Consider the following 141,657-nt stretch of genomic DNA (forward strand, 5'->3'; position numbering starts at 1 on the left):
TTTAACTAAAAAAAATTCAAAAACATTACGCTTTGCTATAAAGTAACCTTTTTATTTTAATTATTTTCTCAGTTTTTAATTTATGATTCATTATTATAAACATAATATAATGCTGAAAGTAATTTTTCGACAAATTCACTACCAGGTGGCGCCAATGGTATGCCACCAAAATGCCATGATATTCATAAATTAGCAGATAATAACTTTGGAGTTGTGCTCAAAGCATCATAAAATGTTTCTTTTTTCGCCCTTCACATAATGCCAATACTCTTTTTAAAGCCATAAGTACTGTTGAAAGGTTGGATTAATCTTCACTGCCAAGCTCTTGTAAATTTTCAGATGAATAAGAAGTGAATATTATTTTCTAGAAAATACACTGATATTCTTTGTAAATATCAATGTATTCACTGAAAAGACATTGTTTTAGTGCAACGCCACCTCTTTTTAGGCTAGTATAATTTTATAATATCATTTAGGATTCTTTGCAAAGATTTCTACAGATATAGTTCGGACTAGTTGATATCTTATGCAGTTGAGATTAAGACGGTGAAGACAGATCTTACGTATCAATAAAAACGAGCAGTGTTGCAATGGTGGTTTGAATTTCTTACCATATATTTCTTTAAGCTGTAAGTTCTTCTTAATTATACATGTTTATTGCTATTAATTAAGAGTACATAACCACTTATTAAGAAAGTTATCACATAAATCTTCCCCTTGTAGAAATCTCCAACACTTTTAAGGGGTCGCGGTAGCCTGGTGGTAAGGTCTCGGCTCGTTAGCCGTAGGGTTTCAGGTTCGAGACCCGATTCCATCGAAGAATCGTTCTGTAAGGGGGTCCGTTGCACATTCAATCCGCCAGGGTCAAACGTCCTTCCGCTGGTGTGGTGTGGAGAGGGGGGGGACATCTTAGGTGTCGTCCTCATTATTGATCCGACCGCGGTTCAAAATTATGAGGTCCGCCCTGAAATAACCCTGGTGTTGCTTTACAACGGGGCGTTAATGTAACTAAACTAAACCACCATTTTTAAGTTTTTTATTACCATTTCATACCGCATCTATTCATGTTTAAACAGAAAACTGTGAAGAAGATATCTGGAGTAATGTACAAATTGCTCAGCTGTTCTTGTCAAATTCACCCATACCTTGGAAGAATAATTGTCAAGAGTTGATGAGTAGATGACACGTTTTGCTGGAAAAAAAAAACATTTGAAGCATTTATCTGTCGCTGACTTGAAAAAAATATAATACTAAGGCTATTGATTGAAAGTACTGTAACAATGACTGGTATGTTTTCCCTTATTGATTGAATCTACTTTATGAAAAAATTATTTTTCTATCTTTTTAACTGCTTCATTTTTTTCCATACAATCAATAAAGGTGGATTGACATCAAAATTGTAGAGGGAAGTAATCATAAGCGTTTGAAATGCTCCTTTTATCTACTATTATAATTAAAATAGGTCTTAGAGTGGCAAAGTTTTCATAAGATAAGTAACACCTGTTTTCTCCAAAATAAACTCTTTTTTTTTTTTTTTTTTTTTTTTTTTTTACTTTCACATATATGTAGTGTAGAGAATGTATAATAAAACTCGAGATTAAGACGAATCTCCACGTTTTAGACTTCCTTGAGTTCAAAAAACACATTTTTAGAAAATGTCTGTCTTTCTGTCTGTCTGTGACAAAAATAACTCAACAATAATAATAATTTGAGCTAGATGGTTGAAATTTGCTATACAGTCTTTAAACTCAATTTGCAGATTTCTATTAAATTTTGAACAAAATCTATTCAGAGGAAATCCAAAATTATAATTACAAAACGAAGAGAGCTAGATAGATAAAATTCGGTACTCTGATTTAATATATATGATATTGTATGATATCTAGATACGTATCAAATTATAGGCCAAATTCAACAATGGGTTGAAATTCCTGTCTGTCTTCTTTTTTTTCAGAAACTTGAACACCCAATAATTCAAAAATGCAATGACTTAAAAACTTATCAAATTTGGTAAGGGATTTTGTTACTACGTGATTAGCTCCGTGTCAGATTTCTGTTCCAATGGGTTGAGAAAAACATGTGTAAAACACAAATTTGATTTTTGGATATTATTAAGTCCGTGTCAGGGATTCATCGCCAAAAACATCACCAAGAATGACACGATATATTCTATGCAAATGCTACATTCACGCCAAATGTTAATATTTCGTCACTTTTGTACGCCAATGCCATGTAAGACATTCTCTGGCATGACAAGTTTATTAGAATACTAGCCGCCTTTGGCGACCAGCCAGTTCGCCAATCTTAATGTTCGTTAAAATTTTAATAATTAAATATTTTATGCAATTTCTACTTTAATAGCTTCTTCATCAAAATATTTTAAAACTTCAAATTTTGATTATCATATAATTCATTCATAATATTATAAAGGCCTTCAGTCATAACGTAATATGTATCTCTCTCATTTCTTGTTAGCACCCGTAGAATTTATGCTTTAAATTAAAGTGGAAAGAATTTATCTTCAATAATATAATAATATTTTTTACTGAAACAAAGCATTTTTTTATAATCTGATTACTGAAAATAGAGTCACTCAGCGTTTAAACTTTATGGGCACTAAAGAATATCTTTTTTAATTTATGTAATATCTCAAGAGTTGGTCAACAAAATTTTCTTAGATTCATTATGAGCAGATCGATTAATTAACAATGCTTAAATTTAAATGCATCAAACACTAAGAAAATAAAACGAATCGTTTAAAATAAACGGTTGAAAACAGGTTTTAAAAAAACTACTTAAGAAACGATGTACTTAAAACTATAAGCATATACAAAAAATATATAACTAACATAAATACAATTTACTTACAAAAGCATGCAACTAACCCAAAAATAATTTAAATCATCCAACGTTGTCATGGCAACAATCAGAACAGAATGCGCATGCGTGAATTTTCTTCGCCGGTTACGTAACGCAAATACGTGATTTTTTCTACGCCAGTTGGGGTAACGCTATGCGGATTAGAAATTTTTAATTTCCTTTATTCTGTTTTATTTTAATTCAAAAGTACTTCAGAATGAATCTGAAAGATTGATTCATTAACAATGTTTAATTTTAAATGCATCAAACATTAAGAAAATAAACAGAACCGATTGAAATAATCCGCCGAAAAATTTTAACCCTAGCCTCATTACTGTTGGGAGAAAAAAAAAACTGAAGCCTTTCTCGTTTGGCGCTGGAGATAATGGAAGATTTTTTTGGCGGAAAAGTTGGCGGTGGGGAAAATGGATGATTTTTTTGGCGGGAAAGTTAGTTTTTAATTAATAATTAAAATTCTAATTAAAAATTCGAAAAAAGAAACCCCAGGTGCACATTCCCAACCTCCAAGGTATACATGTACCAAATTTGGTAGCTGTATGTCAAACGGTCTGGCCTGTAGAGCGCCAACACACACACACACACACACACACATTGAGCTTTATTATAAGTATAGATTTGCGAGAAATTTTTGGGGAGACCAAAATTATATTAGTAAATTATTATTAGTAATAAGTTTTATAGTATAATCTAATGGCATGTTACTGTAAGAATATACCGTGAAACATAGAAATTTGGGCAAAATTCAGCCAACAGAAATATACCATACCCTTTCGTGTGAATGTCTGATATTTTTGAATAATCTTGACAACCAATTATCTTTTCCTGTTAACAAAATCGTTATCGTTTTTGCACACAATGATCGTTTCCTGTTTTTACTGAATCGCGTGACAAGTCACATTTGCTCAGGAAAAAAAGGACTTCTTGCCGTATATATTTAACTAATTGAATACATCTAACGTTTTCTGTCAACACGAATCCGTAATGATAAAAAAAAATTCCGAATGATATTTCCTTAAAATCAGATTCTCATGTGAATCAGACGAATGGATACTTCCCTGAATGAAACATTATTTCTTAATGAGAATGGAAAATTACGAAAAAATTTGTTTTAAAACGTAACTCATCATTCGGCTTTGAAAAAATTCACTCGGTAAAAATGCAGTCGTATGTTTGTTTAAGTAACAGCAGCTAATAAAGGAAATAAAAAGTAGTGAACTTATTACAGTATAAATAATTTATCCCCATTTATCAATCACGCCTCTCTCATTTCTACTCATTTCACCTAGAATTTTAAATTTAGTTTTGAAGGAAAGCGATTAAACTTTAACTAATCTTTAACAATGAGGACAGAAAGAAAATCATTCATTGATTATACTTCATGTTTGCATAATATATCAAAGGATCATTCAGTTTAACTTTCTCTGATTCTATAAAAAAAAATTCAGTGTACTTCAATAAAAAAGCAAAGTGTCAAGTTTCAAAAAGGATAATATAAAAGTAAAAATAATATAAAAAAGCAGTAATATAAAGTATTTAAAACTGGGGGAGTTTTTAAAAAATGAATCATTGGTCAGGTTTTTATATTAAACATTAGCTGCCATTTTCAGTGTATTCAAAATGCTCTACAAAGATACTTACATGGAAAAATAAATAAAATCTTCGTAGCTTGATTGTCAACAATAGAAGAAAAAAAACCAACTTGAAATATTAATATCAGCAATGAAAACGACTTAAACCTCATTCAAAATAATTAAAGATATTATAAAATATGGTTAAGGTATTTCTAAAAATGAATTGAAGTAGGAAAAATATACAGCAAAAAATTATGTCAACAAAATATCTATATCAACAAAGTACAGGGTGTTTATAAAGTCCCGGACCCATTTTGATGTTTAATAACTCATAAAATAATAAAGATATAAACACACTTATGACATTTATTGATGGAATAACTCATATATTTTCCTTTTCAGGTTTGAATATTTTTACTTTTGTAAATATCGTCTGCGCGTGTGGTTAATTTCAGATAATTTCATTTTCCAGTCTAAATATCTGTATTTTTCTAAATATTGTCTGCTTCTTAATTGCATTTTTCTCTCTTTTGTTTTTGTCAACTATTGCAATGTTATGTTTACTTTTGATGTGTTTGTTCTATGTAGTACTTTTGTATGTGATGTTTTATTCGAGCGGATATTAAGGAGAATGCATACTCCACAAGAGAAAGCACAGATTTTATGGTGGTTCATAGAAATGAAATCGATAGTGCAAGCACAGAGAAATTTCAGAAGAATTTACCAAAAAGATCCTCCATCCAAAAACAGCATCTTGCGGTGGAAAAAGAATTTTCTAGAAATTGGAAGTATCGAAGATAAGAAACGTTCCAGACGTCCTTGCACAAGTGATTTTGATGTTGAGCGTGTCAGAGAGACATTTTTACACAATCCTAGAATATCTGTGAGATCAGCGGCAACAGAATTGGATATGCCAATTTCGACGGTGTACAAGATTATTAAGAAAAAATTAAGACTGCATGCATACAAAGTTCAAATTGTTCAAGTTTGGAACCGAACGATAGGCCTAGGAGGATGGCCTTTGCAACAGATATGCTAAGGAGGATAGAAGATGCTGCTGATTTTCTGAAGAGCATAATGTTCTCCGATGAAGCATCCTTTCATGTTTCTGGCATTGTTAATCGCCATAATGTGCGCAATAGGCTCTGTGGATGCCGACATCCTTGTCGCTACCTGGCGTGAAATTGACTATCGACTTGATATTCTCCGTGCTACGAAGGGGGCACACGTGGAAGTTCATTGACAAGGGTCATGAAACTTTTTGAGTCTATTTAACCATTTATGTTATTAATTTAAATCTATCTTTATTATTTTATGAGTTATTAAACATCAAAATGGGTCCGGGACTTTATAAACACCCTGTATATATCAGCAAAAAATTATTAAAATTATAAATGAAAAGATTTTTTTTGAATACTGAAATGATATAAAAACAACTGTTGTGCTGTAATATTCTCGGAATTTATCATAGAAGAATGCCAAATTTTAGCTTAGTTTTTAATTAGTTAAAATACTGGATTTATTTTTTTAAAACCGCCCTCAGGTGCGAAATAATATTGAAAGGTCAAATTTTTCAAATACGTCAAATTTGGTAGCTTTAAGTCAAACTATAGGCTATAAAGCAGAAATAAGCATTAAACTGGTAACTAACTTGTTTCATTGTTTTGATAATAGTTTACGATCAACAGAATGGTAAAATAAGTTTTTAAAAACACAAATATCTAAATGTATTATTCTCTACATTGACACCAATTTCATTTCGAAGAATCTTAATGTTTTTTTTACAATTAAATCGTCCAAATAGGAAGCTAAAATGCAACCAAGTTAGAATTGAACCGGTTATGAGTATTCAGTTTAATGGCATTCTAAAACATAAAATAGTTATAACAAGGAAAATATTGCAATAATTTAGTATAAAATTAATTGATAAGGCATTTTTAATGGTCTATGGGCATTGATTTTATATTTTTAAAACTAAATTTAAGCTTAGAGGCAAAAAAGAAATATATTTATTAGAACGCCAATTACCTTTGCCATACAATTCATTTCCGATCTTACTTTCTGGGGTCAATGGATATAATTGGGTCATATTGTGAGCATTTAACTTTCTAATTCAGCATAAAATGACACGCACGTGCTACAACATAATCTGGAGTCCCGGGTATATTACCTATTTTGTAAGTGAGAAAGAATGTCAACGTGTCTTGGAACAGGATTAATGATTATCCAAAATCTTTAGTGACAGTAATATAATTATACACTTAATGGATTATTAATATTATTGCAGTTTGTTTTTCGGAAGTTGCTTTCATCGAATTGATTTCTAATGACTTGAACCTAAAACCGGAGGTTTAACTTTCCAATTAAGGACGATAACCTTTAACATGAAAGTTTATCTGAATACAAGATTAAAATGATTTAAAATTAAAGCTAGTAGGATACAGAATGTCTTTTAGAAGCCCCAAAAATGGCATTTATACTATTTTATTTTATTCGATTGAATTTTGTCGACAATCCATACTGTGGATCCAGAAGCCATGCTACTAATACGAAAGATTCTTCGAGATTCTTTGCCAATTTATTCCTGGAAAAAAACTATAAATTATTAAAGAAATTAATTGACTCTTTTTACAATACCGTATATGACATCAATATTGAAATAAAAAGTCTTGAAATCGTCGTAGAATTTGACGCCGAGATTTCGATGAATACATAGAATTTAAATCTTCTTGTTAGCAATGAAAATATATCTTATAGAATTATATCTATCTCGAAATACGGAAAGAATATTTTTAAGAATCCAAAAAAGTGGTATTTATATTATTTTATTTAATTCAATTGAATTTTGGTGACCAAAACATATTGTGGTTCCGGAAGTCATGCTACTAACTAATGCAAAAAAAATTTTCGCGATTCTTCACCCATTTATTCCTGTAAGAAAATCTAAATTCTGAAAGAAATTAATTTACATCTTTTACATTTTCTTATATGATGCCAATGTAGAAATAAAATGTTTTGGAATCGTCGTAGAATTTGACACCGATTTCGATGAATCTTTAGGTTTTAGATGTTTTTTTCTTCTTTTGCTTGTTCTGAAAATATTTCTTCTAAAGTTACCTCTGTCTCTGAACACGAAACAAATGGAGTGGATGAAATTTGGTTGGCAATCTGTGCATCCAAATGGAATTTTTTTAAGCAAATTTTGAATGAACATTAAAAGAAATTTCACTGTCCGTTCATATACCCGAATGTAGACACGACAGACTAGATAGATGAAACTTGGCATAAAATTGTACAGCGGAATTGTGGATTCCTATCAAGGTTTAGACCAAATCAATCGATGAATAACCGCACAGGTTACTCCACCTCGACTAATTAAAGGCGTTGGTATTAGATTTGAATGACCCGACCACCGAAACAGCATTGGCGGGAACTAAATTTGAATTCTAAGGGCCATCACCGGCCACGGTACAACCCTTCCCTCACAAGCACGTCCCGCCATCGATAGGAGGTAACCTTCATCACCTTCATTTCTGTTCCCACCCGGGTGGCGAGAACCAAGCACCATGCGGGAAACTTCTAATCATCATTTCTGAGATGCTCCCAGGTGGGAATCAATCAATAGGTAAGCTGTCTGTCACTCTATCCATCCGTTCATGATAACTCAAAAAACCCTAAAAAGTTCAACCGGTTAATTTTACTAATGATTTTTACAACAAAATTTCATGACGGGAAAAAATGATTAGAATAATCAATTAAATACCTGAAAAGCGAGATTGTAGTTTCTCTGTATATATATAAAGCCAGTAAATCCACATTGTAACAAACAAGATAAATGAAATTTGGTAAGTGATCTTTGCATTCACACTGGAAATCTATGTCAAATTTTAGATCCAATCGATCAACTAGGAAAGGACCAAAATGTGTGCGAAATTTCCTTCCTTAACAACGAAACTAAACGCAAAAATCACAAAATATTGTGTAAACAGAGAAGAGAGTCGAGATGAGAATCTTCAAAAGGATTATATCAGTACTGAAATCATATGTCTCATTTTATATTATACTATAGTAGCAACAACTGTAAAATAGTTCGATGTCGAAAATTGTATCTCATTTTTTTATAATTATCTCAGCTAATTGATTAGACATATCAATATGCATAAGAGAGTCATCAAAATAGTCAAAATACAATTACTCATCTGAGCTCTTGAAGAAATCTTATTTGTCACAGGACATTTTCTATTTCTTTTTGCTGGCCGTTTTTGCTTAACAGATGATGACTTCTGTTCTTTCGGAAAACTCATCCACTTTGCAACAACATTTCTTTTTTCTTTCAGGGCACCTCAGAAAACCTTCGCCTTCGCTAGAATGTTTTTGGAATAAAACAATCAATAACAATCCATCACCAAAAAAAAATAATCATAAACATAATTGCATTTTTAATTGATAATGATGTAATCAAATGATCAGAGTAATTACATCAAATTTTTCCACGCAATCTTTAAATATTCCCTGAATTTTATTCACAGAAAATTCTTAATCCCCCTCTGATATTTCATTTTATATAATTGTTTTCGCCCTTAGCTTTGAATTTGACACATTGCGCAACATTTCTAATTTTATTTTTCAAAAGAGATTAAGTAATCTTCAACTTTTCATACATATTGTGTATGACCTTGTTTATTCATTGCGTATTCTAATTACTCTAGGCATTGTTCATTTTAGTATATTGTCAATTATATATGTAATCAAATTTTTATCGTTTTTATGTCTCTGTGAAATTAATTGCAGTGTAATTTTTTATTTCTTAATAAAGTCCACATACATCTAAACCAAACCGGATGGAGGCCACATAAGCTCTAGAGACGGAGGTTGCTGTGGTATTAAGATGCCAAACGTTTGTTCTAGAGCATTCGATGCCCTATTATGGAGGTTATCAGAAACCCGAGAAATGGAATTAGTCAGTCAGTAGTCGAGACGAAAGAAAAGAAGTAGTTGAGTTGAGCTCCAACGAGTAGTTGAGCGAAGACTCTTTAAAGTGTCGAGTTTCTATGTGCTCTGCACTTTCCTCTGTTATAGTTGTTTATTGCCGATTTGCTACTTGTTTACTGCTATTTACTGCAATTGTTGTTTTGTATACGATTCGTTTGTATTTTGATACTGTGTTTTCCTGCAGAATAAAGCATCTTTATGCCTTACTAAACCTGTTGGACTTTCATTATACACTCAAGGACCGAATTTGTATTTTTGCAATAATATTGTATTATAGAAAAACATATTATAGTATTTCTGAATCAAGAATCGATTTAAAAAATATTCAATACAATTTTATACTGATGTAAAGCAAATTTCAATTGTTCAGTTAATTCCATTCCTATCTATTGTAATAAACAAACATATTCATCTTTAAACAGAATTCTAACACGCTTAAATAATATACATGTTACTAATATCGTTTTCACTTATTTTACTTACTGAAATTTGTTTAAGTATTTGCAGTAATAAAGTTTTCAAAACACTGTAATTTGTTTCAGAATCAAGTCACGTTCTTGTGATACGCGTGCAATGCGCCGTGCCAATTTAATTTTGGAAATCACTGCTCATCTTGGCGAAGTAACAACAGCATGATGTCATTGCACTACAATGAGCAACATGCGCTGTTAAATGCTTCGGACGTCACTTGAAAGGGTTCCGTTCAATAGCACTCGACGTTGAACATAATATTTTAAAACAAGGAACTATTACGACAATGAAAATATATTTTAGTATTAAGCAAATACAAAAAAACGTAAATAAGAAATATAAAATCCTCTAAAATACTTCAGCAAATATTGCTTTTAAAGACATTAAATATATAGTTTATTGAATTTGAGTATTTTTTTTTTGTATGTTATAAAATGCTTTAGTACAATTTTTAATCTTTTATATTTCTGCTATTTTAATTCATTCTTACGCAATCATGAAATACACCGAGACGGTTTAAATTATGCATACATTGAATAACTCAGATGAAGATATGCACAGTTGCTTTCATCACGTGATTGTGAAGTCACGTGAGCTGACTCGATTGCCTCATTTTTTGGTGGATGAATATACTATTTTCTGCCTTCAGCCTTCATTTAATTCCCAAAGGCCATTATTTAATTTATGCTTATTTCCTAGTGAAAAATTCACAATGAAAATTTCTGAAAAAGAAAACAGACATGTAAAGAAAGCAAAATTTACTAAATCTTTCCTTTATAGTTAGGGGGAAAAAAAATTCAGCTTGATATTTCTGTCGGAAATATTTATTTTGTAGAGTTGAAATATGTAAGAAGAAAATAAAAAAAGCTTCAATCCCAAATAAGAACAAAAAAATTAGTTTTATTTATTTATTAGATAAATTCAACTGGATAATTTTTAATTAATATAATTGCTTATCGATATTAATGACTTTTATTAATCATTTGTTGTTAGAATATTTCATAATGAAAGAGGTGAAGGTCTTCACGACTTAAAATAATTTGAATAACCAAAATATCGTTCAGAGATTTTAAAGATGTAAACAAAATAGGAAAAGTGGACAAAAAAATTCAAATTTAAAAGAACTTTTTAAAATCAACGTCACATTTCTCGCAATAGAATTAATTCATATGATGACATACTCACATGTTAAACGGAGATGACCATGCCATCTAACATCTAAATGCCCATTGTCTTATGTAAAGTGATATCTTTTATTTTTGTTATACAATAGATACCAATATTAAATAGGCACAGAATCACATGAGCATGGGTAGAATTTAGTGTCAAACAATGACAATGAATTTTGAGTAGACCATTTTGAGTCAAATCAATTTAATTTTCTTTTCAGATATTGTAGGATTTTTTGAAATTTTTATTTCTTTAGCCAATTAAATATTTTCCCAAAAAGAATTCCATGAATCCATTTTAATTTTCTTTAAATTATCTTTGAAATTCGTAATAAAAAAGAAACAAACCTAAAAGTAAAATAAATCAGAAAAAAAATATTTTAAAACATTTTATTTCGCGTGGAACTAACTATGCAGAGGAAAATAGCTAAAAACCTGTCCAGTATGCTTATTTTTCGAAACTCCATTATCCATCGATTTTATGTTATTAACAAACCTGTTCAATTATTCATGACCTCAAACTAATAGATGGCGACACTGTTCAATTATAATTTAATAATTCCAATTGATCTGCTATATTCAAACATTAACCATCTCAATGAATAGTTTTATTTCTCTACAGGAGCTTTTGATTTTTTTTAATTGGAGGATTTCGTCCTTAGTAGCATTCTGGGACTTTTTTCTACTCAGTTTGTACAAAAAAGTCCCAAAAGTGGATGTATTATTGCATTGTCCTCAAGAAACCACAGAAAGTTTATTATTTTTTTAAATGTGATAAAATTGTTTTTAAAAAGCCCAGTTTTCATTTTTTTTTTTGTTTATAATATTAATAACAATGGTAGTAATGATAACTGGATAAAAGTTTCTTGATTTGCTTTAAGATAATATTTTTTCCCAAATAAAATTTTTAAAAGTGAATTTTCGACTATTGACACATTTTTTGTTAAAATATAATGAATCAAAAGATGATTTTCTAGAATTCCAATTTTTAATTCATGTCTACATAACATGTATGAATTGCGCTAAAAATAGCTATTCTGTACTTAAACAACATAACGTAATATACGTACGTAAACAATTAACAACGTAATAGCTAAATAAATAATTCTGTGACATACGTTTACAGCAACTTCTACGTTAAATCTAAGTTTAAAAAAACTGCGTTAAATCATTATTATTATAATTAAACAGCTAAATAGAACATTTCAAATCTTAATTCGTCATCATTTTGAATTTTTCTTTTATTTTTTGAGTTACCTATTATCTATTAAATTAATTTATTGTGTTTAGTTTTAAAATCAATAATACCAATTGAATCCTTTCAAAAATTTCTTAGTCGTTTCCATGAATTAAATACAACCGTACTTTATGCCCACAATTGATCATGAATAAATAACTTTTTAAGCCCTTAATTCTCTCGTGCGCTTAATTGTTATTGCCATTCACTGTATCCAATAAAACAATTCACAATTTCTGATTTTTTTAAAAATTGAATTAAGTTTTTAAATTATTATAAAATAATTAAAATGTGTGTCCATAAATATTATTTCCTTTTTTAAAAAAAATTTCTAGCTTATTTATTTATTGTGTACTATTTATTAAATATTATGAATGAAACACTCTTTGCCTATTTCAGTGTTGTCATCTTCTCTTGCTGTATTTTTTTAGAAGTTTTTTTAATTCATATTTTGAATAAATCAAGTTTTCGTGGCATTTTCGAATTCCGCTGTTTTTTATTATTTTGCATTGTTTTCACTAATTGCTTATAAAAACATGATTTGTTTTGATAGATCTAAAACAGCTCTTTAAATTTATATTATAAATATAATTTTAAATTTATATTATAAATAAATCTTGAATGTTATAACTTTAAATTTATATTATAAACTAACTCTAGATATTCATGGTAAAAAAAGAAAGAAAAACTTTTCGTTTGAATGAAAAATGACATTTTTTTTTCATTTGAAGGCCAAAGACATAACAATGATGAATGGAAATTCATATTGAGATGAATTTAAAAACAATTTTCTTTAAACATCAATACAATTTTTTTTTTTTTTGTCTTTTATACCAAACGATTTTGATAATCTCAAATAATACGATTTAATTCTTTTCTAGAATCATTTAAGTAATAATAAAAACTTCTGGAAAATCTAAAAATCATTTATTTTTTATAAATCATGCATTTGGTATGTATTACTTATTTCTCTTTTTAATGTACTTTATAACGGAATTTTCAATGGGCGAAATTAATAGGTTATCTTTTTGTGTAATGGAGTTTTTCTACACTTTTTGATCTGGTAAAGCTTAGAAGCTAGCGTTTGAATTCTTAAGGATTGTTTGCAATTTTAATATTTTCCAAAATTTAATAATGAATTTATCTATTAATTTATTTAAATTTTAATTCTATGTGACTGGAACGACTTGGTAGAGAGTTCATGAAAAAATTCCTTTGATAATATTCTATATATATATGATAATAATTAATAACTAAAAAGTAAAAAAAAGACAATTATTTAAATTTAAAAATTTTATTTCTTAATTCGTTAATAATTGCGCTTTTTAAAAAATGGGTGTTTTTTTAAATAAATTTATTTTATATTCTGGGTGATTATTAGTTGGGAAGAAAGTATTATTGAAATTTTTTTTCCAATTTTGCCCCCACATCTCCTGGCGTTAGTCTTAGGCAATACGCACATGCACGATTTGGCGCAATCAGTACCGAAAATTTAATAAATTTCGTGTGATTCAATTATACATATATATATAATTGAAGAACAAATAATTTTGACATGATAGTTTTCCAAAAATATAAGTGAGGCTATATCGTATTTAATATATCTCATGTTAGTCATATGCTTTTTTATTATGTCAAATTCAATAATAAATATATACAGGTGAAACCAATAAACTAATTTTATTACAGAATATTTTTATTTATAATTATACCTATAAATATTTAGGAGTTTATAAAAATATGAGAATGTGTTTAAGAAAATTGTTTATATTAAAATGAAGTTATTTATCAAGAAGATTAAGCAATCTATAATTCAAAATTTGCTCTTAACTTTTCAATCTGAGTCGTCTCTTTCTTGGGGAAAAAGTTTAAAAACTAAATAAATAATGGTAATGATTGAAATAAACGAAAAAAAGGCAAAAAGACATTTCGCGATTCCAATTTATATTCCTTAAAGATTTTAAAAACTGTTTCGAAATTTCAGTTGTAACTTTCAGAAAAATTGAGTGTTACTTTCAAAAAAAAAAGTAACTTTTTTTTCCGAAACAGTTTCTGTGTATAACGATTTCTGTTATAGTTGAATCTCCAAAGGTCGAAATTTACGCAGCAAAATTTATATTTGTTGAAGTAATCAATACTTGATTCAGATTTGAGGAATTTGGATGCATCACTGACTTTAAAACCAAAGATAAAACATGGTAGTGCGTCGTTTCGAATGGAAGAATGTTATTAGCCATAAAATAAAAATGCATCTTATTTTTCTGCATTCGACTTTTATATACTATATTACCACGTTTTTCGAGTTAGCTCTACGCAATAAAATGTTATCTGCCAAGATTATCTCACGTTTCCTATGAATTTGTGCAAAAATAACTATTCGTGACGAATACCAACGAAATGACATTTTTTTAACTTCCTTTACAGTGTAAAGCATCATGCCAAATCTATAAAATTCAACTATTATTACACTTTTATATCACCTTTGAAAAATTCACCAGCTGCCAAAATTCTGCTGCTTCTTTCTTCAGAAATATTAAAAATTTTTACCACTCTCGCGTCAAAAACGTGTGCTCACGTCTAAAAATACATGCTGCAAATGAGTATGTTTTATAACTGTCTATAAAACATCGTACATTTGACGGAAACCCTGACAGAAATTACGCAATAAATTTCCCTTTAATAAAAAATTAATAATACAGCCAATCAGCATATTTCAGCACATTTTATTATAATAATATTGATTTATTTTAGTTTATTTTTTTATTTTAGAAACTTTATGAAAATACACATGCTTTTATTTATTTATTATCACTCGAATTTGATGACCAGTTGATTCACTGAGAATATTGGTTACATCTAATTTCAACTAAATCATTTAATTTCATGTCCATGATTGATTGTCCATTGTTAGATATTAAAGGCCATGTTATTTTAATTCTATTACGTATGTTTTGTTCATTGTGTATATGAATTTTATTAAATGAAAAGCCAGATACATGACATCATGGCGATATTAAAAGCATAAATGTGAGGTTCATATACCTTTTAAATTTTGTAGTACCGCAACTTCAAAATTTTATTTGTTCGTGGACACTACACAGATATAAGACACGTGATCCTATTTCTCTAGTTTTCAACAAACGAAGAAAATCACGCTATTAAATGCTCAATGAAACTATGAAAATGATTTGAATTTCTGGGCTACAATGTAATCTGTCGTTAAAAATTAGGCATAAAAATATTTTTAAAAAAAAAATTACTAAAATTTCGATAAGTTTTACACATTTATTAAATTGGTGTTATTAAAAACACAATTTTTTAAATTTTAAAACCGTATAAAATTTATTTTCGTGCAATAATATTTTCGTAATCTATCGCTGAAAATTGCAAAATTCAGCTTTATTTTTAACAAACAGCTAATTAATATTGCAAATATTATTCTCATTTTTCAAAGTATATGTTTGCCAAATTTGGTAACTGTAAATCAGACAGTCTGGCCTCTACAACGTCAACACAAACACATATAGAGACATAACATAACACCACACCTTTAATAAAGTTAACTGGTTTTTCAAAACTGGGCTGCAAAAAGGACTGTGCTTTGCCTAAAGAGCTCTACAAGGCTCTGCCTATACTTCAAATAGAGTAGAATTCTTAAGCTTAACGAAAAAAAAATGATACAAAAATATCATTAACAGAGATTATTTGAAAAATAAATAAAAACTAAAATGTGATTTTTTAAAAACATTGTAAATATTATGCACCATCTTTAATTTTTAAAATAAAAACTTCAGTGTCGAATAAAAAAATAAAGAGCGAATAAAAAAATTTTTGAATGAAAATATAAAGTCGAAAATTTATTTATTTCCCTTTCTATTAAAATCCCATAATTTACTGCCTTCGTAGCTCTTTCATTCTTGTATTCTTTTTTGTAAAGAAAATGGTTTCACTTTTCTTATGCAAAATTCTTTTTCTCATTAATGTTTCGTGTAATAATATATGAGGAAAAAATTTCCAATATAAAATGCTTTTTTTTATTTGACTTCAAAATATCTCAAATTCCTTTATCGTCAGAATAGCTTTCAGAATAGTCATCATTTTTTTCAAAGCGATTTGTTCAGTTAATGCGTGTGCTCATCTGCAAAAAAAAAAAAAAAAAAAATCTTAAATTTGCAAACTGTTATAAAGGAATAATTATATGCGGTAAGGATTGGTGTATTCCGACAAACTACCGCTATTGTTTAATCCGTCATAAAATCTTATGTAGTGTTCCTCTATGACTACAAAAGCTTTGACGAATGTTCTTTTGCAATGTTTTTCAAGAGCTTCGAAAAACACACCATCATTCATCACCGCCATATTTGGCATTTAAATCACCTTAATTAATTTGGCATTTCACCAACATATCCACCAGAAGTGCTTTCGAAAATTTCTGTAAATTTATTGTTGACATCTGTAATCCTTTATGACTGTTAAATTTCTTCTTTTTCTTTATGTAATGTGTTACATACTTACTTCTGTAAGCCCGTGTGATAATTTGTGGTGCACGGGGGGTTTATAAACGTTCAATAAAAAAAATGTTCTTTTGAAATCGAATAACTCAATCAATTTTGATTGGATTATCCAATCGGTCAATCCACCTTCTCCAACCAAAATATTTTTGTAAACCAAATTTTTTTACTGAAGATGTCCAAATCATTCATCAGGTCTGCATCAATTAAAAGCGGCCATTCACCCTCATAAAGATCTATTTCAAAATTCCTTTGAATTCTGGGGATTCGAAAGCTGTTATCCAAAGTTTTTCCGAACAGCTGGTGACCCCCTGACCTTCGCAAACTATCTGCTAGCTTTGAATACCTAAATGTTGATGACAAGAGTAGGGAAGAATTCACTCGGCAGTGCCTTTATCTTCTTAATTGGCTATTCCATTATCGAGCGTCAACACTTGATAGACACCTATTTCTAGGCCCCCTGATATTCAGTCATAGTATTTATTTACTGATTTTTTTTCCTTGAAAAAATTCAGTTTGGGGACTTGCATAATGCCGAATTTCGATCTTTTTTCAATCATCATCCTTGATAATAGTGTCTCCAAATCAACTATTTGATGAAGAAATTCATCAAATGAATTAAAGTGATGAAAAATGTATTATATGTTTGGGATCGCACGTGGAACAAAACATTCGGCTGATATTTTAAAAACAGTATATCGGCCAGTGCAATGATAAGATTCATCGAACTCTGAGGTTATGGATTATAACAAGGATATATTTCAATCATCAATTGCATAAGATCGCTGGATGACTCTTCGTCAAAAAATTAATTAGAAACTCTCAGTTTGGATGGTTTCTTATCTCGTGGGAGTACGAATTCCCAAGACAGAGAGGTCAATGGCTCGTTATAAGTCCTTTGAACTCTGCCGTAAAATGCGCGGACTTCCAAGAGCCTATTTCCAAAAATATTGACAGCCCGTATCTTCTTACATTTGGTAATGTTTCATGTAATCAAATCATTCTTCGAGAATTGAGAACAGTTTAAAAATTGACGAATTTTTATAAATATTATGAAAAAACACATACTATAAGGGACTTTTTTTTTTTTTTGCTAATTATAGAATTAGAGACCACTATTTAATAATATTTGGCTAATATATTTTAATGAAAAAAGTTTCGTTCAAGTTTATAATGTGCATTTCTCATCGTTCTTCCAGAATGTTAAACTTACTGGCGATCAATAAATTCAGAGAGGAGATGTCAAGTTTCAATCTTTGTTTCTTTAACTAAAAACTAAACCCTGATAAAAAAAATACAATGAAATATTTTTACATTCACGTTTACGAAATACAGAAATTAAAAAAATATAGTAATATTAAAAATTTGGAACCTCAAAAATTTTAGGTGTTCTCGAGAAATTATTTTTATTACAATTTTATTTAATTTGACATATTTCATGCTTCTAATGGTGGAATTTTATAATCAGTTCTTAACCCATTTTTTGATGTGTTAAAAGATTTGAAATTTTGTACATTGGGACTTAATTTAGTTACATTAACGTACCATTTTAAAACCACATTTTGGGATCGCTCTCCTAATGTTAAGCTGTGGTCATGTACCAAGGACGACATCTGAGTTCTTCATCTCCTTTCCAAACTTTTGTGCCACGTTAGTAGTAGAGCCTTTGGCTGCTACGGATTTAAAGTGCAACGGATTTACGCTTGGACATTCCCGAAGAGAATGTATCATTTTAATATATCAACATTTTATTTATTTATTTTATTATTTATATATTCAACATTTTATTATTATAATTTTGTACATTTGTGTATTTTATATTACCCTATTTTGATAGTTTCAAAACTGTCAATAAATCATTCACTGAATTTCGTAACCTTACCAATAAGGCTACTTGAATTTCAAAAAAAAAAGTGTTAAATAATTAAAGCAAAGGAAAAATCTTCCATTTAGTGCATTCATATAAAAATATTTTTAAAACTTCTTCTTAATGACATTTATTGGAATTCTGTTTGTCATCTGTCTATGAACACAATGACTGAAACACGCTACCAGCTAAATGAATGAAATTTATTATGTGGTTCCGGCTTCCAAATGGTAGATATGTATCACTTTTTTTGAGAAACCTGGATAAAACTAATCTGTTTGTTTGTCAACCTGCATGAACTCAATAAGTAGGAAATCCAACTTGCTAGATAAATAAAATTTGGCATGCAGTTGCTGTCAAAATTTTAGATCTGAATTAAACTTTTAACTGATGTGATCAAAATTAAAACATTCAAATTGCATGCACAATTATCTTCCATACATTACGAAACTAAACGCAAGATGCGCTGTACAATGAGTGTACAATAAAATGGAAGTACACTCATTGTAAATAAAATGGAAAAAAAACCAAAATCAAAAGAGACTAGCAAATTGCAAATGCAAAAACTTATTAGATTTCAAAAATTTAGAAAAAATTTTTTTTTAGAAATTACCCTTTAATACGAGTGTATGAGTCATATGAGTATTTCAAATGAATTCAGATTGTGAGTGTACAAGAAAATAGAAGCAAGACCATTCTTCCTAGCTGCTAATATCAAAGGAGATTTTTAAAAAATGTAAATGCAAAAATGTATTGGAATTTAAAAATTGGCAAACAAAAAAGACATTTAAAAAAAATTGAGAAATCTGCCTTTCATATCGAATTTCTCATCTCAGTTGTTGACTTCAAGAGCAATGTGATATCAGATTGTGAAAAAAAAGCTTGTGAAAGCACGGAGACAAGATTACAAAAAATTTCTCTTACAGCCCATACGCGAATGTTTTAAAGTAGAAAATAAGTTGTGTAAAGTTCCATCGAAAGATAACAAGAGGAAACGAATTTTACGATAACTTCTTTAAGATAAACAATCGTTTATAGTTTTTCTCAAACGTTCACTAAGTCAATTCTATATGGCGAGTTTCATCTAACTCTAATCAAATTCCGTGGCAAATTTTGGTATAAATATGGATTATCAAAAGAATGTGAAAATAAAATGTTAAAACAAGGGAAAACGAATCAACAATTTATTGCATAGTTTTAAAACTTTCAATGGTGGATGGTCAAGGAATCATAAAATTTCATATCTTTGTATAAATTTGATTCATGTACAGCAGTAGAATAGATTATTAATTTTGGTTGTAATTACTTTTTTTAAATGAAATTTGACATAAACACTGTTTAGTTGAAATATCAAGAACAGAATTCTTTTTATATCGCATTGTTTCTGACATTTGACATTTCGTTATTAAGGTCAGATGAAAGATTTCATGCTTTATCTGAATTATACATGCTCTTTTCTACTTACGACTATGATCCATTGACCATTAACAAAAATGTAACTTTGAAATACGTTTTATTTTGAAATTATAAATTTATTTTTTGTGATCTTAAGTTGCATAAATCGTAAATCGAAAGAAGGGTACTCTGCCTGTTTTCAGACCAGGAAATCTTTCATACTTTTGCACCTGCGGCAACTAATTTCGATTTTATTAAAATAAGAGTGGGGATGAAAAATAGTGGGTATGTTAAATGGTTTTAAAGTCATATACAAAAAAATTTCAGAAGTTTCAAATTAAGAAAAATTATTTAATTTTTTTTTAAATGTAAAGAAAAAGACTTCATCAGTTTTTGAAAAAATTTCTTCTAATTATTGATTATTATTTCTTTATGAAATAAAATCGTCTGAAATTATGTGGGTTTTTGAAATTGATTATTATTTCTTTATGAAATAAAATCGTCTGAAATTATGTGGGTTTTTGAAATTGATTATTATTTCTTTATGAAATAAAATCATCTGAAATTATGTGGGTTTTTGAAACGAAAACACTTTTTTACATATTTACTCTGTAATTTAATGCTAGAGCCTCAATAAATTATACATGTATTTAAACGTAAAATAGCTCCATGTCCCAGATTCTTTATTGTATATCTATCTATTTAAATCACTATCTGTAAAATTATGAAGAAATAAAGGAGCTAATTCATTTAATGTGCGAGAAATAATAATTAAACCGCCCCTCTATCTAACCTACGATCGAATTTAAAATTTTTGGAATGAAATCAATAATTGATGCATATTTCAAATACATTAGACTAATTTAATTTAGAAATTTCAAACTCATTTTACAGGATATGATATAGCAATACAGCTAAATAAAATGAAATGAAAAAACTAATTAAGTTATTTTTGTCATGTTGGGACATCATATCAATTGACTCGACTAGCAATCCATCTTAGTATTTGTAACAGATGTACCTAAAATTCTGAAATCAAGTAATTCGATATAATTAAATGACTTTTCCCTCAAAGATATACATTTTCTAATATATGAAGTTTAAAAGTGCAACTTGAGTTTGGTATTAAAAGGAATACTATCTGTGCCAATGAATTTAGGATACTTCTACAAGCTTATGAATAAATGTATGTCTAGATTAGATCGTTTTCTTACTGCAGAACAAAAAAGCTATTTAAATGTAGATAAATTTTCAGAGCCACTTCATTTCTCTTAAATTTAACATTCAAGCCTATTTTTAGTTTTGACAGAATCCTTGACACAGCCAAGAGCTTCGAATTTCCGTATCGTAAAGCATTTTTGATGATAGCAGACGATAACTGTGAAGCGAATCACTTGAGAATTATAAACAAATTGAAGTGAAAAACTCATATTAGTGCTGAATGAAAGGGTTAAAAAGAGCGGAAACGACGATTATGAGTGAAATACACCCAAAACCAATTTCTCGATATCAAACCTTTACCTTCTAGTTATCTGTATTTTCTGTGTAAACGCTCGCTTCATTTATCAGCATTTTAGGAAACATGTCAGTATACATTCCAGTACGAAATATTCACTTACATATTTTTTAGACTGCATGTTTAGTGAAATGCCAAATTATCATTTTTTTCTTGTAGAAATATATCCATTTAAAATCTTTGATTAAGAAAAAGAATTGTTGATTTTCCAAGAATCTTCTTTTTGGAAAAGGAGATTCAAATTTTCTTTCTTCTTTAATTCTTTTTTTTTTTTAGATTCATTTGGAATATATTTAATAAAATTTTAATCATATAGATATCTAATGATATCACAACAAGCTCTGTAAAATCTTACCAAATGAAAACACAGGGTTGTATTTACAGTTATAATAATAAATTCTTATCTGATATAAAACGTATTAAACAGGAATACGTTTTTTTTTTCTCTCTTTTTTTTTTTTTTACTGCAATACAGGTCGATCTAAAATTAAGTATACAATCCAGAATGTAACTAGAGATGAGAAAAATAGGGTCTTGGTCAGAATTTAGAAAACAGATTTAGAAAAATTTATAAATAAAAATATTTTTTACTGTTTTTACTCTCGATACTTTTAACGAAAATGAATGTGTATCTGTGTCACTTTAGGAAATTATCATAATACGTATCATATTGTGATAACATCGAGTGTATCAAAACTTTTTGAATAATCTGTGGAGAGTGCCAATAATGGAATCACAAAATAATAATTAAAAAAAAACGACATTTAAAAAAAATCGAAAACTTCAAGAATCATAATTATTTTTTATTTATACAATCAAATTATTTCCCAACTTCAAATTTGGCCGCATTTCCCCATCTACGTCATGAAAAATAATTTTTATGATTCGTCATAAGAATCCGTTCTCTCTTAACGATTGATTCCCGGGCTCCCTTTGTTTTTCTAGTAATAGCAGACTCATAATTTATTGTAGGTACTGAAACTGTTTGAGTTCTCAAAAAGTAAAGAACCAGACGGTTCAAAAGTGATCATATTTTCTGATCTGAGGAGATTAATTGGTTTGATTTAGAATTTTATAGCTCAAGACTATATAGGCTAAGCTGCGCCAAACCAATTCTATTTTATAATCCAAAGTTTAAACGAAAAGCAGGTTTCGAATGGCTTCAAAACAATGTTACAAAACAGATATTAAAATGGTTCTGTGGTAATAAAATACAAAAGACCATAATCAAATAAAATTTCAAAAATTGGTTTAAATGAAGGTATAAAAACCTGATAACTTTAAGAAAGCAATATTGATAGATCTTTGCCAAGCAACATTGGCAATGTCACTGCTATCGTTTGAAATTGTCGGAGATGCTGGAATTCAAGTATGGGTTTAGAAATTATTATGTTTGAAGCTGTACTATTGGGATAGTTTCCCCCAGAATTACGACAATCGGAAATTGAAATTGTCTTCCTACAAGAAAAAACTTGGAAAGGAACAGAAAATCACGTTTTTGATATTTTTATTGCTTTTTCTGTTATGGATGGAACAAAAAACAAATTCAGCAATTTCATTCAGTCCATTATTTCCCCCATTATATTTCATTCACATTCGTATTTACAAGTAACCGCCACTGGGAACAAGTTAATTCACTTATTTTCTTAGTATTAGTAATTGAGCTAAAAGAATGAAATTTATGGTTTGCTGATTGTTTAAATTAGTTATTATTAAGATTGTTTATTAAGCTGATTGATTGAAATTAAATCTATTCTTGGGATAGATTTTGATAAATCAATAGTAGTCGGCTCTAAAATAATTATAATAAGAATCAATAACTTAAAATTTAAATTTGTGAATACAAGTAAATTCCCGTTTCTAAAATATAAAATTAAAAATTGAGCAAATGACCTATTCACTACCCTATTAGCATAAGATATTATATGATATATCCACAATGTAGATTGATATTATGAATGCTGGATAATATCGTGAAAATATCCTAACAATGTTGTTGGGAATTTTAAGCTGCTAGGGTATCTAAACCAAGTAAAATTCTTTTTAGTGAAATAACAGATTATTTTAAATTTGAAATATATTTTGAATGTCAAACCCAAAAAACACTAAAATCCATGGATTCAGATGTTTTCGAAATCAATCAAGAAAAATAGACCATCTTCATCGAATAGCGGAGAATAACATAATTCGTGAGGTTAGAATAAGAACTTAGAACTCAAGGAAAAAAAACTCAAATTAAAAAAAAACTTTTTTAAAAAAATCTACAGTTTCATAGAATAAAATATTGGATGTTGATTCTTACAACTAGATTCTGTTAAAATAAATGAATTAATTTTGAAGTAATTTGAATCCTATTCTAAATTACTTCTGACCGTAGATCTGTCAGTTTAATGTCTGGACAGAACTGACCAAAAAAAGAGATAGCGAAAAATTTTAAATGCAATTAAAAGTAATAAGAACATTAAAAAGTAAAAGTAAAAAGTACATAAAAAAGTTAATTAAACTGTTTTTAAACCATTCTTTTATTAGCTACTTATTTTTTTTCTCCCAATTAATTTTTTTCTTTCAGTTTTTATCATTATAACTATTATGGAATCTGGATATCATTTTTTTAAAAATTTACTATCATGTAATATCATTCGTACGAAAACAAAATTTAATTTAACTATTTGATTAATTGACAATTAAGTTTTGAAAATATTAAATGGTGAATAATAATCTACAATACATAAATATACAAAATTTGAAAATCCTAGGGCTTCAAAAAAACAAGCAGAAAATCCATCGTAAAACTTCATCTTAGCAAACATAAAATAAAGCAAACTTAAAGCAGGCATTATACAGCATACTAAGAGAGGAATGCTTATTCAGAAAGTCATTAACTCATTCCTATTAAAAATAAAAGACAAAGCATAATTAACTGTTTAATTATTAATTAACTATTAACTATTTTATCTTTCGGATTTCCTCTTCCCCCTTCTAGAAACTATTATATTTTAGCTTGTAAACGTTTTTTTTTTTAATTTGTCATTTATTTTTTGAACTCGAATCATATACATAAAATGAATTGAAATAAATTCTAATTTTTTTTAAAAAAAATTGCGAATACTTTTCCCCTCCTCATACTTGTCGAAAGAGAAATGCTCGAACATATCTTCCGTTCTCAATTTATGAGATGCTGATTAGATAAAGAATCGCGCGGATCGGAATCCTCTAAGAAAGATGCGACCGAAAGGAGGGCGCGAGGGGATCGATAAAACTTTCCAGAAGTTCAAGGCAATTTTCGAATTGCTTTAACTTCTGTCAGCACCTCCTCGTGAACATGAATTCAGTTTCAGGAGACTTTCGCAATCGAATTTGCTTTGCGAACGCGTGTACGCGCAGATAGTTGACGCAATTTGAAGAAATAATTATTATTTATACAAGAATTTCCTGAAATAAGTATTTTCTTAATACAATTGAATATAGATATTGCCAGTTAGGAAAACTCCAGTAGTTTTAACTGAAAGATAAAATATCAGGTTAGAAATGAACGCTAACCTTAAAATTTTCAAACAGCTATAATGATACAACGTAATGCCAACGCTTCTTACAGTAAATATTTTTCTATATAACATGAGATATTAATAGGGAAAATATTTTTTCACAGTGCTAATATATTATTAAGATTCTGATAGGAATTTCTAACACTCGCGCGAACCAGACAAGGAAAACGCAGGGATCTTTTTAAAAAGTATTTGTTTAGATCAGCAATTTTTATCCTTTCACTCGCTGTGTGAGAACTGCTGACGAAAGTATTTTTACAAAGCTTCTCTTGAATGAATTAGATAGTAAAAGTGGAATGGGATCAGGAAATAAGAGAACATTTTAGAATGATTTTGATATGGGCTAAATTAAGATAAAACTTTGTAAATTAATTAAATTGAATTCATTTTGAAAAAAACAGCGAAATAATAAAAAACAGTTGCATGGAAATAAAATAAGTGTCACTTTAAAACTAATTTTTAAATTTTAAAATAATACAAAAATAAGGTTTTTTTTAACGATAATATGTTTAGAGTTAAGGAGGGAAGACATTGAAATCTTAATTAAATTTTAATAAAATAAAACTCATAATAAATTTTGGAAAAAAAAATTCTTATTGAGTAACTATTTCTCAAAATGTAGCTTGATATCAAATTTGTTAACAGTAGATTCAGGGTTTTCTTTATAGACTGTTGCATTCCATGGACCTGGACTTACGATTATTATCTCATGCAATTTACAAGGGATGAACCATAATAAAAAATATTATAAATTCAAAAAAATAGCTGATATCAAATAAATTTGATTTTTATTTAAAATAAATTATTCTTTTCTCTGCATCAACAGCTTTGAATCTTTATATCATTACAAATTTCTTTTCATGCATTATTTGATAAAAATGAGTTCTAAAAGGACCGACCAGCTGCAAGATATTTAAAACGTCCATTAAAACGAAGGAAAAGTATAAGTAGTGCATTTCTTTGAAAACAATACTTTCATTCTTTTAATTCTTCAAAAATAATTGAGATTGTCATCTGACTTCATCAAAGAACGTAGGCGTTTGCATACGATCATTTTCATTGGACCTTCAAAAGGGTCGGTGAACCTCCTTAGCACACGCGAAAACTTTTTAAATGCCCGACTCGAATGATTCTTCCCTGCGATTGAAAACATATTTCACAAATTCAACGCGAAGATAACATTCTTTCAAGAATCTTCCGACAATGTCTCGACTCATCCAAAGACAGTTTGTTACCTCTCTATTTCTGATTTTGTGCAAGATCTACTGTTGCTATATGAAAAGCCTGTTTTTCCACCCCCTTCAGATCGATAACTTATTACAGATATCTGATAACAAGAAATCTTCCGATGGTGCGATGATAAAATCTCGCGTTTTTTGATAAAGGAGCGAAATAAGCCTTTTATGTTAATAAATAGAACGAGCAATGGTTGTTGCTAGGGTTCAAATGACTTTTTCAGACATGGTAATTGGACTTAAAGTAAATGTGCTAATATGAATGTTATTTTTTAAACAATTGTTAAGCTCAAAATCTGTTATTCTTAAAAACAGCTTTATATTTCTGCACAACTGACAATGTCTTTAATGCAACATGGATTTGATTTTTCACAGTGCCTAAATCAATAATATTTCTTTCTCACAGACAAAATATAGTGAAAGTATTGTAATCGTGAAAAAAAATTCAAACTCGTGATTTTGACTAATCTCCACGTTTCAGATCACTTTGAGTTCGAAAAACACATTTCTGGCAATATCTCTATCTGTTAACCAGGTGCCGTCCTCGTAATCCGACCACGGTTCAAAATTACGAGGTACGACCCAAATTAGCCCTAAAGTTGCTTTAAAACGGGATGTTAATATAATTAAACTAAAAAAAACTATATTTGAACACGATAACTTCAAAATGTTTTGAGTTATACAGACGAAATCTGGTATATGAACTTAAGACCAAATTTGAAGATTTCTAATAAATTTTAAACGAAATCTATTCAGTGTGCCTTTCTGTGCGAGTAAAAATGAACTGATAACTAAAAAACGTAAAGAGCTAGATAAATGAAATTTGGTTTCTAGCTTTAGCATTTAAAATACAGATTCTTATCATCAATTTTGAATCAAATCTGTGAAAGGGTTGACAGTTTTTGTCAGCTTTTATTTTTGCTTACATGTCGAGGCAATAACTCATAAACGTAATAAATTAAATCAATGAAATACTGTATGATTTCTTATGACTTAACTATATTTTTATGTCAAATTTTTGGTTTTAATTGGCCAGAAAAAAGGCATCTTAAATATATGTTTTATAATAGATTCTTTAAAAACATGCCAAAGATGCCATATTTCGTAACTATTGTTGGCCAACGCCATACAAGGAATTCGCTTCATCATTTAAGGCTCACAATTTTATACAAGGAGAGAGAATAAGTCTTTGTTGGAAAGTATGTCAAAAAGTTTCGGGGAGACAAATTCAACTGATTCATAGATATTTTTGCTGTATTTTCAATAAAAAATGCAATCGAATTTTCAAACTTTGAAATGATAAATAGAATTCCAGTTGTGTCTTCATCAGTAAAATTAATTAAATTTAATATTGAATGCTTAAAATTTACTAGGCAGCTAATTCTCTTCATTTGTAAATAGACTCTTAACAAAATACGTCATGATCTAAAAGATTTCTCTCCTAAATATATCAAAAATATTTCTTTAAAAAACTGAAAGCTTTAAACTAAAATAAATAACAATTTTACCGACGATTATTTTTCATTAAATGTAAATAATTAAATATGCAAAAGACTATTTGAGCTACGCCAAAAAAAAAAAAAAAAAAAGGAAGTTGTAAAATATATAAATAATTAAATGACTTTCAGCTGAAATGGAATAAATAATTAAATCTTTACAGACGATATTGCGGCCAAAACATAAATTTTTAAATATTTTACAGAACACTCTTTACTATGTACGATTTAAAATCGATGCTCTTAATTGGGTAACAAAGTAGAGTTTTCAATTAAGGAATTTAAAATTTGATATTTAATACAGTATTAAATAAAAAGGGGGGATCGTTAAATTGTTTTTTAAAGTTATTTTTTATTTTTTATTATTTGATTTGACAAATTTTTAAAATTTTATCATTTATTATTACTGGTTCTGAATGAAATTCAATCTCACACGTTATTCAAATAAAATTATTTTTAGCATAAAAATTTATATTTAAATAATCTATTGATAATCTGAATGTGTGGGATAATATTGCTTAATAAATCGATAATTTCGCTGAAAATGAAAAGAAAAATGACAGTCATTTTAGCTTCTAATATAAATACAATTATGCGAATGGAAATTCTTCGGCCACTAAATGTTACAAGAAATTGCAGGAAATATTAATAGTATTTTTAAATTTATACTATTTTCTTTATTCTAGAATTTTACTGTTTATGAAATAATTTTTTAAATTATCGTTTTTTAAATTTTTATATAATTTTATAATGTTTGTAACTAGTAAAGATGTATTTCTCGATGGCTACACTGTATTGTCATCATTTTATTTTCTTTCTTTTTTCTTTATTTTGGGGGGTGGGGGGTCTTATCACCAGTACTTTTTTCTGAGAAAAAAAATCTAACTTTGCTACTCATATTAGAAAATTAATTGCTTTCCTTTAAACATATGGGCAGAATAACCACAAAGAGCTGCCCCCTACACCCAGCCCAAACACCCGTGTTAATATGATGTTAATCTTTATAAGATTAAAAGGAAAACTAGAGATGAAGGGCTTACGCCTATAGTCTTGCTCCTTTAATGAGATGTGTGTTTCATCATCGGAATGAAGGTAACTCAACCCGCAAATCATTATTACAATACCAGAAGAATTTTCCCACTTTCTTATCGGCGACTTCATAATAATGTATTCAATGTCCCTCCCCCCCTTCGAAGATATTATGGTTAGAATAAAGAAAATGATCATAAGATGCGGGAAATATCAAATGGAATGCTGTGCTTCGGCAAAAAGATTTTTTTCCCAAAATGGCAATTCAGAATTGAATTATCTATTTTAGCTCCCTTCTTTGAAATAAATCAGTCCCTTTCTTAATATTCTCACTGATTACTATCGTCCGTTCACTAGAACTTAACTAGAAGTTATTCGGGTGATACAAAAACCATTACTTTACAGAGATATGAAAAAAAATCTTTTATCGTCAAATCCTAATCAAATCTAGTGAGTCACAGTCATTTAACAACGTTACTGCGTGTATTGTTACAAATTTTACGGAAAGTTGTGCAACATTGTAGAAACGAGCTCGATCGATAAAATTTGAGCTGAGCTTGAGCTCTATTAAATTCTTGAACAAAACTATTAATGGAAAAAGCTACTTCCTCTAACCATTTTTATTTACTGTGAAATTTTAATAAACGATGAATATTTGATAATTTTGATAAATAACTATATTGCATGTTACATACAGTTACAACTCAACCCAACATGGAATCATTCAGTTTAATTGTTTTGCAGTGTAATTAAATATGAATATTATACTTTATCCGCTTACAAAAATGTGTATAAATATCCGCAATTAATGTGTACTTATATATCAAATTAATGATAATTATTGGACCTTTTAACACATATTTACCAAGATTTATGAGCATGCGCATTGCCACATAAGTTGAATGGCAATATTACATGCATTTTAAAATATTGCATTTATTTGTCAGTGCTCACGCTACTTAATTATCAGGGTACAAGAACTTCAGATACAAAAACTCAGACACATTTGCAGTTATTGTATTTATAAACTCAAAACAATAAATGCATTTATTTTCATATTTATAAAAGTCTGATTTTGGATTTTTAAAATATTATAAAAAAGGTAGAAGAAATACGAAAGCGATCAAGCAAGCACTATTAAAAAGACAAGTTTTTGAAAAAGTTTCATGACGGCCCCAAAACAGCTTTTGCAGATCATTACGCATTTATAATTGAATAACATTTCAAAATAGCAAAATCAGAAAATAGTGTTAAAATGTCTGTGGAAAAGTTCATTTTAAATTTAGATTTTAATGGATGACACTCATGGGGAATATTTTGTTACTGGCATCATGCCAAAATTAATTTGAAGAACAGTTAATAAGCACGAATTTTATCTGGAATTATACGAGAAAGAAAAAGGAAGAATACTCTTGAATTTTTACAGATAACCTTATCTTTGTTTAATCAAATACATTAAACAAATAAAAGATAAAATAATATTAGATAAAAATTAAATAGATTAAGTTTATATTTGCTTAATCTATTTAATTTTGTTTTAGCGAAACATCATACTACTGATTAATTTGCTCTGAAATATATAGATGCCCGCTAAATCAACAATCATTATATTTTATGGAATTCGTTATAATTATTCCCAATAAAAATAATATAAATAATATAATATTAATATTATATTATATAAATAAGATAATATTAATATACTTCGGAATATTATCTTGTATACTCCTTCTCCTTTAGCATTAGACAATGAAAGTGAACGGAATTCTATATTCTATTTTTTGTAATTATTCCTGATAACTTTTTTTTTAAATATTATCTTGTCTACTTCTTCTCCTTCAGCAGTTAGTAGACAATGAACGTGAACGGAATTATATATCCGTCGTTAAAATCCATGTCGTGAATCGATTCTCGTTAAAAATGAATAACTTCTCATTTTTCTCTCTCGCAAAATGTCGCTGCATTATGTAATAAACAGAAGGTTAAGAGCAAACAATGACAACAAACAATAAAAAAATATAAAAGATTCAGCCGGCTCGATCCGGCCAGCACCTGGCAGTAAAAACTTACTCTAGGGTGCTAACTGCACTCGGCTCTTACGTCACCCCCCATAACGTACGAGCCCATTGTGACGTCAGAAGATCACACCACCGCCTATGACCACATCCATTGGATGCCCACGCACCAAACGATCGTTATTCGCCACCCCTCACCCGATCCCACGGATCGTCTGCTTTCCCAGACGAGGAGCGAGACGAGAGCTCGGGATGCGAATCGAAATGGGGGCGCGCAGGCTTAGCCAGGAAAAGGACAACGCCCTTTTTTTACGTGCAGTTTCTCTTGGAAGGGAATATAAATTTTGGGAGTTTCACAGAACAATTTCTTAAAAAGAGTTATATCAAATTTTGATTTCTTTTAAAATAACGTAGGTTTCGCGCAAAAAAGGAAACAATATTATATACGTACGAAAATGTGCCAGTTTAAGGATGAGACAGTTATGCTTAAATTTATTCTTCAAATATTCCAAGGACACAGGGGAAAATATCTATTTGTGAAATTACTTTTTAAATTGGTTCTCTCAAATGAATCTTTCATTTCCAAAGGGCAAAGTGTGCCAATTTTTAAGTATTACCTAATTTAATATTTTTATTTTTGGTTTAGAGCTTTTATTTTTGACGTACGATTGGCCAATCTGGCGTATGATTTAATAAATAAGTTTCTGAATAAGAATATATGTTCTAAATTGATTTATTATTTTGAAACGATTTTTTAGAGGAAATTATTATATATGAAATCTAGGAAATATCATATAGAATATATTTAATTTTATAACGAAGTATTCACCCTTAATTATGCGTCTTTAAAAATCTTCATTTCACTAAAAGAAGTCTTTATAAAAATTTAAATTTCTAAATGTTAATATTTTATAATGTGAAGAAACGGAAGTATAGTAATATAAGGCCTAAGAAAGGTAAAGGACTACTTATTTTTACAATAATTCACAATACGTTTGAGCTTCTTGCAAATATTTAAAACTAGTCGCCTCAGGCGACTGGCTTGTTCGCCGGGTACATTGGTTTCATGTTATTTCAGATAAATAGTTCATAGATAACTTTATATCCAAGATTCATCCAAAATTGGTGGACATAAAAGCCACGTTATTTTAACAGTTTTACTTATTGTATACATGAACAATATATACAATATTGGTTTGTATGCAATAACATATACATGTTTAATATACTTTATATAAATATATAATCTGTTTGTATAAATATATAATCTGTAAATATACTTCGCTATAAATTTATATGGCTGCTTATTGTATACTTTTCAAATAGAGAGAAGCCTCAAGATGCCACAGCGCCATTAAAAACGTTAATGGTCGGTTTATCTAACATTCACGGTACGGTGACGTCACTTTTTTTTTATTTATATTGTAAACTACACAGATACTAAACAAAATCTTCTAGTTTTCAAAAACGAAAAAAAGAAAACGAGATTAAATATTTAACGTAACAATGAAAACGATTCCAGGGTAGCAATGTAATCCATTGTTGGAAACTAGACAAATAATAATAATAATAAATTAATAAAAATTCCAAAATCTAAGGAAAAGTATTAAATTGGTATCATTAAAGAGTATTAACATGTGTCATTCAAAAAACAATTTTTTAAAATTTTTTGAAGCGGGTTACAATTTATTATACGCGATAACATTTTCAAAAGTTATAATGGGAAAACGTTAAAATACAACTTACTTTTTAATTAACATTTATAAAAAACGCTACACTTCCCACTCTTCAATGAATGTATGTATCTAATTTGATAGCTGCAATTCAAACGGTCTGGCTTGTGAAGCACAGACACATATACATCTTTAATATTAGCAGAGATAAAAGATGAACACTCCTGGAAATTTAATATTTGTATTCCTGTGAAAATCGTAATAATAAGCTTTAATCGACTATGACGAAAAAAATTTCACAGCGAAAATTAATAAACAATAATAAGCTATTCGTTTCACATGATGATAATTTTCATTCTCAGCTAACCGAAGCATTCAGTCATTATTAAATTCGATTTAAGCGTTTTATATTCGAAACCAAATAATTTAGAATTTGATCTTCATTCGAGATTTGCGCGTTAAAAAGTAATGCATTTATTCAGAATTCTAATTTTAAATTTAGTGTTTCACCATGGGTAGTTTGAAAGACATTTTTAACCGTCATCTCTCATTATTTATGTAGATCTTCCAAGTTTAGCCCTTCCCTTACTTTATCAATTAAAATTATATTATACCTTCTCATCTGCGTACTAAAAAAGGTATTTACATGACATAAAATATTTTCAAAGTCTGTTATGTATACTTTAATTCAATTAAATTGTTAAAAAAAATTAGCAGTTTCTTGGTGCAAATTTTTAACCACGGATGACGGTTTGATGTAATCAAGAAACCGAATCACTTCACCACAGAAAACACACTTTACTGATCACGCCCTCACAGTATTTGGCCAAGAGCCATTCTTTTTCTGTAGCTATTTTAAGCTTTCCTTCAGCAGCAGTCAAAAAGTTTTTTTTGTCATCAGTCCAATCATTTCCTGGGTTATGTCTTTAAACCTCTTTTATTCCTTTAAAATAAATAAATTTTAAAAAAAATCTTTTTTCCCCGTCTTTTTGTTACATATTTAAAAGCAAGTTCCTTGTAAGTCGAATGTCCATAGCAAAAGTCAAAAATCAGTCGCATTTAAAAGTCAAAGACATTCGCATTTTAAAGAACATAGCTGCAGTGAAAATTCACATAGTCATAAGGGGAAAAAATTCTAAATGCAACTTCTGTTTAAAAAAAATAGCAGCCATTCCTAAAATGTATTACTAAAAAAAATCGGAATCTTATTCAAAAATTATTCGCAATTCTGGATAAATGTGTTGTTGCTTATCCCCCTTGGATTGAACACCAATTCAAACCAAGAGATCGAATCGCATGATAAGATAGTAAGAACACTCCTTGGACCGGTGCACGCCGGAGACAAGCATGGATACCTACCGGCATATCAGTCGTGCTCTGGGGAAATCCACCATTTCGTTTCAGTTCTTAATTTCAACACAGCTAAATGTTAATTCCACAACTATCCAATAAAATTTTGTTAAGTAACCCATGTTTTTTGACTGGTGAAATATTTGAAACGAATTCTACGAATAAATTTCATGAAGGAAAACTTTTCTTTTTACAATAATGGATCATAATAAGGATTAATGAAATCAAAGTTCAGTAAAATACCACTATAAATATATTTCCCAACTATACACTGCAGTTATAGAGATTTATTGTATAAAACCCTATATCAAATCTTCCAATCAATGTAATGTGATGCAATTTATTCGGAAATAAATTCTTATTCTATAACAATGATCTGCTCTTATTGTAGCTTAATAGCTAATTTCTAAATTATTAGTTAGGAAAATAAAATGCTTTAACCAGTTGACATATATAAATATCAAACCAAATCTTCATTTTAGTGTAGCCGATATGCATTTTTTTCTATTTAACAAAAATGCAATCCTATTCGCTTTATTCTGGTTTGTTTTTTTTTGCAAAATTTACAACCATTTATATTGAGTTCGATGAGTATATGCGCCACCGCTCGATTTTAAAAAGGGCCGACTTAAATGTTATAACGTTTGCGTTAATAAAGATATTTGTGAAAAGGATAAAAATATTAGGATCTATTTTTAGATACGAAATTCCTCCATATATTTGTACATGCATCAATCAATTGGGTTTCTTGTATATATAAATTTTTATGGTGCATCTCGGGAAAAGGGTCAAATGATTTAGATCAAATTTTATATTTAGATACGTTTTGCTTTTAAGTTTATCTGTACAGGTATCTTTATAGAAAAAAAATGCGATTTTGCACACAAAACAAACTTTTTTTTCATAACTAAATACTGACATGTGGCTATTACATGACCTGCATAAGCATACCAGACATAGTTTTTAGGGCTTTGGAGTCCCATGCATTTTTTCCTCATATTCCATCCAATGTTTGCAATTCTATTAGGCTTCGCTTATAACTTTAAAGGAGCCATAGGATAGGATTTTATTTATGATTTTACAAGAAATAATAATAATAATACTGCCGAGTGAAGCTCGGTCTTCACGGTCTTTTGAGTTAAGCTCAATACACATCAATACCATCATTCAATTTTCCGTCTTTCCTGACCTTCCAAATCTTAAGTCGGTAATATTTATGTGTTTGCGTTTTATGATGTTTAAAAAATTAAATAATGAGACACCATTAAAAGATCAAATGTTTTATTCAGTTTTGTCTTGCTATCAATGTCAAAGAACTGTTAAAAACAATATTGTTTTTATATCACAGTTAAAAAGGACAAACTTTAAGCTGCATGAGGGGAAAAAAAAAAAAAAAAAAAAAAAATCACAATTAAAATTACACAATAATCTCACTTTCAAATCTTAAAATAAAATCTATTAAAGCTAATAACTAAATTTGAGCAATATAACGCAAGCTGAAACATAAGCCCCGTTTCAAATTGGGCACCTAAAAGCATACAATTCTGATATCAATGCACCCATAATTTAATTAGAAATTTACAATATATTACATGGCACAAAATACATGGCAATAAAATTAATTTTTTTAGAAGTGGCACAAAAAAAATACAAATCTTCTAATATTACATTATGTATTCATTTTCATATTTTAACTCAAAAGAAAAACTAAGAATTCATTCTATAAATACTTCTTAAGTTTCAAAAAAGATGAATACAGCTTATTTTTTGTACTTTAATGCAACTTATTACTTTCGTAATTAAAAAAGGTGGATCAAAATGAAATGGTTAATACTATGATACATCTCAGATCAACAAAGCATATGCTCAATAAATAACGTTCACAGAGAAATCAAAATAAGATTCGTATGTTAATGCAAGAAACAGAACATTGATTTGATATTTAAATACAGCAAGAAAATACTCAAGAGACTTTAATAAATTTGTACCCAAAAGACAATAGCAAAAATTGCATACATTAACTGAGAAAAATTTTTAGAACACCCATTGGAAAAGATTAAGACTACCTTATTTTTTCCTGGATTGTAACTATTCAAGAATTATTAAAACATTTAAAAAACACATACATTAAAAAAGATATGCAAATTAAATTGAGCAACTAATAAAATATGAATGCATCTATTTTACATCCATAGTTAATATCACATTCAGTACTAAATATTTCAGCCAATTTTACTAGTTACTAAGCATAAAATAAAAAATATGGAGTAATATTTAAAAAAAAAAAATACTGAACCTCCATTACAAAATCATCTACAGAAAAATACACACATGATTACCAAGAAAATCAGCAGAATCATTGTCAATAAAATGGTTAAAATTGAAAATTCATTAAAAATTAACATTTTCATAGAAAAAAGTTGGCACAGAAAATGGAAATATAAATTCATCATCTATTACTCATATACTGAAAATGTTAAAAGTCAATTCAAGATTACACCATAAATGCTTTTTAAAAGTTTGAGAAATGAACTAAATATCAGATTCATTAACAGAATGTTTGTCAAGTCTCTTGAACATATATATGTATGAACGATTAAAAGAGTCACATAAAAACATCATAAGATGATTGATCCATATATTGTCAAATGAACATTTACAAAACATGTAATACTAAAAAGGAATTCATGATTTGACTCTAAATAAATTAAAAAAATGCTATCACTACAGCATTATTTGCCCAGTTTTTACATCTAAAAAATAAACAAGCAAACAGCTGTTAAGTTCTTCCTATGCTCTATAAAAACCCCTACTTCAGTAATAAACAAAATATTTTTTCTGACAAAATAGTTACTAAAATACCTTTTGTGTCTAAATATTTTTTTAAATAAAAGGTACTTTACATTCATGAGGCAGTGCCCCTCTCCTTGGATAAAAAGTGTGTTTCAAGGAAAAATTTAACAAATTAGTAATATGGGACATGTAAATGTCAGAATATCTAAAAAGTCGTCTAGAAAAATAAGTTGGGTTGTGATGAGTTCGGAAGATGCTGCCAAACTGCTTGTTAAACATGGCTTTTGTGAAAGTACTGTAAAAGAAAAAATGAAACAGATTCATTATACAAATTTTCAGTTTTTAAAAACGATGTCTCTTTCAAACAAAATGATTGACATTCATTAAAAAGATATACAAACATTAGAAAATGCATTTAGTTCTCTTTATTAATTCAACAGTTCTTGAAACTTAGTCCTCATGTCTATTGAAGATTTCTTATAATGTAGAAGTAATGCAATGTATAAATTTTGGATATTTGGCTTATTTTTATATTATTTGCAAATAAAAAATTAAAACAATCATTTATCTAATGCCTGCATTGAATTGAATTCTTTTTGGTTTTTGGCTCCCCTCCCAACTTGGTATATTTCTCATAATTCATAAGTTCAAATAGAAAAAAATTTCCATTTTGTCTTGATAGATATACAAATTTATTTTTTGCATCGATTTTGCACAACTTTTTGTAGTATTATTGCCTTTATTCTACAAATAAGAATTTTTTTTAATGTGAACCCATTTTCATTAAGGAAAAAATGAAGATTTAAATCTGAACAAAATTCTAATCCTATATCATCACTAAAACTATATTTTAAAATTTCAATAATAGAAATTGATAAAAACTCTAAAACTTCAATTAGGAAGTGTATCACTATGTACTAAAATGTCTTCTTATTACATTTAAATAAGTTTATAGCAAAGCATGCCAAAATTATAGGTAAAATTTAAAAACTGAAAATTTAAATATTACTTATGTAAAATTCATTGATAAAATTAAACTATGTTACCATTGAAAGTATCGGCTTTCAGTTTTTTTTTTTTAAATTAAAGAATGACCTATAAAATACTAATTTACTCTTATTTTAGACTTATGAAAACATCTTATCTACTTTTTTTTTCTCTGTCAAAATTATGTACAAATATATGTAATAATATTTATTAATTAAATAATATTTGAAAAAAACACTTTCATGCTAGAATTAGATGCGAAATACAACTGCTAATAAACGAAATTTAAGAAATGAATTAAAAGAAATTACCGGAGTTCGTCACGTTCAACTAAAAGTTGTTCAATAAAATCATCTGCCTCTTCAAAATCCTGAAATAAAATTTTAAATAACTTTTACATCATTCATAGAATAAATATACTATATAAAATAAAATGTTGCGAGAGTAAAAAGATGAATACTCAAAAGACAAATTAACTTTAATATACATGAGGAAGCAAGAAGTACATTAAACAAATTTAAAAATGAGCTTGATTTAAAAACTAATACATGCATCTGAATAAAAATCGATTTCAGTAACTAGTAATAAATTTTTATACGATTTTTTTTATGCATTTTGTTCTATAAGCAAGATACATAGACAAGTGCATATTTCTTAGTTTCTCCATTTCAACTTGAACCGTTACCGATAGTTGTTATAAAAGTTTTTAAAAAGATAGCAATTCCTAATGAAAGGTAGCAATAGTTCTGATCATTTTATAAGAGGAAAGACAGAAATAACATTCTTATATATTTTCAGATTATCAACCAAAATGACATCAATAAAACATGTATAGCACGAGTTTTTTTTAAAGTTCTGTTGATTTTAATATAAATTCATATTTTATATTCTTTTTTAGTACAAAACTTCAAAAAGAAACTGAACAATAAAAAATGTCTCAATGTTTTTACTTTAGTCTAAGAAGTAAATTAAGCAATAATCTGTAAAGAAAATAGAAGGTATTCTTAAATGACTTCCATTTCAAAACATGCATTTGTCTTAAATCCAAGAGTAAAATAAAAATTACTTTTTCAAATTAAAAAGCAATATGAAAATTACAGGTTATTTTATTCTAATATTCTCTCATTGCAGCATAACAAATTCAGAAATTAAAATAGGCATTAAATTCAGAATTAACATTTTTATAATTTATTCACAAAAACTATTGTAATAATGTATTATAGAATGTTATTGTATTAATTCATATTACATGCTAAAAAATCATAAGCAATCTATTAGTTCACATAAAAAAAGAAATCCTTGAAACTGCTTCATATTAAAATGCAAGAATGACGTTTAATTTAAACTGACATTCTACTTTTGAAGTTACACAATATTGATTTTATAATTTGATGGAAATTCCCCTTTCATCTTTTATACCAATAAGAGAACATCAATACCAATGAATTTAACGAGTACCAGAATTGTATACAAGAATAAAGATGCTACAATTTTTCTAGAGAAAATATTACAAAATGAAGATGATTTATGCCTAGGCATGAAAAATATTTTGCATACTAATAAAATTTAGTTGAAATGATTAAATAAAAACCCATATTCTTTAAACAAGAATCACAATAGTTCTCACTGAAAAACAACTTGACAGTTATAAAAAGTTTTAAAATAAAAACCAATAGTCACCTGCATTTCTTCTATCAGATGTTGCAGTGTTTGAAGCCATCCAACGTCATGTCGAAATTCCTCCGAATTCAAAATATTTATTTCTTTCTATAAAAAAAATTATAACAAGTTAAAATTTTAAAATGTTATTCTAACATACGCACAAAGCAATAATAAATTTATCTCAACACAATTTAAAATGAATTGATAATGTTTAATTTAACAAGGCAGTTCTCATTTAGTTTCTGAAAAATCTTACAGTATTAATACTAAAAGTTTTCAAAATTCCAATTCAAAAAATAATTAATTCATAAATAGTAATTCCATTCTAAATTTTAGTTAATCAATATTTCCATATAGATTTATTTATTGCATTATATTAATTATTCTATCTACTAGTGTTTCTTAATAATTATAAAACAATTCCGAAGTGAAAGCAGATAGTAAATTAGAGCAGTTTCCTGAATATTTAAAAATTCACCCTGCATATACAAAAAATAATTTAATGAAGCATCATAATTTAAGGAGGGATTATCAGAAAGAAAAGATTAAAATTGGATTTGCTTGTTAATATTAAAGAATATGACTGAAGTTTTTGTCATTAATATTTCCCAAACTGGGGAATTTCTGTATACAGGCTATTGTGGTTATAACTCTTAATTTAAGAAGTCCCAATTTAGAATGAGCAAATAGCATCTTGACTGTTATTTACGATATACAAGTAATAGTTACAACCGATATTTTTAACAATTAATTAACAGCAACTTATACACAGCTTCTTACAGTAAGTTCTTGTATTATTGCTCCAGTTCTCCACCCATGATGCAATGTCAAATCTGCTAGGTCAGTATATATTTGATCACCAAAATATAAAACGGCATTGCCATACCAGCCAGTCATACGCTGCAATTCATTCAAATTACCCTAAAATAAAATTAAATACTCACATTGAAAAATGATGACAATGCAATTTTCTCTGAAGAAAAATGATAGAGTATTACATTAACGCTTAAACACTGAAATAATTTTAATTGTAAAAGCAGAAAAATTGAGTACTAAGCAAATATGCCATCAGAATTTGGCAATTTAAAACAATACTAGGTTATTAGAGTCCAAATGAACCATCAGAATTAAATAACTTACTTCAATGTACACTTTCCCTTTATCCAAAGATAAAACCCTTTCCCAGAGTTGACTGTTGGAGGGTACATCATAAATCCTAAAGGGCCTGCAAAAGATATATATGCATCAATTTCTGAGCATTTTTCCCTCAAGGTAGAAAGGGGAGGGGGAACTTTCGTTTAGTTTTTATCATTATTTTTTTGTAACTTTTTTTTTTTCAGAACTATAATCTGTATTCAGCATATCAAGTCTTCAAGAATAACAGCAGTTTCATACAATTAAAAACTAGTTTCATTAACTGCAACATAATCTGGAATCTTTATAATTTATTACAGAGTTTGCATTTCTTCATTAATTTCTATTATATATTAAATGGAATATTTTTTCTTAAAGATTAGTTTATCTAGTATAATGCATCTTAAAACATTACACTAATAATCTAGTCAATATTTTTAACTTGTAACTATAGTCAAATAACCAAGAATTAAGAATACAAACATGAAAATTATAACAAACCTTTAATATAGAAACTTTGATATTTTCCATTCTTTAAACATATCAAACAAATGATGATAGCAATAAGCATTTAAAATAACTCACCTGCTTTGATCCATAAAAAATTTGGGTTTTCTTGCTTGAACTACTATTACATCAAAAAGATCTGCCCAGTTAGGACCTATCATGTACTTCATACCATTATCACTAAGAGAAAAATAATAATTGTCAAAATATTTGATTTTCAATTACTTTTTTTGATTAATGAAAACAATGAATCAAATTTTATAGACAAAAAGGGGAAAAAAAAGCATAACAATTCTCTAACAATATTTATTCCTTTATTAGATGCATATATCCTTGTTTTTTTTTTTAAAAAAAAAAAAAACAGTTCTACAACAAATGCAAGAATCTATTGGACAAATAAAAGCTTGCTTAAACTGCTCATTATCCAACTCAACATAGGGACAATAATTATAATGCAACACCACCTCACCTGAAGGTAAGTGAATAAAGTTGGAATAAGTTCAAATTTCCATTTACTTTGCTTAGATAAAATAAATGGCAAAACATTCAAATTCTACAGTAATATTTTATTCAGGCATTTTTAAAAGTATACTTTTGAACAATATTAAAACTCTTTAAAAGTAAGCACACGTCAATTTTCTTGTATAATGACAAATTTTTAATATTCTAAAGATGTTGCACTAAAGACATTTGCAATTAGATTGACAAGTCATATTTTTTAATCAAATAAATATATAAAAACTATAAATTCCATCAATTACAGAATATCATAGTAGTATTAATACTTTGCCAAGTTTAATTACATTACCGTTTCATTATGCTCATCCAGTGTTTATAAATTATAGTGAAATTAAGTATAATTGTATACAAGCATTAGAAGTCCCAATAAATGAAATCATGTACATTCTCCCTTGAGAATAAATCCTTAAAAAGTTGAAAGTAGAAAGCTAATTTGACGAATTTATAAAAAGAGAAGCTTCATAAAGCATACTGTCTACAGACTCAAAATGCTTATATTAAACATATATATATAAATATTGTACAAAGAAATGATGAAAATTTATTCTACTAAGATATACTAAATTCATTTTATAATGAAATTAAAAAAAATTCATAATATACATAATTAACAATTTTATGGTTGCTCTTTTTTACATATGCAATTGCCATTTTCAGTAAATAGTTCATCTATTACACACAATATAAGGCGAGGATAAGAATTTTATAACAGTCTTCCAGATCATTAAACTTGCTTTTACAAATACAGTTCATTGTATTTCTATTGAATATACAATAGCATAAAGAAAATGAAATAAAGCATTCAATAAAATATTTTTTAAAAAATGACAAGTAACATTAATTAGGAGATTTTGTTTTCAAAGAAAGTCGACGCACGAAATACTCACACAAACTTGAAAGGACTGTTTGTGATTAAAAACATTTTCTTCCCAGCTGCCTTTAACCTATGAAGAAACCTAGGCATATCTGGATGATTTTCAAGGTATTGCCCTAAAATGAAAAAATAGTAAAAATACAGATAAATACGGAAGAATTATTAAAGTTGATATTAAATGCTAAGCAACCTGTAAATATAAAAAGATCACGACACATTTTCAAATAAGATACAAATAAAATAACCATTTTAATTTACTATTTAACATGTGTATAAGCAATTAACTACTCCACTGTGTTATTTTGCATATAAAAGATTGCATATTATTTTCAATAATAGAAAAATGGACAAGAATATTAAGAATTTCTTACAAACTGGTATTTGATAAATGAAAGCTTTTAAAGAATTCAGGCTGAGAAAGATACAATTCTTTCCCTGATAGTATAAAAGACAAATGTATAAGCAGTTCATTACTGGGTAATTCAATTGTATAGAAGAGATTTTTTTAAATCTCAAACAAGTACTTCTAACACACCAAAAGTAACAAGAAAGAAAGTTTTGATGTTGCAATTATGGATAGATAATAATAAGACTGCAACCTATACTTTGAATTTCTATAGATTTTAATTTTTCAATTTCAAAAATTGAGATTTTAAATAAGTAAATCCTGCTAATTTTTTAAAAAGAGCCAATTTTCTTCTTTCTTTATGATCAAAAGATAATATTAGTGACAATAATTGTCATGTGCAATATGTACATCAACTTAAATTGGATAGAATATACCTTAAGAGTATAAAAGAATGTTTTATCAGAACACATTTAGGTCTCATTCGGACAGTATTAAAAAAAAAAAAAAAAAAAAAAAAAAGCTAAGAAATTCTTTTATAGCAATTACATTCTAGTTTTTTTTTTTTTTTTTTTTTTAATATTTTTTTCAAATTATTTTTCCAAATTTGTACATATAAAATTATCAAAAACCAATTTTCAAGCAAAACATTTATTTGATAATCTAGATCTATAAGTAAATATAACGAAAAGGTAAAGATAGGAAAATTTTTCTATTTTAACAAGAAAATAACTTCTATATACAATACAAGAAACACGAGATTCCTTTAAAGATCACAGTTTAACATCCAGATATAAATGTTAATTAACTGCAAGAAATATAATACAATATCCAATTTGATAAAGAAACATGGACTAATAATTGCACAATTAGCATAGCAAAAACAATAAAACAGAATAAATAGGTATGGAAGAATGAAACCTTTATTGTTTACAAGCACCTACTATACAAAACAGTGTTAAAAATCTTCCTCTTTAGCTTTAGAGTGAATTTTTCAGAAAAGTGCTATTGTTCACCAAAAAATTAAGCATAAAGAGTACACAGCAGATTCAACGATTGATAAGGTGAATTCAGTTATTGCAAAATAACCAATACATTAATGGTTTCATAACTCGAGTCCTCAGGGGGGGGGGGGAGAGACTACACTTTAATATGCTATAATGCATACAAAATAAATAAAACTGCTTTAACTTAAGCCATTATTTTAAACTGCTGCTTACACAAAGTCATTAAATATTGCTTACCCTCAAGAGATCCGACATACAGGTGTTTATCACAATAATGTAAAAACTTGTGCATAAAAGTGACATTTTTAAATGCGCTTCACAAGCATTAATATAATAACATCCAGTTGGGTTTTTTTCATAAATGGTAATGTATATATTCTGGCAGTATATGTTAACTTTATTGAAATGCTGCAATTCTTATATTTTTTTTAAACCGTAAACTGTCGGACCTCTCAGATTTTCAAAGAGGCCGAATTGTCTAATTGGAGCCCGTCTAACTGGAGCAAGTGTGATCGAAACATCCGAACTTTTTGGCATTTCTAGAGTTACGGTGTATAATGCCATGGCAGAATAGATACAGCACGACAATAGAAGCTCAGCAAAGCAAAATAGTGAACGGAAAGAGAAATACAATGAAAGAGACCTACGGGTATTGAAGCGGATTGTAATGTCTAAAAAGCAAACAACTGTAGCAAAAGTGACCGCAGAGCTCAATCCCATTCTGTATTCTCCAGTATCAGTGATTACAGTTAGAAGGTCCCTTCATGAACAGAACATTTATGGCAGAGCAGCAATTCCCAAGCCACTTACCAGGTACGTTAATGGTAAACGTCGTCTACAGTGGCGTCACACTCACAAAACCTAGTCGATTGATAAATGGAAGAAAGTAATATGGTTTGATGAATGCTGTTTCAACTTTTACCGACAATAGGACGTATGTACGTTTGGAGGACACCTGCACAAGTGTATGATCACGATCGTCTCCTTCCAACTGTCAAGCATGGAGATGGATCTGACATGATATGGGCAGCCATGCTGTGGTTTTCTGCTGGACCAATCTTAACCCTGAAGGGAGGGATCACTGGGGAGAAGTATATAGAAATTTTAGCTGACCAGGTCCATCCTATGATGCAAACTTTGTTTCCTGCAAGAGATGGAATTTTCCAAGATAATAATACACCTATCCATACAGTGAGACTTGTCCAATCATGGTTTGATGAACACAAGGATGAAGTTATAACATCTGTCTTGGCTCGTACAATCACCCGACCTCAATATCATTGAACCATTATGGTCTATTTTAGTGCGTTCAATATGGAATCAATATCTTTCACTGGTAACTCTACTAGAACTTCCACAATATCTCCAGGAAGAATGATACAATACTAATACAAAATTCTAAATACTATTCAACACTTGTATGGATTGATTCTTAGATGAATCCTAGCTGCATTACAAGTCAAAGGCAGTTCTATACCATACTAATAAAGGATTTTTTTTTTATAAATCTAAGGTGCTTCCATTATTTTTATAACTGTATGCCAGATTAGCTCTAGTAGGTTGTTGACCACCAAAGAAATCTAATAAGGGGGTCGGATATTAAGTCTCCCTTAGAAAGTTGGATGCAACCCAGAATGTGATCTAGTGAAGCTGGATGGTTGCAGCATTTCTTACAATAGGATGGGTTTTTCTACAACTTTCAAAGGAAAGGCACTTAAGGTGACCACTTTTTAGTCTAGCCAGAGCAGTCTGGGAACCATAGTCACATTTGATTTCTAGCAGAATGCCAGGGAATGTTCCCGTATACCATTTGTGCGCAGGTGGAATACACCATATTAAATTGATTTTAGATCTTGCAATTGAGTATAGATCCTGATAAAAAAAAAAAAAAAAAAGTGAAGAGTCAGTAGCCGTTTTATTCTCACTACCCTCTTTGGCCAATCAGTGATCTCATTACCACTAATGTTTACATGCAACGAGGTCCATTGGTGGTAGACATCATGGTGTCGAGAAATCTTCCTCAGTTTAGTAGAATAGATTTCATCTTTTGCAGAGTACCAGCCACTAAAATGTTGCAATGCACTACAACTGTCCAATAAAATCCATAGTTCCCCAATATCACAGTCGTAAGATACGTTAGCATCAAACCCTACATTATCGCAATTAACTCACAGAAACGCCAGACCCCTCTTCGGTCATTAAATAAAAGTGAGAAGTCTTTAAAATTTTATTGGAAATTTCGGCATTGAAATAATTACATTTTTAAAAAGTTAGATCTGACAAATCAGCAGTATGCTACAAAAATGATATAAAAAGGTCAGGTAAACTAGTTCCAAGATGTTCTGTTAAATATGATCTTTTCTTACTCCAACAGGAAGAAAAAAATATTAATAGCCAAGATCTAAATAGAAAAGGATTTGTAACAATGATCTGTCATGCCATCAAATGACCTTACTTCTCTTCTCTCCAGAGTGAAATTATAATTTTGAGACTTGTCAGAAACAGCAAGAGGTTACCTTTCTATTTGATAACATAGTTGCTCATTAGAATTACAGGTTTAAATAATTGCTGTCATTTAGTTTACGAAAGTTTTTGCATTGTTCTGACAGTTAATAATTGAAGGTGCTTTATTTATCCCATAATGTTCACTTCCAAAGATTAAGAGAAAACAAATTAAAAACTTAATATAAAGGGTCAAATGATTTTCTACCAAGATTAAGATAAACAGTGGCTTAAGTTTAGTATAATATGAATACATTTACTACAATTATTAAATATACAATATTATTAATACAACATTGTTTATTTTTTTTATACCAAATTGCTGTTAAAAAGTGATTACAGACGAGTTTAGAAATTAACAGAAAATCACCAATATTATACAGAAACCACAAATCCATTATGTATCACACAAAGAAACCATTTATTAAAATAAAAAATAAAAATCTCATTTTGATTTCCGTTTACCAAAGTTTAAACAAATTTTCTATTTTGTATCATTTCTCCAACTTAATAACATAGCATGAAGATGAAATGTACAAGACTTAAAACTGCAAGCTTAATGCACAATTTCTGAATTATAAAAATATGTGGAAACAGATCATTAAAAATTAGCAAGTCCCTCCCATCCTTACATAGAATAACCAGGCCTGTCAAGATAAAACAATTATTTCCTTTTAGAGAGTAAAGCAAAAATCATTACTTACCAATAGTATCCTCATCCAGAAGTTTATGCATCACAGGATGTATATTTTGTACAGCATTCTAAAGTTAAAAGTATAATCAGAAAATAAGTACATACTTGCAAGATTTTTAAAAAAAATCAGTTGAATACTAAAGAGTAGCAGCCTTTAAAGAAATTATCAATTAAATTTAAATAATTTGATTTCAAATTCTAAATGAAGATGTATGCTGTGTATATATGGCAAAATATGATCAGAATAATTTATCAAAGCTATACAAGAATTCTGAATATGCATATATGTTTATTTAAAAGTTTAATAGTTAGCAGTTGAAAAATTTCAATCCCACAAAATCCAAAGCATTTTTTTATTAGCCAAGTTATTTAGCAGTGATAAGGACAATCCAAATGTTTAATTATTTCAGAATAAATAAATCTAACATTTTATTTATTACTCTTCGATTTTCAGTTCCATTCATTTTCATTTGTTGGCTTTAGGAATAAAATGCCAACCCATTCCATTAAAATAATTGAATTTGTTCGCATTTTTATTTGAAAATGAGACAACACAGATAAGTTAAATTATCACTAAAAGGTTTATGTTGTAACTTGCTATTGCTTCATCAAGATGATAATTTTCTCATGAAAGTTTGTACAAACTTTGTAAAGAATAGTACAAGTTTGTGCAAATAAAAGTGTGGAGTAAAAGAATAGCAATATCTTTCTTATTTGATTATAACAGTTGCTTGAGAATTCAACTTTTTTTTTTCACCCCCATCAAAGTAACAAGTCATTTTAGCCACATAATAATGATGGTGTTAATTTTCAACAACTTGCAAGTTCGTAATAACACATAAAAAAATTTACAAAATATATTTTGAAAAATTTATATAATAATTAAACTATTTACAGTCTGCACATTCATAAAATTAAGATTTGACGAGGCTGTATAAAATACCTGGGTAAATGCAACATTAAAAAACATTAAAGAATAATTTCTAGTTTTTAAAAAAAAAGAATTTTTTAAAATTATAATAAAAAGAGAACCTATAAAAAGAATGCATCTGAAATGCAAGATGTTCTACAATATTCTAAAAGAAAATTAAGGTTAAGTAAGATTATACCTATTGATTGAAATAAAAGTTCAGAATAAAAGCCTTATTTGAAAATTACATCATTTTTAATGAAAGATTTTAATACGATAATTCAATATATAAGTTATTAAAACAAGATAGACCTCAGAAGCAAGCCTTTCAAAACAACTTTTGAGCATTTTATCCAATTATCTTTTAATTCCCAAAATTTTAAGCAAAAGCAGGTTAACTTGCTCTACTAGACATTTAGATTCAATAAAAGAAATATGATCCATTTCAAATATATATCATTTACGTATCACAAAATCGACATTCCACCACAACTCTTAAATCAAGAATGCAATGTATCATAAAAAGCATAAGAGTTTTACTAACACAAGATATTCTAAAGATATTCATATCCAAAAATTATTCAAGAAATAATTATATTTTTTAACATAACACTAGATTTATTATAAATGTACATGTTTGATAATAATTTTACAGTATAATATACCAATAACAGGAAATACTCATTCATAATGAGTAATAAGCCAACCTTACTTGTATATCATAAGACAGAATTTCCGGATGGTAAGCTATATTCTGTTTCTCAAAATAATCTGTAACATTAGACAGAAGGCAGATCTCTGGCACAGAAAACAAATCATTCAGCTGCTTCATTCTTGCCTAAAATATTTAAAGCGCTGTATTAAAATAAAACCATAGTAATAGCTTCTATTTTATATACTAAATTATGTCACAAATACACATGCATTTGTAACAATGCGAGACAAATTATTCATTGCATGACAAGAACTTAAAATTAAAATAAAATTCTATTTTGAAATGGCTAATTTATTATAAAGACATCTAGATTATAATTCAACATTACAAGAATTCATAAAATATTTTATGGGGGATTTAAGATATATAAAAATCTCATTTTTAATTTAAAATTCTATTGAGAATCTAAAAAGAGTTTTTTTTTTTTTTAAGTCAGGGATATTTTTTTAATATTATAAAATAAATCAAGCAATACTTTAAAACCAAATAAAATTCTTTAAAAATGATAAAGTAATAAATTTTTTCTAAATGGGAATAATATAGCAAGTATATCCATCCATGTTAAAGGAGCTTTCTTATAAAAAAAATTAATTACTTCTGAACCATTTCCTCTTATCATTTCCTGAGGTATATAGGAACCTCCATAAATTTCGATCACAGCTTCTTTACTTAACTGGGTCATTCCCCTAAAACATAAAGTTAAATGGGAAAACAATAAATCACAACAGTCAAGTTAAAACTGCTGTTTTAATAAGCGATTCTACAAAATAAATGGCCATTTCTCAATTAAATTAGAAAAAAAAAATATTAATAACAGATTTCCAGAATATTTTAAAGAATTTGTAAAACTTCAATTTTAAAGGATTCAAGAATTTCTAATAAAGCTATTTTCACTTCAGAAAAAGAAAAGAATGAATTTATTTACTCAAGTCTTTACTTGAATGAACAAATATTTTTTAAAAGAATCTATATACTCTTAATATGGAGAAAATTTAATTTTAATATTCTCTTTCTATTGATTATTTTCTTAGAAATATATTCTTTCTAATATTGTCAGACACTGATAAATTTGTAAAAATTCTTTAAATATTTAGAATTGGATGCAGATATGCAATTAGGAATAAGTAATTTTACAGTTTTTGGGTTAAATACAACAAACTTTCTGAACAGTACACATTTTATTATTCAAAGAATATTAAATATGTTTAACCATCAAATAGTTAAAGATTCTTTTAGTAAAATTACTATGTATTTTGCAAGTAGAAGAGATTAAGTAAAACAAAAAGTTGAAATTTGTATTATACGAGGAAAATATAAATGATCTTACCTATACACACTCTCAAACTGAATTTGATGAAAGGAATCTATTTTCATCAAAACACCCTGAAATAATTTTATTGCATATATTAAACTGAATGACAAATCGTTTTTAATAATAATTATAATATTGTATATTATTAACAGCTTGCTTCAGGTTAAATGTTTCAAATCCTTAATACCAAAATCTAAGCAATATTTTGCATAACAATGAAAGAAAGCTGTTTAAGAAGCTAATATTAAGAATAAAGCTAGATAAAAAAAATAACAAGATTATCATTTCTATAAGTGAAATGACAGATGAAAATGTAACCTATATTTAAATTGTTAGTCAAAAACTTAGAAGTTTTAGGAGTCATTGTATCCTAGAAATAAATATGCAACAAGAAAAGTTACAATTACTTAAGATTTAAGGTAAAAATATTTCCAGATTAAAAAAAAGAGGGATTTTAAAAACTGCAAATAAAGGCAATGAATAATAATAAAAAATTAATAAATTTCATTTTAAATTTAACAAATAGTCAGAAAGTCTAACAATTTTATATAAAATGAAATTTCTAAAGATGTAAAAAACTTTAGATTAAAACTAAAAATATAACAAAACAATTCATTTTTTTAACAGTATACTATCTCCTTCAAAAAAGACAATTTTTATTCCAAAACATTCAACGATGGGATACAGATTAAGTGAAAACCATTTCTTCAAATAAATTTAACAATGAGAAAAATTGTAACTAAAACTAAAATCCTAATTCACAAAATAACCTATATTTAAATATGCTGAAAAAGACTCGATTATTTTTTTTAAAAATCTAGGTTCCAACTAGAATAAATGTCCATCATATAAATTATAATGATTTGTAATGTGGTTTCCTAGCACAGTTCATACTGCTGTAGGAAAGATAGTTTTACAGACAGCTTTATTTGATGCTGATTGGAGACCGGATTAATGACCTCTGGGCTAGGCAACAAATTGGACAATTAGAATTTTCAGGAATTCTGGTAATAAGACCAACAAGAGACAAGTTATTTTGATTGTTTGAAAACCTATTCTCTGCTTCTGATCAAGCCAGAGTCTGTCATATAGTGAGAGTGAACATGTGGCAAGTCTTATAGTTAGGGTCGAGTTAAGCAGTACATTAGTTGGATCAGTTCAGTGAAGTGTTGAGTGGAGTAAAACTTAAGCGAATTGCCAATTGAAACATGCACCGAGTCTTGGTAACAAGTAGTGAAACAACATCGAGACATATATGAAGTAGCCAGCAATATAGTAGCAAGTTGGCAGTTTTATATATCTAAAGCAAAGAGACAATGAAGAATAGTAAGCATTTGGCGAGACCTTAGTGAAAAGCCTTGTGGTATCTCTTTTCCTGCCGAGTTCTGTCTGGCCGCTTTGTGTGCTGTTCTGGTCATTTACTACTTGCAGACTACAGCTTGTTCTAAATGCTGCTGTGTATTATTTGTGTACATCTCGGCTGTGTTTTGTCATCTGTGTATTTGTATTAATAAATGATCACTTTTTAGTGAAGCCTGTTAGAACCCACTAAAGTCGAATATTTTCTATGCATAGAATTTAATTTCAATAATAGCACAATATCTTGGCATTATAGAGAATATAATGTTAATCATTTCCATTATTTACCTTTATAGAAGGCAAATTTTTCTAAAAGCCAATTTTTCATTAAGATCTATAACATTTAGTATACATTAGCAAAGACATTTTTAGTAGTAATAAAATTTGTATATATTCAATATTTCACTTTAACGCAGAGACAATAGAAACTATTTTTCAGTTATCATTTAAAGCTTTACATCTATTCAGAACTTAATTCAATTTACAATAAGATTTTGCATATCTTAACCAATACGAAATTTAATATACAGTACACTCCCGAGTATCAGGCCCAATATGGAGGAAGGGAAGGCCAGATATAAAAGCCGGATAGACTGGAGTTTTATAAACTTATTTCTTTTCCTAATAATACTAGAAGTTTTTATACCAAAACTTACTGTTGTAATGTGCATTTTCTCACTTTTTATTGAGTATTAAAACCCTCCATTTATCTTATGTCGCATAGAATGTAGACGTAGCTGTGGTCCAGTGAATCATAGAAGCAATTTCCGGTTACGCGTCAGTTAAAATAGAAGGCTCTCTACTGGTAATTTATATATGTTTATATACTGCACTGTATATTTCAAGCATTTATTACAGAAAAAAATTAGTAAAAAGGACAAACATTTCAATATAAATTTTGTAATGCCCAACTTAAATGCAGGAAACATAAATTGTAAGCCCAATTTCAGCAGAATGCTGCTTTTTTTCCCTCTCACAACTAGTATATTGCACACTACATGTAGGAGGATCATAGCAGTCAGCACTTCCAATATCTTGGCAATATTGCCAATGTAATGTCTTGTCTGTATTTAATTATGATTTTTAAAAAATAAACTAGGCAGGAAAGTTGCAAACCGGATACTCGGGAGTGTACCATCCTTGGTTTGGTTTATAAAACTGCTCCTTTACGAAACTGAAAATATTTTTTGACCAAGATAATGAAAGATCAATTGGTTTTGTAATGAATTTGACATTTTTAAGCAGAAGTTTCTCTGTTCAGTTTATTTCTTCATTAGACTTTATATTTTCCCCAAGATTAAATATCATGCTCAAAGAATATAATCAGAAATGATTCGATTCCAAGACTGGTTTCAAAAGAACTTAATTATTAACAAATTTGATTTTCTTTGTATATAGTTTTCAGAATATTGAAAATAAATTGGTAATTAACAATGAAAAAATATTTTTAAAAAGACGAAAGATTTTAAGTTTTCTAGAATTGAAAAATATATATTGCAATAGTAGCTTGATCCGATAGCAATGGCCATTTTCTTGTATTGCAAATTTTGATAATCTCATGTCAAATTTAGAATTTACAAAAATGTGCAACTTTAAGATACAACTTCTTTTAACCAGATCAAAAATAAAATAATTCGAAAGTCGACAAAGAATTGCAAAATTAATTTTCCAATTAAGAATTGGCAAAAACTGTTAGAAATTCTCAGATAATTATCTTGATTTCTAAAATCAAGAATATGCATGCTTTTGCAATATAATTATATCAAATTAAAACAAAGTACTCTTATTAAAAACACTTTTATTTAAAAATAAGATAAAAATATAAAAAAACTTTTAGAATAAGTGACAAGTTAAAAAAATTTTAGACAAAATAAAATATTACCTTTTGCATATCATAATGTAAACCACGAATTGCAAATCCAGGTTGATATGTTAACTTGAGAATGTCTTTAGGATACTGCAAAAGAAAAGCATTTAAAAACTAAAATAATTAAATTAACTATAGAAATTATTTTAAATTACAATTCAATAACTATTTAAAAATTCTGTAAAATACATAAATATAAAAAAATTTAGAAGTACAAAACAATGAAATACTTACCTTAAATTTATTTACAAGAAAGTCTCTTCCTAAGTTATAAATCAAATAATGTAATGATTCTTTATATACTGCTAAAGTATAATCGTAATCAAATCCATATACTTGTATTTGGGAGAGATTCAATTCATTATTAGCAAAAACACCAAGAGGATTCACTTCAGGTGGGGGTAAATTAGCTACAAATAAAAATTAAATAAAGATTCATAAAACAAACTGAAGCAATTTTAAATTTTAGAAAATAAAGGAGTTTGCTTTTCTTTGCTTTTTGCAAGTTCAAATATAAATCAATTTAGTATTTTTAATGCATGCACAATGCAGAACTGTAAAGACTATTTAAACTATCATAAATTATCTTTAAAATTCTCGGAATATATTTGCGATTTACTTTGATAAAGTTTTTAAAAGCAGCTTTGAATTTAAAAAAAAAAAAAAATGAAGCAATTAGATTTTGAGACATTCGACAAAATATTATCAATGAATGCCAATCTTAAACATTTAATAAATAAAAAATTTTCAAACATTTTTTTCCCAAAATATTTTTAGAAGCTGTAAATAAAAACACAGTATTGCCTTACTTTGTTTTCCCCCATCAATTAAAATTCTTTTTGGCACTCCTTCTAATTTCTCATGGTTGAAATGTATTAAAATCTTCAAGTCCACATTTTCAAAATTTTATGCTTCATGCCAAATATTTCAAACATATGAGAAAATTTAATAGATTGATCTTTAAAAAAACAGAAATATTTTTAAAAATCATGTGCAAACAGAATTAAAGTTATTTTTGTCAGTACAAATTTAGAAAAAGAACAGACGACATAAAGAAAAAAAAATACATTGCAGAAATCCATTTTGGATTATATGCTTTTATATAAGAAACAATAATTGAATATTTGTCTAGAATCAGAATTAATATTGTATTTACAATGATAAAATGGTTATCAAAATTTATATATTTTATGCTAAGAAAGAATAACCCTTTGTACTCAAGGACTTTGCAATAACTCGAGGAAAGAAATGATGTAGTTGATGATCCAGAGTTGCTTCTTGAATGCAACAGGTTACTTACATCAAAGATAATTATTCATACCGACATTATGAAAACGAAAAATATAACAATGTTTTAATATTCCTCCATTTAGTTAGTAGATCAGTAGAAGTATAAAGAAGAGTATTGTCAGAAATTAGAATTAGATATTCGAGGCAAGTGAAAGAATAACAAATTTATAATAATTATGAACATTTGCAAAGTTTCGATGTCTTTCTTGTCAAGCAATTTTACCTATGGTAAGTGGCATAATTTATATTTTCTTGTCACTAACAATTCTAGATCCTTTCAAAATTATTAAGGGAGGATTTTATATCTCACCCCCCCCTAAACACGTAAATGTTCTTTACAAATAAAATTTTAAAAAAAATCTATTAATATATTTTAACTAAATTTAAAAAAAGGTAGAATCCAATACAAATCAAGATTTTTTTTTAATGAAAAAGCTATTTAAATTAATTTTTTTTTCAATAATTCCATTTAGTATTATTAAAATAGTTTTTTTTTTTTCGAACTCTCTCTAGCCAAGAAGCAGGAGAAATAAAACAAATCTTGCAAAAAATAAAGATTCAATTTTTAATAACCAAGATTCTTAATTACTTGCATACTAAAAACAATGACAACTTCAAAATTTATACATTTTTTTTACTTGTAATTATATTTACACAGTATACCCTAGAACTTCAACATTCTTATCAACTTATTCAAATAATTTAGAATTATTTTTTACATCCCTTTATTTCCGAGTTTTTATTTGTAATAAAAGATGATTCAGAAAAGAATAATATAAAGTGCATTAACACTTAATACAAGACCATAACTGAAAATCAGCGCGTGGATATCCATTAAAATTATTTGAAACTTAATTCAATATGTGCAGATGAAAGTAGAGAGCAAGTTGAAAAATTTATTATGTGCAAGAAAAACCATTATATTTCAAGATATTTATAAAAATTACTTAAAGTAATTTATATTTAAAATTCAGATACAGAAAATGTTAAAAGACATCTATTCTAGTACAGGGTTTAATATTGCTTATTTTCAATGGATTTAACCCGAAGAGGGCAAAAGAAAATATATCAGCCAATCTTGTATTTTTTTTTACATTATTCACTTTAAAACAAGCTTTCAGAAAAGCCAAAGCAACATCAGCATAGCAAAGTAGTTACACTATGTTTCACCACAAAAGACAAGGCTTGCAAGGAAGTCGGTTTTAATTCAAATTTCATTTTAATATTTATATTGTTTGAATTATAAAAAAACATAATCACAATTAAAAAAAAGACATAGCAAATTTTTAAAGCTTTTTGCAAATATACTACGTTGTGTATTTTTTTAAACAACTCAATCTATAAAATAATTTACATTACATAGCATCTGACAGAAATAAGTTCTTATTTTAACTGTTGTCACAATAGTACAGGTATTATAATTATCACAACTTCTTTAAAGAAAAAAGACAAAATTAAACTTCACAACAGACTTGAATCTACAGAATCCTACGAATTTCAATAGTGATCAAAATTTGTCTTAAGTGAACTGAAAAGTAAGAATATTTAAATAAAATAAAAAGGCAGCAAGACATTCTGAAACATTCTATTTAGAACATAGAATTCCACTATACTAAACAAAATACTCTCTGCATTTGGCATCTACCAAATCTAACATATTTCAAACCATCATAATTAAAAATCTTATTTCAAAAATGGACTTGAAGAGGAAAATAAATCCAACAGTGAAAGTTACAAAAAAAATGGAAGAGCAATGTTTATGAAATATTATCCAAATTAGTCGCATTTTCAGCATAACGATATATAGTAGTTGATTTAACTATATTACTTAATAAGGATAAAAATTTAGGCGGAAATAAAATTTCGTTCCGAAACATATTCCCTTATTTCTGCAACCTTAATTTGACATATTGCACCAAGACAGTTTTCAAATATTATAAATACTAATAAAACATGCTATGCAATATTGTTAGTTCAAAATTTGTACTGCAGAGTATTTATAATGCTATTTTTAAGCATGTTTTATTATTTTTACCTTCATATGCTTGTTTGGCAACATAGTACTTTTCCAAAAGGTTATCCTTATCCGATGCTTTATCGCCTGTACTTCTTGAAAACTGCAACGCATTTTTCCTGAAAACACTTTTGGAATTTAAAAGGGCTGTTATTACTGTTTGTCGTCCTTTAACATGTAATAATGTCCTAAGCGCAGCTGATGGATGCATGACGGTAAGATACACACGTTTCTCCCTTCCTTTGCCGCGTCTCCCCCTCCCCCTTTATACCCAAACGTAAACATAACCTTTTAAGATAGTTGCCAAAGGTTTATAGAAATTTCATATTTTTTTTCCATTTAATTAATTATATTTTGTAAGGTATTTATCCCTTTTTTTATTAGATAGCAGAGAAATCCACTTTATTGACAAACAATACATCATCAAAAAAATTTTGCCATGGAAAAGGAACTGGAGCTAATATAAATTTAAATACGAACCTCATGTTTTATAAGAATATATCTGACATCAAAGAGAAAACAAATTGAAATTCTAGTCCATCTGGCAACTTAATTTAATAATATTTATCACTTGCGGTTTTTAAGCGGTTCTTTAACGTGGAGTGGATTGATAAAATAGAGTAATATTTTAATTTATCGATTTGGCTGCATTTGTTTTTTGATCATTCGTAAATAAGAAAGAGGAGAAGTATTTTTGAGTGGTAAATAGTTTTAATTTTTTATTATATTTAATAATTTTTCGATCTAATAGTATTACGTAATAAAAAATTCTGGCTCAAAGATTGAAACTATTCTTCTCAATTGCTAGAAGATATTCCCTTTCACATATCATATTTCATGCAAAAGCAACAAATTTGCTATTAAGGTTCCATAATAACTCCTGTTAAGAAATAAAAATTGCATTTTTATAAAATACAAAAAACTCTAAAAAAAATAATTCTTTAAAGTCATTTATGAGAAAAGAAAATATTTTCATTGTTCTTTCTTGTTAGTTGTCGGTCCTGTGAGATGTGGATCATTGTGTTTTACCTTATCTTCTTGGCTTAAGTAATTCTGAATGCTCTTATGAATTTCCCTTATAGCATGGAACATGGCAGTTTCAGGTACTTGACAAATTTGTAGGAAAGGTGATTTATTGAGAAGGTCGTTTTTAGCATCGTTGGTTGCAAATTATCTTAGAGGATGGAATCTTTTTCCATTGTTTTTTATGGAGTGCATTTGCCACTTAACTTACTTATTCTTAATATCTGTTCATTCCTCTAATTAATCAAATTTTTAATTTGTTCATTGGTATTATATACTTCAATACAAAATGTATTTAGAATTTATAAATATCTTTAGTATTTTGTGTATATATTTAGTATCTTTTAGTATTTGTATATATTTAGCATTTTTTTATATATTTAGTATCTTTAGTATTTTTATATATTTAGTATTTATTCAAAACGCCATATTCTCCAAACTGAACACGTGAAATTTGTATTATTGTATGGAGAAGAAAACGATATGTTTTAAGTAAATAGCATTGAAAAAATTGCATCAGACTGTTCAGATATATTTTTTTTTTTTTTTTTTTTTTTTTTTTTTGAGACTGGTTGTCCCAAGAATGGCAACCATGGTTATTAAAGATTCTAAGCAACCACCAATGATTCTTGCATATGCAAGATAGTACTAATATTTTGTGCACTTAAGCCTCCCAATATCTAAAGTTATTTATATAAAAAATTTTGAAAAGTCAATTATACATTTTGCAGATACAAGGTACAACAAGGTGACTGTAATTACTATCATTACTATTGAAATGTCGGGGTCATAGGAGACTTTGACTAAGAAACGTTTATAAAAGATGAGTTGCATAAGTATATGTATTTAGGTTTCTGTAACCTTCATTAACATATAATGAAAATAACTAAAGAAATGTCTCATTGTAATGCTATTATAGCAATAAAAAACAAATTTATACTGACTTTCCCTCCCTTCCCAACTACATTTCAGTTATTTATGGAGAATTTTGTTATAAATAACAGCAAATATTCCTTTACCACTATTTATATTCACATAAAATCTTGTAGCTGTGTAAAGAATTTTCTTGTGGATATTAGAACTGATATCTTATTCTGTCTTCAATAAGTTGTTAGAATTTTGATGCTCAGTAGGGGGGGGGGGAAACAACATTGTGAAATATTATTAGATGATCTGAAAAATTTGAAGGGTATATTATTTTTTCTGTCAGTTGTTTGAAATTAGTTATATTATAGATATTGAATTCCTTGCTTTAATGCAATGTTGAAAATTTATCTTCTCTCCTTATCTGTTTTTCAGTTATTAGCTTAGTTTTTACAATTATTTATCTTCATTATGAATAATAGTAAATATAAACTCTTACAAAAAGAACCAAACAATTTAACTAGTTCCTAGTTAAAAGTGAAAATAACCATTCATATAAAAATGATGATTGGTTCATTGATGACACAGTAGCATATCTTTTTTTGATTTCTAAAATATGCAGAAAATGAAGTGGATAAGGATTAAGTAGACTGTGAGTACACAAGGTGTCGCTTGAATTATTCTCAGATAGACTACATTTTTTTGGAAAATAAAAATAAAGACTATTTAGTATTTTGAAAAAATTCTAGAATTAATTTATATATCAATTTTGTTTATAAGTTTTTTTTTCAATTAATATAAAAATTAAGTATTCATAATAAAATTATTTTCAAGGAACAAATAATTTAGGTTTGATGAATATGTCAAAATGTCTTTATTTTTCCAGATTCCTTTTTTTTAAATATTGGTAACACTTCATGCTGAATATTCTGAGAAGTTTTTCCAGGTCTGCATCTAATCTTGGTTGGTGAATTTTATGTGATTTATTGTTGAAAAAAAAATTATTTTTATTTTAATTTTAAAAATTTTATACTTTTCAAGCAAATTCTTTGAAACAATTTTTGTTGATTATGACTTGAGTAAACTATAAACCTATCGCAGTTTTCTTGTTATAAATTATTTATACAACTAAAATTTATAATTATTTAGACAACTATTTTTTCCACCTACTTTTTAGAGAAAGGGTTAGAAAATCCTTCCTTTTTTGAGATAATTTAGTTTAATCATGTAAAACCATGAATGTTGTTTTTAACATTAACTCCAATTCTCTTTCTATGCATGATTGCTTTACTCCCATTAGTGAATTATTTAAGTATTTTTACTTCAATTAATTTTTGGGCAACAATTTATATTTTTCTTTTTTCCTTTTATAATATACTGTTGAATGCACATTTCATTCATTGTAGGATTCACTAAAGGATTCAAGACTTTTAAAAATAAAAGTAAAGCAAAATGTTTGATACTCCAGAGTTATTTGTAATGAATGCCAAAAGATAGTAAAAATGAATTAATACCATAAAATTCCTTTTTTATTTTTTATTTACTTATTTATTTAGTTTTTTGCTAATTATATTCTTGACCCCAAAAATTCAAAGTTGAGATTTTGCCGAATCTCCACAATTCAAATCTTTGAATAACATATTTTTGGAAATATGTTTATCTTTGAGCATGATAAGTAAAAATACTTTGGGTGGAATTTATTAATATCACATTTTGAACAAAATCCATTCCCATAAAAAGTTTGTCAAGTGAACTGAATAACTTCAAAATGCAAAACATTACATTGGTAAAATTTGGTGCTCAATTTTGCCATCTATAGATTCATATCAAAATTTTGAACCAAATCCATCAATGAATTGACCATCTGTTGGTCAGTATGTTCATGTCCATGTAAATACTGTAACAAAAAAAGAATTACTTAGATAAATGAAATTGTGTTACTTAGAAAAGTGTTATCTTTTCTCTAACATTCAAACTCTGTCACAAATTTTGAATTCAGTTGACCGACCAAAATATTTTGGGGGCATACTCATACATATTTTTTTCCCTTACTATATTGCGACTCTGAAAATAAATATCTATGTACTTATAGCATTCACAGCCTTGTCCAAGGTCCTTAAATTTCATGCTAAGGGGAGGAGTAATAATACTTTTATTAGACAGTACACAATTAAATACTGGATGAGACATTTTCAGCTGGTTTCACATATATTACTGACTTTATTAAGCCATTTCAAATATATCTGAATGGTGACCACTTTTGCTTTTTTATTCATCTGATATATATAAGTTAGTAAAATAACAATTGTGTCTTTTAAAGATTTGAAAGAAAATTTCCTAGTTGAAATTATTTGTTCTCTAAATTGCTACTGTCAGCATGATTTTTCTAACAATGTGTTTTATTCTGCAGTTGATCAGATGAGTGCAAATATAAGTAGGGACAAATTATTGAAAGACTCGCATTCCTCAAAAGCAATTTCCGATAAAATTATATGCTGCTTTTCAAGCATGAATGTATGTACTTTATTTTAAAAATATGAAATGCATTGTGAATAGATTTAAAGTAAATTTCAGTTCAGAAAATTATTTTCATTCTTTCTTGTGAACAGGCATTTGTTGAAAAAAGATTCAACATTAATTAAAATATTTGAGAGGAAAATTACAATGGGAAATATCCTATTTTGCAACATGCGTTCTATAACCAAATAAAGCAGTCTGACAAAAGCCACTCTGTAAACATTGCCCTTTCGATTGAGAATGTTGGCAATATCATCCCATTTTAAATGTGACCTATTTTGGAGGAAACAGATACCAAAAGAAATAATTGTCAATAACATAAAGAAAGCTTTATCTTTTAAAGGAACAAGGAATTACTAAAATTGAATATAAAGCTAATACACTTGTTCAACAAGTCAAACATTTCACTACTAAGAAAATGTAATGAGTTTGGAAAAGTTATTAGTGAAAAATTGAAAGTATTTGGAAAAATCTCTTTTAAAAAAAAACTTTTTATTTACATATTTAGTAAAATTAGTATGATTTTATATTCTGTTTACTTATTTCTTAACTTTTTTTGAGAAATTGGAATGTAAATGAAATAGTAATATAAACTTTCATCTTAAATTACTAACTGTAAAATAATTAAATAATTTAAGATATGTGTTGAAAGTCTTTTAATAAGATTTCAAATGAAACTTGCATTAAAAAAAATACATTTTAAATAATTTAGTTTCAATGTTTGTTAAAAAAATATTCAGGAATTCCTGATAGCGTATAAACTCACTTACTTAGTTAATATCCAATTTAATATTTTTCATCAAAAGTGCTTAAAAAGTACTTACGAAGTGCTTATTTTTGGTGATAAAATTACTCTCCACACTTTGTTTAAAAGACTTGATATGTGTTTAGATACAATTATGCAGTGAGGGATAAGTATGTTGATTTTGTAAATTTTTACAGTTCATTAACAGTGTTTATCTAGTTATACCAAACTAAATTCACTTAAAATCTTGTACAGCAGACTACTTAGAGAGCAATATTAAAACAGCTATAATATATTTTACAAAATTAAGAATTAATAAATTAAGTTGATTCATAATTTGTATAACTCTGCCAAATAATGAAAACTTCTTTAATATATCTCATAATGGTGGTAATTGTTTAAAATTCTTTATTTCAATAAAAATAATGTTGTTTTATTCTAAAATACTTTATATTATCAGTGAATTTTTATGTTTATATTTTATTATAATTTCTTTTAATTTAGAGAACATGTGCTATTAGTGTTTTAGTTACTGCATTTATTCTCTAATTTTTAAAATGAAATGATCTGATATACAAATTAAAATACAACCTGAAATAAGGGGAAAAAATTATATATAAAAAAAGGAAAGAATATTTTTAGAACAGAATTAATATCTGTTCTTAAAATCTTATATATGTTTAATATAAGATGCATTCATATTATTGTTTGGAAAACTATATATATAAATTCATTTCATTAGTTTTGTAAAAATAAGTTTCAAATTCTGTCATTACTTTAGTAAGTATCTTTTATATCTAAAGGTAAACATTGTTTAATTGTTTAAATTCATAATTATAATGGTATGTTTATTTTATAGGCATAGCTTTAAAAATGGGTCCTAAGGTAAAAATCGGAACACATAATGGAACATTTCATTGTGATGAAGTTCTTGCATGCTCATTGCTTAAACATGCAAAGCCTGAATATAAAAATGCTGAAATAGTTAGGTAATTATGATATTAATTTATTTTTCAATTATGTGAAATGTATTTTTTGTAGGTGAATGGATATTAAATATGTAAGTGAAAAAATATATTAATTAAATCAAAGTTTGATTTTTGCCTTCTTGTATATAAAAGAAAAATATAGCAATTATCAAAAAATTTGAACTAGATTTTGAAGAATCTACATGTTTGAGACCTCTTTGAATCCAAAAAGTACATTTTTAAAATTCTGTCTTTGAACATAATTACTCTATAAACATGTCTTTGATTAATAAAATTTGACATGTTATCAAAATTATAGAGCTATATTGAATTTTTGTTTCGACTTATCGAAAATTTATTGCCAAAAATGTATAGTCGGTTTTCTTTATAACAAAAAGCACAAAATTGTGTTGACAAACACTAAAATTGGTCTGGTGGAGAAAGAGCATTCCCCCTTATAGAATTTGCCATGACATCCAAAGCTTTGTTGCCTACTTCTTTTCTCTTTGTGCTATATTTGGAGTACTGTTATGAGAAGAACCTAGGCTGGGCAAAGTTGTCTAAATATACAAAGAAGTCAAGGAGAGAAAACTCCTTTATATTTTAAATATATATTTAGTTGCTATAGTTATTAATATTTAAAATAAGAGTTAAAATTCTCTAATTGTAATACAGCAGAGATAGCAGGATATTCAGTATCCTGCTATAGTATTAGTAGGAATAGTATATCCTCCATATTTTTTCCAATTTTTAGTTATTTTGCTCAAAATCAATAATTTTATTCATTTTTATGCATCAGTTTTCCAATATCTACTGATTTTTTTCTGATGGATTTTCAGTTTCACTTCATAAAAAAAATCATCATATCCCCCTCCCCCTGTTTTTTAAACAAAGAAAACTGATAGTATGCTTATTAGATCTCATATTTCTTTATATATTACAGATGATTGTTTATTTTGTGTTAAATTGGATTAATTGACTTTATCATAATTTTTCATAAATTGCTGCCAAAAATATTTATACTTTGCAATAGAATGCAAAGGTAACTAGGTATTTATGGCATTAATGAATTACTTAATTAAAATACTTAATACTGTATGCTTAGTTAATCAAAATTCAAGAAGCTGACTAAATCTTTATACTTGAATCTATTACGAATTTGTTCTTAATAAAATTCTGTTTGACATTAAAAATTGTAAATATGAAATCTACGTAGTTAAATATGAAACGTTTTTAGGAATTTATATCCCTATACAAATTATGTTATATTGCTATCCTAAATTATTCTATTCCCTTTTCAAAAATTTCATTCTCTAATGTAATTATATCAGTTGCGCATTTAGAGTTAATGTGATCCATATCATAGTATTTGTCTCCTTGCTCTTTAATTTTTAAACTTATGGTTTCAAAAATGTAAAGTAAATACATAGACAGATAGTCACCACAAGACTAACTTAGCCACTAGTTTTTTATTAAAACTCTTGTAAAAAACAGTTACAATTAATTTTATTTTATTAATAGGTCTCGAAACATGGACATTTTAAATGAGTGCGTTATAGTTGTAGACGTAGGTGCAGTGTATGAACCAAGCTGCCATAGATATGACCATCATCAAAGGTATTATTATTTAAACTTTTATTTTTCCCCAAAGAGTGTTTTGTTTGCTTTTTTTCTTATGAAACTATATTCTCTTTCAATATTCCTAGGTCCTTTAATCATACCATGAACACATTGAATAGTGAGTATCCTTGGACTATTAAACTCAGTAGTGCTGGACTGGTTTACTTCCATTTTGGACATGAAATAATCGCCAATATTTTAAAATTACCAATGGATTCTGAAGAAGTGAAGATCTTGTACAAAAAACTGTATGAAAATTTCATTCAAGAAATTGATGCTATTGACAATGGAATTGAACCATGTGAAGGTTCTCAACATAAGTAATTCAATTGTAATTATTCTAACAATCATTGAAAAGTGCACCAATCAAGCATGTTGCAATGGTTTAACTCTATTTGTTATTATTTATTTTTACTTTCTCGTATACAATGTATAGAGAATGCATTGTAATCATCAAAAAATTCAAACTCGAAGTTTTTACAGATCTATATTTCTAACCTCCTTAAGTTTCATGCGAAATGTATTCAGATGAAATCTGTCTGTCTGACTGTTCAAGTACAAGTGAATTCAATAGCTACATAATGAATATATAGATACATAAAATTTTATTTATCTATCTTATGTATTTTATATTCAGTATCTAAAATGTATAATCTTATTAATATTTGAAACAAATATATGAAAAGGTTGACTGTCTATTGGTCTGTACTTTCATAAGCATGTATTAAAATTACTCATAAATGCAATTACTTAAATTTATGAAATTCAGTATGTGATCTAGTGGCTACAATTGTTCCATGTCAATTTTAGTTTCAATCAGTCAAAAAGAAAAAATATCTAAAATGCATATTGTCACAATTAATTCAATAAAAAATTTTAATTAATGTCAAAAAAACATTTTTTTCCCCCCTATTGCCTTGCAAGGCATTCATGACATTACTCAAAGTTCACAATTTTATATGAGGGTGGAGAATAAAAGATTTATTGGAGAGTATGTAGGAAAGTTTCAAGGAAGTCACTCCTGCTATTTTATATTTAAAGTAAATTGAACTAAAATTAAGTTTGTTATATCTATTAGAATTTTGTATATCTTGAATTGGTTTAAGTTAAGAGTTTTGAATTGCTTTTATATATTCACAGGTCTTAAATAATGAAAGATGACAGCTGATACATTTCTTTTTTATTATTGCTTTGTTTCTTTTAATCATAAATTACAAATAACAAATTTAGATGCTCATGAAATTCATTTGAATTTATCCTCAATTGTATCAAAATAAAAATGTTTAAAAATGTAAGTAACTTGCAATTTCTTTAATGTGTAATGATTTCACAATAATTAATATATATTTTTTGTTTGATTTTCATTATGTAGGTACCAAATTCATACTCACTTAAGTGCTCGAGTAAAGCATCTGAATCCATCCTGGAATGAACCAAATCCTGATGAAGTAATTATATATATATATATATAGGTTTAGTTCATTATTTGTAATAAACTCTGTATTTTCCTTGTTATATCTCTGTCATTGAAAATTTGTCTCTCAGTAAAATTCTTTGAAGTTTATACTTGAGTTTCATTTACAAATGAAGATGGATCAGAATGAAATGGTTTTTCAATTTATGTGTATTCTTCATATTAATATTTTGTTTTATTTTATTTTCTATATGAATAATCAGTTTTATGGAACAGAATATTCCTTTATCTTATTAAACATAAGTATAACTAACTTAACTCATATTTTAGAAATGTTTGTATAAAATGGTTAATTTTGAAATAAAGTATTGGAAAGTGGAAAGAATAAAAATAATTTGTTATTTCTCAAATTAATTAATTAGTTGCTATGTATTTAGCAATCCTCTTTTCCATTAAATTTTTAAAAAATTTCATTCATCTTTAATATAATTTTTTTTTTTTTTGTTATTTTTATGATTTAGCACTAATTTCTATGTTTTATTTTGAAACAAATTTCTCATTAGATTAGTTTTAAGAATAATTATGTGGAAAAAAAGAAAGTGGAAGCAAGTAGGGTTGTATTCTTTGATAAGAGACGAAATTCTTTCTTTCTGTGATTTAATTTTTAAAAAAAATGAAAATCAAATAAACAAATGCATTTCTTTTTTATGTAAAATCTAAAACAAATATTTATTTTTGTGCACTTCTCCAATACATACAACTCTTTTATTATTTTCTTTCCATATCATATTCTCATTGTTTAATCTGAAGATAACTAACTTTTTGAAAATCATAGTTTTTTTACCCCATGAAGCATCTCCCTTCTGTCTATGAAATATTTTTTTAAATGTGTTGAATATTTTAAATCAGATTTCAAATTTTAATCATCATTGCTATTTTTTAAATTTTACTTTTGATTTTTAAATATTGTACTGAAGTCTGAAATTGTTTTTAAAAAATAACTGATATTCTGCCTATTAATTTATAGTTAATACTATTATTTTATCATAATTTTACTGATGTATCACTGTGTTTTCATCTGATCTGTATAAAAAGCACTGTAATCTTTTGTGAAAATGTGTTAGCTAATATCTTACTGTTTTGGATAAATACTACTTTACTTGTAATCTATATATATGTATGTATATAATATATGGTTTCAAACAATACTTATAAGCCCCATATCATACATTCGGAGCCAGATAGCAATCTTTTGAGAGGGATTAAAACGTTTTTATTATCAAAATCTTTTACATTTTATAAATATTTGATTAAGAACACCTTGGCTTGTGTTTCTATTTTTTTCCCTTCATGGACATTAAGCAATAAGAAATCAATGACACTTGTGAAAGAATTCTTTTATGCATTCAGTTTTCTTATTTTTGTATTCTCATATGGACAATGTTTAAAAACATCTTAAATATTGTTATTGATTGCAGCATTATTAACTATTATTTAAAATGGGTGTAATAGATAATGATAGAAAAAGAAGTGCAAACAGTAGGATTTATTTATGCTTTGTAAGAAATAAATTGAATCTTTGCCTCAAAGATCTAAATCATAAATCAATAAAATTGGAGTTATCATTGTATATTGCACAATACATATCAAAATGCCCTTTAATCAGATTTTGATACTATTGTCGTGTCTGTTTTACTTCACTTTTTATAAATATTTTTTTGGTTAATATATTTATTAAATCTCATATTAAAAGAGAGGAGAATAGTAATACATTTTAGAAGTTAATTTAATAGCAATTTTGTTCTAAAATGTTCAGTTGTTATTTTCAGACAAAATGTTTTGAAAAAGCTTGCCAACTTGTTGAACAGGAATTTTTAGACAGACTGAATTTTTATGGAAAAATTTGGTTACCTGCTCGAGATATTGTCAAGTCAGCAGTACAAAATCGTTTTTCAGTAAGTAATGCTTTACTTTGAGAAATATTTACTTTTGAAAAATTACAATAATATTTAGATATTTGCATCATACATATAATACCTGATTTTAACTACATTTTTAAAAATATAATTTTGGTTTGAATTCAATGCCAGTTTCTAGGTGTACTTTAGTCTTTTATATTACAGAATATTGCCAATTATCTGCAGTTGTGAATTACAAAATGTTACATTAGAAATTTCAATCACTAAAAAAAATTATTTTGTAAAAATGTAAACCAATAATTTGTAAATGTATAAATTTATTGTTTATTCTGTAACAGTTATATGTGGATCTCATTATAAATCAGCTTTTTAAAGCAGTTTTGTATTAACTGATCTCTTTTTTTGGTATAACTTGGAGGTGATTATGATCTGGATTTTTTTCTGATGCTCACTAATTTTCTCAAATTTTGTTTAGTTAGACCTAAAAATTTGTTTTAATTGTGAAATTAGATTTTAGAATGACAATTTACCAAATGTGATAATTTGGTAAATTGCCATTCTAATTCTTTAGACAGTTTCAATATCACTCCCCCCTCCCCCTCCACCCCCCCCCCCCAAAAAAAAAATTTATGTTTCTGTAAACAAAACTTTTTTTTTTTTTTTTTTTTTTTTTGCTGCTGCTGTTGTTATCTAAAATGGCTACTATTTTGGCGAAAGTAAAGTATATTTATGATGAATGTATTTATCGAATTTATTAGAATAATGATTAATAATATTTATAAATTGGCATTGCTACTGTCTCTCTTAGCATAGTCAGTTTATTAAGGAAAGCATATATATGAATTAAATGAATAGGTTACATGTTGAAAAAAAATTAACTTTAAAGAAGTTATATCAAATATAAACGTTTGGAACGTGCTGTACATGTGTACATGCAATTCTGTGCTTGTCTACATACAATTCCTCAGTTAATCAATAGTTCATTGTATATATATGCTATGACATCTGTTGAATTGCTTTATAACATAGTGATTTTATAATCTAAATCCTTTCATCAATTGCATTTGTTTGTAAGCATCTGATTTCCCTTCAACACTAGTTTTATTGTAAAATATTTTTTTAATTTATTATTTTCATTTTTAGTTTCAAAAGTAGTAATGTATAACTTACTAAGTGCAAGATCATCTACCATATCTTCATTTGTCATTAAGCATCGAACATTCTTCGTTACTTTGGCCTGGATAATATTTTTTTAATTCAATTTAAAATATCATCTTTACTCCATAAATATATTATGACTCAAACTATTAAACTTACAAACCTAACACAGCCTTTTGGTTTATGAAGAACTTTTAACATACTATAATGAAACCTATCGAAGTTATATTTCTATTTCTACAGATTATCCAAACTGCTATACATTATTTGCTTGTGTTTTTATGAATTTCTTCTCATTCTAATGAAATACTTCATTTTTACTCTAAAAATCATTGCAATCCTTCATACTTTATCTTAAACTTTGCTAATAATTTTATAATTTATTTAGATTTATTAAGTATATTAACATCTTTGACACCATTTTAATGACCCAATGGCTTTAAATATTACAGAATTGTATGATTGTCTTGCTTGTAAGGGATTCTTTTCTGCTGATTCCCTCATTTGTTACATCTGCCAATGAACTGACTAGTATCTGATTGAAATCTGCCTTCTAATAATTCAATTGTTCCCTTCTATCTTTTACTAAAAATGACATCTCAGTGGAACATCAATAATGAAATAAATTTCACTCTGTTAAACATCTAACTGTTAGCCTAATTTACTCAATAAAAAGTTCATTACACTTATCTGATTAAGAATTGGTTGCCATTGAATTATGCTTACATTTGTTATTTGAAGAATATCTCCCCACGCCCACTATCCCCCCCCCCTTTTTTTACAGTTTGCCACTCACAATGTCAGTCATTTTCCTTCCAGTAGAACATATTTTGAACAGCAGTGTACATACTCTAACATATACACTACAGACATACTTAAAAGACATCTTTCATTAAATTCTATGTGTTACTTGTTTAAAAAAAAGATTGAGCATAATATTAATAATATATAATTTGATATGAATGATTTTCTGAACATATCCTAAAATTGTGTTTTAATGGGTCTTAGTTGAAATATTTCATTTCATTTGATATTGCTGTGAGTTTATTAAAAAAATTATCCTCTAAATCAATGTTGTTATGACAGTATACAACAAGCAAAAAATTAGTTAAGGAAGCCTTTGATATTGGCACTGCTATCCAGAGTTTGAAATAAATAAGAATTGTGTGAAGTTCCAAATATGGAGAATATAAAATAGAATCAATACCCTTGAACATGGTAGAAAGAATTTGTTTCAAAATAGATAATTTTCTTCACATGAATGGTTTATTAAAATTTATGTAGCACTATTTTCAGAATAAAATAATGCTTTGAATTATTCTATCAAAATTCATAGATGAATTTTGTAAAACGTTTTCATTGGTTATGTAGGGGGGAAATAGTTTACAAAATAGTTTGAACATGATTAGATAAACTTCATCTGTATCAGATAATTCATTTCAAATAAAGACAAATTTACATCTATAAATAGAGTTTTCAAGGAAGGGGAATATTAAAATGCTGATATTTATTTGATTAATTTAAATAGTAAAGAAGAATCAAAGAAATTAAATATTAGCAAATGCACATATTTTTCATTTTAAAAAGTAAGATGTGCTAGGAAACTTATTTTTTAAAAAAAATTAAAGTCACTTTAATTTGACTGGTATTATATTAGTAATAATGAAATTTTTAAATCAATATTTCATTAGTTTTTTTTAATATTGAAGTTTTATATACTTGCATTTCTTGATAACAATACACTATTTTAAAATTTTATGTCTGTAGTATCAAGTATAGTGAATTTATTAAAAATTGGATCCATATTATAAATAATAAGTTGTAAAATAAAAACTAAAAAAAAAAAAGAAAGAAAGAAAGAAAAAAGAGGAAATGAAGACTTTCACTAGCTAGTATATTAATGAACCATTTTTATTACAATTACTTAAGGTTCATTCCAGTGGAGAAATAATTGAATTTGCTAATGGAGGTTGTCCTTGGAAAGAACATCTATTTGAACTGGAGGAATCTCTGAAAGTTGAGAAACCCATCAAATTTGTTATATATCCTGAAACTCTAAATAAAGCTTGGAGAGTACAATGTGTATCCATGTCTCCCTTTTCATACGAAAATAGGTATGTTAGAAAATTTGTATGAAATGCCTTTAATTTTATTTATTTTATAAAACAAAAACTTTTTTTTTCAATGAGATTTATATATCTAATATAACATTAAAATTTTATTAAAAAATTGCTTATTTTCAGATTATCTCTACGTAAAGAATGGTGTGGTCTGCGAGAGGAAGAATTAAGCAAACAAAGTGGAATTGATGACTGTGTATTTGTACATATGAGTGGTTTTACTGGAGGAAATAAAACTAGAGAAGGAGTACTTCAAATGGCATTAAAAACTCTTAATCCTGAATAAACTTTTTTTTATTGAAAGCATCTTGTTTTCCTTATCATTTATAAATAATAAACTACAGATCTTTTCCCAAAATAAGTATATGTTGATATGCAATTGAATCTAGTTTATAAAGTATAAACAAATACACAGAATATATCACAATTGCAGACAAAATGCAACAAAAGGAAATAAATGTCACACTACTTAATATACTAATGTTTTATTCCCTTCAATTTCACTTAAAAATATTTTTAGCCTATTTTATGTTACAGTATTGGTTCAAATTGCTATTAGCCTTACAATTTTAATATTTAATTGTAGTAATTCTCGATTGAATTATGTTGGTTTAAAATGTTTTTTTATAAACACAAAATGTGGCTCACATAAAAGTTTATAATTTTATAAACCACTTTATAATTTTCACAATATAACAGAAAGCTTTTAAGACACACTTTTTTATTCATTGCTATATATATATATATATATATATATACTAAAAAAAAGTATAAGAAATTGATATTAAATACTCTTAAGGCACTGGAATTTTTAATGATTTTGTATATGTTATTCATTGTGATTTATTTTCTTTACAGTTTAGTGTTGCAGTTCCTCTGCTTTGATAATTTTTTTTGACATTCATATTTTTGATTTAAAAAATTTCTCCATTTTAATACACTTATGGTATTAAAAGCTTCTAATATCATAATTTCCTACTTTTTATAAATATTATACCTTAAATTACTAACCACAAGTTTTTAATTACTAACTACAATTATAACTAACCACAAGTTTTTTTTTTTTTTTTTTTGGTCCCTTCTTGAAGAATGTGTATTATCAATACACTCACTCGAGCTGAAATTAAACAAACTACCTTTTCCATAGTTTGAAGAAAGACTGTAAAATGCAATACCAAATACATATAAGTAAAAGCTATATCCCCCCCCCACGTACTTTTTATTTTTTTACTGTTAATAAACTGCATCATCTTATCTAATTTTGCTTTTATAACTTAACGGAATATTTGTTCCCATGCAAATTTTTTTATCATTTGCAAATGTAAGCTATATTCTTGGATCAACATTTCTGGTCTGGTTAATTTCTTGAACATGATGTTTTATGGTCCTACCTATACCATTAAGACAGCCTTTGCTGTGAGATGTGGTTAAGAAATTCTAGGTTGCAGATATTTTGTTCACAACATAAGGTTCAGAACTTCAATAATAGAGGCATAATAGTATACAGTATGGAAAATGCATTCATCTAATGCATATGTTGAATTTCATTCTGATAACTGTGAAAATAATTTTTAATAAAATCAAAAGTTAAGGACTAAGTTTTTAATTTGTGAAGAATATAGACAGTATCCACTTTGCATAAATGTGCCACAAAAAATATATAAGTTGATTCTCTAATAAAAGATTATTTAAAGAAAGAATTCATAATTTTGTTTTGTGCTACAATTCCATCTGCTCTGCTTTTGTCCATTGCTTATATAATTTTTTAGTTGTGTTGTAAAGTTTATTAATTATGAACAAAAAGTTGCCATCAATGAGAGAAAAAAAAGATTGTGACAGACATGACAATTTTCAAATTTTTACAGTTGAGATCAGTTTTTTTTTTTTTTTTTTTTTTTTTACTTTTAATTTCATTTTTTGTCATACCTATGATACAAAACAGAGAAAATATATTATTAAGACTTATACAGTTAAATATTTTTTTTAACTAGAAAAGAACATACATCAGTTTATAATGGTAATTTAGTGTTTTTTTAGAAAGGGATAAGTCATGACTTCCAAATTTTAAAAAAAATTATATCTACTAAAGCATTCAAAAAATAAAAACTTGAATAATCATTGTTGATATTTTGTTTTAATGAATGTAAAAATGTGGGAAAAGTAAAAAGAAATTAATAGTGAAAAAAAAATCATGTTTATGCATACAATGTTTACCTTAATATTTTTTAAACATTTGATATGTTTTCCATAAGTTAAAAAGAAAAGAAAAATATTAAATGAATGGAAATGTTAAAAATGTCAAGCTGTGTATGGAATTAACCTAAAGTAATGATGTAATAATAAATCTGGAGTTAATTATAACCTTTTTATATACTTGCACATGTGTATAAATATACAGAGCATCCAATCATCTTTTGGTTGAAATCACAAAACAAAGTGCAATAGTTACAAGTCTACATTTTGCATGGCTAAAAGGCTATTATTGAGATTATATTTTGAATCGTCTGATGAGATCTAACCACAACTCAACGAACAGAAGCAATAATGCACTATATGAATTTACATTTAATTCTCGTAGAGAAAAAAATTATCCTATGTTGAATACTGAAAGACATTATTTTGAAAAATTCTGATCGTTAATTATTAAATAAGAATTTAATTTATCTCTTTTTAACCAGAAGTAAAAATGAAGTTGATTCTTTCTAATAAGCATTTGTTATTAATCAAATCATGTTAATTCAGTGAATACCAGATTTACAATTGTTGAATATAATGTTTATTATAATTACTAATTAATATAATTACAAATTAAATTACATGCTATTACTTCTTTTCTGTCGGCTTTGTTTTCCATAAATGGCTATAACGATTAATATCAAAATCATCATCTGGTTGTTCTTCAATAACAACCTTTTCTTGAACTTTCTTCCTATTCAAATGTTTCTGAAGTTCTTCTGGTGTTAGTTCTGCAGTATTTAGTGGTAACTGAAAAATGAATCATAATACATATTTTATACAAATCAATACATAGAAAAATCCATTATTCTTGTTGTGTAAATTTGAAAGTAAATTAAACAATTAAATGTAAATTTAAGACAGTCAAATAAAACCAAATAATAGATTTGTTCTGCATAAAATCATAAAAACAAAATTTTTTCCATAATTTAGAAGCTTACGTTCATAAAATTTTTAATACATGGTTTCAGTTTATTATAAACTAATCATCTTGGGTAAGCAGCTGGTTAGCCAGAAATATTTGCTGCATTTGATTTCAGATAAAAAATTTTAATAACTTCATGTTCATGATTCCTCCGAATTTCCTTAAGCTGTGTTATTTTAATTATCTTACTTGTTTATTGTGAACACAGACCTTTCTAATAAAGATATTAACATATCAAAGCACTATTAAAAATGCAATGATCTGAGTCATCTATCTTCTAAATTTTATGATGTAATTTCACTTTTTTAATTATCTTGCAAAAATAAATTAGATGTTAAATAGAATTCTTTAGCTTTCAACAAGGTAAGTAAAACACAGTATTAAATATTTGATGAAACAAAGAAAGCAGTTTAAATTTCAGAATAGCAATACTGTTGGAAATTAGGAAAAAACATTTACGTCAAAATACAGGAAAAATTACAATACCATTAAATTGACATCATTAAAAAGATAGTTTTTAAAGTTTTGAAATATTGTAAAATTTATTTTTATGTAGCAAGATTTTCAAAGGTTATTGCAGAAAAATACCATTCAGCTTAATTTCTAATTAATTAAGATTTCAAAAAACTCGCTCCCTTCCTTCCCTTTAACAGATTTATTAAATAAGAAAATTCAAGATAGATAAGTTTTCATGGTTTACTGATTAATGTTATAGTAAAAATACATAGAATTAAGGGCAAAACAACTAATCTAATTAATTTAGATGTAACTAAAAACTTTTAAGAATGCATTTTTTAAAGCTACTTTTAAAAAAATGACTTACATTAATAATTTTTCTAGGTTCATGATATCGAATAGTGTATGATGATCCATCAGGATTCACAATTGTTGTTAAGTACATCCGACAATATTTTTCACGACCAATTCTAACCAGACAAGTTCTGTTAGAATTATATCGCAATTGCTGATAAAAATATAAAAGGTACCTGACGAAAAAAATGAAAAGAATTAAAAATGACTTATTAAATGAGTTAACATCAACAAATTTATTACACATGACAAAAAAATCAATATGAATCAACAAAAATTACATTGTGTAAACTATTCAGCATGTACAAAGGTATTTTAAAGTAACAATTTTAATTTTTTTTATTTAAAAATAGAAAATAGATTATTTTGTAATTTCATATCGTAGACTGGTTTTCAGAAGACATAAAATCATTAATCAATTTCAATATTCATTCAATAAGCAAACAGCTGTATTCTTTATGAAATTTTTAACTGGTTAAGAGAAATTCTTCTACGTAATTTCTTAACTAAAAATAAAAATTTATTGTGAATATATTATTTTTATGAAGACAGATGAAAAAAAATAATAAATAATAACACCTAATGCATTTTCCAAAAATTAATTTTAGTGGCTTGAATTACACTTTTTTTTTAATATTTTAAATACATTATAATTTTGAAAGCAATTCTCAAAGATTATATATTGAAATAAGCTTTTATATAATTATTTATAAATTTATGATAAAGAGATATCAATGCAAGTTATTAATATGGAATGTTATAGGTATTAAGTGTTTTTTAATGTTTGCTTGTTAATGAACACCTTTTCATAATAAGCAAATAAAAATGTTTCCTAACCACTTAAGGAACAAATTATTTATAATATTCACAGATATATACATAAATATTACATAGAATGAATTCATTCGAAATATATTTTTTCTAGAATTAATTAAAACTATTATTTCAATTTCTCTTTGACTTCAACTGGCAAAATAAACAATTCTTTTTCTAATAAAATATGATTAAGAAATTTGAAAATTAATGTTTCTTTACCAGAGTTAAATTTTGTTAACATTTAAGGTATTAAAAAAAAAGAAAAAAAAATCTTCAAAGAAAAAAAATTTTAAAATAGTATTTCCCCCCCCCCCCCAAGAAGCATATATTACAAATAAAATTTCAATCATTTTACAGATTATGAAAGAACGCCCCAGTATAAACCGTAACTTTGGATAGAAAAGTATTTTTTTAAAAATAGAAAGTATATTTAAATTTGTTTAAAACATATAGATTTGAAACTCTTACAAAATAACGATCTCACTAAAAAAAATTAAATAAAACTAACTTGTTCATTAATCTGCAAGACATATTTAAAAGTCTTTCTTTAAATGATGGACATGTGAAGGCTACAATTTTGGAATTTAAAAGAATGTATGATATATTAAATTTATTTTACACATGAATCAAAAACAAACTAATCACATTTTCGTTTGTTTACTATCATCATAGAAACACGGTTACAGAGACGGTTGAACATTATTTTTTTATTTACTTATTGTCAAAAATTGCCTTTGATCGCGAAAAATAATGGCCATTTTAATCCCAACATCTATCCAAAATTATTTTCAAGCTTAACTATTTCATTGTCTGCCAAATATTTCTTAGCTTCTATAGAATCTATTATTTGCTACATAAAATTAATTGTCTTCCAGACAAAACGGTCAAATCGACGCAGATGAACGGAATTGTTTAAACTATCATGTATTTTTAATGTTTATTAATTTTGTGTAGACAGTAATCTCTTTTTAATAGCGTGTTTTGAAGCTACTTTCAATTTATTCTATTAGAATACTGAGAAAAGAACTACAGTTTATTGAAAATTAAAACACCCAGAATGATCTGGCGAATGACGAGCACAAATCCGAAATACAGATTCAATATCCAATGGTTGCAATTACCAAAGGATCAACACCAATAAAAATTCCAACTATTCCGTAAACATCGAATTTTGATTATTATGAGCAGTGTATACAGGACCATCGGAATTCCGAATGCCTGGATCGTTTGATAATTGCTGATACGAGGCAAAGTAAGCGCATTTCGTATATTAGTAGTTATTATAAATTCCGCTTTACATTTAGTTATTAGGGTAATAGAAATAATATCTTTACTAGATTGTCAAAATACTGTACAATATCATGAATATATCTTGCAGTAGTATCTTGTGGTAATAAGGGAGAAACAAAACTCAAATCCGATTAACAAAGATACGACCATCGAATCAATATTTGATTTATATCGAATTTCATTTGTATATTGAAGCGATTATAAAAACTGCCGTACAAATAACATGCTAAATAAGAAAAATTCTGAAATGAGTGAAAGACAAATTCCAAATTTCTCGTATATGAGAATGAGTGAGATTTGGCGGAATTTTGTAATTTGTTTGTAATTTGGCGGAAAAAACAACAAGGCCTACCAGAAAAATTATAATATCAAGAAAAATATTAGAAGATGTTCGAACCTCTAGTTTGAAAATAAATAGCATGAAAATATTTTATGAATCTTGCTTTATTTGCTTTTATATTATTTTACAAAAATTATTTTTAATTATCACGTACTCACAAAAAATGCATTTATATCGTCACGACGTTCATGCATATTCAACAAGTTTATTCAAACAATTAAAGGTGTTGTAACAAAATATATTCATTTCTTTTAATCAAAGGAAAAGCTCATTTGAAATATAAGTAACACAATTATAAAGCTTTTTTTTCTTTCTTTTTTCTTTTTTTCGTTATTAAAGCAGGATGTTAATGGTTTTTCTGAGATAATATACTCCCAAGTTGTTGAAACAAACATTAAAATTTCGATTAATTTTTTAATTAAAATCTTATTTGCATGCTCAAGAAACTTTTTAGTGAGTACCTAATATCCAAAAAATGAGGGTCATACATAATATATTTCTATAATAATTATCTGACTCGGAGAGTGTTTTGAATGATTTTTGCATCACAGAATTAACAAATAATAAGCCAACTTTTAAACGTTAAACTGCTAATATCACTAATCATACGCGATTATTTATTAACCTTAGATTAATTGTGCCGCATCAAAATAACATAAAAATGTTGTAAGTTATGATATTGAATTCTTAGTAATAATAAAGGTGAATATGAGTGTGTGTTAGCACTCAACAGACCAGGCCGTTCAACGTACAGCTACCAAATATTTTACATGCATATATCATGTGCATCTCGGGGGATGAGAATGTGCATCTCGGAAGAATTTTTTTGATCATTTAATTATAATTTTAGTTAATTAAAAATGGAGTTGAATTTTGGCATTTTCACGAGTAACTTCAGAAAATATTAGAGCACAAAAATTATTCTTGCATCATCTTAAAATTATCTTTTCAACTATACAATTTTAAAAATCGTGGACATTTTCCCTTATTTCGGAATTTTTTTAAAAGCGTGTTTGTCTAATTTCAACAATATATTACATTGTTGCTCTGAAATTTAAATTTCATTGTTTCCTCAAATAATAGTTTGACTTTCTTCCATAATTGAAAGCTATCTGTTTAACGTCTGCCTAATTTATAAAAAGTAATATTATTACCGCGAGATTTTGAAGATAAATGAACCGGGCATGTAAATTTTTATTGATTTTTAATATCGCTATCATGTTGCGAGACTGGTATCTATTAAACAGGTTTATGTACTCATTGAACAAAATGTATATAAGTAGTTTAAAATAGCATTACTTTATATTCTGGCAATTTGGCGGATTCGTGAATGTTAAATTACATTATGTGACTACATTCGGAATGAATTTTTTTAGAAACATTAAAAAATATTTATATTTCTGAATATTTGCATTAAAAAGACAGAAAAATATCTATGAAACCAAAATATACCAGTCAAATGCTTAAAGTTTATTTTTAAAAAATGGATAAAAAGGCATTTTTTTGTCTAAAAAGTATAAAGCAAATATCTTCCACTTTTGGTCTTTATCAAATTACTTAAAATTTCGCAGATAGCTTAAGAATTATATTATCTAGTTCCTCAACTAAAAAGTAAGCTAGATTTTAATACTTTTACTGTCTTTTTAGCACTTGTTTTCAAATGATAAATAGCATGAAATTTTCAATTTTTTGTCCCGTTGTTAAGCACTTAAAAAACTATGAAAAATTTCTAAATGAACAGATCTCTTATACTGTAGTTCAAGAACTGTAAAATAGATTGAGAATTTATTATATCAAATTTGAACAAAAAGTATGCATTATATTTTAATTTATGAGGTTTTTCGTAAGAAAATGCTAGCAAAGATTAGAATTTGAAAAAATATATAAAATGGTATTAAACGATGTCAATGCACGAAGTTACGTTGATTTTTGAAAATACAAAAATGATTGTAATTTCCCAAAAAGTAGACTTAGAAACAAAATTCTTATTGCTTCATATAGAAACGTGTTCAGACATTAAAAATATTAAATTACAAAAAAAAATCAAATTTTTAAAGTAATCACCTATATTAAATGGTTTAACTAAAATTAAATATAACCAATATCTCTCGCGAGAGAGTTCGACGCCAAAGACAACTAGTTTGAAATAAAATGTTAAGATTTGGAATCATTCAAAAAATTATTATTATTTCTTGATTTCGTTTGAAGTACGGTATTAGTATTTTATTAAATATCCTGCAAGGAAATTAAAGCATTATAAATTTAATACTATTTGAAGGAATAATTCAGAGAAGTTGGTGTACCTGTATGTGAAATGTTCAATACTTTGCTGCGAAGTAATCAAAGCACTCAAAATTAAAGCTGTTGTTGTTTGGTGGTAAAGTATCGAAGTCAGGATTAGTGGATTCACAGTTTCACGATTTCATCTAAAATATGCGTTACATGTGTTCAGGGTATATATTCCACCTGTTGTTGTTGATTTAATTCCACCATTTTTGTATAACGTGAGAACTTGGAAAGTATTGTGCCAGTTGAGTTTTATTTTCGTTCACCAACCACAATTTGAAATTACGAGATCCGTCTGAAAACAACTCTCGTGAACTTCAAGGCATATTAGAATTCAATTACTAACGAAATCAAATTACTACCACTTTTAGATATACAAAATTTATTACTGTGTCTAAGAAGAGGAAATCTTCACCTGTTCCTCATCTTTTCGATACATTTTCATCACTTATGTAGACCATGACTAGGATTTCAATCACTGCAATTGAAAAAAAAATCAGAGTTTGAAAAATTCAGGAGAGCTTTATATAAGCTGTATGTTTAACTTATTCCACATAGCCCTTGGTTCAGCAAGTGAGCAGTGTATAATATATGCTCGAGGTCTCTAACTCGAATCTCGCTACTGGCTACTTCTGTTTTACATTTTCCCAGTAAATTTATACATGTGCCTTACGACTAACATGTGCCTTAATAACCACCATTATTCGAAGAAAAAAAATCGGTTTGTTATTCTTATAATTTTCTCTTTAAAGAATAAGTTTTTATCTAGAATTCGTCTAAATAATTGCCCACTCTAAAGTTGGGATCATACAGCAAGTGATGTGGTAATAGAGTTAAAAAAAAAAAAGGATGAATAGAAGACCGAAAAAAAATTAATTTGTTATTACTGTCTCGTATACAAAGAGAAAATATTATAAGCGTCGAAAAAAAAAAAAAAACTGAATTCGAGATTTTAGGGAATCTCTACGTTTCCGACTTTCCTGAGTCCGTAAAATGCATTTTTAAAATTATGACTATCAATGTCCGAATTACAACTGAGAAATTAAATTAGAAAACTAATAACTAAGGATTGACAATGAGATGGAATAATTCCATCAAGGGCGAACAACCTATCAACATTTTAAAAACGTTTCGGTTAACCGAATCGAGGTTGATTTTTGTCTTAACCAAGTATACACTGTACATGGTGTATTTTCTGTGCATCAAAGTCGTTTCTCTGACAAAAGTTCGACTTGTCAGTGTGGCACCGAAAAAGGCTCTATAAAGTACGTGATTAAAGCCTATGCACTATAGCGAGAGCACAGACTCAGATGGCCAAAAAATTTGATGTCTCTTGACGTCGAAGAACTCTTTAAAATCCCAGTCATTAAATATTCTATTAAGGACATTTTGTCAAAACTTTTGTCTTTAATCTTTCCTAATGTAAAAAGATAACATACATTGAATGCTTTTTTACTGCTTCAAAATTTATTATACAATGTAAAATGTAATGTTTTTTTGTTTTTTTTCCCTGGACAATATGATTTTTCTCTAGAGGATCGTTTGTTGTTTTTAAGAAAAAAATAACTCAATGGAACTTTGAGGCGACACTTAGATCAAAGAAATCCTACCCCTATCGATATCAAACAAAAACTATTGAAACAAAATGCAATTTAAATTTAAGTCCACATAGAGCCATTATGGGAGACACAATTGGGGAAAAATTCCTGTTCCTCTTTTCTTGGGCGAGCCCTTTCCTTTCTCACTCACCCCTCATTCCTCCATAACGCCGGCACCATCACAATGCCCTATGCCTAAAGGAATCTTAGGGCTCTCAGATCCTGTGATATCCTTAAATGGACGTAAAACTTCATTGTGTTGTCTCCCCTCCAATTCATCAAGATGTCGAAACTTGTAGGGGGAAAGAAATACGTTCAAATACGTCGACACCATTTTCGGTGCAGTATAACCCCTACGTGATTTTCCGTGCAAAACGAATTTGCATCGTTCGTTACACTACGTTAAAATGCGTGCAGTGCACTTTAAAGACATCTATGGGGCTACGTCGAAATGCGTGTGGAACCCTTAGAGGGTGTCCAAGTCATCAAATGTCGTTTATTCCTTCTTGATAGGTGGGATTGCTTTTCGGCGGCCCCATCATGTTTCCCGCATGGCCTTTGACCAGGTCGGGTTAGGTATTACTTGCATACTACGAAACACAAAACATTATATGTTGAGTTATAACATGCGGAAGTGGGGAAGAAAGAAGAAAAGCTCTGGTCAACTTGTTACTTCCGTTACCTTGTAGAATTTTTTGCCTTTCTTTCATTCCAAAACCCATATCAAATACGTTCAAGAAAAAAAAAAAAAAAAAAAAAAAAAAAAAAAAAACGCTCTTTGTCTGATATACGAGAAAAGTAGAGAAAAGAAAACTTTCACTCATTATTTTCGGATCCATTTCTCATCTTAAGAGAAAAATGGCACAATGCAACGTAAAACAACTGACATTATCTGTTTACAGTATCTGCAACATCACATGAATAATTTTTTTTAAATATTTACGTTCTAGATGGTTATTTTCTTCATGTAATTACATTAATCTCCCTTCCTCTATCCGTCGTAGTTTTTATGTAGCAATGAATAATACTTTTATTTTGATTAAAACAATAGTAATGAATCTACCTAATAACAATGAATGCTATACAATGTAACGAAAAACCCTAGTTTCAGAAAGTCTTTTACTGAGACGGCACTGCACGAATTTAAAAACATCTCTGATAGAGAGAGAAGTAAACTTTTCGGTCGTGCTTTCTGAAGCCAGGTGAATTATTATCGGACACCTGTTGCCCTGGTTGAGGTGACGATGGCACCTTTGTCACCCTCGATCATAAATAAATGGCTGCGATCAAACGATTCCATCTTCTCCAAGAAAGTAAATTTCTTTTTATTGTTATTGATGTTGCTCAACGCGGAAGAGGAAGTGAAACAAAGGCGAGATCGACAAGCCATTAACAATCAATTTAATGGTGGGGATTTCCGACGAGTTCTGTATTTATGCATAAATATTATTACTCAACTCTTATTGACTGTTTCTTCAAGGATGCAATCCTTGGCGGTGAGTCGAATTGCAAACGGTAAATGATTCAAAAGATTTGTCAAAGATTGCAATGATCTACTTCATATAAAATCGGCATTATTAGATAAAAGTGTCAAATGTAAAACAAGCCAAAATATCTTATTAATGACAAAATTAGATTGGGAACTTATTACGAAGAAGTTTTTTTTATTTTCTCGTATACGAAGTATAGAGAAAGTATTGCAATCGTCAGGAAATTCGGACTCTAGATTTTAACGTGTCTGCACGTTTCAGATCTTCCTGAATTCGAAAAACACGTTTTTGGTATTATGTATGCATGTCTGATTGTCTGTGATAAAGATCACTTAAAAACCTTTTGAGCTGGAAGAATGAAAATTGGTACACAATCTTTACTCCAAATTTGTAGATATCTGTCAAATTTTGAGCAAAATTTAATCAGAGGAAGTCTGATTTGTCCGGCTATTTGAAAGTAAATTAACAAAATAACTACAAAATGAAGAGAGCTAGGTGGATAAGATTCGGTACATATATTTAACATCTACAGTGTAAACAAAGTTTGAGAAGTAAAAAAAAAAGAAAAAAGAAAAAAAAAAAAAAACACCCTACAGCCAGTTGATTGTCACTCGGTCTGCACGTTCAGAAATATGTAAGCGCAATAACTAAAATAAGCGAAATAACTTAAATATATCAAATTTTATACGTGATTTAAACGTGATACAGAAGTCGTTCAGTGTCAAAGTTTTGGCTGGGGAAAACATGTCTAAAACATGAATTCGAATTTCGAATGCTATCAACAGCATGTCAGAGATTAATGATCAAAAAACTTGTCAAGGATGACACGATAGATTCGGTAGAAATACTAAATTCACATCAAAGGTTAATATTTTATAACTATTGTACGACAGTGATATATAAGGCGTTCTCTGGGACGACACCTACATGAAAGAATATGCGAGTTTTGGATGGATAAATACAGCTGATTCCAATAGATCGAATAGTACGAAGATTGGAAAATCAGCGGATGAATAGTTGAATGCCTGCTGGGCTGAAGAATCTAAAATTCTCTGTTCAGATCAAAAGGATATATGTCGAATTTGGGGAAACATTTTATTGATGTAAACAATCGACTGATGAATTATTACGAATTATTATTATTATTTTATTATATCGAATAATCGTGGACAGATAGTTGAAAGTCTATTATTACAAAAAATCTGAAGTTAAATTATGGAAATAAAAATATATAAATAATTTCGATCCCTAAATATTTAAACACGGCCATAATTTTAAAGTCGAAACGACGTCTCAAATGGAAATTATTAAAAAAAGTCCTGAGTTACGGTATCGTCGGTTAAATATCTGCTGTCACTGCGAAACTCGAATAGCATGCAGTTTGGAAAAGGAATATAAAATGCATAGCAGCTAAAATTTTCATAGGCATATATAAACACATAATAATTGCACAAGAAACAATGAAAAAGGAAATTATCGAAATTTGCATGCATACACATTAGTGATATAACAAGAAATAAGCAAGCAGAAAAAATTCTACTGTTGTTAAAATTCCTGATGTAGATAGATATTTGCAAAGAATACAATGTGCACACAGGAAAGAAGAATAGCAACAGAGGTATCTAATGAATGGGGGAAAGAATCTTTTCAATGAACAATCATGCGAATACAAACAAATGGGAATTTAAAATAAATAAACAAACAATACAAGGATGAAAACAATAATCAAGAGTGTGTGTAACAACAAGTTATTAGCTTTCTAATAATAATTATTAAAAAAAAAGCTTATTGTCAAACCAATAGCAGAGTAATGATCTTTTAGCCATTGATATTTGACATACTGAATCGCATTCTCTTTATAGTATGAGTGGAGAGAGAGTTAAAGGCCTATATAAAGATCATTTATGCTAATTAAATATTTTCATATGTGTAATTACTCTACTTTGTTAAACAAATTAATGTGTAATTGCAAATTTATATTTAAGAACCAGATGAATGAAGGCTGAAAAATGAGTATTTTCAGATAATTATAGTTTTTGCATGTTAAGTCTAAATTTGCATCAAGTCATGACAATTTTTCTTTTATTATTATTAGGGTAATAAATCAAGAAATAAATTATTTAAAAATCTTAACACTTTATATTTCAACGATACTTAAAAATATCTTTTAAATCATCCTGATATGTTCGTAATTTGGCTATTTTTTCTGACAGTATTCAAAATAATGAATATTACATGAAGTAATAAAGGTAGTTCTGGCAGCAAGCAGTAGATATCAGCTAAAGGAAGAAATTAAAAATCTTTAATTATTTATTAAACTAATTAAGTTATTTTATTTAATTAAAAAGTTGCATCTTGTTTAGGCTTATTTTGTATAAAAACTTATCTAATAATGCAAATATAAAATTATAAAATTTAATGCAAAATAATATGGTAAATAAAGGCAAGTAAAGTTGGTATAATGTGAATTATGTTCCAAACAGGATAGAATTATCAAAAGGCATATAGTCAACATCCAGGGACTCAAAAGGCTAGCGGTATTTTCTTTCTTTCTTTTTGCATTTTTTCCAAAATGATTTAATCTTTTTCTTTCAAGAAGCTTTTATACTCAAATTTATTTAAATAAAAAAAATTTAAAAAAAAATTGAAATCTGCTGTCGCAGATTTTAAGTTATCATGTGAGAATATTTTTTTCGATGAACTGCTTAGAGCTAGAAAGCTATATTTGAAACTCAGAATCAAAACGGAGACGTTTTGCGTTGAACGTTGACGGTTAGGATTTAGAATCCAAATGGACACGTTTTGTGTTTGAAGTTGAGTGTTACGATTGAGAATCTGCTACACATTGCATACTTTTATGCTTTCTTCGTTCCCGTTGTAAAGCTATTTTACGTTCATGATTAATTCGATCAGCTTCTAATTTTAAATTTTCATCATTCGTTTTTGTTGATTGAAGCTTTTGTTCTGGCCTCTGTTTGCTCTTTCGTTCCCTTTCTTTTTTTCTTTGCAAAGTTTCATCGGGAGAAAGCATAGGACGCCTCATTTATGATTTATTCATTGCCTACGCAATTTCGAGCTTCAACCCTCCCCTCCAACCAAAACAACATCGTTCTTTGTCCGTCTTCGTTTCCGTTTCTCGGCTTCTAATAACGTAAGAAACGGAAATGTGGTATCGCTCGATAGAGGATATCGAGTAGAGTGTATCGATTCCAGCCGTAAAGAGAGTTTTTGCAAAAACGAAGTCGAAAACCGCGCTCAAAAATTCAAATGAGACCTTGAGAGCCCGTAACTCGCGAATCACTCGGAGTAACAGCGTGAAATTCGTATCGTTACGTGCACTTCGGCTGGTACTATTCAACGATATGAGCAAATGCAATTTAAATCGAATTTGTAAATTTCGAGACCCGAGTTTCAGTAAAAATGTCATTCGCCTCTATTCATTGAGACGAGTGTTTAGACGGGTCGCACTCGTCCCTCGTGACATAGAAGCCGAGATATAACAACTTCCAGTCTGACCGGAGGTTGACGTCATCGACATAGGAACTGTATGGTATCGATACGACATTGATTTGACCAATATTAAGCAAAATCCGCAATGGATCCAACATTTTAGTACCCCTGGGGGTACTTGTAAGTGTCCCCATGTCTCTAACATTTGTAGTTTACGAAATGTATCGAAAATCTTCTGCGCATGCGCAATACAAGATTCCATGGGGGATCTTCTATAACCCCGTAGGATTACTATGGTGAAAACCCCCATTGCCTCCAACATATATAGTTTACGAAATATAACGAAAACTATCTGCGCATGCGCAGTAGAGGACTCCATGGGTGTCTTCTATAGCCCCGTAAGATTACTATGGTAAAAACCCATTGTCTCTAACTTATATAGTATACGAGATATAACGAAAACCATCTGCGCATGTACAGTAGATGACTCCATAGACTTCTATAGCCCTGTAGGATTACTATGGTGAAAACCCCATGTCTCTAACAACAAGTCAGCCTTTTAAAAACGCATCTGCTTTCAAAGAAGCATACATAATAAATAATGCAATACTGGTAAAAACAGGTAAAGCAGATGAAGATGAATACTGCCATTTATGCTTTATTCATTGTCTACGCTATTTCGAGCTTCAATTATTCGTTGCCTTCAATAATTCAAAACCCAAACAAGAAAACAGCATCATGTTCTCACATGATAATATTTTTAAGTAACAAAACATTTGTTACTTAAAAATTGCTGATATAGAAATTTAATTAAAATAAAATTTTTAAAAGTCTGATTTTGGGTGGAAATGCCAAAAACTTGTATTGCTTATAGGTTTCTACAACCAGTTATAGTTATGAGGTACAAAAATAAGTTACGTATTACAACTTAAGCAAACAAAGTATCCAGGCATCAAATAAAGTATATTAGTTCTGAAAATTATTCGAATGAAGTCGATTTTTGTTGTTATGTGATACATATTAAGCTTATTCTTGCGATATTTCCTGATAAACCTTTAAAAAAAGCAAATTTTCTTCCATCGCAGTTGTTAAAAATAAAAATGATGTTGGGGTAGGACAATAAACGTAAGAACCAGACCGCAGATGATACAACAGATTCCAAGCCATTGAAGAAGGTTGCTGCGATCACAAGAAGGTTTAGTTTTATTAACGCCCAGTTTTAAAGCAACACAAGGACTATTTAGGGTCGGAACTTGTAATTTTGAACCGCGGTCAGATGATGAGAACGCCATCTGAGTTGGAAACCCTTCTCCAAACTTCCACATCACACTAGCGGAGGACGTTTGGCCCCGACGGATTTAAAGTACACCAGGCTCACTTAACGACATTTCTTCGACGGAATTGGGTCTCGAGCCTGAAACCCACCAACTCTAAAGCCGAACAACCAACTTACCACCAGGTCACCGCGACCTTACTATCAGCAGAAAGAAAAACGAGAAATCGATGGTGACGAGAATAATTTAAATAAATAACTAAATATATACGCCTATTCTTTATCAAGAAAAAGCAATTAAAAAAGATGGCCAGAAAAAATTCTCATTTGGTCTTTGACAAGAGTAAAGTTATTTTCAATGCTAACAAGCTAGATTTTATATTATGGACATCACCAAGATATATCACAGTGACAATTCTTGCATCCTCTGTGTTTTTTGCTAATGGTAAAAAAAAAAAAAAAAAAAAAAAAAAAAACGTGATGATGTAATACAGCATAGAGAATGTAAAAGTGGATGACATATGCGATGATGTCAGCAGATTTGATTCCATTCCTTTATTTGTTGTAAATTTGCAAAACTTCTGTTTTGAGTAATGACTTCATTAAGATTAGTTTAAGGCAGAGAACTAGGTTTGTTCCTTTGTCAGTTATTGAAGGTTCAAATTTTTCAAATAAATTTAATTTTAAAGCATCCCTATGCCACAGTGAGTTACAAAAATATTTCAAACTCACAGAGAAAAAGTATAAGTTCCCTTAATTTCAAATAGTTTAATGTTTTAAATATATTATTTGATTTGAACGTTTTATTATTTTTTAATGAGTTTGGCTTTTTTTTGAGAGAATAAATCAAGGATTAATCATCTTTAAATAAAAATCATGGATTTTTCGGCAAAATTGTCAGAATCTAAAAGTCAAATGCAATTAAATTTCTCAAATAGAACTTGAGGATTCTTGAATAAAAATTTGATATAGAAAAAATTCAGCATGAAGATATACAAACTGACAAAATTTAATGATTTTAGAACTAAAAAAAATAGTCATAGCTAGTTTATAGGGTTAACACGTTGAGTGCTGCATGAGTGATAAAGGGTTCACGTGGCGCCCCGATGAGTTTTTTATTACGTGATACATATTGTTACGAAATTTCCGGGGGTTCGTTTCGATAGTGGGGGTTATATGGTGTGAAGAACGCTCAATCACCAGCCGGCAGTAAAAAATAAAACAACGACGTTTATTTACACGAAGACACACAGGACAGCACAAAGACGACAACTATATACAGCACAGAAAACGATTATCTTCAGCCGAGACGTGCAGACACAGGACACAACAGACTCTAATGCAGACAGTAGCGCACAACTTAATGCAGCACTCACTTGACTCCGTCGCTGCTCCGGTAATCTCTGGAAGGCCAGTTCTTTCTGTCGATTCCGACTACTCTTCGACTCCACTCGTCCACGACCCAATTCACCCGTCGCCCGGCAGCTGTGCTTCCTTTTATAGGTCTCAGGAGGCGGGGCTAGAAGCCTCTCAACCAATCAGGAACGTTTGAGGCGTATCTCCGTTCCTACTGGACGGATCGGGAAAATTCTCGATGTTTCGGGTATAATCTATTTTGGCGCCAAAGTCGCCAAGTTTGTCGCCAAATGGTCGCCAAGTTCTGGGACCTAATATGGAACCAACTATGCTGGGAAGCAGCATTACAGATTCGTAACAATATAATGTTGGAATATAATCTACAACCAATAATTTACAATGTATAATCATGTTTTAATTTATTTATTTCATAGGGATCACGAGTGACTCACGCGGCGCCACAGCTAAATTGAGTGCTGGTCACTTATGGCCCCCATGGTATTGTACATGCTAACAAAATGTTCTGATAATAAAATTGAAGGTGACATTTCTCCACTTTAAGGTGCTAAGAAAGCTACGACATGAATTTAAAAAACAATGCTGGGAAATGTTAAAACTATGCAACAATTTTGCGAAAGGTACTATAAAAAAATTCATATCAATTAGGGAGGACAACAGCAAAAAACTTCTAAAAAGTTATGATATATTGTAAAGACTGTGCTGGCTCACCTTCTCCTTGTTTGGGAGGCTTCAACAAGGCACATTACAATGTGTTAGAACAATAGGGCCCCATTTTATGTGTCAATAAAACTATTTTTATATGTTTTACACTATATTAATATCTTCACATCATTGTGATAACGATGTTAATAGAGAAAATTTATAAGCATTGACATTTGTTCAAATCATGCATTCTAAAATTCTTGGTAGGCTGGTCAGCAGTGACTCCCCAGGGCTCACAACAGAGTCGAGTGCCAGGTATTGGTGGTTCCTACGACATTGAATATAATAAGGAAGATTAAAAAAAAAGATTATCAAAGAAATGTATTTTTAAAATAAAAGAACAAATACAAATATGTATATAATTTTCAATAATGTACAAAAAAAAAAAAAAAAAAAATACAAGATAAGAAAAGAGTTGGTAGGACAGATGTTAGCTTGTAGAACAGAAAATTTATTGTCTTTAGCTTTCCGTTTCGTTCTTTTCTGCTTTTTGTCTCCTTCGAATTTCTATTGTAGTAAACAGGTTTAATAGAAAAACAGATTTTTTTTCTTAAGTAATTTACATTACTTTTTCTAAATAAAATCCCTAGACAAATTTTTTGATTGCAGTAATGACATGCAATATTTTTATTCATTCATTTTTTCGATATGGAGATTTCCTTCGTCATACGAAATTCTTTTTCTAAAAATGAATCATGAAAATCAAAGGTTCATGGAAAAAATTTGATGCATTAGTGTGTTGATACTTTAATAAATTATTTCAAATGAAAAGCGATAATTCAATAAGAAACCTTTTCTTTCGGAATCGAAAGTATTTAATGAATGCAAATAAAATGTTCATAGACTCTACAATGAGACTTTATTTGCTTAATCTATTTAGAGATATTATTTACACATTTTCATTGAAAAAAATTCAATATCAATTGGAATAAGTGATTTGATTTTTATCCGCTTTTAATGATCATCCAATATCTTTTTGAGTTGATTTCCTGCATTGTCCAATAATATAATTATTAAAAAATTAAAAATTTAGGGAAAATACTGTATACTGTTTGGTGAATTGTTTTAAAACGTTTATTTTTAACCGTAATATCGCAACTTTAGATTTTTTGTGGCACTCATGGACGAATATACAGTTAAATCTCTTGTAACCTGCACCCAATGAATAGCAATTTTTTTTAAATAGCACTTTTTAAGTTGTAAATTGAAATCTGGAACTTAGGGCAGTGAAACAGAAGGAAAAAAATATGCAGTGGGTGAGTGAATGGAAGATGCAGGTTTGAGTAGATGCAAACAGTTCGATTCCTGTCACACTCCGTCTGGATGCCGAGGAAATAATCGAACTAGGAAAAAAAGAAAGCTGGTTAGGAAAGGGAAGAAGATGAACAGGATGGCGACAAGCTAACTATGAAAATTAACATGAAAGGAAACAACCGGGAGACTGCGGATTTTCGTAAAGTCTGTCATTGACGACCAGCCCACAACCATAAATGGATGGTATTTCAAACAATCACATTGGCTTTCCTATTCATTTAGGTCAATATGCATTTCTATTCACTTAGGCTCAATACCAGCTTCACTTCAATCTCCTTGGTGAGCGCATTTCTACATTGCACTGTAGTCCTTTCCCTCCCGCCCATTCATCCCAGTTCTAAACCTTTCCTCTCACATTCACTGAAACCCATTCCAAACGGCACGATAAAAATGGTCTAATGTTATTGAGATGAGTTGGATAGTAAATCTTTCATTATTTACGCCATGCCAATTCTGACCGATTTTTCGGATTAATTGTCGATTTTGGAGCATTATCACTCCGTTAACCGGAGTGAATGACCGGTTTAAGAATTGCCTAACAATACGGTGCCAGATCAGCGCATGATGTTATTACGTTTCATTATATACACAGTGTTACTTTAAATTCTGGTAGCAACCTTGTGAGCAGATAAACACATGAAATAGTATTTCATCATACTAATAGAACTTGCTTGTCATGTGATAACATGCGTAATAATTTTAAAAGGCAATTTAATTGTGTTTCTCTGAAATATAGAATTACGTGTGTATGATTTATCTTTAAATAACATGTACAAATTTCCATTTATTTATTTAATTATAGCTGTCAAATCAAAGAACATGGCCAACCGAAGTAAAACAACAATTTTTACAAATGACATGACAAAATATGAACCAGTCAGTTTCAGAAACTAGCATTCAGTTAACTGGAAATTTTTCTTGTCCGGCAAGGGAGGTTAAATATTTCTAATACATTTGGGAGTGACTGTAGTAACTTAACTGACTTACCATTTATTAAGCTGAAAGTAATGTCAAGGCTGTACTTGAATTAACTAAAAAAAGAAGAAAAGAAAAACGGAAAATACTAAAACATGTCTTTCGTCAAGGCCGGGCGATGAATAAAAATTGTCATATCGAAATTTCACAACATTTCTCACTTATGTATCGGAAGGAACTATGCCGCTTTTTCAGTATCCTCCTATTCTTTTACATAACAATTCTCTAGTCATGTGACAGGAAATGCACACGCCCCTTTTTTTAAGGACTGGATAAAGAAATCTAATTACATTCTGCTCCAAAGGGAAATTCCAAAATAAATTAAACTCATACTTATTAATAAATACACGTAGTAGATTTATAATTAAAATTATGAATAAACCATAGGCTTCAAGATATTTTTCTACAAAAAAAGCTACAAAAATGAGATTGTTTGATATTAAGATTAAAAATAAATTAATATGAAAATGCTTAATATATTTTTGATCTTACGTATTGGTATATGACATCTTATCATTTTAATTATTTTATCATGATAAAAGATATCTTTATAGACAAATGCAAAGATTGTTTGATATTATGATTGAAAATAAATTAATTTAAAAATGTTTAATAAGTTTTTGATCTTACATAGTGGAATATAACACATTATCGTTTTAATTATTTTATAATGATAAAAGTTATATTTATAGGCAGGGTATTAAATTGCATGATGATTCGATCATAATGCAAAAACCGTTCAAACTGCTCTGCAAGGCAGACCTTTGGACACAGAACTTCTCAATTTAGGTACGGCATTATTACGTGGTAATGGTTAATAGTGAAAAGGATTTCCAAAATTTTAATTAGATTTTTAATTAAAACTTAAACAAAATGTTAATATTTTTTTTCAATCACTTTATAGCCTATCACAGTTCAAAGAATTTTTAGACCGCTTTAAAAATTAAAAAATTAATTTTCCGAAGAATATTTCACTTTTGAAGAATCTATTCTCTCATTTCAATCAATTTTTAAAAAGATTTTTTTAAGTATGTATTTTATAACAATACTTTTCATTGTTTAGGTAACTTATTTTATATTCAAGAACATAATGACGATATTAAATATATCTTTTTTGGTAATTATATGCTCTGATTAAAAGTTAAATTTTTAAAAATAATATAAAAATACAAATCAAGCCTTAAACATTACCTAGCTCCGATGTATTAGACCAGAAATTCAAATCTCCTTTAATTTCTTTCCTTCTTTTTTTTTGGTGACAAATAATAACATATAACTCATTTTAGATATCTTCTGATTCATTTGAAAATGTTTCTTCTTGAAGCACAACAGCTTATTATGGACAATTACTGGAATCAATTCAGTAGGCATCACTGTTATATAGCAAACATAACTAACTATTTAGAATATTTTTAAAATTATACCAGTCTATCTGTGAGCTGCATAACTCAAAATATTAAGAGTTTGAAAGATCAAATCGGGATATAGTCTTATTATTACAAATGCTAAGTGTGTGAAGTTTTGGATTAATGTCCTTTGTCTGTCTATAAGTTTTCGCGTATGTAAATAGAATAACTGGAAAGCGTAACATGTTAGATGGGTGAGTTTTAATATACGATCCTTGTACCAAATTTGTATATCCGTGTTTCATTTAGAAATAATCTATCAAAAAATATTTTGTCTTTATATAGGTGAACCCAATAACTGAAAAACATGACAAATTAGATAAATGAAATTCGGTATGCTGTTATGACACCAAAATTGTATATCTGAAGCCACCCAGATAATTGGAAGGTTATAAGTGAAGAATGTATACCCTATTCCCTTCTCCTTACACCGTAAATGCAAAACATGCTATATTATATAAGTACACGAGAAAATCGAGGGGGGGGGATGATCTCCGTCTATTCTTTTATTTTATTTTGCATACTTCAAAATATTTTAAAATTTCTAAAATTAAATTCAGTTAGGAACAATATCATTGTACACATTTTGAATAAAAAATTATTCTTATAAAACATTGCAGAACCAGAGTGAATGGAGTACTCTAAACTGCTTCGCATATTCTCTGATAAAAGTCTTATTTTCCTCTCTCTGCATAAGGGCCGCGGTGGCCTGGTGATAAGGTCTCGACTCGTGAGCTGTAGGATTTCAGGTTCGAGACCCGATTCCACCGAAGAACCGCCTTGTAAAGGGGTCTGTTGCACGTTAAATCCATCAGGGCAAACGTCCTCCCGCTGGTGTGGTGCGGTGTGGAGAGAGAGGTGCCAGCTCAGGTGTCGTCCTCGTCATCTGACCGCGGTTCAAAATGACGAGGTCCGTCCCAAAAAAGCCCTAGTGATGCTTTTAAACGGGACATTAATATAACTAAACTGAACTATCTCTATAAAATTATGGATCTTGGATAAAGCCGCAAGTGCCTTGCATGGCATTAACAAACAATAGTTACGAAATATAGAAACATAGATCAGTGGCATGAATCTAGAATTTTTACTATCGTGCGATCTATCTAGAAGCTATCGTGCGAATATGTATATTTTGGATTTTCTTCGTCCGACTGAAACCAAAATTTATCATGCAACTGCAATTGTAGCCACTAGATCATTTGATATATTTAAATCATTGCATTTACATGCATGCGGAAGTACAGATTTAAAGGCAATCAATCCTTTGAAAGATTTTCTCCAGAATGTAATAAGAATCTACATGCTAGATTCGAATCCTGTGTAGCAAATTTAAATTGACTTAGCTCTTTGCATTTTGAAATTATAGAGTTCACTTGCAATTGAACATCCAAACAGACAGATTTCCTGTGGATGGATTTCGTTCAAAATTTGATAGAAATCTGCAAATTTGGCGTAAAAAAACAGCATATTCATTTTTATCCGTTTACTTCAAAACGTTTTTGAGTTATCTTTGTAACAAACAGACAGATGGATGGACATGTTGTCTATTCACGTCGTCATTTATATTTTTTGAATTCAGAGATGTCTGAAACATGAAGACTCTTCAAAATCTCGAGCTCTAATTTGTCGATGATTACAATGCTTCCTCTACAATGTGTATATGAGAAAATAAAATAGTTAAAAGACTGTGCTAATTAAAATATTTTATTGCTCAATGGATTCAAATGAATTCAGTTTTGTCGATCGAGTTACAAATACTTAAATACGGTTTCTGATAGGCCTACCAAGAAATACCAAAAGGTTTTTTTTTTCTCTCCAGTTGCATAATTCTTCGTTCTCGTTACCGAATTCCTATCTACGAGCAATTATTAATTGAAAATGAATAAATAATATTTAAGAGCTGATTTGAAAAAAACTTTTAAAGGTCTTACTACTTTACAGTCGTATCATTCAGTTTCACCCAACTTCCCCATCAGATTTACGAAGATGCTTTTCTTCTTCAACAAACCTTCCAAATCTCAACCACAACGACTGAAACTAATTGTTTCTTTCTTGAGGAACACCTCAGCATTTTGGTGCCTAAATATTAACAGTCCCCCCGCCTAGCTGCCCATCCTTCCTGGTGATCATTCGCAGCTTTTACAAGAAACAGGTTATGAATCAAAATCATATCTCTCCTGTTATTAATGACACTTATCGTGCAATTTATTCGTAAATGCATCGGAGAGTACAGCGAGACGCATAAATGGGCGACCTTGGAAGCTTTTTAAGGGTTGGTCCAAAGTGATTTGGGCTGTATCCGGGTGCGAGTGGGTGTGGATTCTTTTATAAAGTAGCCTTGTTCTTCAGACAGCTGATGCAAAACGATACACTTGCGTCGATGCGACCTTTCTGGAATCAGATCTCGGTGGATTTACATAGCCACACGCGGAGACCCACGCCTGGAAATCTATTGTTTTGATCCGGAGTTTTTCTTGTACGTCTCGAAGGCCGTAACAAACTTGGTAGCAGTGTAATCCTCTTTTTCCTTTGAAAACAGAGAGATCTCTGTGATCTAAGATGGCATAAGCCTCCACAACGCCCATGGGGTAGATGTACGATAAAGAAAGTGGTACCTCCTATATAAACCCTCCGTTTTTTCTTTCTTTTATACAAAGCGAAAATTCTGTAATCTCCAAAAAAATAGGTACTAAAATGGCCATGAATGTTAGCTTTTAAAACCTTCCAAAATGAAAGAAGATAACAAAATACAGTTTGAATCGGACCTTATCATTTTGGAAATTATTAGATGACAAAAAAAGACAGTTCTCTCAAGCAACGGCAAGAAGGCTATGTAAATGTTAGTTAATTTTAGCACCACTCAATCTTGTGACAAGAGGGATATGAACTCTTACATATCCTTCTTGTCACAAAGTTACGGCAATATGAGAGAAAGTAGTAGGGATATGCCTACTTGGTACATTTAAGTTTGATTTTTAGAATTTGTTTTATTTATGATTATAAGTTAGTAAAGTTATATTTATAGGGCGATTATAAAACCATGGAATGCACTTAAAGGGTAGGCCGGATAGTCGCGAGCCGGATACTCGGAAGTGTACTGTATTAATTTTTTTTTTCTTTGTTTCCATAATTTTATGTTATGAAAATTCGATTCGCTGACATTCAATATTCGCAGGTAAATTCTCTTTGATTTAGTTCGTTTGAAATTTAAAAAATAAATCCGCAAGATCTATTATGTATTGATATTTTTACGTATTAAAAAATAAATCACCGATAAGAGAATTCACAAATGTCGCTGAATTTCTCGGACGCCGGTGTATTTTCACAATAACTTTTTATGAATATTTTAAACTTGCTAAATAGCGCAAACTTTCTGTTTACATGCAATCGTTCCATAAAAATTGTGGAATTTATTCTCATCACTACTGAAGTGTTTAAGAATGAAACTGTTTTATTTTTTTTTTATAAATAATCACCTTCGACGACCAGTTTCTTCACTATATTAATAGTATTATATACATTATGTATTATTTAATAATGTTAATCAATTTTTCTGAACGATATCTTATTACAACAAAAGAAATGTTGTTTGAAATTATACTTGCATTATAAACACTGAGAATTCTGATTGATTAGTTATATTTGTAAGAAAGCAAAATTAATTGGAGAAAGTGATCCAATTGTTGAGGTTGGGGATTTCATCAATAGATATATTTATATAGCAATGTTTCTCAAAAATAGGAGATAGTAAAATGTAAGTATAAGTGTAAACTGTAGTGATAGTGAATCAGGAGGTCATGAACTTTCATATGAATTAAAAAATTGGCAAAAATGATAAAGTCGTTTCGACTCGGGATTTTCGTCTTAATTTTTCTTCCGTAAACAATGCACAGTGAAGTAGTGCTTGAAGTGATTTTCACAATTTTCTTTTTAAAAAATGGGGGCTGGTAGATGTATATAACCTTGATGATATATTAAAGGCCATCATTCATAAGAGTCAAAAATTGGCGAAATCGAACCAGTAAAGCTGAAGGCTGGTTCTTTTGTTTTCGCTATAATTTTAAACTAGCCACCATTGGCTACCAGCTGGCTGGTCGGGATTGATGCTTTATAAAATATTCAGTTAAGTATCTTATGTAATTCAATCTCTTAATAGCTTCTTCAACACAATATTTTTAAGTGCCAAATTATGATAATCATAAAGTACATACCTTTATAGAGGCGTTAAGTCGTTCTCTTCAATGTACTATGTTTTTTTCAAATTTTCTTTCAGCTACCGCAAAATTTGAACTTTATATTAAAGGGGAAGAGATTAATCTTCGATTAATACAAATTGTGCTGAAATCAAGCTGGTGTTTATCAAAATGTGAGTATAGTAAACAGAATCGTTTGGCAATGAAAACTTCTGTGCAGTGCAGAATAGTTTTCCTAATTTATAAAATATCTCAAAAAAAATTTCAAAAAGTATTTCTCTGATTCATTATAAAATTCAGGTTTTATTTTTATTTTTAAAAGGATTTAAATTTCTTCTTTTGAACTGCACAGATATAAAACAGAATCCTTCATCTTTAGCTTTCAACAATGGAAGAAATCACAATTAATTATAAGCATATAGATAACTTCTCATGTTATAAAAGATTACGGATAACAACCTTTCACACACCTTCGCACAGTGGAAATTGGTTCTAATATCAATTACGACACCCTTTGCCAAATATTAATCGATTTTATCGAAAAAAACATAAAACACAATTTGGTGTGATGCATTGGCTCAATAGACGGTTAATAGAGTTTATACTGCATAAAAAAGTCAAGGGAAATTCCGCCAATATTCCAAAAGATATGATAGAATTTCTCAAGTAATATTCGCTCGGGGTGTCCTCCAAAACTGATAGTGTCTTCCTCGTGGAAAAGGACAGAGTTGGGTTGGAAAACCGCAAGTGAGGTGGAGCGGTTCGTGAGGCCGGGATCGTGACACCCGTGCACGCCGGAGCGACAAACGCACCTGCCCGTCACAGCACCGGGAAAACGGAGTGGTGCCTTCCCCGGTTCATTTTCACCACTCTCGTAAGCTGCTCGCTCATTAAGGTAAATCCATTCATGCGGCCATTGCAGCGAAGACGGAGATTGACCTTGGAAACGAACTGCTCTTTATCTGACTCATTTTCCAATTTGGTGGAAGATGATAAAAGGAGAGATTTATTCCTCAGCATGATTCAGAAAAAAAGGCTGCGAAAAAAGTTTATTTATTTATTCTGGAATACATTTTTGCTTTCTTTAATTTACAAATAACAAAAATTAAATTAAAATTAGAGTGAGTGATTTTACCAAAACTTTCTCCCACAATCTTTAAAAAAATGTGAATTTGTGTGTTAGATGCGTTTTCCCCAACCAATTGAAATAAATATTTGACACGGAACTAAAATGGTAGTAACAAAGGCACATATCAAATTTCATATATTTGAATCATTGTATTTTGGTGTTATCGCTTTTATATGCTCCAGAAAATACAATTCGACAAAAGTTGAACCGCTTGTTAGATTTCATTCTAAATTTGACAGATGACTAGACTATAGATGTTAAATCTCTGTACCGAATCTTATGAGTGTAGCTCTCTTCATTTTGTAATTATTATGTTAATTTACAGAGCAGTCGGACAGACTGATATTCACTAGATGCAATTTGCTCAAAATTTCATAGAAATCTATAAATTAACCATATACCAAAAAGAAAAAAAGTAATAAAAAGTAAAATAAAATAGAAATAAATAATAATAATAAAGTAATAAAAGCAGTAAAAAAAGGAAAGAAAATATATGGTCTGTTAAGAGTTCAGTTAACTACGTGATCTTCCTGGGCGGAGCTAGCTGCCAATCATGTATCACATGGTCTCCCTGTTGTTTAGTATATTTTTTTTCCCCAGTAGAAGCAAATTTGACTCCTGTACTAGAGAGAGTGTGATCTCGGCTTTCTCTCTCCCGATAAATTTTATGTGTAGTTAGTTCTCTAGGCCTACTACACTATGGCGTATTCATGTGCCTTTTGTTCTTGATGTTACCAATAAACCCCATAAAAGACAACATGTGTCTTCAAGTCATTTCATCCAGACCACCACAATCTTCACTATCGAATAAATTATTGTGTAATCAAGAAAAGCAATGATAATTTATTTACATGGTCTTTATAAAATAAATTATAAAGAGCAAATACCAATTTTCATCCGTCTAGCATAAAGCGTTTTTGGACTATCTTTATCACAAATAGATGGACAGACGGACGTTCTCAGCCCCCCCCCCTCAATTTTTTTTTCCGACTCGGGGACTCCTAAAATGTGGAGATTCGTCAAAATTTCGAGTTCGAAGTTTTTGATGATTACAATAGTTTCTCTATACTTCGTATATAAGGAAATAAAGGAAATATCACACACATGTTGTGTGAGCCATTAAACTGTTAAATTATGAAATTTATATGAAAAGCGAGTTGGCCGAACGAAAAGAAAGATCCTTTTTGCCACGATAATGATCTAGCAATTTCTCTTGCGGATGTGAACTAAAAATATACAATTTAGACTATCAAATTCTGTTACATCCTCCTCCCCGTATTATCCCAAGTTGGAATCTCTGGAGTAAGTACTCCTTATCCAAAATATTAAAAGAAAAGAAATTTTCATTGAACAATGAGTTTTGATTTCCGAGACCCCTGCTTACATAGAACTTTTGGGCCTCGGTGACCTGGTGACAAGGTCTCGACTTTGCAACCGGAGGGTTTCAAGTTCGAGGACCAATCCCACCGAAGAACTGTCGTATATGCGGGTTTGGTGCACGTTGAATCCGTCGAGGCTAAACGTCCTCTCGCTAGTATGGTGTAGAAGTTAGGAGAGGGGTGCTAGCTCAAATGTTGTCCTCGTCATCTGACCGCGGTTCAAAATGACGAGGTCCGTTTCAAAGTAACAACATAGTTGCGTTAAAACATGGGACATTAAAATAACTAAACTAAACTGCTAAGAACTTTTAGTTAAATTGTATTACGTGAATGGATTAAGAAATCTTGAACAACATTGAAATAAGTATAGAAATCTCAAAAAAGATTATGTAGAAAAAAATGTTGTTTATTCTGAAAAAACAAGATTTCTTCCATTTTGCATGTAATTATCGAATAATTCACATAATTAGAAGATTTTATGTTTGTAATGGCTTCCGTGCCACGTTCGAAAAGTAATTTAACTTTTTTTAAAAAAGGCTTTCAATTTGACAATTTTTGCAAATATAATTTTCTACAAAACTCCTAATTAAATGTATAGAGATTAAAAATAAAAGGCTAAATTATGAGATCATAAAAGCTAAGTTATGAGTACATATTTTTGTCAGAGTTTCATTTGAAAACAATTAAATAAAAGTACATTTAACAATAAAAGTTTTAAAAAATCCTTCATTTCAAATGAGTTGCCCAGTAATAAAATGTCAGCCTTAAAATATACGAATAATCGTGGTGCAACAGTAAAAAGAGTCCAAAGAACAAGTTCCTACTTCCATATCTTTCAATCGAGGAAAAGTTTGCTTTATTATTTAACCGCAAAAAAAGCAGAAATGCTGTAAAGATAATAAACTCATAAAAAATAATCACTTTTTTATGTAAATGAAGGTCATTTGGTGGTGAAATTTCAGCCGCCTGAGAAATTTATGTAGAGAAAAAAAAATCAATGGCCGGGACTGGAAATATTCGAGATATGGCAAATGGCTTTTCCGATAAAATCGCCTGTCAAATATATTAAATGTCACTATATATAAAACCAGCATGAATATTCTTTCCAAATAGTATGAACTAGACAAATTTCTTTCACATTTCCAATTTCATCCAACTAACAGACCGTTGCGGCAGAGATATATAGCCAAAATTATGAAAAATTTATGAAATGCTAGGAAATTTTTAATAATTACAACACTTTCTCTTCCCTTACAGTGTATAAAATTGATTGAAGTCAGTGATTTTAAGCCAAGAGTGCGTCTCTTGTTTTTCAGTAGCGCCAACTAGGGCCAAGAGTACGACTTAGATACATACACGTCACAACCCTTTTTACGGGGTGGACTTCATTCATGCATTTCATTCACATATCCACAAACCCTACTTTAGACCTGAATCAGAGAACGATCACCCCTGATCCAGTATCCCCAGTGGTATTACTCTCGACTTGGAGGACTTTGTGACCACGACAGATCTTTACGTGCTCCAGCCACCACACAAACGGAGAGTCTTCAGCCGGCGGAGTTCTAATTCGCAACCCAAGGGACGCGAATCCAACGCCCTATCAACCAGGCTAATCCAGGGCAGTATTGTTAGAGATTGGATTGTTGATTGGCGATTGGCCCTGGTGTGAAGTTAATACTATCCGAATATCGAACTTGGGTTTTAGAAACGTTTTTCCCAACCGAGTGAAACCAAAATTTGACACAGAACTAGTAGTTGTACTTACAAAAATCACATACTAAATTTGATACATTTAAGTCATTGCATTTTTAAGTTATGCTTTTTGCATGCTTCTGAAGCTGTAGACTAATAGACATTTAACCCCGCATTGAGTCTGGCCCAAAATTTGACAGGTGTCTACACTATCGATGTTTAATCTGTGTACTATCTAATTCTCTCATTTTCTTTGTTTCGTAGAAATTGTGTTAACTTATATTCCAACAACCGGACAGATAGACTTTCTCTAAACAGATTTCGCATACAATTTCATAGAAAAATATAAATTCGTTGTAAAAGCCTATACAAAATTTTAGCCTTCTAGCTCAAAGTGCTTTTGAGTTATCTTTGTCACAGGTAGATATTTAAGGTGGAAAAAATGTGTTTTTCGAATTCTGGGAGATCTAAAACGTGGAGATGTGTCAAAATCTCGAATTTGAATTTCTTGACGATTACAATACTGTTTTCATACTCCGGAATCTGGTAGGAACATTTTGAATATTTATCCCTTTTCTTAATGCGTATAAAGATACTCTTCAGATATGTATACTAGCTCAAAAAGAGAAAAAGACACCGATATAGGCGAATTTTAAATACGAAGCTAAAGCTGGAACATTCATTTTTTTTTATTTGATTTAAATTTGTCCTTTTATCAGAGAAATAAATCACCGCTGTTATCTGCACTCATTTCATTTCTTTAAAGCACCGCTCAAATGAAGCTAATTAATGGATATTTTTTACGAGAGACCTTGAACCAGAACGCACGAGCACCCATTGCAAACGCTTCTCCATGCAAGGTATACTCGTGCCGTTGAAATAGAGGTCACTGAATTTTAAGTCTGTTTACCAATTAGACATCCACCTACTAACTTTCTCCATCAAAGCATTCACCAGAATAGAAGCTCTCGCTAAAAAACATTAGACCTTTTCCTTTCACTTTACCTAATGCTCTTTATTATTATTTCTTCTTGCAAGCTCGCAGTTGATTTTTCTTCAGTTGACAGGCATTGTCGGACTGCGGATTCAAGGTCACGTCCTTATATGGAGCAAAGAAGGCGGGTTTGCCGGCTTTTAAGTGACCTTCGTCAGAGAAAGTGAGCTCTGTGTTGAGAAAAAATAAAAGTAAGCAAATAAAAACGAAGTCTTTTTTTGAGCATTGTTGCTGGCAATCGCCTACGTAAAACCGCAGAAGCTTAGCTTAACGATGGTATTGTCTGAAACGTGAAATCGCCGATTTCCACCTTACAGAGTTTTGCAATACACATTTTACTTGCTGCTTGTGGGTGAATTGCAAAGGTCGGCGTTGGATGAATCTGAATATTAACTTTTTTTTTCTCCATTCTAACGGACAGGTGCGGGACCTTGCCCAATTTCACCTTGTCTAATATTTTACACATTAATTGCATGCATCAGATCGATGCCGTTGTAGGAAGATGTAACGGTCTTTGTGGGTTATTACATCCTGTAGGATTGAAACACCTACAAATCCTTTATGTCGTAGCAGTATTTAGAAATGAATAAAAGGCAAGACCTTTTCCTACGAGAAGAATGTTAGAACCAAATATTTATAAAAAATATTTCGAAATGGCAATTTTTACTTAAGAAGAGCCACAACGAATTTTAAATATCTATTTGTCAATTATCCTTCTGCTTGGCTGATATTTAAAAAAGAACGCCATTCAATGACGATGCAGAAAGTGTGTTTATAAAGGCGTAAGAAAGAAAAATGGCGTCTAGAGCCTTGCATATTTCTGTAGGAAGTACAAAATGAGTTGACGGTGTTAGCAAAATTCCGAGTAAAACAAGGCATTCTAAAATTATTTTTAAGGGATTGCACAATATTGCAGATAATAATTTATATCTTAAAAATATGGTACAATATCTTTAAGCTACTAGAAAACAATTGCCTAGTATTTACGACTAACTCTCATTACAATCTCATTTATCGACTTTTGTCTTAAAAAAAAATGCATTTAAAAAAAATGTTGTTTTTGAGATGCCTCCGAAGACTGTTGTCTTAGCTATTTCTCTCCTCCCCTCTTTCTTTTATTTTACTATACCTATTTCATTTTTGTATTTGCTTATTTTCGTGGGAAGTATTAAAGGAGATGACGAATCTAATAAAATTTCCAAGTAGCATAAAGCAACTTAAAAATAGTTTTACAGGATTGTACATCATAAAAATATTATAGAATATCTTTGTGCTACTAGAATGACACTTCCTCTGCAAATGGGAACATAATTTAATACAATAAACAAAAATATTTACATCCGGTTTTATTGTTTCTCTTTGTAAACCGAACGTAGTTGTTGATGCTCAAAATGCATACGGCTATGACGAGATCGATTCCTTTTATGTGCAGAGGCACAAGATGAGGGGCATTTAGGGGCGAGAATTCTTAATAATAAATTTGAAAATCCATGAACGTTATATAGTTGTGGGCTGAAACACAATATATAAAAAATAGAAATGAAAACAAATTTTTCTTATTTCTTGTTTTGAATTTGTTCATTTCATCCACCCCCTCCAGAATCAACAAGTTTAAGTAGCACAAACAAACAGTGTGCCATCTATCATTTTTAACACCTCAGACATTTGATCTTCTACTGCATTTTAAATGTACATGACATGAAAATAAGATACTTGAGTACTTTTACTTGATTGAGGGTTGAGCATATGTAGAATATGCGCATTATAAATCATTATGCGCAGTGACAGGGGGCATAAGGATTTCACTCAATGGGCCAGGTTTCTCTGTAGGTGGTCATGAGCGTTGACCCATAGAGACAGAAACCACGGTTGTAAGGGGGGACAGAGAATATCTATGCTCTCGGTTCTGGTATTCGCAGATGACTCAGATAAAAAAGCATCTTTCAGTATCCTAAAAGTTGAACATAGTCAAAGGATGAAAAAAGTTATACTCAAGATACCATTTACCTTCGTTGCATAATAAAGAAATTGAACAAACAGTCTGTGGAATATATATATATATATATTCATGGAGAATTGGAAATATGGGCGGTGGGCTGCAGAATAATCCTCCAAACGGAATGTATTATCACTAACTCATAACTGCATGATGATACAACTCATTTTCTCATCGCGAAAATTTTTTTAAAGCAAATAGTACTGACTTTATTCATTACATTTCTGCTCGCTTGGGAAAAAATATGAATGAATAAATGAATATATCTCAGAACTTTTTGCTAGTAATATTAGCGAGTACATTCGCTTAAGAAGTCAATAGGAGTGGTTTATACGAATTTCTTTCTAAAAAAAGGTAGGCCTCTGTGACCTGGTGGTAAGGTCTCGGCTCTGGAATTGGCAGGTTTCAGGTTCGAGACCCGGTTCTACAGGAGAACCGCCGTGTAAGAGAATTTCGTGTGCGCTCAATCCGTCGGGACCAAACGTCCTCCCGCGGAAAATTCGGGAGGTGTGTGCAAGCTCAGGTGTCGTCCTCATCATCTGACCGCGGTTTAAAATGACGAGAACTGTCCCAAAATAGCCCTAGTGTCGCTTAAAAAATGGGACGTTAATATAATTAAACTAAACTCTAATAAAGGTTCTATAATCCTCCATTCCTTCCCTGCATAAAAATGATGAAACTTCGATGAGGCATTGAATGCCACAAGTGATCAAATTTTTATTTTCAGAGCCTCACACATGAGAGCTGTGGTAAATGATATTAGCAGTATAGTAAAAGAAGAAAACAACTGAATATATATTTTGGATACCTTTTTTTTCCGACTGACTGAAATCAGCAATGGTACAAAATAACAATTTTAGCAACAAGATCACCTCCCAAATTTCATTTACTTAGTTGCTATATTAATATGCATGTGAAGGTACAGACCGACAGACGGTCAAATTCTTGACAGATTTGATTCAAAATTTGATACGAATCTGAATTTGTCGATGTGTGTGCGCCAAAATTTATTTATCCGCATCCACTTTCACTCGGATAGACAGACACTGAAATTTTTTGTGAACAGACTTCGTTCAGAATTTAACAAAAGTCTAGAAATATGATCTAGAATACTACATATAGAATTTCTTTTGTTTATCTTAAAGCACTTTTGAGGTATTGCTCACAGTTAGACATAATTCCAAAAATGTGATTTTCGAACTTGGTCAGGTCTGTGTAGATTCTTTAAATTCTCAGTTTCGAATCTTTTGAACAATTATGATACATTTTCTTTATATATTTCATACACGAGAAAGTGGAAAAGAATCCAAATCGTGTGTTGATCATGAGATTTAAATATCTTTTCACAGTGTAAACATCAAAAGTATTTGCAGTTTATGAACAGCTGTAGCATGCCATATATTTATACGATCATAAGCTTTCTATAAGTAGTATCAATTACTGTTACATTACACTTATAGTTAAAGCCCAAACTATATTCGTCATTAGTGTAGTAAATACATTTCCTGCTGGAATGGCATGAAGTAATGACCTTTTGAATAAAAAATACCATCCTATGCATCAGTTCGAAACTATCGAATAAAGAAAAGCATCAATAATGACATATTATTAGAAACTAATTTCTATTTCGCTCTATTGACAGTGCTACTGTATATTGTCATTTATGATGTCAATTGTATGCGGTGTTTAATAGTTCTCAGAAGACTCTAAATGACGTAAAATAATAACACGAAGGACACATAAGTTATTAACACAGCCAGATTTGGAGTCCAAATGAGATGCTCCAGTTTCTACGATTTCTGATATATAAGGCCAAAGGATGATTAAACTATTTTTTTACAAGCGAAAAAGAAATCTGACAATAATATGTAAGAGTTGCAACAGACAGCCCAATCTTAATTGCAAATTATGCAAATTAGCTCTTTAAAACTCCTTTCAATCACGCAGGACCGAGAATTTACATTCGTTTTTGTTTTATGTGCCGACGGGAACATGAGCGACAACGATCTCTAAAGGGGTCATACGATGAAGGTTGATGATAAACGAGATATTAAAAAAAGAGCGGCATCTATAAGAAATCCATTGGAACGTCAGCATCGCGAGAGATGAAAGTTTGACAATGGTGGAAATAAAGGTCATACCGAACGCGATTGTTAGACGGCGGGAAACCGTGACCGTGCCATTGAAAACGAAACATGCTGGCGGCCAAAGGGAACAAAAAAGTGTGTTCGCCGACTTTTTTCTTGTTTCGAAAACTCTCTCGCAAGAAAAAAGAATGAAGTATTTTGGTTCTTCTATAGGATCGCCTGTGGTCTAGTTTAGAAATTAAGCCGAAGTATAAGCAATGGATGGCTATCTAGAAAAAAAAGTCGCGGTCGTTAGATATCAGTAAAGATTTTTTTTAAGATGCATTCTTACAGGTAGGCAACTGAGAACCGTGTAATGATTCATTGTTGCAGGAAAATTTTAAAAGGCCATAGGTTATTTGCTTCACGAAGCCATTTATGCATAAAATAAAATAAACAAGATATCAAAATATGTGCCAGATTTTTTTTATCTTCTATGGTTAGCCATGTAAGAAGCTATATGAAATCTCAAACTCTATAGTTACATTTCAGCCTTTTTTTTTATTTTTGTATATGAAGTATAAAGGAAGTTTGTGATCGTCGAAAAATTCGAATTCGAGATTCCGACGAATCTCCACTTTTCAGATTTCTTTGAATCCCCAAAACACACTTTTGCCCTTATGTCTGTCAGTTTGTGTGAGGGCACCATAACTCAAAAACATTTTGAGCTTGACCACTGAAATTTAGTATACGGAATTATGACCAAATTTGGAGATTCGTAACAAATCTTATACGAAATCCATTCACAGAAACTCTGTCTGTCTGGCAGTCCGAGTTCAAGTGAACTCGATAGCAACGAAACGGAAAGAGATGGGTAGAAAAATTTAGTGCATATAGTATATAGCATCTGAAATATAGATATTTATCAACTTTTGAACCAAATTCATCAAGCAGTTGACCGTCTGTCGGTCTGTATACAAGTATACCTTCACAAGCCTATAAACGCAATAGCTCATAAATGCAATGACTCAAATCAACGAAATTCGATACGTTACAATGTAACTTCAACTGTAGCTTTGTGTGAAATTTCGATGTCAATCGACTGACAAAATACATATCTTCGTGTTGGATTCAGCAAAAACGTTAGATTCAAGCCAAACATCTATATTTCATAACTATCGTTCACCAATGCCATGCAATGGTAAACGATAGACGACTTTACAGTTCGCGGCTCAAGACATCGGGGATAAGAGACTTTTATTGGAGAATATGGGAGAAAATTTCTGAAGGACCACTCCCGCTTGTTTGTATACAGACAAAGCATAATTGTCAAAAAATTCAATCTGAAGATTTTAAAAGAATATATATATATATATATATATATATATATATATATATATATAAACTCTCTGTGTGCTGTGAACACGAAAACTCAAAAAACGCAATTAATAAACAGAATTGTCGATAAGTTACAAATTTTGAACCAAAATCCTCAAAGGGTGGATTGTTTATCATTTTCTCTATTCGTGTGTCTGTGAAAGTTATAAAGTACAAATTGAATAATAAATAAAAAGTTTGTTAAGTGATTCTGACACTACCCTGCCTATTTATATCAAATTTCGGACCCAATCAATCAAAGTGAACAATTCCAAAACGCACACTCACTTTTTTCTACAATATTGCGAAATTCAAAACGGTTCAAATTCTATCAAATTTTCATGGCAATGTAAAATATGAGCAACAAAATATTCATATCAAGAAGTGCGGTTACTCATCTGATAACCTTGGCTTTGAACGGAGGATGACACATTGAACATTTATAAGCTGCTATTCCTACCAGCATCTTAACCTTAATGCATTGATTGTGAATTATATTATATATATATATATAACAGTTTTTGATTAAGAAAGCAGTACTGTTTCTTTGCTATTTCTTATATATAAATGGAATCTTACTCAATCTTCAATTCAAAATTTTTTTCTAGATTTCAGATTCTTTCCGTTTCTTCTTCTTGCAGCGAGGTTTCGACTCGCGAATCTCTTTGGCATTGCTTTCAGTGAAATCACAAACCTTTTTTTTTTTTTTTTTTTTTTTTTTTTTCACTTATAACTGAATTTAAGTAATGGGTTTATTAAATATTATTATTTTCTACTATAACAAATATATTCCGTCAATTTTATTGATTTTTATTTTGAAGACTCATTCGTGACATTTGTACATGCAGACTTAAAAGAAAAAAATGAATTTCATTCCATTTTAAGAATTGATTATATACTGTAACTGCAACTTTCTCCAATGAGAGAAAAAAAGTTATATGCATATTTACTACGTCTAACAGAACTTTCAATTTCCTCTAACATAAATTTCAGTTTGAACATTTCTTGTAAACAAATTGCAGCACATAAACACCTATAAAAAATAAGTTAGGCCAAGATAACAAGTAAGTCAGTCAACATTGCGTACTCTGCCGTAAGCCTGTTACGCATTTCGAAACCTATAATCATCCTGACATGTTTCTCGCCTTTCTGTTTTCTCTGAACATGATGTAATGACCATAATCTTGATTATGAATCAGAATTATGGGATTACCTGCAGATCTCGGCCTTTTATAAGAAGTTGAGTGTCACGCCATCTAAACACGAATGTGTGCGTTGGGGATGATAAGCTTTTGCCTTGAGCAATTACAATGCGGTCAGTCAATTTTTCAAATTTTTCTTAATGTTAACTATATTTTCAAGTAAAATGTGAAGGTCTCTATATAATTGGATTATAAATTTCACGCTGAATGGTGAGTCCTAATTCTGTGACTGAAAAGTACAATTTTTTTAAAAACAAACTAATGAAAAGGATTACTTTCAACACTTTAGTTTGTTTTCCTTATTACAAGTGAAGATAACTTAATAAAGTTGTTGGGTTAAAAAAAAGTTATTTATTTTCTTTTCTCAGGTGCAAAATTTTATATTCGGTTTTGTGAGGATATTTAAGTATTGTTTTATTGCTGTGATAATATTTTAAAAGATTAAATAAACCAACTTATTTGGGTCAAAAAAAGTTCAAATTTTTTTATTTTTTTAAAGAGTTTAAATTTGTTTTGTAATCTAAGAAATCGATCTTGAATTTTTTCATTGAATATTTTTTTAGTGTTAATTTCTATATTTTGTGCGACAAAGTTCTTTTGACTTTTTTAAATAAGTCATTGGATACATCTTATATTATTTCGCACAAACATAATATTTTTACTATTTCTCTAACCCTTCTCCCTCACACATTTTCATCCTCGGTTAACCAAAAATATTAGAAATTGGCTAATTTAGACTTCAGGATCACAAAATAAATCTTCAATTTCTGATGCACTCTGGTAAATATTTCACACATATAAAAAGTTACTGTTTTGAAAATACTGAATGACTTTAGGCAGTGAGTTAAAAACCATTCGCATTATTTCAAAATAACAAGTGACAATAAAGGATAAATTTGATGAAAGGGTTGCTTTTCCTGAATCCTGAAATTCCAGAAGCACAGCAATGCTGTTAGCTTCAATTGGATAATAATATTGTTACGAAGTTTCCGGGGTTCGTTTGGATAGTGGAAGTTATATGGTGTGGAGAACGCTCAATCAGCAGGCGGCAGTAGTAAATGAAACAACGACGTTTATTTACACGAAGACACACAGGACAGCACAAAGATGACAGCTATATACAGCACAGAAGACGATTATCTTCAGCCGAGACGTGCAGCATACAGCAAGACTTTACTGCAGACAGTAGTGCACAGCTTAGTTCAGCACTAGTTTGACTCCGCCGCTGCTCCGCTTATCCCTGGAAGAGCAGTTCTTCACCGTCGATTCCGACTACGCTTCTCTGTCGCTTCCGACTACCACTCCTCAATTCCAACGAACCGGCAGCTGCAGGCTGCTCCTTTTATAGGTCTTAGGAGGAGGGGCTAGAAGCCTCTAAACCAATCAGGAACGTTCGAGGCGTATCTCGGTTCCTAATGGACGAATCGGGAAAATTCTCGATGTTTCGGGTATAATCTATTTTGGAGCCAAAGTGGCCAAATTCGTCACCAAGTCGCAAATGGTCGTCAAGTTTGTCGCCAAGCTCTGGGAACCTCCTATGTTCCTATGGAAACTCCTATGGAATCAGCTATGCTGGAAAGCAGCATCACAGATTCGTAACAATATCATATACTTCATCATATAAGTTGTGCATTAAAGAAACCACGAATGATAATGATAAATCCAACTGCTGGACAGGATTCAGTCAAGATGACGAAGCGATTAAGATCTCCTGAATGTTTCTAATATTCCATATAATGAAGCTATGACCAATACGATATCTCGATAAATCATAATTTGTTGGATAAGCATTGTCATCATATAGGTATATATGTTACGGTGAATGTAATAAACTGCTGATTATTCACATAATCAGTTTAGTGACAATTATGAATAATCACCGACAATTATGCATAATCACCGGATTAAACACATTTATGTATCAATATATTGGCAAGATAGAAGGCTCTTAAGACGATTGATTTTATTTAAAAAATCTCTTTAATTTTTTTTTTTTTTTTGACTTAAAGAATAGCGAGGAAAAACTAAATAGTCGAAACTGGGCAGTTCTTCGAAAAAATCGATTTAAGAATGTTAATTTGTCTCTACGTTTTATATCTCCCACAACAAGAAAAAAGAACCGTTTTGGAATTATGTCTCTCAATATGGAAGACAACGATACAAAAAAGGAAAACGTTTGTGGAGTTCATTTCAGTTTGTGTTAGAAATTCTAAACACCAAACTGTAGACTAGTTGTAAATCCGTCAAAGGACAAACGATCTCTGAAAATCGAAACGAGGTAAAGAAATGCAATTGGATATGTGGTCTTTAAGCCAAAGTTGTTGATGGTTATAGAGGCCGGGATAGCCTTGTTGGTAGAACGTTGGATTCACCTCCCTTGGGTTGTGAGTTCGAATCCCGCCGGCCGAAGACTCTCCGTGTGTGGTGGTGGCTAGTGCACGCATAAATACGTCGTGGTTACAAAGTCTTCCATGTCGAAAATAATACCCCTGGAGGTACTGGATCAGAGGTGATCGTTCTCTGGTTCATGTCTAAATTACGATCTGTGGTTGAATGAACGAAATCCGCCTCGTAAAAAGGGGTTTAACACATGAGTAGCTAAGTCGTATTCTTGGCCCTAGTTTGTGCTATTAAAAAACAAGAGACGCAAAAACTTCGGTTCAAATTCGCTAATTTAGTCAGCGGGCTTGTCTTTGACAACTGCCATCAGAAACAACAATATAAAATAAGTAAGAACAGATCTAAAATGCATGCCAGATTCTCAGCACTAAAATACAAAGCAAACACACAACATCCAATAATATGTAAAGCACCCGGAAAAGTGGCAATGAGATAAAAGTCTTTAGATAAATGTCTAGCAGAATTTTCAAAAATCTCCTTTAAATCAGGCTTTTAATGAAGATACAGAAAAATAGTTTCATTCTAGCCAAATTATGCAAGCACACAGTCCAAAGTACCAAAAGTCAGAATCTATTCTTGATTTTTCTGATTCTCAAAGAAAGTAGAGATCAGAGTTGAGGAGATATAACAGTATAAAACATTAACTTTGCCTTTTTGATGATTACAAATGATTAATCATTATAAAGACGTGGAATGTAAGATTCTAGTGATTAAGAGGTACAGGATATGTAGAGATCATGAACAAAACAGAGGAAAATTTCATTTTTTGCTTTAAGAGATGCATTAAGGTGTATTTTCAGATGTCTTTTTATTTCATGCAAAATTTGCATTTATTCATTTAAAAGTCAAAGTTTGAATCATCGATGGAGAACATCCACATATATTTGATAAACACATAATCATATGATATTTTTAATTCTTCTAGTGATATGCCGAACAATAGTCTCACTGCAAGTGCACAAGTACTTGAAACGGTACAATTAAATCTTGTGAAAAACCACACGCTCTTCTGTCAACAATAAATTCACAGATGATGTCTTCCAAATGAGGGAATAAAAGTTGCTCATCTAATCCGCCCTTATCGTACACAATATTCTCTTAGCAATAACCACGTCCACCTGTTGACTAAGGTCATCCTATTTTGATTATCATTTTCAAACCATTTCAATTTTTTTCTTTGCGAAAGACTGTAAGATTCTTAAGTCGGAAATCTACCCCAATTCCTTTCTTGCAATCGAATGACTTTAATATAACTCTAATAAGAGTAATAATAGCTTCTACTTTAGCTCTTACTTTTTTGCACTCGCCTTATTTGAGAATCAAAATATTATTCCCTTTAAATCTATTGAATTCTTAAGATTTTAATTTATTCATAGCCATGTCCTTTATTTATCAAATGACCAAGTACATAGATTACATGTTCTTCTATTGGAAATTCGGTAATAATCGGCATCTAGCTGCCGATCTTTTAAATGAAGCCTTATCTTGGAGACAGAGTGTTATTGCTAGCATCCTGAAAAATTATGTTTATGTTTATTATTCGATTTGGTCTAATTTTCAGAGAATTACAATATATGTACCACTGCCTACAGCATTACATAGTGTTAAAAATTTTTTGTTAAATTGTCGCGATTAAATTTTAAAAATTTCTGGGGGGAAGTAGGTTTTACTTTCGGCTTTTCTGAGCTCATCAAAGTAACCAGAGATACTTTAGCAATATGCTATATTGAATTTATTAAGATAGATGCTTTATTCATTACTATTTCTTATTAGTGCTGATTGCAATGGGAATATTTACATTTTTATTATTACATATGTCTTGAATATATTTATATATGTCTTATATTGGTATAATCTTATATTTAAGTAAATTTTCTACAAAAAAAAAGAAGTGTGTCTATATCGGATTGTTCAATTCAGAAGAATATAGTAGATTTTACTTTATTGTTTTTTAGACTATTCCAGTAAAATCGATTTTTATATTCAAAAATTGAAAAAAATATTTAATAAAATTAGTTTTTAAATTGTTTTTAGATTCCTCATTTTATACTACCATTAACAGAGCACTTTGTTTTATCAAATGGTATAGATATATTATTGCAATATCTAGAAAACCAAACTTCGCACGGCAGAGATTTTTTTTTTTTTTTTTTTTTTGTAAAAGAAAATATTTCGATGCGAATTACGTACTGATAACATGTGAATATTTTTCAATCTTACCTACATTTTGAACTAGTCCTTTAAATAAAAAAAAACCATGAATGCACTTAGTTTAACATGTTATTCGAAACAATCTGCTATATTACAGTATTCATATTTGTTATTACTTATATTTTTGTGCTTATACTCAGTTTTACCATGGGGAAATCTGGTCCGAGAGGGCGCTATATGAGATTGTCAGCATGAGAGCAGATGAAAAAGGCACTAATAGTTATTTAAAAATATGTGCGTGTGTGTGTAAAATCGCGTATTTTCAGAAAGACACCTATCTAGATAAACTTAAAAAACAAAATATTAGATATAAATGCACAAGTGTAAAAGTAAAGCAAAAAACACCATTCGAACCGAGTACCTGCAATACATGCGTCATTTATTTTGTTCTGACCCCTATACTGCTCTGCCCACACTTCGAAGCGGAAGCTGAATATATTTATTCTAATAATTAGTCATAATTTTTTGTGTGTAAAATCTCGTTTTTTCAGGAAAAACACCTATATAGATAAACTTAAAAAACATTATCTAAATATATTTGATCCATATTGTTAGAGCCGTTTTCGAGATGCACGAAATAAATTTATATGTATACAAGAATTGTTCGTTTAAAGCTATAAGATTTCGGACCAACGATTCGATATCCATCGTTCTTAAGTTCTACTTTAAATAACATGCTAAATAGGTTGCACTGCATTATGAGGCGTAATAAAATAACTCCAAAAATTCGTAACATTCTTTTACGACACAAATGCCTCTGAAATCAATTGATACCCAAAGACCAAGCCGAATCAATGAAAGCAGAAACCAGCCCACTTTTTAATTCGCCGGGTATAAAAACCGTTTCAAAGGAGGATGCAAATGATGTCATGTTTAAACGCTTGCATCAGATAACATCGTATAATTCAAATGGCGGCCACACCTAACCGAAAAGCCATGTCTTACAAGTGGCAGGTCTTTGCAAAATACGGCTCAAGCTCACAGTGTGCCCCGCGGCAAGGTCGAACGGGGCACCCTGCCTAATTTGGAACGCAGTGCCTGTCAAAATATTCACTGCTTCGCAAAATCTAATTATTATGCATTTTTCAGGTTGTAATTGGTTCGCTTTCGCAAGAACCTTGTTCCTATAAATCATTGATGTTCATTTCTTGGAATTAAACGGGGACCTATTTTAAATATGATTGGTATCTGATGTTATCGAGAGGAGGGGTATCGTGTATGAAAAGAAACCTGTTGAATGTTAGAAGACATTTAGATCATTTATCAGAAGGTGATAATGTTTAGGCTGGATATTACTGGAACTTGAAAATAAAAACTGATGGGAATAGAGGGTAGACTTACAGAAAACAAGATCGTAGATTTATTAATAGTTCAGTCCTGCACCAACTTTCAATGAAGATGAATTGCCATCAGACTTAATTTAACTTGAAGGTATTTTGATTTTGCTCCGAGAACATACGTGATCCGTCTTTGGCAACGATAGGCAATTTGCAGTGAGTGCTGGGAAAATGAATAGGTAACCAGTATTAAAATAAAAAATAACATGAATTAATTTGCATTTTTTTATAGTGGAAAAAATTATCTTTGGCGGCCAATCTGCCTATGAACGCCAAATAACTTTACTGTAGTCCATTGATGCTAGATATAATTGTATCCCCGCATATTGTTTTGCTAGATGGTTTTGGCTACCAGCTGGTTTGCAGGATGGTTTTGGCTGAGATCATTGGTTGTTTAAATTTACATTAAATTTTTTACACGTAACTTTCAAATTTTAGATACCCTCTCAAAAGTATTTTAAGTATCAAATTTTAATAACTATTACAGCCACTCATTTTAATAGTCTCATATTTGCTCTATTTGTAAACGAACCTTCCTAAATGAAATCATATCCATGATATCATATATCCATTAAAACGTTATTTTCCATTTAATCTTCTAATTGCACGTCCTATTTTGGAGTAAAGTAATTGGTTCTTTTTTTAGTAAACTTTCTTGTTCTTCATCTAAATCCCGCTGACAGTGAACAGAATTATTTTTTAACTTTCAAGAATTATGTAAAATCACGCCACTAAATATTTGATGAAATAATGAAAATGGCTTGAATTTCATTGCAACAGTTATATGTGCCATCTTATGACTACAAATGTTGTTATGTGTCAAATTTTGATTCCATTCGGTTTGCAAAAATATGTCTGACGCATATTCTCACAATATATTTAGTAAAAATGTTAGATTCAAGACAATGGTTTGTATTTCATAGCTATATTTGCGGCCTTACTCCAGATTCATAATTTTATGCGAGGTTAGGGGTATTAGAGCTTAGTTGGAAATATGCAAGAAAGGTTCGGGGAGGTTATTCCCCTTGTGTTCGGTAAATATCATAATCTAAATCTGTTAATAGACATTTAGCAGACGATTCCTTTTCAGACATTTTATAACTGCTACTATTTTTTTTTTATTTCAGTTAAAATATTATGAAAAGGTAAAAGCAAACGATTTTGTCTTTGATAAACATATTTTATTAATATTATTTCGTTTATTTTTTGTATAATAGCTGATGATCAATTGTAAACCTTTTGGAATCTGGCAAGGGTTTGTAATATATGCTATTAAGTTGAAAGAATGAACAAGTCGATGGAATTCTAAAATGCTTGGAGTATTATTTTAGTTTTTAAGAATTTAAGATGCTCTGCAAGCTATAGTTTGAAGCTTAAGAAAAAGGGTAGTTTTCTTGAATGCACGCAAAACCTTGTTTTATTTAATCATAAGAGTATGTTAATGGATAATTTTTGATTGCTTATATGCGATAATGTTGTCATAAACAAAGAATAAGGAAAATTAAATGTCAAAGAATCTCATAATAATACCCTTTATCCATTTTTGCGCTTATTTCTTCAATATATGTATAAGCATAAATATATGCATAATATGTAAAGTCTCACATTTCTTTAAAGTTTAAATACCAGTTTTACGACTCTGACTTTATTAATGTTCAAAATAGTAACTTTTAGTGTTTTCATTAATATCATTCCTGTAATGGTATTAGACTTCCGTAAAAGGCACACAATTACATTTTATTTCTGATCATCATTGGACATCAGGGTCATTATCCTTCAAAGTGGAAAAATAGAAGAAAAATTAAAGCGACTAAAAGGGAAAAAAAGAAAAAGGAACGACCGCTCCTGTTATATAATTGACATCAATAACTATGATCTTGTAATCATGATGATTTATTCATTAATATATTTTTAGTTCATCCATTATTAATTGATTGTATCGATTCATTCTTAAACGGCAAATGACACACTTCTCAGTTTGTCATTTGTAAGATTGTTAATGTCCACAGTGGAACTGATACTCTAAAAGAGAATCGAAATTTAAATTGAAACATCTTCATTTTCGATAATTTTACAGATTATTAAGATTTTTATAGGTAACAATAATTCTTTTCAAAGAAATTTTAATGTGATATTTCGGGTTTCTAACATGACAATGTTTATAGATAAGATGCTTTCAATAAATTGTATGAATAATTTTTTGATAGTTTTAATCTTTTAGGAGGCTGTCAATAAATATATGATGTGCGTAATGCAAAACATTTTCCAAACGCTCTGTAGAGTAAATAATTGGATTTCGTATTGTAGGCCATCAAATTTTGCCAATAACTTCTTCTTGGGTTAAACGTGTTCACAAAGAAATTGGGTTTCAAAACTTTTATCAGATTTTTAATTAAAAATGAATCGTAATGTTGACTTTTTTCTTGGGTAGCTACATAGTATTTTATTCATAGCATAGAAATTTTGAAATTTAAGATAAGACATTTTTTTGAATTTTAAAGATGTGTAAAAATGATTATTATAGTAAAATATGTTCCGAAGTTGTTAATAAAAACCGTTAGGGAAAAAATTACTGCAATTGTAATTACAAGTTTTTGTTTTTAAAAAGTTTCTACTATTTAAATATTATGTTTTTTTAAATTCGAAAATATATTAAAATGAATCAATATATTTTAAAACAATACAATACAAACTCTACTAATGATAAAGGAGAATGCCTGTGCATTGGCTCTCTACAGGACAAATCGTTTGACCTAAAGCTACCTAAATTTTCACCTAAATATTTTCGAGGCTGGGAATGTGCATCTCAGGGCAATTTGTTTTGAAATTTTAACTACAATTTTAATTAATTAAAAATGAAGCTAAATTTTGGTGTTTTTCCTCGTCCAAAATATTATAGCACAAAATTAATTTTTGCCCCATTTAAAAATTAAAATAATTATCTTTTTAATGATACTACCAATTACCATGAAATTTTTCTGAATTTGACAATTTTTTAGAACATTTTTTTTTGAACAACAGATTTAATTGTTGAGTTGAAATTCAAATTCTTTGCGATTGTTAAAAACTATTTGGAAATATTCTGCTAATTATCCGCGCCATTTTCATGCGAAATCAGAAAGTGAAATTACATTATTGTAAACTAGCCGCCTTCGTTACTGAACTGGCTCTTCGGAACTATTAATTATGTTTAATTTCAATTAAATCTCTTATGCATAACTTGATGTTCATGATTCTCTCAACAAAGGAGGAATTGCTTATTCAAATCGACTCCCATGATGTCATAGTACTATTAAAAATTTATGTGTCTCGGTCTGATTTTGTCTCATCTTACTTATAGTATAATACATTTATTTTTTATTAAAGAGGTAGGTCACTGTAATTTTTTTTAAAAAAGTAAATTAAATTAAGTTAAAGATTAATTTGTCCAAAAATTAATTAAAATATATTAATTAAAAACGAAACATTTTTTTTTTTTGCGATTATCTTTGGAAAAATATTGTCTCATAAAGATGATTTTTATATTATATATTTAAATTATATTTTATATATATTATATTATATTTATATTATCTTTTATATTATATTTTATTTTATTTTTTATATAATCAAAATTTACAAATTTACATTTTTAACCTAATGTCAAAATTACGAATAATACAATTGGTTTCTTTAGACATTTAACCGAAATAAGTCTTTTGTAAATGCCCCTGTTTATTTTGCACACCTACTAATCTGTTGTTGACTGACTAATTCCATTAAATTCATATTTTTTAATTAGTTATTATTTGTTATGCATGCGATTGCCAGCTATTTTGAAACGTCTTTGAAGTGGGTCGCTTTTTCATGCTTTTATTTCCCAATTGAAAAAGCATTACATGTTTTGAAAACATCTGCTTGCATCATTAACTTAATTTTAGAAATTTAATTTTCATGCTAAAACTTTTTACCCTCCTACGTTAAGGACGGAAACGTTGGCTTTCGTTTCTCGCTTGATGGTCAAGGTGAAGGTCATGGTCAAGATCTTAACGTCACAGTGAGATCTGTTGAAGCCATAGCGTAATGTAATGGACGCAACGATAACAAGAAATAGAAATTTGATAATGTAATCTCGTTTAAATACGTGCAACCTCCCACGTTTATCTTTATGTCTAGAATTCATAGAGGCTTGGTATTTCTATATTAACTTACGATGATCAATCATTTGTTACACTCTTATGTAATAACAAAATTGAGCTGAATATGTAAATCATCTTTTGAACAGAAAATAAAACAAGAAAGGTACTATAATAAGAGTCGAGTTATTAAATAAGAAACTCTGGGGATCTCAAAGTATTGAGTTTTTTTTAGAATAATTTAATTTAGTACTCGTGTTGAATATATAAAAGCTGTTACACTCAAGCTTATTCATATTAAAATCAAGGATCTTTTAAATTTTGGATCATTATTCGAGAAATATTCCTTATTAATTTCCTTTTGTAAATTATCAATTTCCTTTTGTCTGTTTGTTTTATAAAAACACAAACAGACTCTACATGGGTGAATTTGATTTAAATTTCAAAGAAACGAATAGTTTGGGTGTAAAGATCATACATTAAATTCTATCCATTTATGGTTTTGAAATATCAGACCAACATACAATATTCTAAAACGTTTATTTTTCAGGCTTAGAATGATCTGAAAAGTGGAGAATCTTCGTTGAATCGTTTGACAATTTAAATATTTTTTCTTTATCTAGGAAAAATTGCATATTAATTTTAGAAAAAAATAATTTTTGAAGATTTCTTTTTTTACTGTACACAAAATTTTATTCGCCTCTTACAGAGAATAATCTCATCAATGCGTAGTCATTCTTTTGAATATTGTTAATTTAAGTCATTAGACTCGTCTTATTTTTAATGACAATGATAAAACTCGGATAATTCCACTTTTCGAAACATTTCCAGTTTCACTGGAACACGTTCCATTCTTAATATTTAAGTGTCCCGTATTGAAGCTGAACCAGGGCTTCCCAGCTACAAATCTTTTATAAATCTGAAGATATTTTTCACATCCAATTTCTTTCGGAAAGTCTTATCGCAAAATATAACATCTATCTTATCGCATTTTCTTGATGCAAAAAAAAAGAAAGAATTTTTTTTAAAAAAAAGTGAAACAGGGAGCACATTGTTATTTTTTCTTACATGCATCCACTGAAACCCTTTGATAGGCCAGGAATGTTTCAAGATGGTCAGAAATGGCAGATATCCAACTAGACAGGCTGTTGGATATTCGACTAGTTGCCTAGGGCCCACAGTTCAAGAGAGGTCCGCAAGCAGGTCAGTTAAAAACTTTATTTTTGTTGGTGTCAAATAAATAATATTTGTAATAAAGTGCAAATTTTATGAATGGTAAAATTTTAAAATAATAATAATACTTTATCGAATAAAATTGGTTAAATTCGTATATGTCTCATTATTTTCATTTATTAATAAGAATATTTAGACAAAACCAACATTTGCTTCAATAGTATTGCGTATATACAAGGACGCCTGCATAGATCTCGGAATGATAATAGATAAATAAGACTATTGAATTAGTTTTATTAGAAATTAAATTATTTTATTAACAAAAACAAACGTATATTTACAATTTAATAAAACGTAAAATTTTAACTTAAAACGTTTTCTTAATATGTTACAAAAATATGTAGAAATGGAAACTAAATCATTCATTTTTTTAAAAGGCGGGTATCATAATGCACAGTGTCTATGTACTCCAAATACCTGAATTCGCAGCTGATGGAGAATTCATTAAAAGGGAAATCTGCAAATTTACAAACTATATTTAATCCGATGTATAATTGCTTAAATTCTTCGAAAAGCAACAGAGGCATTTCTGGTGTTTTCATTGTTTTTAAAATACTTTTTTTGCCACTTAGCGCGATTTTATTCTCATCGTGACGCTCTGTGTGTGTTTAAATTTTTTTTAGGGATCTAGTTCCGTTAAACAGTTTTTTTCGCAGCCAACCATAGCCAGTTCTTTTAAACGCGTTCATTGCTGAATGTGGACTGTAGAAATTATTTACTCTTTCGCACAGTATAGTCTCTTTTTTTTTCTCAAGTACTCAACCATTTCTAATTGAAGTAAATGCATTTGGTTAATAGATTAGAACCTTAGAAATTAAGAGGTTTAAATTGAAATTTTTAAATTTAGATTTGGAAAGTTGTTTGTTCAAAGTTTGGAAAACGTAAACATTAAAATTTCTCCCTTTAATATTCTAGTAAAAATTTTGGGAAACCTGACGAGTAAAAGAAGTGACCTTCAATTATGTTATCCATCGTCGCGCAAACTCCGAAAGTAAATAATTAAGCTTTTGCACTCGGAAAAGTAATTAATGCATAATTATTTGTTAATACAAGAATTTATTTATTGATTCGAAATATAAATATAAATACAATTATTTTAAGATGAATTTCACTGAAAAATTAACTCAAATTTTCTTATCACTGTATAGGTATTTTAACAATCAAAATTTAAAAAAATAAATTCATTAACACTTCAAAACAGTGCACAGTTTTTTAATGGTACCTGAGAGGAGACATCCAAGGGCAAACGGTTAATATAAGGAATTATTCCCTAAATAAATGAAAACTAATTATTAAAAAAAGAAAGAAGATATTTTAAAATTAGATCTCAAATGACTATTTCAGTCTCTTGTTTTGATATAGATCAGTATTTTGACCAAAATATCGACATTCATAAAATACAATAAAACACCGTACGCATATCATCCAAGAGATTGCATATAAAGGCGTATAAATAAAAAGACTTATTAAAGTTATAATAAAACTGTTTTGGAAGTTTCAAATCTATTACTAATAATGAATGCGTAATACAATTTTTAAGGATATTACTAATATAATAGTACAAATTATTCAAAGCAATAGTTCATTAAAAATTATCATAGAAATGAAAAAAATCATTCTTTTATTGCATAACTCAAGCGCGCATTTTATTTGTTACATAATTCTTAAATTATGTGATATATATGCATTTAGAAAGGCATTAAATCTGGAAAAATGTTAATTGCTGCCCGAGACGTTGATGTATCGAATATTAGCCAACATTATTCATTGAATTAAGTTTATTGGATGTTTTCCAACAATGCTTGACAAATAAAATTAGTTCGAATTTGTCAATGGAGTTTTAAAGGAAGGCAGAATAATTTTTTCCATTCTTTTTTCCTTGTTGAAATCAGCAACTAATGATTTGTCTTCTATTCTATTAATTCTACAACTGAGTAATTCTGAAGTTATGATATTGTTACGGAAAAATCCATCCAATGGGTGCACATTGAAAAGTTCAAAGCACTACATTAACGGATAATAAGGTTGTATTCTAAATGTAAACGCAAAACACAGGTGGTTGAAGAAAATATTCTGACCTAAAGGAAATGATTTAATGCTTTACTTTAATTCTATTTTAATAAACCTTTTATTCAAACATATAGATTATTTTTAAAAAACATTTCTTGGAATATATTTTTAATTATATCAGTTTTAATTCCGCTTCAGTTGAACGAAGTTAAGAATTAACGTGTGTCCACAAAATAATCTTCTCGAGTCACTCATTTTGAAATAAATTTATTCTAATTTAAATAAACTAAATAAGCACTAAATATTGCTATTTGATACCGCTAAAAGTCAGAAAATTTAGTACATATCAATTTAGCATATCTTACAATTTTGATATAAAAAATGAAAGACACTTTTTAGGGGGTTCTGAGCTCAAGGAAAATTTCTTGAGTACTGTATTCGAGATCTAGCTTGTTACAAAACATTACAAAAGTTTTATTTTTATAATATAATAAAGGAATGAATACTTGTTTAAACAATACTATTGTATAATTAGAAATACAAAAGAAGCCTTTTTCCAAAAATAATTTCAGTTCGTGTTCTGTAAGAGAAAACGTAATCTAAGATTCATGATAATTTATGATTTAGTATTAATATTATTAATTAATTAAAAATAAAGCAAAAATAAGATTGTTCGTCCATTCTTTAGTAACAAAGAGAATGTTTCAATTCCATTGTATGCAGATTACAATGAGAATCGAATATTTATGTGTACTTTTTTTATTAAGCATTTGCTTTGAATTCGAACGATTATGAAATCTTCAGATTGATGGATGTTTCTAAAAATATTAGCAATATCAAACTAAAACAACCCTTCTATTTTGTAACATCTCTGCGATGTAAATTATCAAAAGAATAAGGGTACAGACTTATTGACTGTTTTATTGTATTGAAAAAACCTTTGAATAACCAAAATCTAAAATAAACTTTGCATTAATCATTTTCAAATAAACATTTCAAAAGCTAATTACTTTTTAATCTTGATGACAGCACTGAAAAAAAAAAGTTAATACATTTCATTAAGATTCAAGGTCAGAATTCTGACAAGCATTAGATTACATCTCTCGATTTTTAAAATTTATTTTGTTAATAGTCACAAACGTTTGAAGGATGTTTAGGTGATATTTCCAATTACTCTTCAATCAATTCAGAAAAGTTTATATATTTACAGAAATTAACATCTTTAGATGATAACTACCTTCAAATGGATTGTAATGATGAAAGAATGAAAATATTAGAAGTGATGTTTGCCACATTCTAAGATATATCGACATAAACATGTCACTTGTGGAATAAAAATATTGTAAGGTTTCTGAATTATGAAATCAAAAGTTTTCAAGAGGCATCAAAAATAATTTTATAAAACAAAGTTCCATAATTTCTTGTACAGGAAGAGGAAATATTCTATTCAAAAAATTCGGTATCAACGTTTTAGAAAAAAATGAACACTCTGCAATATGCAATAGATGAGCATGTAATCTGCATCTATTAGCTATTTTTAACATATCTGACAAACTGAACAAAAAATTTGAAAAGATTACTCATTCACTTCTCATTAAAACTAATTATAAAAGGCGGTGTTTGTATGCGTACTACGGCATCTAGACAAATTTCTTTATTTATGGCCATGAAATTTGGCACACAAGTAATCGTAATGATAACACAATACACAACGAATTTTAAAATGTAATATAATAAACTTATTATTTAATATGTTTTGTTATTTTGGAGGATTTATGCACACATATTTGTCAATTGATGACTTCTAATCCTTGTAGAAAAAATGACGCTATCCAAAAGAATAAATAATTGCCCCTCTTAAAAAAAAGTTTTAATGTTTCTCTAATAGAATTTATTGAATTTTGAGACGATTTAAACTTGAAGTCGCCTTTACTGATATATTTTAAAAATCGAAGCTACAATGTTTGCATCAGACATTCTAATTCAGTTATTTATTTTCAATTTATTTGAAATGATTATTCGAACATTTCTCTCTGGTTTAAAAAAAAAGGATAAAATTTCTTCACTCATTGATTTTTTAACTAACTGTTTTCTAGGCGAATTAAAAGTATTTTTATTTTTTGTTGATGTAAGTAGTGAAAAAAGAGGAAGTTCTATTTTTATGACTGATTGGAACGCTATACCAAACTCTTATTTATACGCAAAATCGTTCCGAATTTGTTAATCGCCATTTGGATTGTTTGCATGTTTGAATTGACGGAAATTTTGAGACATTGAAGCAAAGCGGTATAAGAACGAGTCTATATCTCAAATGACTTCTCAACATCGTTTGAGACAGTAAATTCTTTTGGGTAGTTTGAACAAAATTAGTTTAAATTGCGCATTTTCGATTATAAATTGAATTTTAAGCCATTCTGCATTATAATGTAATTGCAAAATTTCGCTTCCATCAAAGGTTTGCGAAATGGAACTCGCATAAAGCCTTGCTACTTAGCGAAATTGAAGCGTAATATTATAGAAGCAAAACACATTGGTTTTTGAAAATAGTAAAATATATATCACACTACAAATATTGTTATTTTCTTCGAATAGCAATTATTAAATTCCAAATGAAAGCAGTTTCCAGTTCTTTTAATGTATAATGAAACAATAAATATAGCACAAAAACAGACTTTTGAAAATATTTACCTCATAATGAGCAATACTATTTTTAATCAAGACATTTAGTTATATGTAAGGTCTCAAGAGTAAAATCGTTTGACTTTGTGTCTGTTGTTAATCAAAGTAGAGAAATTGTGAGATATGTATAACAAAAAGTATCAAATGCTTGAATCCTTATTGATGTAAATAATCTTGATAAATAATTAATATGTTTTAATAATTAATAAATTATTTAATAAATAATTTGTATAAATATGCTTTGTGATTAGAAAATGCTCTTTTGAATTTGGATTTCACAGAAGATTCGACATACAAAGAATATCGAACTGTTAAACTTGGTTTTATTTCACGTATCTTCACATTGGTATGATTTCGAAATTAGAAAAAGAGAATATCTGTTGAAGTAATTTCTTCATCATCTGAATTGGAGTGAAATAATGAGAACTATTATCAACAATAGTTGCGAAGCACAGAAAGGATGCTATTTAGGGTTTATACAAAAACCGACTTTTTGAAAAACCGATTTTCGAATTCAATATTTTAAAAAAACCGGTTTTAGCCGGTTTTCGAATTTTTGTCCAAAAAAAATTGAATAGGGAAAATTAAAATATTTTTCCCTATTCTATTTTTTTTTAATTTTATTTTAATTTATATAAAATAACAAAAAACGAAATCAATATCAAAGTCAAAATATAAAAAAACAAAAGTAAAGATTACATATACATATTACTTACACAAAATAACGAAAACTCAAGCAAAAATTTCAAGTAATATTTATTTTATTTTCACCAATTTTAATTTCTCCTAAGAAAATAGGATTTTAAAAAAACATAAAATATTCACTGAAAGGTGGCTACGTCTCATTCTTATTTTGGACACAATATTGCCTGAAATTGAAAATACTCGTTCACTAGTCACTGAGTTTGGCATCAAATTACAAATCTAAGTTTTTTGTTCTTTTTTTCGTTTGTTCAAATAATGAATATTCAGCTTTCAGTGTCTTTGGATTTGTAAGTTTTTCTTCAGGGTCTTCAAGAAACTAAACAATTATATTATTTCCGAAAATTATTTTATGAACTGCTTTCAAATGATTATGTAGATTGCTCGTAGATGATCCTTTGCAGCTCAACATTTTATTAGAATGATTTCAGATTGCCTTGTATATCTCGAACTTTTTGAAATTATCCCAAACTTCCGACTTACACATTTTTATCTAAAAATGAAAATGAAAAATGAAAAAATAAAAATGAAATTAAAGTTATTGAATAAATATTTTCGACGTTTATTTTACAATTTTATTATTTTAACTATTAATATTAATGCAATTTAAAATAATCTAATCTACACATTTTCTAGGAATTTTGAAAAAAAAATTGCTAGCGATGCTTGCTAAAGACATAATTTATGTTAACACGTTGCTAAAGAAAATATGGAATATTTTAACTCCCTGTGTTTTATTTAAAATTCCAATTTTATTTTAATTGAATATTTCGTATTGATATGGCTAGTTCAAGTGATGTAGTAAAAAAACTTTCAGGAGTGGTACGAAGAAAATTTTGTATGATATCATTAAATACTGTGATCAGGAAGCAGAAAACGGGGAATTATTTATTCCTTTCACACGTTCTTCGAAACGAGCCAGTCAAATTGCTGACGTTTCTATTAGCACCGACTTCATACCGATAAATAAAACATCCGACGAGAAGCAAGAGATGAACTTTATCAAACTTTTGTTTCACCTAGAAGAAAAAAGTGAAAAGGAAGGTTCATGGAAAACATAAATTGACGAATTCGAGGCGCAACTGTGAAATGCACAAGCACTGGCTAACGCAACTTGCAACGTTGAAAAAATGTGTTTGCTGCCCGTTGCATAGAATGAATAGCAAATCAAATAAGTTCAAAATTAATTTTTACATAATAATATAAATTCTTAAAACTGTTTTTCTTAATTTAAAAACCGGTTTTCGAATGCGTAAAATTTACTTTAAAAAACCGGGTTTGAAAACCGTCAAATGCTATTCTAATCTATTTAGAGATGCTCAAAAAGCTATAAAGTTCATAGATACTATATATAATAATCTAAATGACAGACCTCAATGAATAATCTTAAATTTGAGCTTCATGCCATCTGAAAAACAGATAAATTATCAGTGACAATTATAGGTATTTTATAGTACGAGACATTGCACATTATGAATCTCTTCTTTTAATAATCCGTTCCATTTATTTCAGAGTTTTTCTTAACATATTAATGTTTTATTTTAGCTTAATTTTTTATTTTATTGGCTTTGGGAAAAATATTTTTTATATATCTATTGAGAATTTAAACTGCATGGTGTCCAAGCTTGTACATAATATGATTAAAACAGATTTTTTGGTATTCCTAAATATTTCAATAACAAAATAAACATAGTGAAATATATAAAAGTCTGCCTATTTATAGCGATAAAGCATTAATGTTAGTTTAATCATTTATATTTCATAGAGTTGGTATTTTTTACAAACTTATTTATTTGACAACTAGAAAAATAAACTTCTTTAATTGGCTTATAACAGCCTCTTCTCAGTCTTCTAATTGTCTAGCTGAAAATCTGTCACTGCATATCAATAATCATCTATTGTCATTTTAAAAACAGTAAGGGAGAAATCATTGATCAAATAATACAGTTTATATAATCGGGATATCCCTGTTTATAGCACTGTATTTTAATAGATATGAAATCTGTTTCAAATCTATACTTATATATAAAGTTCAATGTGTGTGTGTGTGTGTGTTGGCGCTCCACAGAAAAGACCATTTGACCTACAGCTACCAAATTTGGTACATGTATACCTTAGAGGTCGTGAATGTGCACCTGGGGTCCCTTTGTTTTGAACTTTTAATTAGAATTTTAATTATTAATTAAAAACTAACTTTCCCGCCAAAAAATTATTCATTTTCCCTACCCCCAAATGAGTAAGAGTTCGGTTTTTTTTTCCAACAGTAATGAGGTTAGGCTTAAGATTTTTCGGCTGATTATTTCAAAGGATTCTGTTTATTTTCGTAATGTTTGATGCATTTAAAATTAAACATTGTTAATGAATCGATCTTTCAGATTAATTCTGAAATACTTTTGAATTAAAATAAAACAGAATAAAGGAAATTAAAAATTTCTAATCCGCATAGCGTTACCCCAACTGGCTTAGAAAACTCACGCATTTGCGTTACCGTAACTAGCGTTGTAAATTCACGCATGCGCATTGTGTTCTGATTGTTGACATGACAACCAATATCAACGGACAATTTAAATTATTTTTTGATTAGTTGCATGCTTTTGTAATTAAAGTATATTTATGTTAGTTATATATTTTTTGTGCATGCTTATAGTTTTAAGACCATCGTATTTTAAGTAGTTTTTTTTAACCTGTTTTCAAACGATTACTTTAAACGATTCGTTTTATTTATTTATTTTTTTTTATTTTTTTTAGTGTTTGATGCATTTAAAATTAAACATTGTTCATTAATCAATCTGGTCATGATGAATCTGAGAAAATTTTGTTGACAAATTTTTGAAATATTACATAAATTAAGAAAGATATTCTTTAGTGCCCATAAAGTTTAAACACTCAGTGACTGTTTTCAATAATCATATTACAAAAAAAAAATACTTTGTTTCAGTAAAAAATATTATTATATTAATTGCAGATTAATCCTTTTCACTTTAATTTAAAGTATAAATTCTATGGGAGCCAACAAAAAATGAGAGAGATACATATTACGTTATGACTGAAGGCGTTTATAATATTATGAGTGAATTATATGACTATCAAAATTTGAAGTTTTAAAACATTTTGATGAAGAAGCTATTAAAGTAGGAATTGCATAAAATATTTAATGATGAAAATTTTAACGAACATTAAGATTGGCGAACCGGCTGGTCGCCAAAGGCGGCTAGTATTTAATAAAATTATTTTGAATAAAAGTTGTGACTAGATATTACAAAGTACGGGTATAAAAGGATCCATTTGAGAATCATATGCTATTTGTTAAGGAATATACGGATGAGTTTAAATTCTTTCTAAAAATTACAATATTCCTTCATATAGAATTTTGACGATATTCTTATCTGACACTGCATAACTTTTTTATTAAAAAAAAGGAAAAAAGATGGCAACAACCACTATCTCCGTTCTTTTATTTTTTATTCACACTTCGCTGAAGCCTCCTTCGAGCAGAATAGTTTTTAAAGAAAAAAATATTACTTTCCCATCATAAATTCTCCGTTTAACGTGAGAAAAACTGTCACATAAAAACCAAATTAAGTTCAAAATACATGTTATCGATCGAAAGAAAACACCTGTGGAACCGGCAAAAATATTAAAAAGAATAATAAAAGAAGGAGAAAGTCCCATTCTTCCATTACAGCAAGAAAAATTGCCACTGCTAACACAATTGCATAATTCCCGCTGGCGCAGAAAGTGTTTGACCTTGCAGTCGTAGAAGGTCACAGTAGAATTCCGTGCGGGCGGGAAAACGAATGGCAAGGAGGGAACAGAAGGGTTTCGAATTCGAAGCTGCTAAAAGGAACGGTTTAGAGAATCCTCTCACGTGGGCAGGTTGACTTGAGGGTGGATGTATCCCCTTCCCAACGGCGTGATAAATTGTCGGGGCGCTCTTTGGTGGCAAAAATTTTGAAAAATGTACAAGACGCTTGTTATAATAAATCGTGACTAGAGGATTTCATTTGCTTTTACATTGCAGTGATATTTTATCTGATTCACTTATCTTTTCATTAAAGCAAAAGGAATGAAGTTTCGAGAAAAGGCTAATAATTCATGTGTTGATATTTTTGGAGGGGGAGGGGCAGTTTGTCGGTTTTACTTCTCTGTGAAAAAAAAGTAGTAGGGATGAATTCAAGCATGCAATAAGGATAATGCTTAAAACTTGATTTTAACAAATGAAATAAGTAAAAAAAAAATGTTTTAAATCGTTTTTTATATATATTATATATCTAAGGTGATTAATTCCTTTCTTATACTGTAACTATTAATTTCATTGACAATATTAAGCATAATATTACAGAAATATTGCATTTGTTTTTAATAATTTCTTTTTTATCTTACGTTTTACAGAAAGAATACAAGTTTAAAAAAATACTATGCTCTTAATCTTATCTTTATATAATTTAATCATTAAGTCGATTTCCCCAGAAAATTACTTAAAGAATATTTCAAAAGTTATAATGACTTATGGTTAATATTAAGTTTTGCATAAAAAAACTAACAAAAATATATTTTTTAATATCGCATTTTTATGTTTATGAAGAACAATTTACCTCTTTAAACGCACCAACCTTTTATCAAAAGGATATTATTCATTATTTAATTTTTATTTCACTAGTTTTATTAAATTACTCAACAGCGCATCTATTATATTTGGCTACGGATGCATACATAATAGTTTTGCCGACAGTATTAAACGGAATGAGTTTCTTTCATAATTTAATTAAATTCGTTTCGAAGAAATATGAGGTGCGTATTGGGACAAATCTAGAATGACCACCAAATGATGAAGACATCTCCTGAGCAAGAATACTCTCTCCAAATCTCTACACCACAACAGAGGGAAACATTTGGGCCCCGATGGATTTAACCTTCACCAAATCTAAGAAGATGATATATCCTTTACGGTGAGTTCACGATTTCTCGAGAGTCCTCGATTCTTAAATTATGAAACTCAGATGGTGTCAATAAACTAAAGCAAACCGCATGTTTTCTATTAAAAAATTATATTACAAATTACTTGAAAAATCATGCTAAAGTTCATTTTAATATCAGATCATATTTTTATGGAAATATAGAAAACAAATTGTTTTATTTTATGCTGTAAAGAGGAAAATATTTTATATTTTATCCAAAACAGCAAGATTATTTGTCATTTACTAATTCTTGATACAACTTTTGCTAATTTTGACATTGTGACCATTTAAGTAAAAATGTATCCTCAAACTTGGTTACGTCGACAAGGTCTGTGGTATAAATTCCAGATCTTTTTCGTCATGTTTACGTTAACAGCATATAAACTATCTGAAGGTCGCCTGTCGAAACAGGGGGAAAAAAAATGCGGAAAGCTTTTCAAAAGTTGTTTATAAAAACTGGATTACTGATTCATTTAAATATTTAAATGAAAGTTGATTAGTTTTCTAATGATAAAGATGGCATTAATTATTGTAAAACGTTAAACAATACATTGAATTTAAATTTCTCTATTAAGTATTGCGAAGTTTATATCTTTATTTCACTGTGACAATCAAACGCTTGCGGTGAAGCACGTTTTACAGAAATACCCTTTTAAAGGAACAATAATGAAACAAAAAAAAATGACTTGCAGAAGTGCAGCAAATTCATTTGGCATAAAAATATTTTGACGGACATTAAATTATGTAAATCAAACGAATATGGAATTGAGACTCAAGGTTATTAGTTCTTTTTTTCTTCTTCCCGTTTTTCGAAATATACAAAGAGAAAGTATTGTAAGTGCCAAATGCTTCGAACTGGAGATTTTGTTGAATCATGTTTTTCAGATTTACCCTGAGACCGAAAAACGCATTTTTGGAATTATATATATATATATATATATATATATATATATATATATATATATATGAATGCTTTTAAATGCGATAGCTCAAAAACATAAATACTTGGATAAATTAAATAGGCACACAGTTTTAACATGAAAATTGTAAACTCTTTACAAATTTCGAATTAAATCATTCAAAAGGCCATCAATCTGTAATTTCATGACTATAAAGGTAACTCAAAAAGGCATTAATTGCTATAACAATTATAATTGTGATATTTTTATTTCATTCTGCCAGAAAAAGGCGTCTAAAATTCATATTCGATCCCCCCCCCCTTTCTGTAGAATGAAGCACAGAAAACCTACTTGCGGGAACTCCCAAAATAAGAATCTGAGTACTCATGACTTTCACGACTTAATCAAGGCTCAAAATTTTATGAGGGGGGGGGATTACATCTCTATTAAAGAATATGCAAGAAAGTTTCGAGGAGACCACTGCCGCTCGTTAGAGTTAGATTTTTGCATAAACTAAAAGTTTTTGCTTTTGTTAATTGGTCATTATTTCATATCATTATGCTTTTATTATTTGAGGTTGAAAATTAAAAATTGTTTTTAACCGCCTTATGTTCCCCTCTTTCAAATATAAAAAATTGACTTGATACACGTGAAATTTTATATCATACAAAATCCAATCGTGGAATTAATAAACATATTTTACTAAAAGGTAATTTACAAAATCATGATTTGCTATTTATTAAAATTTAATTCATTTGATCAAAGCCATTTTATTTTAAGTTTTATTTATTTTGGCAAAGTCATTTTTATTTTAATAAAAAATATTGTTACAGAAAATTGTAATTTGTTATTAAATAGTTCCTTCAAAATTATATCAATAACAGTGCATTGAAAAGCTTCAAATGAAGGCAAATTTCATAAACAGTTTATTTGCAATTACTAATATTTTAATTTGTAAAACAACGCAGTGAAAACTTAAGTATTAGTGTAGATATTTGATTGGATTTTGTGCGATTGATAATTGCTAAAAATTTAAAGCTCCGATTTATTGTTTTATTTTTATTATTCTTTTGATCAACAACTTACATTAATTTCTTGTTTGTTTATTTATATATTTTTTTAATTTCTTTCATTGTTTTGATTGATCTGCTTACTTTATTGAATAGAATAATTTAATACAAACTCATTTATGAATTATTTTTACCAAGTAATATTCGAATAAAATGAAAAAAAAATGATGCCATTATATGTCATAAAATTAGAGTAATATATTTCCAAGGTTTTTTTTTTTTTTTTTTTTAATAAGTCGACTTAAAATCGACATGCTTCATTTTTGAAAACGATTTTACCGTTTCAAATTACAGTCTAAGCCTTATTCATTCATCTTAAACATCGAAAGCAAGAAATATCTCTAATTCATTAATAAAGGATAAATAGTAATAATAAGAATTGAGCTAGAATAAAAGAAAACAGTTCGACAGACATAATTGAATATGAGATATAAGAATATAAGACCAGATATAAGAATACAGAATAATTGAATAGCTATCTAACGAAGTCAAATAGTTCTTATTATTTATGTAACTCATTGTTATATAAAATTTTATAAAAGTCCCAAAGATACAGTTAAAATTAATCTTCGAAATAATTATAGTTAAAAAAATGCTGTTCTACATTTGCGTGGCATATTACCTTGTAAACCAAACTCTGTCAAAAATTGCATCATATATTTATACAGAATTAAATGTATGTATTTATGTAAATTTATATTGAATTTAAATTTCTGATATAAATTTTTTTTGGAATAAAATACTTTTTCTTAACAAAAATTATTCATTTTTTTTCCAAAACAATTATTCCAGAATTTTTATTTTTCTGTATAAAAATCATTATTCCCGGAAAGGTGTAAGTATAACAATTTCGTATTGGAAAATTTAGTGTATTTGTTTTAAATGGAGTCGGACTCACTTCAAATCGACAAAAAATTCCTGTTATAATAATCGGTTAGATTTCTTTTAAACATGTTTTTTGCGATTTTTCTTGCTAAAATATCCATCAAAAAATTAAAAAAGAAATTTTACTAGTTATATTTAATTTCTAACGAAACATCTTGAATGCTTAAAACAATTTTTTACCATATTGTAAGCATTTTTAAATTTTATGAAAGAAAATTTACCTTCCTTTCAACAAAGACCACCCATGCACCCCTTAGGTGGCTCATTTTAGTTAATTTTATTGTTGCTAATTTTTTAATTAAAACGGGATGACATAATAATAATAGAAAGTATTTTGTTGCTTTTTTAATAGTAGTGCCTTTTTTCTAACTCGGTAAATGTAAGAGCCATCTGTGCTGACAAATGGATAGAGTTTATATCCGTTTACAGTGTTACGCTCATGAGTGTCAAAGGCTTCTAAAACAAAGATTAACTAGCGATAATAAATATGTTTCTTGTCAAAGGAAAACAGAACGCCTCAGATAGCCATCATTGTGGTTTTGTGCTACAATGTGAGTAGAATATGAATCGCGTGTTTACGTTTAAGTTCTTGTGAGGTGGAAATTAAATTAATTCTCGTTCCATGGAATGCCAACGTGAAGAAATTACCTGATGTTTCTCTCCTAGAAAAAGCAATCAAGTGTTAAAATTGTGATGGAATTTTCTCAATTAATTTAAGCCATTATTAAATTCGATAATCACCAATGAAGCATTCGTTTTGATACTAAAATTTTAATCTTTATGATGTGTTCTTTGATTTGATCTAACTTTTCAAGGCTTAAATTGTTGATGATATTCACTTTCTGATTAATTGAAAACACATTTATTTCTTTTTCCTTAATGTACTGTCAGAATATTTTAATGTTTTCTTATGCCATTTGATCTAGATTTTTTTTGAATAAATATTGAATTAAATCTTAAATAAAATTGAAATCTGCTATCGAAAATTTCAAGTTATCATGTGAGAAAATTATTATTTTTTAATTAATTCTTTGTGTTAATTAATTTAATTCATTAATCGTTAATCATCAATTTTTTGAAAAACGATGGGTTTTTTTTAATCTCAAAATCTTTCGAGTTTCAAAACCTTTTTTCCCAGTTATACATATATATTTGAAACAGTTGCATGGCCGCCGAGAAGAGAAAGTAGACACGTAGTGTGTATTTTATTTCCATCCCCGAAGGTACGATTTATGAACAAGCAGAAGCGACGAGCACAACACAGAACGACAGAAAGCGAAATGAGGAAAAGCTAAAAAAGAGAGGGAAAATACTTTTCCAGGTCTCATATGCTGTCAGATTTTGATAGGGATTTTCTACACGTGTCAATCGCAAGCTAAGGAATCATAGGAGTGTGGGAACGTCGGTTTTTAGTCGATTCAAAAATTGGCTAGATATAAGAATAGGGCTCATGGCGGAATCCGAACCAAGCAGTAATTTTGTTTGTTTTTTTTGGCGATAAGTCACCAAATGAGTAAACTTCCTTATCATTTTTTAATAACCTTAAAAGCGAAAAATTGATGCCTCAAAAGCGATAAATCGCCACTTTTCTGCCCTTGGATTTTGTGGAAGACAAGTCTTCAGGGTTATTTAAATTACATAAAAATATTCTACTTTTTTATTGTAAACTCCAACAAGCCAATTTTAAAATATGATCTTTCAAAATCAGTGTTATATTTATTCATTTATTATGTGCCAATAGTACTGAACACAAAACATCAAATGTCACTGGAAAAATAATATATAATGAATAGATGTCAAATAAAAGTTTATTTAAAATATTCACTGGAAGTAGCAAATATGATAATGCAGAAATTTAAATTCAGCTTGATCATCTACATTTAAAATAGAAATGATATGAAAAGCTTAAATGATTACAAAAATTATTACTTTACTAAAAGGAAAACAAAAACTATTGTTAATCTCCTCAAAAATTTCATCTCAGTAGATATTATCACAGTCAATTGAATTAATAAATATAAAATATAATATAAATCTACAGTTTATTAAACAAAAATGTGAAATAAAAATAATTTCAATATATCGTCCGAATAATATAATTTTGTGCCTTTTTTAACGAATAATTCAACATGACAATTAAGCTTGCTTTAAAAATTTTAAACTATTAGTGAATATAGTTTAAAAGTTTATAGAAATTTTTTTATAGTTAAAATTTTAAACTATTAGTGAATATAGTTTTCAGTTTATGGATGCAGGTGTTACAGATTGGCAGAGATCATTTAACATCAAACTTAATATCGTCTGCGTTAAAACAGATAAAATCTGAATCAGCTAGAATAAAAATAAAGTTTTTTAAAAAAGCTTAAAAAGAGTTAAAAAATTCGTGAAAATAATCAAAATTTCTCAAAATATTTATACAAAATGGTATACTATGCTTTTATTAAGATAATTGATAAACATTCACTTTTGAGTCATAATATTAAAGCAAAGACCTAAAATAAATTTTTCATCTATTTTGGTTCAAATGAAGGCAATGCTTTATTAAATCAGAAAGAAAATTCATGAATATCAGATTCACGAATCCATTAATGACGATTAAAGTCTGTGATAGTAGCAAAAAAATATAGAAAGGGGAAAAATTATGATAAATACAGCCCAAGGTGAAGTTGTGAGTTGTTTGGTAGGGTTATGATTCACTTAACAGGTTGATCGCCACGCGGCGGCCTTTATACTGTGGACCTTTTAGGTCCACACAATGAATGCTTGCGTGGTGGTCGTCGGGTTAATGCCTGATTTCACTTAAAGAACAAGTTATTGGCTGAGGCAAAGGAGGCAAAGAAACAAAGGAGAAAATGGAGAACGCAGTAAAGTCGAATTAGTGTAGCAAAATTCATTTCCAAATTAATGCAGTTTAATCAATGGAGAAGATGAAATAATTTCAAAATCAACAGTTCAATCAATATAGAATTAGGAAGTTTCAGAACCAGTAACATTTACACTATTTTTTCTGAACTTGGCAACCTCGGCAACTGATTATTTTCAATTTTCATCCTTTATTCCATGATTGATTTCCATTTTAAAAATGAATTCATTTTAATATGAGAAGGTGGCTAGCATATTTCCAACTAGGCAGAGTAGGCAACTGGCTACAACCGATAGGATTCACGAAATACAACTAAAAATATTTTTGGATTAGTTGAATAAATAAATAAATTCGTAAAAAAATACCAATTTTATGTATTATGATACTATATATTTTTTGTCAAAATAGACAGATTTCTTTATGCTTTTCCATCTTTGTTAAACTATTGTAGTATTCCTAAACGCCCGAGCTTCTTTTTATGTAATAGTGTGTATAAAACGTGGATATCACACAGTTATAAAGCATAAAAAATATATAAAAATTATATCTTCTTTCAGTTTCTAAAATTAAAAATAACAATCTAAATTAACTCATTACATTTAACCATTGACTGGCTACTATCTAGCTTCTGAATCTCCCTCAAACTACGACACTTGAATGTACAAAAAACGTAGTATGCATCAGCTATTATTCTCCAAACTCGTTACAACGACTTTCTGCATTCCAGCTGTCTGAGAGATTAAAATGTGTTGAAATGTGAAATCTAAAATGATGAGTTTATAAAAAAAGGGTGCTTAATAATGAAAACAGCCTATGATTGCAAAATGTCTGATATTGCCGCTGGGCTTACAGATCATTATTATATCTTATCCCAGTTTAAGTCTTTCGGAATGAACCCTCATGCTGCTTCAAAGGGGGGGGGGGGGTTAGTTTAAGTAAATTAAATTAAATTCATGTTTTTCAAACAAATTTTGCTAAATCATTTTTCTGTCAATTTTTCAAATGCCATTCATGTTGACGTCAAATGCTGATTAATTTTGCAATACATTGAGCATCATGTAGTAGATATAAAGATGTGACGTCAAAACACAGAGAAAGACGACGTGCAGTTAGATGAGATGCCTAGTTACACGTGTTTTATAACTGTGATAATACTCGAAATGACTCCATTCATGTCAACAGTGATTAAAATATAAATAAAACCAGCGGGAGAAATCTCTTTGAAATTTTTTGGGAAACATCCTAAAAAAAGATTTATTTCCATCTCTCCCGCATACAAATGGTAGTTCTTGGAGAAATAAAAAGTGTGGATTTTCTCGTGAACATCATGAATGCTTAGATTTTTATTTTTAGAATTCTACATTTGAACATTTTGTGATTTATAGTATATCAAAGAAAGTCGAGAATACATTTTAGAGCAGTTTTTTTCAATTCCTACTTTAAGTTCACACTCTCCCTATATATATTTATTTATCTTGTTCAAATTTTCACTCGTTAATGAAATACTTTTTATTCATCCACTCAAGCTCAAATACCTTTTTTTAAAACTTGTAGGGGGTGTCATACAGTGTAGTGATGTTAATACAGTTTTTTCAAAATTTAATTCATTCATTATCAAATTTAATTCATTTTTAATACTTTAAATAGAGTTTTAGCAGTTTGTAAAGAAAGTTGAAATCAACTGGCAGTAACTCAATCGGTAAAATGCATGGTTTACAGTATTTTTCACGCTGGTGTGGTGTGGAGAGGGGGGTGCGAGCTCAGGTGTCGTCCACGTCATCTGACCGTGGTTCAAAATGATGAAGTCCTTCCCAAAATAGCCCTAGTGTTGCTTCAAACTGGACGTTAATATAACCAAACCAATCAGTATTTTTCACGTGAAGGTGAAGAATGTGGGTTCAATTCTAGCGAAAGTAGGAATTGACTTTGAAATTATTTTTTTATATTACTTATTTTAGACCAGTTGGAAATAAAATTAGACATAGAGCTAAAATTTTAGTAACGATATCACATACTAAATTTCATTTTTTTAAACCGTTGGTCTTTTAAGATGAACGTTTATATGCACGCGAATGTATATACTGACAAATGGGTGCTCGAATTTGGATATTATTCCATAATTTAGATACTAAAACGTATACGACATTTTATCCATTTATATCTTTGCATTTAGCAGTTATTCTGTTCACTTGTGCTGACAAACAGCTACTCAAAATTTCTAGGTATGGATTTTGATCACAATTCGGTATAAAAACATATGCAAAAAAATACATACAAAAAAGATATTTACAAATTTGATTAAAAAAAACAGTGTATGAAATTTTATTCATGTAGCTCAAAGTGTTATTGAGTTATCGTGTACACAGAAAGATAAGACATAATTAAAAAAAAAAAAGAAAAGAAGAAGAAACGTATTTTTCGGATTCAGAGATATCCGATATGTGGTGATTCATCAAATTTCGAGGTCAAATTTCAGACAATTACAATGCTTCCGATTTGTATACAAGTCAATAAAAATATATGCATTAGCAATTCATTGGATTCAGAAAGAAAAGTTTGATTTCTCTATTTTATTGGAAGATTTTCTAGACGCGCATGATTTTGCAACTGCGTTATAGCTCGGAAATAATGGAAATCGTGCAAAATATAACGAAACATTCTCATGATTGTGGAAATAAAATGGATATCTTCTTCCTCATCATTTCATCATTGTTTTGGCAGACTTGTTAAAAATCTCCAGATTGCAAGCATAAAGAATGAAGCACGAATCAAAATGTATTCATGCCAATGAGCAACCTAAACACTTTTTTAACAAAATAAATTGAAACAGGCAAAGAGAACTTTGATGCATCATATTTATTAAATTACTTCAAAAAATGTTAACTCTGTTTACAGTTATCTTAGACATGGGACTCTCTTAAATTGAGACCTGATTTCATTAAAACTCTGGAGCCTATGTTCATATAGTAGATATTAATTCGATACTTTGATAAGGCAGTTTTGAGAGCCCACAAAATGCAAAGCTTTCACATAATCCCATTTTAAATGAATACAACATCATAGAACATACATCATTTCATTCAGTTTTAATACATTTTTTCAAAAACAGATGGTAATTAGAAGTTAATTAGATTAGTAAGTTAATTAGAAGTTTTCTTTACCTGAAACTGGTGATGGTATTTGTGCAAAAATTGTGAATATCGAAAAAATTATTTCTAATTGCCACCTAGAATAAGTGTTTGTGTAATATTATAATAAGCAAACAATTTCTTCATGGTATATCATATTTCTTAGAATTTGAAGGACATTTTAAAATCTTGTCATCTTTTCTTTTCCGTTCTTTTTTTTAATTTTATTATTAAAATATTGAAACCTAAGCTTTAAAAATACCATTTCTGTTATTTATGGAAAGCTATCTAAAACACTTGGTGTTTTGCTATTTTTAAAGAATCATTAGTGACATTTGTCGTCATGTCCATTATAATACTTGACTTTGTGTAGTTTGAGAGTTTTAACAATGATAAGTAATTAACAATGTCAGGTATTGTCATCTGACCATGGATTTAATATAAAAGAGAGATTTGTTTGATGACATGTTGACTTGTAATATTGATAAGATAGCTTAAATCTTACAATATGTCTTATGAACGGTTTTAGTTTTCGCACATGATTCCTCTAAAGAAAGATGACCAGCAATTATCCAACTTTATTTTAAATGTGTATCCGCTGTTGATTGTTGGAAATTTATTTTATAGTTTTGTAAGTTCGATTCTATGGGCAACACTTTAAATATGTACCCAAATGCTGATGATAGGTAATTAATTTTATAACATCAAATTAAGTAAAACATAGAAATATATCATTAAGTTACCATAGAAATATACCGTAAGTAATTTTATTATATTGCAAACGGCTTGACTGGAACTTTACGAAAGCTTTGTAGGTATTCCCCCATGCCCCCATGCAACGAAAATCAGTTTGTTTTATTTATATGTATGAGACAACATCCACATATCGGCTCAAAAGGAAAAATCCTTGAGACAGACGGTAGACCAGATTTTTCATATTTCTGTTTGAGCCAACACTCGTAAATGACAACTGTCAGAACTCTTACTCATTTTCTATTTAAAATATGTTGCGCATGCTACTACGAATACCAAATGCAATGCTCATGGAATGTGGCCATGTATGCAAAGATATTGAGACTGAATTCGCTCTTGATCCAGACTCGTGACCTCCATATTTCTTTCATTTTCTTCAATCGTTCAAGATGACGTAGCTCTTTGCTTAATTTTTTCAGCTTATATTAAAGAAAATCAACTAAATAAGTTGATATTAAAAATATAGTCTGTAAGTCAGACAATTTTTGTGAGTCTTTTAAATCATGACTACAATTTAATTTCCGAAAACTTTTTTAGCAAAAATATGTCTAAGGTAATATAAATAGGTCTTATAAATCTGCTTACAAGACAAAATAAATCTTATTTATTTTTGATAAAATGACATTTTAATAAATATATTTGATAAATAAAATTCATTTATTTATCATATAAATTTGAGTTTATTTGATAAATGAATGACTTTTAAAGGTATTACTAAAATTTTGTTATATTTTATGAAACCATACTTATTATTAAAAAGTACCTCAATTGAAAAATATTCCCCATTTCTTATAATATTACAATTAGAAACATTAAATTTGTTAAACAATATGTTTTTTACCTTTAAAAATTACCTTTCACAACTCAAAAACAAACCAGTTACACGCATGAAAATGCTATATCATCACTTCTATATCCATGCAAAAAATTTTTTCGGTGCAAAATACTTCTATGGACTAGCTAAACTTCACTCAATGACTGTGGAATATAGTCGCAAAATGTGACTTATCACTGATAGTTGCAGCTTTTACATCGAATTTCCTATGTTTTGCTATCCGTAATTTTTGATACACAATATTTTGATAGAACATCAACGTTATGTAGATGTGACTGTACGAAGAAATTACAGTTAAGAAAATGTCATATATTTTTCAACGCGTTCATTGCCAAATGTTAATTATTAAAATAGCACACAATTTTTTATTATATCATTTACAAGCTTCAGCGCGTAATTTCCAAAATATCATAATCTGAAAAGAAAAATTTATAAATTATTTGTCAAAGGTAAGAAGTCATTTTGTAAT

The 141,657-nt window shown here is 29.0% G+C and overlaps 3 protein-coding genes and 1 long non-coding RNA gene across 7 annotated transcripts; 1 reads left to right on the forward strand and 3 right to left on the reverse strand.

Moving 5' to 3' along the window:
- Positions 1-886: 886 nt before the first annotated feature.
- On the reverse strand, positions 887-31,165 carry LOC129962652 (uncharacterized). The gene is made up of 3 exons (XR_008783936.1): positions 30,985-31,165; positions 8,647-8,814; positions 887-1,192 (listed from the first exon to the last, which is right to left on the reverse strand). It is a non-coding gene; the product is annotated as an uncharacterized LOC129962652 (long non-coding RNA).
- A 5,607-nt stretch (positions 31,166-36,772) lies between these two features.
- On the reverse strand, positions 36,773-56,725 carry LOC129963265 (5'-nucleotidase domain-containing protein 3-like). The gene is made up of 14 exons (XM_056077509.1): positions 56,466-56,725; positions 53,375-53,550; positions 53,156-53,230; positions 49,930-49,985; positions 49,198-49,288; positions 48,600-48,725; positions 46,988-47,045; positions 42,442-42,544; positions 41,114-41,215; positions 40,535-40,619; positions 40,175-40,315; positions 39,413-39,499; positions 38,044-38,102; positions 36,773-37,040 (listed from the first exon to the last, which is right to left on the reverse strand). The coding sequence occupies exons 1-14, from the start codon at positions 56,653-56,655 to the stop codon at positions 36,836-36,838; spliced, it is 1,554 nt and encodes a 517-aa protein (XP_055933484.1). The 5' UTR covers positions 56,656-56,725; the 3' UTR covers positions 36,773-36,835.
- Positions 56,726-56,891: 166 nt separating this feature from the next.
- LOC129963266 (MYG1 exonuclease-like) lies at positions 56,892-71,095 on the forward strand. 4 transcript variants are annotated; one of them, XM_056077510.1, is made up of 9 exons: positions 56,892-57,145; positions 59,218-59,294; positions 62,453-62,582; positions 64,083-64,178; positions 64,268-64,501; positions 65,554-65,629; positions 67,425-67,550; positions 70,602-70,786; positions 70,916-71,095. In XM_056077510.1, the coding sequence occupies exons 2-9, from the start codon at positions 59,249-59,251 to the stop codon at positions 71,076-71,078; spliced, it is 1,056 nt and encodes a 351-aa protein (XP_055933485.1). In that variant the 5' UTR covers positions 56,892-57,145; positions 59,218-59,248; the 3' UTR covers positions 71,079-71,095. The 4 variants fall into 4 exon arrangements, with proteins under 4 accessions (XP_055933485.1, XP_055933488.1, XP_055933489.1 ...); XM_056077513.1 differs by lacking the exon at positions 59,218-59,294; XM_056077514.1 differs by lacking the exon at positions 56,892-57,145 and having other exon boundaries at positions 59,218-59,277.
- Positions 71,096-73,545: 2,450 nt separating this feature from the next.
- On the reverse strand, positions 73,546-76,249 carry LOC129963738 (39S ribosomal protein L55, mitochondrial-like). Its single transcript, XM_056078265.1, has 3 exons — positions 76,087-76,249; positions 74,776-74,938; positions 73,546-73,777 (listed from the first exon to the last, which is right to left on the reverse strand). The coding sequence occupies exons 1-3, from the start codon at positions 76,107-76,109 to the stop codon at positions 73,616-73,618; spliced, it is 348 nt and encodes a 115-aa protein (XP_055934240.1). The 5' UTR covers positions 76,110-76,249; the 3' UTR covers positions 73,546-73,615.
- Positions 76,250-141,657: the final 65,408 nt, after the last annotated feature.

Source organism: Argiope bruennichi, chromosome 3, assembly GCF_947563725.1.
Source record: "Argiope bruennichi chromosome 3, qqArgBrue1.1, whole genome shotgun sequence".
In the NCBI taxonomy this organism is placed as follows: domain Eukaryota; kingdom Metazoa; phylum Arthropoda; class Arachnida; order Araneae; family Araneidae; genus Argiope; species Argiope bruennichi.

What these genes read in the sequence shown, in the direction of transcription:
- LOC129963265 (XM_056077509.1), bottom strand. Translation starts at nt 56,655, where the DNA reads ATGCATCCATCAGCTGCGCTTAGGACATTATTACATGTTAAAGGACGA. An exon ending in TTCTTGTAAATAAATTTAAG is followed by an intron (nt 53,231 to 53,374) that starts GTAAGTATTTCA and finishes TTTCTTTTGCAG; the next exon opens with TATCCTAAAGACATTCTCAA. An exon ending in CAGTTTGAGAGTGTGTATAG is followed by an intron (nt 49,289 to 49,929) that starts GTAAGATCATTT and finishes TTTATGTTTTAG; the next exon opens with GGGAATGACCCAGTTAAGTA.
- LOC129963266 (XM_056077510.1), top strand. Translation starts at nt 59,249, where the DNA reads ATGCTGAATATTCTGAGAAGTTTTTCCAGGTCTGCATCTAATCTTG. An exon ending in CAGGTCTGCATCTAATCTTG is followed by an intron (nt 59,295 to 62,452) that starts GTTGGTGAATTT and finishes TTTATTTTATAG; the next exon opens with GCATAGCTTTAAAAATGGGT. An exon ending in CAGTACAAAATCGTTTTTCA is followed by an intron (nt 67,551 to 70,601) that starts GTAAGTAATGCT and finishes CAATTACTTAAG; the next exon opens with GTTCATTCCAGTGGAGAAAT.
- LOC129963738 (XM_056078265.1), bottom strand. Translation starts at nt 76,109, where the DNA reads ATGTCTTGCAGATTAATGAACAA. An exon ending in TCTTGCAGATTAATGAACAA is followed by an intron (nt 74,939 to 76,086) that starts GTTAGTTTTATT and finishes TTTTTTCGTCAG; the next exon opens with GTACCTTTTATATTTTTATC. An exon ending in AACCTAGAAAAATTATTAAT is followed by an intron (nt 73,778 to 74,775) that starts GTAAGTCATTTT and finishes TTCATTTTTCAG; the next exon opens with TTACCACTAAATACTGCAGA.